Source organism: Somniosus microcephalus, unplaced genomic scaffold (genome assembly GCF_052327205.1).
Source record: "Somniosus microcephalus isolate GS21.2 unplaced genomic scaffold, FLI_Smic_1.0 unresolved_chr5, whole genome shotgun sequence".
NCBI lineage: Eukaryota > Metazoa > Chordata > Chondrichthyes > Squaliformes > Somniosidae > Somniosus > Somniosus microcephalus.
The window spans coordinates 1,103,815-1,247,993 of NW_028225183.1; positions in this window are offsets into that span (position 1 = coordinate 1,103,815).

Below are 144,179 nucleotides of genomic sequence, written 5' to 3' on the forward strand. Positions count from 1 at the left end.
CTCTCTAACCCAGGGGTCACTGGCCAGTGATCAGGAGCAGGAACCCAGGCTGATTTCCACTCTCTCTAACCCAGGGTTCACTGGGCAGTGATCAGGAGCAGGAACCCTGGCTGATTTCCCTCTCTCTCTAACCCGGGGGTCACTGGGCAGTGATCAGGAGCAGGAATCCTGGCTGATTTCCCCTCTCTCTAACCCAGGGGTCAGTGGATAGTGATCAGGAGCATGAACCCTGGCTGATTTCCCCTCTCTCTAACCCAGGGGTCACTGGACTGTGATCAGGAGCATGAACCCTGGCTGATTTCCCTCTCTCTCTAACCCAGGGTTCACTGTGCAGTGATCAGGAGCTGGAACCCCGGCTGATTTTCCCTCTCTCTAACCCAGGGGTCACTGGACTGTGATCAGGAGCATGAACCCTGGCTGATTTCCCTCTCTCTCTAACCCAGGGGTCAATGGGCAGTGATCAGGAGCAGGAACCCTGGCTGATTTCCCTCTCTCTCTAACCCAGGGGTCAATGGGCAGTAATCAGGAGCAGGAACCCAGGCTGATTTCCCCTCTCTAACCCAGGAGTCACTGGACAGTGATCAGGAGCATGAACCCTGGCTGATTTCCCCTCTCTCTCTAACCCAGGGGTCACTGGACTGTGATCAGGAGCAGGAACCCTGGCTGATTTCCCCTCTCTCTCTAACCCAGGGGTCACTGGACAATGATCAGGAGCAGGAACCCTGGCTGATTTCCCCTCTCTCTAACCCAGGGATCTCTGGATAGTGATCAGGAGCAGGAACCCTGGCTGATTTCCCCTCTCTAACCCAGGAGTCACTGGACAGTGATCAGGAGCATGAACCCTGGCTGATTTCCCCTCTCTCTCTAACCCAGGGGTCACTGGACAGTGATCAGGAGCAGGAACCCTGGCTGATTTCCCCTCTCTCTCTAACCCAGGGGTCACTGGACTGTGATCAGGAGCAGGAACCCAGGCTGATTTCCACTCTCTCAACCCAGGGTTCACTGGACAATGATCAGGAGCACGAACCCTGGCTGATTTCCCCTCTCTCTCTAACCCAGGTGTCACTGGACTGTGATCAGGAGCAGGAACCCTGGCTGATTTCCCCTCTCTCTAACCCAGGGGTCACTGGACTGTGATCAGGAGGAGGAACCCTGGCTGATTTCCCTCTCTCTCTAACCCAGGGGTCACTGGACAGTGATCAGGAGCAGGAACCCTGGCTGATTTCCCCTCTCTCTAACCCAGGGGTCACTGGGCAGTGATCAGGAGCAGGAACCCTGGCTGATTTCCCCTCTCTCTAACCCAGGGGTCACTGGACAATGATCAGGAGCAGGAACCCTGGCTGAATTCCCCGCTCTCTAACCCAGTGGTCACTGGTCAGTGATCAGGAGCAGGAACCCTGGCTGATTTCCTCCTCTCTCTAACCCAGGAGTCACTGGGCAGTGATCAGGAGCAGGAACCCTGGCTGATTTCCCCCTCTCTCTAAGCCAGTGGTCACTGGTCAGTGATCAGGAGCAGGAACCCTGGCTGATTTCCTCCTCTCTCTAACCCAGGAGTCACTGGGCAGTGATCAGGAGCAGGAACCCCGGCTGATTTCCCCCTCTCTCTAAACCAGGGGTCACTGGGCAGTGATCAGGAGCAGGAACCCTGGCTGATTTCCCCTCTTTCCAACCCAGGGGTGACTGGGCAGTGATCAGGAGCAGGAACCCTGGCTGATTTCCCCTCTCTCTAACCCAGGAGTCACTGGACAGTAATCAGGAGCAGAAACCCTGGCTGATTTCCCATCTCTCTCTAACCCATGGGTCACTGGACAGTGATCAGGAGCAGGAATCCTGGCTGATTTCCCATCTCTCTAACACAGAGATCACTGGATAGTGATCAGGAGCGGGATAAGCATGGGATTGATCCGGGGCAATGGGGAGTGAGCGTGGCAGTAGGATTAGTTTGTGATTGATACAGGGCTAGAGGAGAGAGCTGGGCAGTGGGATTAGTTTGGGATTGATACAGGGCTATGGGGAGAGAGGGTGCAGTGGGATTAGTTTGGATATAACACAGGGCTATGGGGTGAAAGCAGGGCAGTGGACTTACGTTGGGGATTGATACAGGGCTATGGGGAGAGAGCGGGGCAGTGGGATTTGTTTGGGATTGATACAGGGCTATGGGGAGAAAGCGGGGCAGTGGGATTAATTTGGGGATTGATACAGGGCTATGGGGAGAAAGCGGGGCAGTGGGATTTGTTTGGATATAACACAGGGCTATGGGGAGAAAGCGGGCAGTGGCATTTGTTTGGCTATAACACAGGGCTATGGGGAGAAAGCGGGCAGTGGGCTTACGTTGGGGATTGATACAGGGCTATGGGGAGACAGCAGGGCAGTGGAAATAGTTTGAGATTGATACAGGGCTATGGGGAGAAAGCAGGGCAGTGGGATTAGTTTGGGGATTGATACAGGGCTATGGGGTGAGAGCAGGGCAGTCTGATTAGTTTGGGATTGATACAGGGTTATCGGGAGCGAGTGAGGCATTGGGAATAGTTTGGGATTGATACAGGGCTATGGGGAGAGAGCGGTGCAGTGGGATTTGTTTGGATATAACACAGGGCTATGGGGAGAAAGCAGGGCAGTGGACTTATGTTGGGGATTGATACAGGGCTATGGGGAGAGAGCGGGGCTGTGGGATTTGTTTCGGATTGATACAGAGCTATGGGGAGAAAGCGGGGCAGTGGGATTAATTTGGGGATTGATACAGGGCTATGGGGAGAAAGCGGGGCAGTGGGATTAGTTTGGATATAACACAGGGCTATGGGGAGAAAGCGGGCAGTGGGATTTGTTTGGATATAACACAGGGCTATGGGGAGAAAGCGGGCAGTGGGCTTACGTTGGGGATTGATACAGGGCTATGGGGAGAGTGCAGGGCAGTGGAAATAGTTTGTGATTGATACAGGGCTATGGGGAGAGAGCGCGGCAGTGGGATTACGTTGGGGACTGATACAGGGCTATGGGGAGAGAGCGGGGCAGTGGGATTAGTGTGGTGATTGATACAGGGCTATGGGGAGAGAGCGCGGCAGTGGGATTAGGCTGGGGACTGATACAGGGCTATGGGGAGAGAGCGGGGCAGTGGGATTAGGTTGGCGATTGATAAAGGGCTAACAGGAGAGAGCAGGGCAGTGGGATTAGTTTGGGACTGAGACAGAGGGTTGTCAAGTCGCTGTTCCTAGTCCACTTTGGACAGATCCTGCCTTATCATATTAAAATCGGCCTGTTGTTTGCTAAATTTCCCCACTGAACTCACGGTTAATCTGCTTTATCAAAACGTGCCTGGATCTCCTGGTATATTTCAATACTGAACCTCGGTAGATTAAATAAAAGTGTTACCGTGATTTGATTTAAATGAAGAGGAGGGATTCACATGCGGATGAATGTTGGTCTGCAGATATCTGGGTACACCTTAGAAAAATGAAGCAAATAAAAGACAATTAAAGTCTGTTCTGGGTATTCTTACTGAGATTTGAATGAATTTTAGGCCGTGAGACTCACTGTCTTATACACAGGAGTGAAGGATTACATCAAACAAAGATAATGGCCCTGAAATCATGGTCTCCGTACCAACGACTTAGGCCTTGGTAGAGGCCCCGCAAGTTCCGTGTTTCCGTCTGCGCTGTGTATGTGCTGAATCCCCGGACTTGCAATCTATCAAGGTTTGCTACAGAATCGATAGAGAAAAGCTCTCTTTAAACCAGCCCATCAAAAACTCCCAGGGCAGGAACAACACGGGTTAGATACAGAGTGAAGCTCCCTCTACACTGTCCCATAAAACACTCCCATGGCAGGGACTGCACGGGTCAGATACAGAGTAAAGCTCCCTCTATGCTGTCCCATCAAACACTCCCAAGGCAGGTACAGCACGGGTTAGATATAGAGTAATGCTCCCTCTACACTGTCCCATCAAACACTCCCAAGGCAGGTACCGCACAGGTTAGATACAGACAAAAGCCTCCCTCTACACTGTCCCATCAAACATTCCCAAGGCAGGTGCTGCACGGGTTAGATATATATAGTAATGCTCCCTCTACACTGTCCCATCAAACACTCCCAGGGCTATGGGGAGAGAACGTGGCAGTGGGGTTAGTTTGGGAATGATGCAGGGCTATGGGCGGAGACTGGGGCAGAGGGATTAGTTTGGAATTGATGCAGGGCTATGGGGGGAGAGCAGGGCAGTGGGATTAGTTTGGGATTGATTCAGGGCTATGGGGGGAGAGCAGGGCAGTGGGATTAGTTTGGGATTGATTCAGGGCTATGGGGGGAGAGCAGGGCAGTGGGATTAGTTTGGGATTGATTCAGGGCTATGGGGAGAGAGTGGGGCAGTGGGATTAGTTTGGGAATGATGCAGGGCTATGGGCAGACAGTGGTGCAGAGGGATTAGTTTGGGATTGATGCAGGGCTATGGGGAGAGAGTGGGGCAGTGGGATTAGTTTGGGATTGATTCAGGGCTATGGGGGGAGAGCAGGGCAGTGGGGTTAGTTTGGGATCAAGACAGAGCTATGGGGGGAAAGCGAGGCACTGGGATTAGTTTGGGATTGATACAGGGCTATGGGGAGAGAGCGGGGCAGTGGGATTAGATTGGGGATTGATACAGGGCTATGGGGAGTCAGCAGGGCCGTGGGATTAGTTTGGGGATTGATACAGGGTATGGGGAGAGAGCGGGGCAGTGGGATTAGTTTGGGGATTGATACAGGGCTATGGGGAGAGAGCAGGGCAGTGGGATTAGTTTGGGGATTGATACAGGGCTATGGGGATAGAGCGGGGCAGTGGGATTAGTTTGGGATTGATACAGGGCTATGGGGAGAGAGCAGGGCAGTGGGATTAGTTTGGGATTGATAAAGGGCTATGGGGAGAGAGCGGGGCAGTGGGATTAGTTTGGGATTGATACAGGGCTATGGGGAGAGAGCGGGGCAGTGGGATTAGTTTGGGGATTGAAACAGGGCTTTGGGGAGAGAGCGGGGCATTGGGATTAGTTTGGGATTGATACAGGACTATGGGGAGAGAGTGGGGCTTTGGGATTAGTTTTGGATTCATACAGGGCTATCGGGAGTGAGCGGGGCACTGGGATTAGTTTGGGATTGATACAGGGCTATGGGGAGTGAGCGGGGCAGCTGGATTAGTTTGCGGATTGATACAGGGCTATGGGGAGAGAGCGGGGCAGTGGGATTAGTTTGGGGATTGATACAGGGCTATGGGGAGAGAGCGAGGCATTGGGAATAGTTTGGGATTGATACAGGGCTATCGGGAGAGATCGGGGCAGTGTGATTAGTTTGGGATTGATACAGGGCTATGGGGTTTTGTATATTCCACATGTCCTGTGCTTGAAGTCTCTGACATTGGCCAGACATTGTTTTAGCATTTCATTGTCTTGGGCTGTTTACTATGAACATCTTTACCTGTTTCTGATCTACACAGGATGCAACAGATCAGAAAAACCTCCATTCAACAATGCGAATTCCTGTCTCTGCAAAGACATCATGCTGTTCCACAATGCAGGAATGTCGCAAACAGCTTTTGATAGCTGAGATCAACTTTAACCATTCAAACCTTTCAGGTAAAGAAGCTTCTAGATTCCGAGCCACAAATTGAATCGTTTAAGACAGAAAGAATGTCACAGAAATGTGATTTATTGCAGTTATTTTACAATTTACAAATATACACACAATTTGTGTCACTGAATTATAAACAAAAAGCAGGCAAAGCTATGACTTAACAGAAATAAACACTTGTTTTTCTTCCTGGACAGCAAAACCAGTCAGACTGACTTGCAAATGTTTACTGATATGTTGACGTAAAGATTTATAATTGACCAATTTCGCTTCTAATGTTTTTCTCTCAAACATTCTCCACAATATTAATCCCTGCTCTTGTCACAAGGAGTGTTGAATTATTTTAGGTACTTCGCAATTAAAAGCAGGAAACAAACTTCATTATACTCACAAATTTTAATCTCCTATTTCAAACATTCAAACCAAATCGAATTGTACGTTATCACTTTAATCAATGTATTTTCTGTGTCTCTCTCAATAAACAAAGAGTGGTTTCTTCTAAAGTAGCTTCCTGCAATTTTTATACATCATTACATAACTCTTGCTTCAATTAACACTCCACTAAATGTTTAAGAGGAAATCTATATTTACGTTATTCCTGCGACTTGTTAGGACTATCGAACGACAGACATTATAAAATGGGTTGTTTTTTTCCCCTTTCTTGGTTCTCTTCCTAAATGTCTTAATGGTATATTTTTAAAAAGTCATTAAAAGGTAATCTGTAACTCCTACAAATCCTCCCCTACCTTCCCCCTCCTCAACACCATGGTTGCAAGTTTGTGTAAAGCTACTCACTTCAGTCAATCACTCAAAATCAAACCTTGAGATATTTCAATTTGAAAACATTTTAACCATTTCAGAGCACTTTAAAAGCGTTTGGACTTCAAGACCTGGTTGAAACTTGTTTAGGTGAGGGGGAAATTGGCTTTTGCTTCAGTCTCTTCCAAAATCATGTTCGAAACTTAGGGGGAAAAAGTGTTTTTTACACTCATTTTTGGTGAAAAGTTCATTAAAAATCGTTAAAATCTTTCAAGTCTCACTGCAGCTTTGACAGAAGAAGTTGCTCCAAGTTTCTCCTTCCCCCTTCAATGCTGTCGTTAAACATCCGACAAAATAAAGTCTAATTCCAAACGGAGCTCCAATCAGAAAGTGAATAAAGTGGTTAAACTTCCGAAGAAGGCGGCGAGGTTATCTATCCCCAGCCTTGGCGATGAGCTGGGATCAGTTTTTGGAGATGTTGTTTCCTCTTTTTCTGTTGCCGTTCCCTCCGTCTCTAAGAGTCTGAGGTACAAACGGGGGCACAAACTATTTCCCTTTCTCGCAACATGATTTAAATAACCCTGGCTGATTTCCCTCTCTCTCTAACCCAGGGGTCACTGGACAATGATCAGGAGCAGGAACCCTGGCTGATTTTCCCCTCTCTCTAACCCAGGGGTCACTGGGCAGTGATCAGGAGCAGGAACCCTGCCTGATTTCCCCTCTCTCTAACCCAGGGATCACTGGACAGAGATCAGGAGCACGAACCCTGGCTCATTTCCCCTCTCTCTAACCCACGGGTCACTGGACAATGATCAGGAGCATGAACCCTGGATGGTTCCCCCTCTCTCTAGGTCACTGGATAGTGATCAGGAGCTGGAACCCTGGCTGATTTCCCTCTCTCTCTAACCCAGGGGTCACTGGACAATGATCAGGAGCAGGAACCCTGGCTGATTTCCCCTCTCTCTAACCCAGGGGTCACTGGATAGTGATCAGGAGCATGAACCCTGGCTGATTTCCCCTCTCTCTCTAACCCAGGTGTCACTGGACTGTGATAAGGAGCAGGAACCCTGGCTGATTTCACCTGTCTCTCTAACCCAGGGGTCACTGGACAGTGATCAGGAGCATGAATCCTGGCTGATTTCCCCTCTCTCTCTAACCCAGAGGTCACTGGGCAGTGATCAGGAGCAGGAACCCTGGCTGATTTCCCCTCTCTCTAACCGAGGGGTCACTGGACTGTGATCAGGAGCAGGAACCCTGGCTGATTTCCCCTCTCTCTCTAACCCAGGGTTCACTGGACTGTAATCAGGAGCAGGAACCCTGGCTGCTTTCATCTCTCTCTAACCCAAGGGTCATTGGACAGTGATCAGGAGCACGAACCCTGGCTGATTTCCCCTCTCTCTAACCCAGGGGTCACTGGGCAGTGATCAGGAGCATGAACCCTGGCTGATTTCCCCTCTCTCTAACCCAGGGGTCACTGGGCAGTGATCAGGAGCAGGAACCCTGGCTGATTTCCCCTCTCTAACCCAGGGGTCACTGGACAGTGATCAGGAGCAGGAACCCTGGCTGAATTCCCCTCTCTCTCTAACCCAGGGGTCACTGGGCAGTGATCAGGAGCAGGAACCCAGGCTGATTTCCACTCTCTCTAACCCAGGGTTCACTGGGCAGTGATCAGGAGCAGGAACCCTGGCTGATTTCCCTCTCTCTCTAACCCAGGGGTCACTGGGCATTGATCAGGAGCAGGAACCCTGGCTGATTTCCCTCTCTCTCTAACCCAGGGGTCAATGGGCAGTGATCAGGAGCAGGAACCCTGGCTGATTTCCCCTCTCTCTAACCCAGGGATCTCTGGATAGTGATCAGGAGCATGAACCCTGGCTGATTTCCCCTCTCTAACCCAGGAGTCACTGGACAGTGATCAGGAGCAGGAACCCTGGCTGATTTCCCCTCTCTCTAACCCAGGGGTCACTGGGCAGTGACCAGCAGCAGGAACCCTGGTTGATTTCCCCTCTCTCTAACCCAGGGATCTCTGGATAGTGATCAGGAGCAAGAACCCTGTCTGATTTCCCCTCTCTCTCTAACCCAGGGGTCACTGGACTGTGATCAGGAGCAGGAACCCTGGCTGATTTCCCCTCTCTCTCTAACCCAGGGGTCACTGGACTGTGATCAGGAGCAGGAACCCTGGCTGATTTCCCCTCTCTCTAACCCAGGGATCTCTGGATAGTGATCAGGAGCAGGAACCCTGGCTGATTTCCCCTCTCTAACCCAGGGGTCACTGGACAGTGATCAGGAGCAAGAACCCTGGCTGATTTCCCCTCTCTCTAACCCAGGGGTCACTGGACAATGATCAGGAGCAGGAACCCTGGCTGAATTCCCCGCTCTCTAACCCAGTGGTCACTGGTCAGTGATCAGGAGCAGGAACCCTGGCTGATTTCCTCCTCTCTCTAACCCAGGAGTCACTGGGCAGTGATCAGGAGCAGGAACCCTGGCTGATTTCCCCTCTCTCTAACCCAGGGGTCACTGGGCAGTGATCAGGAGCAGGAACCCTGGCTGATTTCCCCTCTCTAACCCAGGGGTCACTGGACAGTGATCAGGAGCAGGAACCCTGGCTGAATTCCCCTCTCTCTCTAACCCAGGGGTCACTGGGCAGTGATCAGGAGCAGGAACCCAGGCTGATTTCCACTCTCTCTAACCCAGGGTTCACTGGGCAGTGATCAGGAGCAGGAACCCTGGCTGATTTCCCTCTCTCTCTAACCCAGGGGTCACTGGGCATTGATCAGGAGCAGGAACCCTGGCTGATTTCCCTCTCTCTCTAACCCAGGGGTCAATGGGCAGTGATCAGGAGCAGGAACCCTGGCTGATTTCCCCTCTCTCTAACCCAGGGATCTCTGGATAGTGATCAGGAGCATGAACCCTGGCTGATTTCCCCTCTCTAACCCAGGAGTCACTGGACAGTGATCAGGAGCAGGAACCCTGGCTGATTTCCCCTCTCTCTAACCCAGGGGTCACTGGGCAGTGACCAGCAGCAGGAACCCTGGTTGATTTCCCCTCTCTCTAACCCAGGGATCTCTGGATAGTGATCAGGAGCAAGAACCCTGTCTGATTTCCCCTCTCTCTCTAACCCAGGGGTCACTGGACTGTGATCAGGAGCAGGAACCCTGGCTGATTTCCCCTCTCTCTCTAACCCAGGGGTCACTGGACTGTGATCTGGAGCAGGAACCCTGGCTGATTTCCCCTCTCTCTAACCCAGGGATCTCTGGATAGTGATCAGGAGCAGGAACCCTGGCTGATTTCCCCTCTCTAACCCAGGGGTCACTGGACAGTGATCAGGAGCAAGAACCCTGGCTGATTTCCCCTCTCTCTAACCCAGGGGTCACTGGACAATGATCAGGAGCAGGAACCCTGGCTGAATTCCCCGCTCTCTAACCCAGTGGTCACTGGTCAGTGATCAGGAGCAGGAACCCTGGCTGATTTCCTCCTCTCTCTAACCCAGGAGTCACTGGGCAGTGATCAGGAGCAGGAACCCCGGCTGATTTCCCCCTCTCTCTAAACCAGGGGTCACTGGGCAGTGATCAGGAGCAGGAACCCTGGCTGATTTCCCCTCTTTCCAACCCAGGGGTGACTGGGCAGTGATCAGGAGCAGGAACCCTGGCTGATTTCCCCTCTCTCTAACCCAGGAGTCACTGGACAGTAATCAGGAGCAGGAACCCTGGCTGATTTCCCATCTCTCTCTAACCCATGGGTCACTGGACAGTGATCAGGAGCAGGAATCCTGGCTGATTTCCCATCTCTCTAACACAGAGATCACTGGATAGTGATCAGGAGCGGGATAAGCATGGGATTGATCCGGGGCAATGGGGAGTGAGCGTGGCAGTAGGATTAGTTTGTGATTGATACAGGGCTAGAGGAGAGAGCTGGGCAGTGGGATTAGTTTGGGATTGATACAGGGCTATGGGGAGAGAGGGTGCAGTGGGATTAGTTTGGATATAACACAGGGCTATGGGGTGAAAGCAGGGCAGTGGACTTACGTTGGGGATTGATACAGGGCTATGGGGAGAGAGCGGGGCAGTGGGATTTGTTTGGGATTGATACAGGGCTATGGGGAGAAAGCGGGGCAGTGGGATTAATTTGGGGATTGATACAGGGCTATGGGGAGAAAGCGGGGCAGTGGGATTTGTTTGGATATAACACAGGGCTATGGGGAGAAAGCGGGCAGTGGCATTTGTTTGGCTATAACACAGGGCTATGGGGAGAAAGCGGGCAGTGGGCTTACGTTGGGGATTGATACAGGGCTATGGGGAGAGAGCAGGGCAGTGGAAATAGTTTGTGATTGATACAGGGCTATGGGGAGAAAGCAGGGCAGTGGGATTAGTTTGGGGATTGATACAGGGCTATGGGGTGAGAGCAGGGCAGTCTGATTAGTTTGGGATTGATACAGGGTTATCGGGAGCGAGTGAGGCATTGGGAATAGTTTGGGATTGATACAGGGCTATGGGGAGAGAGCGGTGCAGTGGGATTTGTTTGGATATAACACAGGGCTATGGGGAGAAAGCAGGGCAGTGGACTTATGTTGGGGATTGATACAGGGCTATGGGGAGAGAGCGGGGCTGTGGGATTTGTTTCGGATTGATACAGAGCTATGGGGAGAAAGCGGGGCAGTGGGATTAATTTGGGGATTGATACAGGGCTATGGGGAGAAAGCGGGGCAGTGGGATTAGTTTGGATATAACACAGGGCTATGGGGAGAAAGCGGGCAGTGGGATTTGTTTGGATATAACACAGGGCTATGGGGAGAAAGCGGGCAGTGGGCTTACGTTGGGGATTGATACAGGGCTATGGGGAGAGTGCAGGGCAGTGGAAATAGTTTGTGATTGATACAGGGCTATGGGGAGAGAGCGCGGCAGTGGGATTAGGTTGGGGACTGATACAGGGCTATGGGGAGAGAGCGGGGCAGTGGGATTAGGTTGGCGATTGATAAAGGGCTAACAGGAGAGAGCAGGGCAGTGGGATTAGTTTGGGACTGAGACAGAGGGTTGTCAAGTAGCTGTTCCTAGTCCACTTTGGACAGATCCTGCCTTATCATATTAAAATCGGCCTGTTGTTTGCTAAACTTCCCCACTGAACTCACGGTTAATCTGCTTTATCAAAACGTGCCTGGATCTCCTGGTATATTTCAATACTGAACCTCGGTAGATTAAATAAAAGTGTTACCGTGATTTGATTTAAATGAAGAGGAGGGATTCACATGCGGATGAATGTTGGTCTGCAGATATCTGGGTACACCTTAGAAAAATGAAGCAAATAAAAGACAATTAAAGTCTGTTCTGGGTATTCCTACTGAGATTTGAATGAATTTTAGGCCGTGAGACTCACTGTCTTATACACAGGAGAGAAGGATTACATCAAACAAAGATAATGGCCCTGAAATCATGGTCTCCGTACCAATGACTTAGGCCTTGGTAGAGGCCCCGCAAGTTCCGTGTTTCCGTCTGCGCTGTGTATGCGCTGAATCCCCGGACTTGCAATCTATCAAGGTTTGCTACAGAATCGATAGAGTAAAGCTCTCTTTAAACCAGCCCATCAAAAACTCCCAGGGCAGGAACAACACGGGTTAGATACAGAGTGAAGCTCCCTCTACACTGTCCCATCAAACATTCCCAAGGCAGGTACTGCACGGGTTAGATACAGACAAAAAGCTCCCTCGACACTGTCCCATCAAACATTCCCAAGGCAGGTGCTGCACGGGTTAGATATATATAGTAATGCTCCCTCTACACTGTCCCATCAAACACTCCCAGGACTATGGGGAGAGAACGTGGCAGTGGGGTTAGTTTGGGATTGATGCAGGGCTATGGGGAGAGAGTGGGGCAGTGGGATTAGTTTGGGATTGATTCAGGGCTATGGGGGGAGAGCAGAGCAGTGGGATTAGTTTGGGATCAAGACAGAGCTATGGGGGGAAAGCGAGGCAGTGGGATTACTTTGGGATTGATACAGGGCTTTGGGGAGAGAGCGGGGCAGTGGGATTAGATTGGGGATTGATACAGGGCTACGGGGAGTCAGCAGGGCAGTGGGATTAGTTTGGGGATTGATACAGGGTATGGGGAGAGAGCGGGGCAGTGGGATTAGTTTGGGGATTGATACAGGGCTATGGGGAGAGAGCAGGGCAGTGGGATTAGTTTGGGGATTGATACAGGGCTATGGGTAGAGAGTGGGGCAGTGGGATTAGTTTGGGATTGATTCAGGGCTATGGGGGGAGAGCAGAGCAGTGGGATTAGTTTGGGATTGATACAGGGCCATGGGGAGAGAGCGGGGCAGTGGGATTAGATTGGGGATTGATACAGGGCTACGGGGAGTCAGCAGGGCAGTGGGATTAGTTTGGGGATTGATACAGGGTATGGGGAGAGAGCGGGGCAGTGGGATTAGTTTGGGGATTGATACAGGGCTATGGGGAGAGAGCAGGGCAGTGGGATTAGTTTGGGGATTGATACAGGGCTATGGGGAGAGAGTGGGGCAGTGGGATTAGTTTGGGATTGATTCAGGGCTATGGGGGGAGAGCAGAGCAGTGGGATTAGTTTGGGATTGATACAGGGCCATGGGGAGAGAGCGGGGCAGTGGGATTAGTTTGGGGGTTGAAACAGGGCTATGGGGAGAGAGCGGGGCATTGGGATTAGTTTGGGATTGATACAGGACAATGGGGAGAGAGTGGGGCTTTGGGATTAGTTTTGGATTGATACAGGGCTATCGGGAGTGAACGGGGCACTGGGATTAGTTTGGGATTGATACAGGACTATGGGGAGAGAGTGGGGCTTTGGGATTAGTTTTGGATTGATACAGGGCTATCGGGAGTGAGCGGGGCACTGGCATTAGTTTGGGATTGATACAGGGCTATGGGGAGTGAGCGGGGCAGTGGGATTAGTTTGCGGATTGATACAGGGCTATGGGGAGAGAGCGGGGCAGTGGGATTAGTTTGCGGATTGATACAGGGCTATGGGGAGAGAGCGGGGACGTTTGATTAGTTTGGGGATTGATACAGGGCTATGTAGAGAGCGGGGCAGTGGGATTAGTTTGGGATTGATACAGGGCTATCGGGAGAAATCGAGGCAGTGGGATTAGTTTGAGATTGATACAGGGCTATGGGGAGAGAGCGGGGTCGTGGGATTAATTTGGGATTGATACAGGGCTATGGGGAGAGAGCGGGGCAGTGGGATTAGTTTGGGATTGATACAGGGCTATGGGGAGAGAGCGGGGCAGTGGGATTAGTTTGGGATTTGATACAGGGCTATGGGGTGAGAGCGGGGCAGTGTGATTTGTTTGTAATTGATACAGGGCTATGGGGAGAGTGCGGGGCAGTGGGATTAATTTGGGATTGATACAGAGCTATGGGGAGAGAGCGGGGCAGTGGGATTAGGTTGGGGACTGATACAGGGCTATGGGGAGAGAGCGAGGCAGTGGGATTCGGTTGGCGATTGATAAAGGGCTAACAGGAGAGAGCAGGGCAGTGGGATTAGTTTGGGGCTGAGACAGAGGGTTGTCAAGTAGCTGTTCCTAGTCCACGTTGGACAGATCCTGCCTTAAAATCGGCCTGTTGTTTGCTAAATTTCCCCACTGAACTCATTGTTAATCTGCTTTATCAAAACGTGCCTGGATCTCCTGGTATATTTCAATACTGAACCTCGGTAGATTAAATAAAAGTGTTACCGTGATTTGATTTAAATGCAGAGGAGGGATTCACATGCGGATGAATGTTGGTCTGCAGATATCTGGGTACACCTTAGAAAAATGAAGCAAATAAAAGACAATTAAAGTCTGTTCTGGGTATTCCTACTGAGATTTGAATGAATTTTAGGCCGTGAGACTCACTGTCTTATACACAGGAGTGAAGGATTACATCAAACAAAGATAATGGCCCTGAAATCATGGTCTCCGTACCAACGACTTAGGCCTTGGTAGAGGCCCCGCAAGTTCCGTGTTTCCGTCTGCGCTGTGTATGTGCTGAATCCCCGGACTTGCAATCTATCAAGGTTTGCTACAGAATCGATAGAGTAAAGCTCTCTTTAAACCAGCCCATCAAAAACTCCCAGGGCAGGAACAAGACGGGTTAGATACAGAGTGAAGCTCCCTCTACACTGTCCCATCAAACACTCCCAACGCAGGTACTGCACGGGTTAGATACAGAGTAAAGCTCCCTCTACGCTGTCCCATCAAACACTCCCAAGGCAGGTACAGCACGGGTTACATATAGAGTAATGCTCCCTCTACACTGTCCCATGAAACACTCCCAAGGCAGGTACCGCACAGGTTAGATACAGACAAAAAGCTGCCTCTACACTGTCCCATCAAACATTCCCAAGGCAGGTGCTGCACGGGTTAGATATATATAGTAATGCTCCCTCTACACTGTCCCATCAAACACTCCCAGGGCTATGGGGAGAGAACGTAGCAGTGGGGTTAGTTTGGGAATGATGCAGGGCTATGGGCAGAGAGTGGGGCAGAGGGATTAGTTTGGAATTGATGCAGGGCTATTGGGAAAAGTTTGGGATTGAGGCAGGGCTATGGGGAGAGAGTGGGGCAGTGGGATTAGTTTGGGATTGATTCAGGGCTATGGGGGGAGAGCAGGGCAGTGGGATTAGTTTGGGATCAAGACAGAGCTATGGGGGGAAAGGGAGGCAGTGGGATTAGTTTGGGATTGATACAGGGCTATGGTGAGAGAGCGGGGCAGTGGGATTAGTTTGGGGTTGGTACAGGACTATGGGGAGAGAGCGGGGCAGTGGGATTAGTTTGGGGATTGATACAGGGCTATGGGGAGAGAGCGGGGCAGTGGGATTAGTTTGGGGATTGATACAGGGCTATGGGGAGAGAGCGGGGCAGTGGGATTTGTTTGGGATTGATACAGGGCTTTGGGGAGAAAGCAGGGCAGTGGAAATAGTTTGTGATTGATACAGGGCTATGGGGAGAAAGCGGGGCAGTGGGATTAGTTTGGTGATTGATACAGGGCTATGGGGAGAAAGCGGGGCAGTGGGATTAGTTTCGGGATTGATACAGGGCTATGGGGAGAAAGCGGGGCAGTGGGATTAGTTTGGTGATTGATACAGGGCTATGGGGAGAGAGCGGGGCAGTGGGATTTGTTTGGGATTGATACAGGGCTATGGGGAGAAAGCGGGGCAGTGGGATTAGTTTCGGGATTGATACAGGGCTATGGGGAGAAAGCGGGGCAGTGGGATTAGTTTGGTGATTGATACAGGGCTATGGGGAGAGAGCGGGGCAGCGGGATTAGTTTGGGGATTGAAACAGGGCTATGGGGAGAGAGCGGGGCATTGGGATTAGTTTGGGATTGATACAGGACTATGGGGACAGAGTGGGGCTTTGGGATTAGTTTTGGATTGATACACGGCTATCGGGAGTGAGCGGGGCACTGGGATTAGTTTGGGATTGATACAGGGCTATGGGGAGTGAGCAGGGCAGTGGGATTATTTTGCGGATTGATACAGGGCTATGGGGAGAGAGCGGGGCAGTGGGATTAGTTTGGGATTGATACAGGGCTATGGGGAGAGAGCGGGGCAGTGGGATTAGTTTGGGATTGATACAGGGCTATGGGGAGAGAGCAGGGCAGTGGAATTAGTTTGGGGATTGAAACAGGGCTATGGGGAGAGAGCGGGGCATTGGGATTAGTTTTGGATTGATACAGGGCTATCGGGAGTGAGCAGGGCACTGGGATTAGTTTGTGATTGATACAGGGCTATGGGGAGTGAGCGGGGCAGTGGGATTATTTTGCGGATTGATACAGGGCTATGGGGAGAGAGCGGGGCAGTGGGATTAGTTTGGGGATTGATACAGGGCAGTGGGGAGACAGCGGGGCAGTTTGATTAGTTTGGGATTGATACAGGACTATGGGGAGAGAGCGGGACAGTGGGATTAGCTTGGGGATTGATACAGGGCTATGGGGAGAGAGCGGGGCAGTGGGATTAGTTTGGGGATTGATACAGGGCTATGGGGAGTGAGCGGGGCAGTGGGAATAGTTTGGGATTGATACAGGGCTATCCGGAGAGAGCGGGGCAGTGGGATTAGTTTGGGATTTGATACAGGGCTATGGGGTGAGAGCGGGGCAGTGTGATTTGTTTGGGATTGATACAGGGCTATGGGGAGAGTGCAGGACAGTGGGATTAGTTTGGGATTGATACAGAGCTATGGGGAGAGAGCGGGGCAGTGGGATTAGTTTGGGGATTGATACAGGGCTATGGGGAGAGAGCGGGGCAGTGTGATTAGTTTGGAATTGATACAGGGCAATCGGAAGAGAGCGGGGCAGTGGGATTCGTTTGGGGATTGATACAGGGCTTTGGGGTGAGAGCAGGGCAGTCTGATTCGTTTGGGATTGATACAGGGTTATCGGGAGCGAGCGAGGCATTGGGAATAGTTTGGGATTGATACAGGGCTATCGGGAGAGATCGGGGCAGTGTGATTAGTTTGGGATTGATACAGGGCTATGGGGAGGGAGTGGGGCTTTGGGATTAGTTTAGGATTGATACAGGCCTATCGGGAGTGAGCGGGGCACTGGGATTAGTTTGGGATTGATACAGGGCTTTGGGGAGTGAGCGGGGCAGTGGGATTAGTTTGCGGATTGATACAGGGCTATGGGGAGTGAGCGGGGCAGTGGGATTAGTTTGGGATTGATACAGGGCTATGGGGAGAGAGCGGGGCAGTTGGATTAGTTTGGGATTGATAAACGGCTATGGGGAGAGAGCGGGGCAATGGGATTAGTTTTGGGGATTGATACAGGGCTTTGGGGAGATAGCGGGGCAGTGTGATTAGTTTGGGATTGATGCAGGACTATGGGGAGAGAGCGGGGCAGTGGGATTAGTTTAGGATTGATGTAGGGCTATGGGGGGAGAGCGGGGCAGTGGGATTAGGTTGGGGACTGATACAGGACTATGGGGAGAGAGCGAGGCAGTGGGATTAGGTTGGCGATTGATAAAGGGCTAACAGGAGAGAGCAGGGCAGTGGGATTAGTTTGGGACTGAGACAGAGGGTTGTCAAGTAGCTGTTCCCAGTCCACTTTGGACAGATCCTGCCTTATCATATTAAAATCGGCCTGTTGTTTGCTAAATTTCCCCACTGAACTCATTGTTAATCTGCTTTATCAAAACGTGCCTGGATCTCCTGGTATATTTCAATACTGAACCTTGGTAGATTAAATAAAAGTGTTACCGTGATTTGATTTAAATGCAGAGGAGGGATTCACATGCGGATGAATGTTGGTCTGCAGATATCTGGGTACACCTTAGAAAAATGAAGCAAATAAAAGACAATTGAAGTCTGTTCTGGGTATTCCTACTGAGATTTGAATGAATTTTAGGCCGTGAGACTCACTGTCTTATACACAGGAGTGAAGGATTACATCAAACAAAGATAATGGCCCTGAAATCATGGTCTCCGTACCAACGACTTAGGCCTTGGTAGAGGCCCCGCAAGTTCCGTGTTTCCGTCTGCGCTGTGTATGTGCTGAATCCCCGGACTTGCAATCTATCAAGGTTTGCTACAGAATCGATAGAGTAAAGCTCTCTTTAAACCAGCCCATCAAAAACTCCCAGGGCAGGAACAAGACGGGTTAGATACAGAGTGAAGCTCCCTCTACACTGTCCCATCAAACACTCCCAACGCAGGTACTGCACGGGTTAGATACAGAGTAAAGCTCCCTCTACGCTGTCCCATCAAACACTCCCAAGGCAGGTACAGCACGGGTTACATATAGAGTAATGCTCCCTCTACACTGTCCCATGAAACACTCCCAAGGCAGGTACCGCACAGGTTAGATACAGACAAAAAGCTGCCTCTACACTGTCCCATCAAACATTCCCAAGGCAGGTGCTGCACGGGTTAGATATATATAGTAATGCTCCCTCTACACTGTCCCATCAAACACTCCCAGGGCTATGGGGAGAGAACGTAGCAGTGGGGTTAGTTTGGGAATGATGCAGGGCTATGGGCAGAGAGTGGGGCAGAGGGATTAGTTTGGAATTGATGCAGGGCTATTGGGAAAAGTTTGGGATTGAGGCAGGGCTATGGGGAGAGAGTGGGGCAGTGGGATTAGTTTGGGATTGATTCAGGGCTATGGGGGGAGAGCAGGGCAGTGGGATTAGTTTGGGATCAAGACAGAGCTATGGGGGGAAAGCGAGGCAGTGGGATTAGTTTGGGATTGATACAGGGCTATGGTGAGAGAGCGGGGCAGTGGGATTAGTTTGGGGTTGGTACAGGACTATGGGGAGAGAGCGGGGCAGTGGGATTAGTTTGGGGATTGATACAGGGCTATGGGGAGAGAGCGGGGCAGTGGGATTAGTTTGGGGATTGATACAGGGCTATGGGAAGAGAGCGGGGCAGTGGGATTTGTTTGGGATTGATACAGGGCTTTGGGGAGAAAGCAGGGCAGTGGAAATAGTTTGTGATTGATACAGGGCTATGGGGAGAAAGCGGGGCAGTGGGATTAGTTTGGTGATTGATACAGGGCTATGGGGAGAGAGCGGGGCAGTGGGATTTGTTTGGGATTGATACATGGCTATGGGGAGAAAGCGGGGCAGTGGGATTAGTTTGGTGATTGATACAGGGCTATGGGGAGAGAGCGGGGCAGCGGGATTAGTTTGGTGATTGATACAGGGCTATGTGGAGAGAGCGGGGCAGCGGGATTAGTTTGGGGATTGAAACAGGGCTATGGGGAGAGAGCGGGGCATTGGGATTAGTTTGGGATTGATACAGGACTATGGGGACAGAGTGGGGCTTTGGGATTAGTTTTGGATTGATACACGGCTATCGGGAGTGAGCGGGGCACTGGGATTAGTTTGGGATTGATACAGGGCTATGGGGAGTGAGCGGGGCAGTGGGATTATTTTGCGGATTGATACAGGGCTATGGGGAGAGAGCGGGGCAGTGGGATTAGTTTGGGGATTGATACAGGGCAATGGGGAGACAGCGGGGCAGTTTGATTAGTTTGGGATTGATACAGGACTATCGGGAGTGAGCGGGGCACTGGGATTAGTTTGGGATTGATACAGGGCTATGGGGAGTGAGCGGGGCAGTGGGATTATTTTGCGGATTGATACAGGGCTATGGGGAGAGAGCGGGGCAGTGGGATTAGTTTGGGGATTGATACAGGGCAATGGGGAGACAGCGGGGCAGTTTGATTAGTTTGGGATTGATACAGGACTATGGGGAGAGAGCGGGACAGTGGGATTAGCTTGGGGATTGATACAGGGCTATGGGGAGAGAGCGGGGCAGTGGGATTAGTTTGGGGATTGATACAGGGCTATGGGGAGTGAGCGGGGCAGTGGGAATAGTTTGGGATTGATACAGGGCTATCCGGAGAGAGCGGGGCAGTGGGATTAGTTTGGGATTTGGAACAGGGCTATGGGGTGAGAGCGGGGCAGTGTGATTTGTTTGGGATTGATACAGGGCTATGGGGAGAGTGCAGGGCAGTGGGATTAGTTTGGGGATTAATACAGGGCTATGGGGAGAGAGCGGGGCAGTGGGATTAGTTTGGGGATTGATACAGGGCAATGGGGAGACAGCGGGGCAGTTTGATTCGTTTGGGATTGATACAGGACTATGGGGAGAGAGCGGGACAGTGGGATTAGCTTGGGGATTGATACAGGGCTATGGGGAGAGAGCGGGGCAGTGGGATTAGTTTGGGGATTGATACAGGGCTATGGGGAGTGAGCGGGGCAGTGGGAATAGTTTGGGATTGATACAGGGCTATCCGGAGAGAGCGGGGCAGTGGGATTAGTTTGGGATTTGATACAGGGCTATGGGGTGAGAGCGGGGCAGTGTGATTTGTTTGGGATTGATACAGGGCTATGGGGAGAGTGCAGGACAGTGGGATTAGTTTGGGATTGATACAGAGCTATGGGGAGAGAGCGGGGCAGTGGGATTAGTTTGGGGATTGATACAGGGCTATGGGGAGAGAGCGGGGCAGTGTGATTAGTTTGGAATTGATACAGGGCAATCGGAAGAGAGCGGGGCAGTGGGATTCGTTTGGGGATTGATACAGGGCTATGGGGTGAGAGCAGGGCAGTCTGATTAGTTTGGGATTGATACAGGGTTATCGGGAGCGAGCGAGGCATTGGGAATAGTTTGGGATTGATACAGGGCTATCGGGAGAGATCGGGGCAGTGTGATTAGTTTGGGATTGATACAGGGCTATGGGGAGGGAGTGGGGCTTTGGGATTAGTTTAGGATTGATACAGGCCTATCGGGAGTGAGCGGGGCACTGGGATTAGTTTGGGATTGATACAGGGCTTTGGGGAGTGAGCGGGGCAGTGGGATTAGTTTGCGGATTGATACAGGGCTATGGGGAGTGAGCGGGGCAGTGGGATTAGTTTGGGATTGATACAGGGCTATGGGGAGAGAGCGGGGCAGTTGGATTAGTTTGGGATTGATAAACGGCTATGGGGAGAGAGCGGGGCAATGGGATTAGTTTTGGGGATTGATACAGGGCTTTGGGGAGATAGCGGGGCAGTGTGATTAGTTTGGGATTGATGCAGGACTATGGGGAGAGAGCGGGGCAGTGGGATTAGTTTAGGATTGATGTAGGGCTATGGGGGGAGAGCGGGTCAGTGGGATTAGGTTGGGGACTGATACAGGGCTATGGGGAGAGAGCGAGGCAGTGGGATTAGGTTGGCGATTGATAAAGGGCTAACAGGAGAGAGCAGGGCAGTGGGATTAGTTTGGGACTGAGACAGAGGGTTGTCAAGTAGCTGTTCCCAGTCCACTTTGGACAGATCCTGCCTTATCATATTAAAATCGGCCTGTTGTTTGCTAAATTTCCCCACTGAACTCATTGTTAATCTGCTTTATCAAAACGTGCCTGGATCTCCTGGTATATTTTAATACTGAACCTCGGTAGATTAAATGAAAGTGTTACCGAGAATTGATTTCATGCAGAGGAGGGATTCACATGCGGATGAATGTTGGTCTGCAGATATCTGGGTACACCGTAGAAAAATGAAGCAAATAAAAGACAATTAAAGTCTGTTCTGGGTATTTTTACTGAGATTTGAATGAATTTTAGGCCGTGAGACCCACTGTCTTATGCACAGGAGTGAAGGATTACATCAAACAAAGATAATGGCCCTGAAATCATGGTCCCCGTAGCAACGACTTAGGCCTTGGTAGAGGCCCCGCAAGTTCCGTGTTTCCGTCTGCGCTGTGTATGCGCTGAATCCCCGGACTTGCAATCTATCAAGGTTTGCTACAGAATCGATAGAGAAAAGCTCTCTTTAAACCAGCCCATCAAAAACTCCCAGGGCAGGAACAACACGGGTTAGATACAGAGTGAAGCTCCCTCTACACTGTCCCATCAAACACTCCCATGGCAGGGACTGCACGGGTCAGATACAGAGTAAAGCTCCCTCTATGCTGTCCCATCAAACACTCCCAAGGCAGGTACAGCACGGGTTAGATATAGAGTAATGCTCCCTCTACACTGTCCCATCAAACACTCCCAAGGCAGGTACCGCACGGGTTAGATACAGACAAAAACCTCCCTCTACACTGTCCCATCAAACATTCCCAAGGCAGGTGCTGCACGGGTTAGATATATATAGTAATGCTCCCTCTACACTGTCCCATCAAACACTCCCAGGGCTATGGGGAGAGAACGTGGCAGTGGGGTTAGTTTGGGAATGATGCAGGGCTATGGGCGGAGACTGGGGCAGAGGGATTAGTTTGGAATTGATGCAGGGCTATGGGGGGAGAGCAGGGCAGTGGGGTTAGTTTGGGATCAAGACAGAGCTATGGGGGGAAAGCGAGGCACTGGGATTAGTTTGGGATTGATACAGGGCTATGGGGAGAGAGCGGGGCAGTGGGATTAGATTGGGGATTGATACAGGGCTATGGGGAGTCAGCAGGGCCGTGGGATTAGTTTGGGGATTGATACAGGGTATGGGGAGAGAGCGGGGCAGTGGGATTAGTTTGGGGATTGATACAGGGCTATGGGGAGAGAGCAGGGCAGTGGGATTAGTTTGGGGATTGATACAGGGCTATGGGGATAGAGCGGGGCAGTGGGATTAGTTTGGGATTGATACAGGGCTATGGGGAGAGAGCAAGGCAGTGGGATTAGTTTGGGATTGATAAAGGGCTATGGGGAGAGAGCGGGGCAGTGGGATTAGTTTGGGATTGATACAGGGCTATGGGGAGAGAGCGGGGCAGTGGGATTAGTTTGGGGATTGAAACAGGGCTATGGGGAGAGAGCGGGGCATTGGGATTAGTTTGGGATTGATACAGGACTATGGGGAGAGAGTGGGGCTTTGGGATTAGTTTTGGATTCATACAGGGCTATCGGGAGTGAGCGGGGCACTGGGATTAGTTTGGGATTGATACAGGGCTATGGGGAGTGAGCGGGGCAGCGGGATTAGTTTGCGGATTGATACAGGGCTATGGGGAGAGAGCGGGGCAGTGGGATTAGTTTGGGGATTGATACAGGGCTATGGGGAGAGAGCGAGGCATTGGGAATAGTTTGGGATTGATACAGGGCTATCGGGAGAGATCGGGGCAGTGTGATTAGTTTGGGATTGATACAGGGCTATGGGGTTTTGTATATTCCACATGTCCTGTGCTTGAAGTCTCTGACATTGGCCAGACATTGTTTTAGCATTTCATTGTCTTGGGCTGTTTACTATGAACATCTTTACCTGTTTCTGATCTACACAGGATGCAACAGATCAGAAAAACCTCCATTCAACAATGCGAATTCCTGTCTCTGCAAAGACATCATGCTGTTCCACAATGCAGGAATGTCGCAAACAGCTTTTGATAGCTGAGATCAACTTTAACCATTCAAACCTTTCAGGTAAAGAAGCTTCTAGATTCCGAGCCACAAATTGAATCGTTTAAGACAGAAAGAATGTCACAGAAATGTGATTTATTGCTGTTATTTTACAATTTACAAATATACACACAATTTGTGTCACTGAATTATAAATAAAAAGCAGGCAAAGCTATGACTTAACAGAAATAAACACTTGTTTTTCTTCCTGGACAGCAAAACCAGTCAGACTGACTTGCAAATGTTTACTGATATGTTGACGTAAAGATTTATAATTGACCAATTTCGCTTCTAATGTTTTTCTCTCAAACATTCTCCACAATATTAATCCCTGCTCTTGTCACAAGGAGTGTTGAATTATTTTAGGTACTTCGCAATTAAAAGCAGGAAACAAACTTCATTATACTCACAAATTTTAATCTCCTATTTCAAACATTCAAACCAAATCGAATTGTACGTTATCACTTTAATCAATGTATTTTCTGTGTCTCTCTCAATAAACAAAGAGTGGTTTCTTCTAAAGTAGCTTCCTGCAATTTTTATACATCATTACATAACTCTTGCTTCAATTAACACTCCACTAAATGTTTAAGAGGAAATCTATATTTACGTTATTCCTGCGACTTGTTAGGACTATCGAACGACAGACATTATAAAATGGTTTGTGTTTTTCCCCTTTCTTGGTTCTCTTCCTAAATGTCTTAATGGTATATTTTTAAAAAGTCATTAAAAAGTAATCTGTAACTCCTACAAATCCTCCCCTACCTTCCCCCTCCTCAACACCATGGTTGCAAGTTTGTGTAAAGCTACTCACTTCAGTCAATCACTCAAAATCAAATCTTGAGATATTTCAATTTGAAAACATTTTAACCATTTCAGAGCACTTTAAAAGCGTTTGGACTTCAAGACCTGGTTGAAACTTGTTTAGGTGAGGGGGAAATTGGCTTTTGCTTCAGTCTCTTCCAAAATCATGTTCGAAACTTAGGGGGAAAAAGTGTTTTTTACACTCATTTTTGGTGAAAAGTTCATTAAAAATCGTTAAAATCTTTCAAGTCTCACTGCAGCTTTGACAGAAGAAGTTGCTCCAAGTTTCTCCTTCCCCCTTCAATGCTGTCGTTAAACATCCGACAAAATAAAGTCTAATTCCAAACGGAGCTCCAATCAGAAAGTGAATAAAGTGGTTAAACTTCCGAAGAAGGCGGCGAGGTTATCTATCCCCAGCCTTGGCGATGAGCTGGGATCAGTTTTTGGAGATGTTGTTTCCTCTTTTTCTGTTGCCGTTCCCTCCGTCTCTAAGAGTCTGAGGTACAAACGGGGGCACAAACTATTTCCCTTTCTCGCAACATGATTTAAATAACCCTGGCTGATTTCCCTCTCTCTCTAACCCAGGGGTCACTGGACAATGATCAGGAGCAGGAACCCTGGCTGATTTTCCCCTCTCTCTAACCCAGGGGTCACTGGGCAGTGATCAGGAGCAGGAACCCTGCCTGATTTCCCCTCTCTCTAACCCAGGGATCACTGGACAGAGATCAGGAGCACGAACCCTGGCTCATTTCCCCTCTCTCTAACCCACGGGTCACTGGACAATGATCAGGAGCATGAACCCTGGATGGTTCCCCCTCTCTCTAGGTCACTGGATAGTGATCAGGAGCTGGAACCCTGGCTGATTTCCCTCTCTCTCTAACCCAGGGGCCACTGGACAATGATCAGGAGCAGGAACCCTGGCTGATTTCCCCTCTCTCTAACCCAGGGGTCACTGGATAGTGATCAGGAGCATGAACCCTGGCTGATTTCCCCTCTCTCTCTAACCCAGGTGTCACTGGACTGTGATAAGGAGCAGGAACCCTGGCTGATTTCACCTGTCTCTCTAACCCAGGGGGCACTGGACTGTGATCAGGAGCAGGAACCCTGGCTGATTTCCCCTCTCTCTCTAACCCAGGGGTCACTGGACTGTGATCAGGAGCAGGAACCCTGGCTGATTTCCCTCTCTCTCTAACCCAGGGGTCACTGGACTGTGATCAGGAGCAGGAACCCTGGCTGATTTCCCCTCTCTCTCTAACCCAGGGTTCACTGGACAGTGATCAGGAGCAGGAACCCTGGCTGATTTCCCCTCTCTCTCTAAACCAGGGGTCACTGGGCAGTGATCAGGAGCAGGAACCCAGGCTGACTTCCCCTCTCTCTAACCCAGGGGTCACTGGACAGTGATCAGGAGCATGAATCCTGGCTGATTTCCCCTCTCTCTCTAACCCAGAGGTCACTGGGCAGTGATCAGGAGCAGGAACCCAGGCTGATTTCCCCTCTCTCTAACCGAGGGGTCACTGGACTGTGATCAGGAGCAGGAACCCTGGCTGATTTCCCCTCTCTCTCTAACCCAGGGGTCACTGGACTGTGATCAGGAGCAAGAACCCTGGCTGATTTCCCCTCTCTCTAACCGAGGGGTCACTGGACTGTGATCAGGAGCAGGAACCCTGGCTGATTTCCCCTCTCTCTCTAACCCAGAGGTCACTGGGCAGTGATCAGGAGCAGGAACCCAGGCTGATTTCCCCTCTCTCTAACCGAGGGGTCACTGGATAGTGATCAGGAGCAGGAACCCTGGCTGATTTCCCCTCTCTCTCTAACCCAGGGTTCACTGGACTGTAATCAGGAGCAGGAACCCTGGCTGCTTTCATCTCTCTCTAAGCCAAGGGTCATTGGACAGTGATCAGGAGCACGAACCCTGGCTGATTTCCCCTCTCTCTAACCCAGGGGTCACTGGACTGTGATCAGGAGCAGGAACCCTGGCTGATTTCCCCTCTCTCTCTAAACCAGGGGTCACTGGGCAGTGATCAGGAGCAGGAACCCAGGCTGATTTCCCCTCTCTCTAACCCAGGGGTCACTGGACAGTGATCAGGAGCATGAATCCTGGCTGATTTCCCCTCTCTCTCTAACCCAGAGGTCACTGGGCAGTGATCAGGAGCAGGAACCCAGGCTGATTTCCCCTCTCTCTAACCGAGGGGTCACTGGACTGTGATCAGGAGCAGGAACCCTGGCTGATTTCCCCTCTCTCTCTAACCCAGAGGTCACTGGGCAGTGATCAGGAGCAGGAACCCAGGCTGATTTCCCCTCTCTCTAACCGAGGGGTCACTGGATAGTGATCAGGAGCAGGAACCCTGGCTGATTTCCCCTCTCTCTCTAACCCAGGGTTCACTGGACTGTAATCAGGAGCAGGAACCCTGGCTGCTTTCATCTCTCTCTAACCCAAGGGTCATTGGACAGTGATCAGGAGCACGAACCCTGGCTGATTTCCCCTCTCTCTAACCCAGGGGTCACTGGACTGTGATCAGGAGCAGGAACCCTGGCTGATTTCCCCTCTATCTCTAACCCAGGGGTCACTGGACAGTGATCAGGAGCAGGAACCCTGGCTGGTTCCCCCTCTCTCTAAACCAGGGGTCACTGGACTGTGATCAGGAGCAGGAACCCTGGCTGATTTCCCTCTCTCTCTAACCCAGGGGTCACTGGGCAGTGATCAGGAGCAGGAACCCAGGCTGACTTCCCTTCTCTCTAACCAGGCGTCACTGGATAGTGTTCAGGAGCAGGAACCCTGGCTGATTTCCTCCTCTCTCTAACTCAGGGGTCACTGGATAGTGATCAGGAGCAGGAACCCTGGCTGATTTCCCCTCTCTCTCTAACCCAGAGGTCACTGGGCAGTGATCAGGAGCAGGAACCCTGGCTGATTTCCCCTCTCTCTAACCGAGGGGTCACTGGACTGTGATCAGGAGCAGGAACCCTGGCTGATTTCCCCTCTCTCTCTAACCCAGGGTTCACTGGACTGTAATCAGGAGCTGGAACCCGGGCTGATTTCCCCTCTCTCTAACCCAGGGGTCACTGGACAGTGATCAGGAGCACGAACCCTGGCTGATTTCCCTCTCTCTCTCACCCAGGTGTCACTGGACTGTGATCAGGAGCAGGAACCCTGGCTGATTTCCCCCTCTCTCTAACCCAGGGGTCACTGGACAGTGATCAGGAGCTGGAACCCGGGCTGATTTCCCCTCTCTGTAACCCAGGAGTCGCTGGACAGTGATCAGGAGCACGAACCCTGGCTGATTTCCCTCTCTCTCTCACCCAGGTGTCACTGGACAGTGATCAGGAGCAGGAACCCTGGCTGATTTCCCTCTCTCTCTAACCCAGGGGTCACTGGACAGTGATCAGGAGCAGGAACCCTGGCTGATTTCCCCCTCTCTCTAACCCAGGGGTCACTGGACAGTGATCAGGAGCAGGAACCCTGGCTGATTTCCCTCTCTCTCTATCCCAGGGGTCACTGGACTGTGATCAGGAGCAGGAACCCCAGCTGATTTCCTCTCTCTCTAACTCAGGGGTCACTGGGCAGTGATCAGGAGCAGGAACCCTGGCTGATTTCCCCTCTCTCTAACCCAGGGGTCACTGGGCAGTGATCAGGAGCAGAAACCCTGGCTGATTTCCCCTCTCTAACCCAGGGGTCACTGGACAGTGATCAGGAGCAGGAACCCTGGCTGAATTCCCCTCTCTCTCTAACCCAGGGGTCACTGGGCAGTGATCAGGAGCAGGAACCCAGGCTGATTTCCACTCTCTCTAACCCAGGGTTCACTGGGCAGTGATCAGGAGCAGGAACCCTGGCTGATTTCCCTCTCTCTCTAACCCAGGGGTCTCTGGGCATTGATCAGGAGCAGGAACCCTGGCTGATTTCCCCTCTCTCTAACCCAGGGGTCAGTGGATAGTGATCAGGAGCATGAACCCTGGCTGATTTCCCCTCTCTCTCACCCAGGGGTCACTGGACTGTGATCAGGAGCATGAGCCCTGGCTGATTTCCCTCTCTCTCTAACCCAGGGTTCACTGTGCAGTGATCAGGAGCATGAACCCTGGCTGATTTCCCTCTCTCTCTAACCCAGGGGTCACTGGACTGTGATCAGGAGCATGAACCCTGGCTGATTTCCCTCTCTCTCTAACCCAGGGGTCAATGGGCATTGATCAGGAGCAGGAACCCTGGCTGATTTCCCTCTCTCTCTAACCCAGGGGTCAATGGGCAGTGATCAGGAGCAGGAACCCTGGCTGATTTCCCCTCTCTCTAACCCAGGGGTCACTGGACTGTGATCAGGAGCATGAACCCTGGCTGATTTCCCCTCTCTAACCCAGGAGTCACTGGACAGTGATCAGGAGCAGGAACCCTGGCTGATTTCCCCTCTCTCTAACCCAGGGGTCACTGGGCAGTGACCAGCAGCAGGAACCCTGGTTGATTTCCTCTTTCTCTCTAACCCAGGGATCTCTGGATAGTGATCAGGAGCATGAACCCTGGCTGATTTCCCCTCTCTCTCTAACCCAGGGGTCACTGGACTGTGATCAGGAGCAGGAACCCTGGCTGATTTCACCTCTCTCTAACCCAGGGATCTCTGGATAGTGATCAGGAGCAGGAACCCTGGCTGATTTCCCCTCTCTAACCCAGGAGTCACTGGACAGTGATCAGGAGCATGAACCCTGGCTGATTTCCCCTCTCTCTCTAACCCAGGGGTCACTGGACTGTGATCAGGAGCAGGAACCCAGGCTGATTTCCACTCTCTCAAACCAGGGTTCACTGGACAATGATCAGGAGCACGAACCCTGGCTGATTTCCCCTCTCCCTCTAACCCAGGTGTCACTCGACTGTGATCAGGAGCAGGAACCCTGGCTGATTTCCCCTCTCTCTAACCCAGGGGTCACTGGACTGTGATCAGCAGGAGGAACCCTGGCTGATTTCCCTCTCTCTCTAACCCAGGGGTCACTGGACAGTGATCAGGAGCAGGAACCCTGGCTGATTTCCCCTCTCTCTAACCCAGGGGTCACTGGGCAGTGATCAGGAGCAGGAACCCTGGCTGATTTCACCTCTCTCTCTAACCCAGGGGTCACTGGACAGTGATCAGGAGCAGGAACCCTGGCTGATTTCCCTCTCTCTCTAACCCAGGGGTCACTGGGCAGTGATCAGGAACAGGAACCCTGGCTGATTTCACCTCTCTCTCTAACCCAGGGGTCACTGGACAGTGATCAGGAGCAGGAACCCTGGCTGATTTCCCCTCTCTCTAACACAGGGGTCACTGGGCAGTGATCAGGAGCAGGAACCCTGGCTGATTTCCCCTCTCTCTAACCCAGGGGTCACTGGACAGCAATCAGGAGCAGGAACCCTGGCTGATTCCCCCTCTCTCTAAGCCAGTGGTCATTGGGCAGTGATCAGGAGCAGGGACCCTGGCTGATTTCCCCTCTCTCTCTAACCCAGGGGTCACTGGACTGTGATCAGGAGCAGGAACCCTGGCTGATTTCACCTCTCTCTCTAACCCAGGGTCACTGGACAGTGATCAGGAGCAAGAACCCTGGCTGATTTCCCCTCTCTCTAACCCAGGGGTCACTGGACAATGATCAGGAGCAGGAACCCTGGCTGATTTCCCCTCTCTCTAACTCAGGGGTCACTGGACAATGATCAGGAGCAGGAACCCTGGCTGATTTCCCTCTCTCTCTAACCCAGGGGTCACTGGGCAGTGATCAGGAGCAGGAACCCTGGCTGATTTCCCCTCTCTCTAACCCAGGGGTCACTGGGCAGTGATCAGGAGCAGGAACCCTGGCTGATTTCCCCTCTCTCTAACCCAGGGGTCACTGGACAGCGATCAGGAGCAGGAACCCTGGCTGATTCCCCCTCTCTCTAAGCCAGTGGTCACTGGACAGTGATCAGGAGCAGGTACCCTGGCTGATTTCCCCTCTCTCTCTAACCCAGGGGTCACTGGACTGCGATCAGGAGCAGGAACCCTGGCTGATTTCACCTCTCTCTCTAACCCAGGGGTCACTGGACAGTGATCAGGAGCAAGAACCCTGGCTGATTTCCCCTCTCTCTAACCCAGGGGTCACTGGACAATGATCAGGAGCAGGAACCCTGGCTGAATTCCCCGCTCTCTAACCCAGTGGTCACTGGTCAGTGATCAGGAGCAGGAACCCTGGCTGATTTCCTCCTCTCTCTAACCCAGGAGTCACTGGGCACTGATCAGGAGCAGGAACCCCGGCTGATTTCCCCCTCTCTCTAAACCAGGGGTCACTGGGCAGTGATCAGGAGCAGGAACCCTGGCTGATTTCCCCTCTCTCTAACTCAGGGGTCACTGGACAGTGATCAGGAGCAGGAACCCTGGCTGATTTCCCCTCTCTCTAACCCAGGGGTCACTGGACAATGATCAGGAGCAGGAACCCTGGCTGAATTCCCCGCTCTCTAACCCAGTGGTCACTGGTCAGTGATCAGGAGCACGAACCCTGGCTGATTTCCTCCTCTCTCTAACCCAGGAGTCACTGGGCAGTGATCAGGAGCAGGAACCCCGGCTGATTTCCCCCTCTCTCTAACCCAGGGGTCACTGGGCAGTGATCAGGAGCAGGAACCCTGGCTGATTTCCCCTCTTTCCAACCCAGGGGTGACTGGGCAGTGATCAGGAGCAGGAACCCTGGCTGATTTCCCCTCTCTCTAACCCAGGAGTCACTGGACAGTAATCAGGAGCAGGAACCCTGGCTGATTTCCCATCTCTCTCTAACCCATGGGTCACTGGACAGTGATCAGGAGCAGGAATCCTGGCTGATTTCCCATCTCTCTAACACAGAGATCACTGGATAGTGATCAGGAGCGGGATAAGCGTGGGATTGATCCGGGGCAATGGGGAGTGAGCGTGGCAGTAGGATTAGTTTGTGATTGATACAGGGCTAGAGGAGAGAGCTGGGCAGTGGGATTAGTTTGGGATTGATACAGGGCTATGGGGAGAGAGGGTGCAGTGGGATTAGTTTGGATATAACACAGGGCTATGGGGTGAAAGCAGGGCAGTGGACTTACGTTGGGGATTGATACAGGGCTATGGGGAGAGAGCGGGGCAGTGGGATTTGTTTGGGATTGATACAGGGCTATGGGGAGAAAGCGGGGCAGTGGGATTAATTTGGGGATTGATACAGGGCTATGGGGAGAAAGCGGGGCAGTGGGATTTGTTTGGATATAACACAGGGCTATGGGGAGAAAGCGGGCAGTGGCATTTGTTTGGCTATAACACAGGGCTATGGGGAGAAAGCGGGCAGTGGGCTTACGTTGGGGATTGATACAGGGCTATGGGGAGAGAGCAGGGCAGTGGAAATAGTTTGTGATTGATACAGGGCTATGGGGAGAAAGCAGGGCAGTGGGATTAGTTTGGGGATTGATACAGGGCTATGGGGTGAGAGCAGGGCAGTCTGATTAGTTTGGGATTGATACAGGGTTATCGGGAGCGAGTGAGGCATTGGGAATAGTTTGGGATTGATACAGGGCTATGGGGAGAGAGCGGTGCAGTGGGATTTGTTTGGATATAACACAGGGCTATGGGGAGAAAGCAGGGCAGTGGACTTATGTTGGGGATTGATACAGGGCTATGGGGAGAGAGCGGGGCTGTGGGATTTGTTTCGGATTGATACAGAGCTATGGGGAGAAAGCGGGGCAGTGGGATTAATTTGGGGATTGATACAGGGCTATGGGGAGAAAGCGGGGCAGTGGGATTAGTTTGGATATAACACAGGGCTATGGGGAGAAAGCGGGCAGTGGGATTTGTTTGGATATAACACAGGGCTATGGGGAGAAAGCGGGCAGTGGGCTTACGTTGGGGATTGATACAGGGCTATGGGGAGAGTGCAGGGCAGTGGAAATAGTTTGTGATTGATACAGGGCTATGGGGAGAGAGCGCGGCAGTGGGATTAGGTTGGGGACTGATACAGGGCTATGGGGAGAGAGCGGGGCAGTGGGATTAGGTTGGCGATTGATAAAGGGCTAACAGGAGAGAGCAGGGCAGTGGGATTAGTTTGGGACTGAGACAGAGGGTTGTCAAGTAGCTGTTCCTCGTCCACTTTGGACAGTTGCTGCCTTATCATATTAAAATCGGCCTGTTGTTTGCTAAATTTCCCCACTGAACTCACGGTTAATCTGCTTTATCAAAACGTGCCTGGATCTCCTGGTATATTTCAATACTGAACCTCGGTAGATTAAATAAAAGTGTTACCGTGATTTGATTTAAATGAAGAGGAGGGATTCACATGCGGATGAATGTTGGTCTGCAGATATCTGGGTACACCTTAGAAAAATGAAGCAAATAAAAGACAATTAAAGTCTGTTCTGGGTATTCCTACTGAGATTTGAATGAATTTTAGGCCGTGAGACTCACTGTCTTATACACAGGAGAGAAGGATTACATCAAACAAAGATAATGGCCCTGAAATCATGGTCTCCGTACCAATGACTTAGGCCTTGGTAGAGGCCCCGCAAGTTCCGTGTTTCCGTCTGCGCTGTGTATGCGCTGAATCCCCGGACTTGCAATCTATCAAGGTTTGCTACAGAATCGATAGAGTAAAGCTCTCTTTAAACCAGCCCATCAAAAACTCCCAGGGCAGGAACAACACGGGTTAGATACAGAGTGAAGCTCCCTCTACACTGTCCCATCAAACACTCCCAAGGCAGGTACTGCACGGGTTAGATACAGACAAAAAGCTCCCTCGACACTGTCCCATCAAACATTCCCAAGGCAGGTGCTGCACGGGTTAGATATATATAGTAATGCTCCCTCTACACTGTCCCATCAAACACTCCCAGGACTATGGGGAGAGAACGTGGCAGTGGGGTTAGTTTGGGATTGATGCAGGGCTATGGGGAGAGAGTGGGGCAGTGGGATTAGTTTGGGATTGATTCAGGGCTATGGGGGGAGAGCAGAGCAGTGGGATTAGTTTGGGATCAAGACAGAGCTATGGGGGGAAAGCGAGGCAGTGGGATTACTTTGGGATTGATACAGGGCTTTGGGGAGAGAGCGGGGCAGTGGGATTAGATTGGGGATTGATACAGGGCTACGGGGAGTCAGCAGGGCAGTGGGATTAGTTTGGGGATTGATACAGGGTATGGGGAGAGAGCGGGGCAGTGGGATTAGTTTGGGGATTGATACAGGGCTATGGGGAGAGAGCAGGGCAGTGGGATTAGTTTGGGGATTGATACAGGGCTATGGGGAGAGAGTGGGGCAGTGGGATTAGTTTGGGATTGATTCAGGGCTATGGGGGGAGAGCAGAGCAGAGGGATTAGTTTGGGATTGATACAGGGCCATGGGGAGAGAGCGGGGCAGTGGGATTAGATTGGGGATTGATACAGGGCTACGGGGAGTCAGCAGGGCAGTGGGATTAGTTTGGGGATTGATACAGGGTATGGGGAGAGAGCGGGGCAGTGGGATTAGTTTGGGGATTGATACAGGGCTATGGGGAGAGAGCAGGGCAGTGGGATTAGTTTGGGGATTGATACAGGGCTATGGGGAGAGAGTGGGGCAGTGGGATTAGTTTGGGATTGATTCAGGGCTATGGGGGGAGAGCAGAGCAGTGGGATTAGTTTGGGATTGATACAGGGCCATGGGGAGAGAGCGGGGCAGTGGGATTAGTTTGGGGGTTGAAACAGGGCTATGGGGAGAGAGCGGGGCATTGGGATTAGTTTGGGATTGATACAGGACAATGGGGAGAGAGTGGGGCTTTGGGATTAGTTTTGGATTGATACAGGGCTATCGGGAGTGAACGGGGCACTGGGATTAGTTTGGGATTGATACAGGACTATGGGGAGAGAGTGGGGCTTTGGGATTAGTTTTGGATTGATACAGGGCTATCGGGAGTGAGCGGGGCACTGGCATTAGTTTGGGATTGATACAGGGCTATGGGGAGTGAGCGGGGCAGTGGGATTAGTTTGCGGATTGATACAGGGCTATGGGGAGAGAGCGGGGCAGTGGGATTAGTTTGCGGATTGATACAGGGCTATGGGGAGAGAGCGGGGACGTTTGATTAGTTTGGGGATTGATACAGGGCTATGTAGAGAGCGGGGCAGTGGGATTAGTTTGGGATTGATACAGGGCTATCGGGAGAGATCGAGGCAGTGGGATTAGTTTGAGATTGATACAGGGCTTTGGGGAGAGAGCGGGGTCGTGGGATTAATTTGGGATTGATACAGGGCTATGGGGAGAGAGCGGGGCAGTGGGATTAGTTTGGGATTTGATACAGGGCTATGGGGTGAGAGCGGGGCAGTGTGATTTGTTTGTGATTGCGACAGGGCTATGGGGAGAGTGCGGGGCAGTGGGATTAATTTGGGATTGATACAGAGCTATGGGGAGAGAGCGGGGCAGTGGGATTAGGTTGGGGACTGATACAGGGCTATGGGGAGAGAGCGAGGCAGTGGGATTCGGTTGGCGATTGATAAAGGGCTAACAGGAGAGAGCAGGGCAGTGGGATTAGTTTGGGGCTGAGACAGAGGGTTGTCAAGTAGCTGTTCCTAGTCCACTTTGGACAGATCCTGCCTTAAAATCGGCCTGTTGTTTGCTAAATTTCCCCACTGAACTCATTGTTAATCTGCTTTATCAAAACGTGCCTGGATCTCCTGGTATATTTCAATACTGAACCTTGGTAGATTAAATAAAAGTGTTACCGTGATTTGATTTAAATGCAGAGGAGGGATTCACATGCGGATGAATGTTGGTCTGCAGATATCTGGGTACACCTTAGAAAAATGAAGCAAATAAAAGACAATTAAAGTCTGTTCTGGGTATTCCTACTGAGATTTGAATGAATTTTAGGCCGTGAGACTCACTGTCTTATACACAGGAGTGAAGGATTACATCAAACAAAGATAATGGCCCTGAAATCATGGTCTCCGTACCAACGACTTAGGCCTTGGTAGAGGCCCCGCAAGTTCCGTGTTTCCGTCTGCGCTGTGTATGTGCTGAATCCCCGGACTTGCAATCTATCAAGGTTTGCTACAGAATCGATAGAGTAAAGCTCTCTTTAAACCAGCCCATCAAAAACTCCCAGGGCAGGAACAAGACGGGTTAGATACAGAGTGAAGCTCCCTCTACACTGTCCCATCAAACACTCCCAACGCAGGTACTGCACGGGTTAGATACAGAGTAAAGCTCCCTCTACGCTGTCCCATCAAACACTCCCAAGGCAGGTACAGCACGGGTTACATATAGAGTAATGCTCCCTCTACACTGTCCCATGAAACACTCCCAAGGCAGGTACCGCACAGGTTAGATACAGACAAAAAGCTGCCTCTACACTGTCCCATCAAACATTCCCAAGGCAGGTGCTGCACGGGTTAGATATATATAGTAATGCTCCCTCTACACTGTCCCATCAAACACTCCCAGGGCTATGGGGAGAGAACGTAGCAGTGGGGTTAGTTTGGGAATGATGCAGGGCTATGGGCAGAGAGTGGGGCAGAGGGATTAGTTTGGAATTGATGCAGGGCTATTGGGAAAAGTTTGGGATTGAGGCAGGGCTATGGGGAGAGAGTGGGGCAGTGGGATTAGTTTGGGATTGATTCAGGGCTATGGGGGGAGAGCAGGGCAGTGGGATTAGTTTGGGATCAAGACAGAGCTATGGGGGGAAAGCGAGGCAGTGGGATTAGTTTGGGATTGATACAGGGCTATGGTGAGAGAGCGGGGCAGTGGGATTAGTTTGGGGTTGGTACAGGACTATGGGGAGAGAGCGGGGCAGTGGGATTAGTTTGGGGATTGATACAGGGCTATGGGGAGAGAGCGGGGCAGTGGGATTAGTTTGGGGATTGATACAGGGCTATGGGAAGAGAGCGGGGCAGTGGGATTTGTTTGGGATTGATACAGGGCTTTGGGGAGAAAGCAGGGCAGTGGAAATAGTTTGTGATTGATACAGGGCTATGGGGAGAAAGCGGGGCAGTGGGATTAGTTTGGTGATTGATACAGGGCTATGGGGAGAGAGCGGGGCAGTGGGATTTGTTTGGGATTGATACATGGCTATGGGGAGAAAGCGGGGCAGTGGGATTAGTTTGGTGATTGATACAGGGCTATGGGGAGAGAGCGGGGCAGCGGGATTAGTTTGGTGATTGATACAGGGCTATGTGGAGAGAGCGGGGCAGCGGGATTAGTTTGGGGATTGAAACAGGGCTATGGGGAGAGAGCGGGGCATTGGGATTAGTTTGGGATTGATACAGGACTATGGGGACAGAGTGGGGCTTTGGGATTAGTTTTGGATTGATACACGGCTATCGGGAGTGAGCGGGGCACTGGGATTAGTTTGGGATTGATACAGGGCTATGGGGAGTGAGCGGGGCAGTGGGATTATTTTGCGGATTGATACAGGGCTATGGGGAGAGAGCGGGGCAGTGGGATTAGTTTGGGGATTGATACAGGGCAATGGGGAGACAGCGGGGCAGTTTGATTAGTTTGGGATTGATACAGGACTATCGGGAGTGAGCGGGGCACTGGGATTAGTTTGGGATTGATACAGGGCTATGGGGAGTGAGCGGGGCAGTGGGATTATTTTGCGGATTGATACAGGGCTATGGGGAGAGAGCGGGGCAGTGGGATTAGTTTGGGGATTGATACAGGGCAATGGGGAGACAGCGGGGCAGTTTGATTAGTTTGGGATTGATACAGGACTATGGGGAGAGAGCGGGACAGTGGGATTAGCTTGGGGATTGATACAGGGCTATGGGGAGAGAGCGGGGCAGTGGGATTAGTTTGGGGATTGATACAGGGCTATGGGGAGTGAGCGGGGCAGTGGGAATAGTTTGGGATTGATACAGGGCTATCCGGAGAGAGCGGGGCAGTGGGATTAGTTTGGGATTTGGAACAGGGCTATGGGGTGAGAGCGGGGCAGTGTGATTTGTTTGGGATTGATACAGGGCTATGGGGAGAGTGCAGGGCAGTGGGATTAGTTTGGGGATTAATACAGGGCTATGGGGAGAGAGCGGGGCAGTGGGATTAGTTTGGGGATTGATACAGGGCAATGGGGAGACAGCGGGGCAGTTTGATTCGTTTGGGATTGATACAGGACTATGGGGAGAGAGCGGGACAGTGGGATTAGCTTGGGGATTGATACAGGGCTATGGGGAGAGAGCGGGGCAGTGGGATTAGTTTGGGGATTGATACAGGGCTATGGGGAGTGAGCGGGGCAGTGGGAATAGTTTGGGATTGATACAGGGCTATCCGGAGAGAGCGGGGCAGTGGGATTAGTTTGGGATTTGATACAGGGCTATGGGGTGAGAGCGGGGCAGTGTGATTTGTTTGGGATTGATACAGGGCTATGGGGAGAGTGCAGGACAGTGGGATTAGTTTGGGATTGATACAGAGCTATGGGGAGAGAGCGGGGCAGTGGGATTAGTTTGGGGATTGATACAGGGCTATGGGGAGAGAGCGGGGCAGTGTGATTAGTTTGGAATTGATACAGGGCAATCGGAAGAGAGCGGGGCAGTGGGATTCGTTTGGGGATTGATACAGGGCTATGGGGTGAGAGCAGGGCAGTCTGATTAGTTTGGGATTGATACAGGGTTATCGGGAGCGAGCGAGGCATTGGGAATAGTTTGGGATTGATACAGGGCTATCGGGAGAGATCGGGGCAGTGTGATTAGTTTGGGATTGATACAGGGCTATGGGGAGGGAGTGGGGCTTTGGGATTAGTTTAGGATTGATACAGGCCTATCGGGAGTGAGCGGGGCACTGGGATTAGTTTGGGATTGATACAGGGCTTTGGGGAGTGAGCGGGGCAGTGGGATTAGTTTGCGGATTGATACAGGGCTATGGGGAGTGAGCGGGGCAGTGGGATTAGTTTGGGATTGATACAGGGCTATGGGGAGAGAGCGGGGCAGTTGGATTAGTTTGGGATTGATAAACGGCTATGGGGAGAGAGCGGGGCAATGGGATTAGTTTTGGGGATTGATACAGGGCTTTGGGGAGATAGCGGGGCAGTGTGATTAGTTTGGGATTGATGCAGGACTATGGGGAGAGAGCGGGGCAGTGGGATTACTTTAGGATTGATGTAGGGCTATGGGGGGAGAGCGGGTCAGTGGGATTAGGTTGGGGACTGATACAGGGCTATGGGGAGAGAGCGAGGCAGTGGGATTAGGTTGGCGATTGATAAAGGGCTAACAGGAGAGAGCAGGGCAGTGGGATTAGTTTGGGACTGAGACAGAGGGTTGTCAAGTAGCTGTTCCCAGTCCACTTTGGACAGATCCTGCCTTATCATATTAAAATCGGCCTGTTGTTTGCTAAATTTCCCCACTGAACTCATTGTTAATCTGCTTTATCAAAACGTGCCTGGATCTCCTGGTATATTTTAATACTGAACCTCGGTAGATTAAATGAAAGTGTTACCGAGAATTGATTTCATGCAGAGGAGGGATTCACATGCGGATGAATGTTGGTCTGCAGATATCTGGGTACACCGTAGAAAAATGAAGCAAATAAAAGACAATTAAAGTCTGTTCTGGGTATTTTTACTGAGATTTGAATGAATTTTAGGCCGTGAGACCCACTGTCTTATGCACAGGAGTGAAGGATTACATCAAACAAAGATAATGGCCCTGAAATCATGGTCCCCGTAGCAACGACTTAGGCCTTGGTAGAGGCCCCGCAAGTTCCGTGTTTCCGTCTGCGCTGTGTATGCGCTGAATCCCCGGACTTGCAATCTATCAAGGTTTGCTACAGAATCGATAGAGAAAAGCTCTCTTTAAACCAGCCCATCAAAAACTCCCAGGGCAGGAACAACACGGGTTAGATACAGAGTGAAGCTCCCTCTACACTGTCCCATCAAACACTCCCATGGCAGGGACTGCACGGGTCAGATACAGAGTAAAGCTCCCTCTATGCTGTCCCATCAAACACTCCCAAGGCAGGTACAGCACGGGTTAGATATAGAGTAATGCTCCCTCTACACTGTCCCATCAAACACTCCCAAGGCAGGTACCGCACGGGTTAGATACAGACAAAAACCTCCCTCTACACTGTCCCATCAAACATTCCCAAGGCAGGTGCTGCACGGGTTAGATATATATAGTAATGCTCCCTCTACACTGTCCCATCAAACACTCCCAGGGCTATGGGGAGAGAACGTGGCAGTGGGGTTAGTTTGGGAATGATGCAGGGCTATGGGCGGAGACTGGGGCAGAGGGATTAGTTTGGAATTGATGCAGGGCTATGGGGGGAGAGCAGGGCAGTGGGGTTAGTTTGGGATCAAGACAGAGCTATGGGGGGAAAGCGAGGCACTGGGATTAGTTTGGGATTGATACAGGGCTATGGGGAGAGAGCGGGGCAGTGGGATTAGATTGGGGATTGATACAGGGCTATGGGGAGTCAGCAGGGCCGTGGGATTAGTTTGGGGATTGATACAGGGTATGGGGAGAGAGCGGGGCAGTGGGATTAGTTTGGGGATTGATACAGGGCTATGGGGAGAGAGCAGGGCAGTGGGATTAGTTTGGGGATTGATACAGGGCTATGGGGATAGAGCGGGGCAGTGGGATTAGTTTGGGATTGATACAGGGCTATGGGGAGAGAGCAAGGCAGTGGGATTAGTTTGGGATTGATAAAGGGCTATGGGGAGAGAGCGGGGCAGTGGGATTAGTTTGGGATTGATACAGGGCTATGGGGAGAGAGCGGGGCAGTGGGATTAGTTTGGGGATTGAAACAGGGCTATGGGGAGAGAGCGGGGCATTGGGATTAGTTTGGGATTGATACAGGACTATGGGGAGAGAGTGGGGCTTTGGGATTAGTTTTGGATTCATACAGGGCTATCGGGAGTGAGCGGGGCACTGGGATTAGTTTGGGATTGATACAGGGCTATGGGGAGTGAGCGGGGCAGCGGGATTAGTTTGCGGATTGATACAGGGCTATGGGGAGAGAGCGGGGCAGTGGGATTAGTTTGGGGATTGATACAGGGCTATGGGGAGAGAGCGAGGCATTGGGAATAGTTTGGGATTGATACAGGGCTATCGGGAGAGATCGGGGCAGTGTGATTAGTTTGGGATTGATACAGGGCTATGGGGTTTTGTATATTCCACATGTCCTGTGCTTGAAGTCTCTGACATTGGCCAGACATTGTTTTAGCATTTCATTGTCTTGGGCTGTTTACTATGAACATCTTTACCTGTTTCTGATCTACACAGGATGCAACAGATCAGAAAAACCTCCATTCAACAATGCGAATTCCTGTCTCTGCAAAGACATCATGCTGTTCCACAATGCAGGAATGTCGCAAACAGCTTTTGATAGCTGAGATCAACTTTAACCATTCAAACCTTTCAGGTAAAGAAGCTTCTAGATTCCGAGCCACAAATTGAATCGTTTAAGACAGAAAGAATGTCACAGAAATGTGATTTATTGCTGTTATTTTACAATTTACAAATATACACACAATTTGTGTCACTGAATTATAAATAAAAAGCAGGCAAAGCTATGACTTAACAGAAATAAACACTTGTTTTTCTTCCTGGACAGCAAAACCAGTCAGACTGACTTGCAAATGTTTACTGATATGTTGACGTAAAGATTTATAATTGACCAATTTCGCTTCTAATGTTTTTCTCTCAAACATTCTCCACAATATTAATCCCTGCTCTTGTCACAAGGAGTGTTGAATTATTTTAGGTATGATATACCTATCAATTCCTCCAATAAAAGGCGAAGAGTTACGAAGGTGACTAAAGGTTTTTATTGACTAAATAACAGAGCCCACTCTCGTGGGTGATCCGATCCAAGCAGGAGGAATACCAGTCAGTCGCTCACCTTTATACCTGGCCTGGTGGGTGGAGCCAAGGCGGAGTCGGCGGTGGTCATCCCAGGTATAGCAGTGTGGCAAGAGGCGACCTCGTACCGTGATACAATAGTGGTCAGTGATACAGTTATAACGAACAGTGGTGAACAGTGCTAACTACTAACAGTGATACGATAGTGAACGTGGTTTACCACATTCACCCCTTGTTTAGAATTAAGTCCGGCGGGGTGAAGTGTACTACCAATTCTGGTAGGTCAGTCTGTCCGGAGGCTTCGTAAGCCTCTCCGATCGCCGCAGCGGTGGTGTTGCCTTATCCGGTGCTGGTGCCTTATCCGGTGTTGATGCTGGTGTTTGCGTGGTCGGCGAGGGCTCGTGGGGTTCCGGCATGCCGTCTACCTGGGCTGGGGTTGGGGGGGGTGGTGGCGGTGTTTCCGGATCGGCTGAGGGTGCGAGGTCTCGTAGGGAGACAGTGTCCTCCCGCCCGTCTGGGTACGCCACGTAGGCGTACTGGGGGTTGGCGTGCAGGAGGTTCACCCTCTCGACCAGGGGGTCCGTTTTATGGGCCCTCACGTGTTTCCGCAGCCAGACCGGCCCCGGGGCGGTCAGCCAGGTTGGTAGAGTGGTTCCCGTAGTCGACTTCCTGGGGAAAACGAACATTCGTTCATGGGGGGTGGTGTTAGTGGCCGTGCAAAGTAATGACCGGATGGAGTGCAGCGCTGTCGGGAGGACTTCTTGCCAGCGGGAGGTTGGGAGGCCCTTAGACTTTAAGGCTAAGAGGACGGCCTTCCATACCGTCGCGTTCTCTCTTTCCACCTGACCGTTACCTCTGGGGTTGTAGCTGGTGGTCCTGCTTGCTGCAATACCTCTCTCTAGGAGGAATTGCCGGAGTTCCTCGCTCATGAAGGAGGAGCCCCGGTCGCTGTGTATATAGTTCGGGAACCCGAACAAGGCGAAGAGGGCATTCAGGCACTTGATGACCGTGCTACTGGTCATGTCGGGGCAGGGGAAGGCAAAGGGGAAACGGGAGTACTCATCAACGATGTTGAGGAAGTACACATTACGGTCAGAGGACGGGAGGGGCCCCTTAAAGTCGATGCTCAGGCGCTCGAAGGGGCGGGTGGCCTTGATCAGGCTTGCTCGGTCCGGCCTATAGAAGTGCGGTTTGCACTCCGCACAGGTCTGGCAGTTCCTGGTCATGGTCCTGACCTCCTCGATGGAGTAGGTCAGGTTGCGGGCCTTAATGAAATGGTAGAGTCTGGTGACTCCGGGGTGGCAGAGCTGGTCGTGGAGGGTCTGAAGCCTATCGATATGCGCGCTGGCGCATGTCATTCGTGAAAGGGCATCAGGGGATTCGTTCAGCTTGCCTGGCCGGTACAAGATCTCATAATCGTAGGTGGAGAGCTCGATTCTCCATCTCAAAATCTTGTCATTCTTGATTTTGCCCTTCAGCTTGTTATTAAACATGAAAGCCACCGAACGCTGGTCGGTGAGGAGGGTAAATCGTTTGCCTGCCAGGTAGTGCCTCCAGCGCCGTACTGCCTCCACGATCGCCTGGGCCTCTTTCTCGACCGACGAATGTCGGATCTCGGGGCCCTGTAGGGTCCTTGAGAAGAAGGCCACTGGCCTCCCCTCCTGGTTTAGGGTGGCGGCTAAGGCGAAGTCGGATGCGTCGCTCTCCACCTGGAAGGGGATGGACTCGTCCACTGCGTGCATCGTGGCCTTGGCTATGTCTCCCTTAATGAGGGAGAAGGCCGCGCACGCCTCCTCCGTGAGGGGGAAGGAAGTGGCTTTCAGGAGGGGTCTGGCTTTGTCCGCGTAATTGGGTACCCATTGGGCATAGTAGGCGAAAAGCCCCAGGGTTCTCCTAAGTGCTTTAGGGCAGTGGGGGAGGGGTAGCTCCATGAGGGGGCGCATTCTTTCTGGGTCGGGGCCGATGATTCCGTTCTCCACTACGCAGCCGAGGATGGCAAGGCGTGTGGTGTTAAACACGCATTTCTCCTTATTGTAGGTGAGGTTCAGCCGTTGGGCCGTACGGAGGAATTTCTCCAGATTCGCGTCATGTTCCTGCCGGTCGCGGCCGCAGATAGTGACGTTATCTAGGTAGGGGAATGTAGCCTGCAGTTCGTTCTGGTCAACCATCTGGTCCATCTCCCTTTGGAAGACCGAGACCCCATTAGTGACACCGAAGGGGACCCTAAGGAAGTGGTATAGGCGCCCATTCGCCTCGAAGGCGGTATACTGGCGGTCCTCAGGGTGGATAGGGAGTTGGTGGTAGGCCGACTTCAGGTCGATGGTCGAGAATACTTTATACTGTGCAATCTGATTGACCATGTCAGATATGCGGGGGAGGGGGTATGCGTCCAGCTGGGTATATCTGTTTATGGTCTGGCTGTAGTCGATGACCAGGCGGTTTTTATCGCCGGTCTTTACGACTACGACCTGGGCACGCCAGGGGCTGCTGCTCCCCTCGATAATGCCCTCTTTCAGGAGGCGCCGCACCTCAGAGCTAATGAAGGCTCTGTCCCCGGCGCTATACCGCCTGCTCTTGGTAGCGACGGGTTTGCAGTCAGGGGTAAGGTTAGCAAACAGAGAGGGTGGCGGGACCTTGAGGGTGGAGAGGCTGCAGGTGTTACGCGGTGGGCGGTTTAACGTTTGCTGGTTGTTGACTGTGAGTGGGGGGAGGGGTCCACCGTATGCTAGGGTTACGCTTTGGAGGTGGGATTGGAAGTCCAGCCCTAGTAGGACGGCAGCGCAGAGATGGGGGAGGACGAGGAGTTTAAAGTTTTTATACTCCGTGCCCTTAACCGACAGGGTCACGACACAGTAGCCGCTGATGTCCGTGGCGTGGGACCTCGATGCCATCGAGATTCGGCTGCGCGTTGGTAGGACAGAGAGGGAGTAGTGGCTCACCGTGTCTGGGTGGATGAAGCTCTCCGTGCTTCCGCTGTCGAACAGGCAGGTCGTGGCGTGGCCGTTCACTTTGATGTCCATCATTGACTTGGACAGATGGTGCGGGCGGGCTTGGTCCAGGGTGACGGAAGCTAGTGTGTAGCTGAGCGAGTCGTTGTCATCTGCGGGCGAGGCGGTCGGGCGTGGTGAGTAAAATGGCGTCTCCCACGAGGTAGGGCAAAATGACGGAGAAGATGGCTGCCCCCGTAGCTCACATGAGGCACTATTGGGGTCGGTTGCCTTAATCAAAGATGGCCGCCCCCATGACTCATGTGTGGGGATGCTGGCCTCAGTTGCCCTAAACAAAGATGGCCACCCCCATGACTCATGTGTGGGGATGCTGGCCTCAGTTGCCCTAAACGAAGATGGCCGCCCCCATAGTTCGCATGCGGCACTGCTGGCCTCTGAGGATCCGCTCCTGCAGGCCTTGGAGAAGTGGCCTTTCTTCAGGCAGGTTCTGCATGTGGAGTTCTTGGCTGGGCAGCGCGACCTCGGGTGCTTCTCCTGGCCACAAAAAAAACAGCCGGCGGCCCGATCGCGGATGCCCGATGTCGGGGCCGGTGCCGGGGGTGGCGGGGCCGGTCGGGTCCGGGACGCCGACGCAGAGGTAGGTCCCGGGGGCGGCGCTGGGAAGGGTGCTGTGGTAGGGGTCGGGCCCGAGTCCCAGGGTCGCGAGCAGTACCTGGTGAATGCTTCCTGATCTTGGTGGGCCACTTCCAGGGAGATAGCGAGGGCTTCAGCTTTTTCCATGCTGAGGTCTTTAGCTTCCAGCAGTCTTTGCCGTGAGTACTCGGACCGTAGGCCTTTCAGGAATGCGTCGCGGATATTATCTTCAGTATTTTCGGCTGCCGACACCGATTTAAAGTCACAGTTCCTGGCGAGTGCATATAGCGCCTGTGAGAATTCGGCTACTGATTCTCCTGGCTGTTGCGGCCGTGATCTTAGGAGGTGCCTAGCGTACATGTAGTTTACCGGGGTCCGGTACTTCTGTTTCAGCAGGTTGATGGCGGTCTCGTAGGTAGTCATGTCCTCGATGAGAGTGTATACTCTCGGGCTCAGTTGCGCCTGCAGGACACTTAGTTTGGATGCCTGAGGGACGCTGGATTCTCTCAGGTATGATTCGAAGCAGACCAGCCAGTGTTTAAAGTCTGCGGCTGAGTTTGCTGCTCGTGGGTTCAGGTCCAGGTACGGCGGTCTGAGGGCTCGCAGCCAAGCTGGCTGGTGTGGCTGTGCTCCTGGGAGCTGCGCTGGTGGCTCCTCCGCCGGTTGTGACTCGTTGTCGGACATCATTAAATTTAGTCAATAAAATTGATATACCTATCAATTCCTCCAATAAAAGGCGAAGAGTTACGAAGGTGACTAAAGGTTTTTATTGACTAAATAACAGAGCCCACTCTCGTGGGTGATCCGATCCAAGCAGGAGGAATACCAGTCAGTCGCTCACCTTTATACCTGGCCTGGTGGGTGGAGCCAAGGCGGAGTCGGCGGTGGTCATCCCAGGTATAGCAGTGTGGCAAGAGGCGACCTCGTACCGTGATACAATAGTGGTCAGTGATACAGTTATAACGAACAGTGGTGAACAGTGCTAACTACTAACAGTGATACGATAGTGAACGTGGTTTACCACAAGGTACTTCGCAATTAAAAGCAGGAAACAAACTTCATTATACTCACAAATTTTAATCTCCTATTTCAAACATTCAAACCAAATCGAATTGTACGTTATCACTTTAATCAATGTATTTTCTGTGTCTCTCTCAATAAACAAAGAGTGGTTTCTTCTAAAGTAGCTTCCTGCAATTTTTATACATCATTACATAACTCTTGCTTCAATTAACACTCCACTAAATGTTTAAGAGGAAATCTATATTTACGTTATTCCTGCGACTTGTTAGGACTATCGAACGACAGACATTATAAAATGGTTTGTGTTTTTCCCCTTTCTTGGTTCTCTTCCTAAATGTCTTAATGGTATACTTTTAAAAAGTCATTAAAAAGTAATCTGTAACTCCTACAAATCCTCCCCTACCTTCCCCCTCCTCAACACCATGGTTGCAAGTTTGTGTAAAGCTACTCACTTCAGTCAATCACTCAAAATCAAATCTTGAGATATTTCAATTTGAAAACATTTTAACCATTTCAGAGCACTTTAAAAGCGTTTGGACTTCAAGACCTGGTTGAAACTTGTTTAGGTGAGGGGGAAATTGGCTTTTGCTTCAGTCTCTTCCAAAATCATGTTCGAAACTTAGGGGGAAAAAGTGTTTTTTACACTCATTTTTGGTGAAAAGTTCATTAAAAATCGTTAAAATCTTTCAAGTCTCACTGCAGCTTTGACAGAAGAAGTTGCTCCAAGTTTCTCCTTCCCCCTTCAATGCTGTCGTTAAACATCCGACAAAATAAAGTCTAATTCCAAACGGAGCTCCAATCAGAAAGTGAATAAAGTGGTTAAACTTCCGAAGAAGGCGGCGAGGTTATCTATCCCCAGCCTTGGCGATGAGCTGGGATCAGTTTTTGGAGATGTTGTTTCCTCTTTTTCTGTTGCCGTTCCCTCCGTCTCTAAGAGTCTGAGGTACAAACGGGGGCACAAACTATTTCCCTTTCTCGCAACATGATTTAAATAACCCTGGCTGATTTCCCTCTCTCTCTAACCCAGGGGTCACTGGACAATGATCAGGAGCAGGAACCCTGGCTGATTTTCCCCTCTCTCTAACCCAGGGGTCACTGGGCAGTGATCAGGAGCAGGAACCCTGCCTGATTTCCCCTCTCTCTAACCCAGGGATCACTGGACAGAGATCAGGAGCACGAACCCTGGCTCATTTCCCCTCTCTCTAACCCACGGGTCACTGGACAATGATCAGGAGCATGAACCCTGGATGGTTCCCCCTCTCTCTAGGTCACTGGATAGTGATCAGGAGCTGGAACCCTGGCTGATTTCCCTCTCTCTCTAACCCAGGGGTCACTGGGCAGTGATCAGGAGCAGGAACCCTGCCTGATTTCCCCTCTCTCTAACCCAGGGGCCACTGGACAATGATCAGGAGCAGGAACCCTGGCTGATTTCCCCTCTCTCTAACCCAGGGGTCACTGGATAGTGATCAGGAGCATGAACCCTGGCTGATTTCCCCTCTCTCTCTAACCCAGGTGTCACTGGACTGTGATAAGGAGCAGGAACCCTGGCTGATTTCACCTGTCTCTCTAACCCAGGGGTCACTGGACTGTGATCAGGAGCAGGAACCCTGGCTGATTTCCCCTCTCTCTCTAAACCAGGGGTCACTGGGCAGTGATCAGGAGCAGGAACCCAGGCTGACTTCCCCTCTCTCTAACCCAGGGGTCACTGGACAGTGATCAGGAGCATGAATCCTGGCTGATTTCCCCTCTCTCTCTAACCCAGAGGTCACTGGGCAGTGATCAGGAGCAGGAACCCAGGCTGATTTCCCCTCTCTCTAACCGAGGGGTCACTGGACTGTGATCAGGAGCAGGAACCCTGGCTGATTTCCCCTCTCTCTCTAACCCAGGTGTCACTGGACTGTGATAAGGAGCAGGAACCCTGGCTGATTTCACCTGTCTCTCTAACCCAGGGGTCACTGGACTGTGATCAGGAGCAGGAACCCTGGCTGATTTCCCCTCTCTCTCTAAACCAGGGGTCACTGGGCAGTGATCAGGAGCAGGAACCCAGGCTGACTTCCCCTCTCTCTAACCCAGGGGTCACTGGACAGTGATCAGGAGCATGAATCCTGGCTGATTTCCCCTCTCTCTCTAACCCAGAGGTCACTGGGCAGTGATCAGGAGCAGGAACCCAGGCTGATTTCCCCTCTATCTAACCGAGGGGTCACTGGACTGTGATCAGGAGCAGGAACCCTGGCTGATTTCCCCTCTCTCTCTAACCCAGGGGTCACTGGACTGTGATCAGGAGCAAGAACCCTGGCTGATTTCCCCTCTCTCTAACCGAGGGGTCACTGGACTGTGATCAGGAGCAGGAACCCTGGCTGATTTCCCCTCTCTCTCTAACCCAGAGGTCACTGGGCAGTGATCAGGAGCAGGAACCCAGGCTGATTTCCCCTCTCTCTAACCGAGGGGTCACTGGATAGTGATCAGGAGCAGGAACCCTGGCTGATTTCCCCTCTCTCTCTAACCCAGGGTTCACTGGACTGTAATCAGGAGCAGGAACCCTGGCTGCTTTCATCTCTCTCTAAGCCAAGGGTCATTGGACAGTGATCAGGAGCACGAACCCTGGCTGATTTCCCCTCTCTCTAACCCAGGGGTCACTGGACTGTGATCAGGAGCAGGAACCCTGGCTGATTTCCCCTCTCTCTCTAAACCAGGGGTCACTGGGCAGTGATCAGGAGCAGGAACCCAGGCTGATTTCCCCTCTCTCTAACCCAGGGGTCACTGGACAGTGATCAGGAGCATGAATCCTGGCTGATTTCCCCTCTCTCTCTAACCCAGAGGTCACTGGGCAGTGATCAGGAGCAGGAACCCAGGCTGATTTCCCCTCTCTCTAACCGAGGGGTCACTGGACTGTGATCAGGAGCAGGAACCCTGGCTGATTTCCCCTCTCTCTCTAACCCAGAGGTCACTGGGCAGTGATCAGGAGCAGGAACCCAGGCTGATTTCCCCTCTCTCTAACCGAGGGGTCACTGGATAGTGATCAGGAGCAGGAACCCTGGCTGATTTCCCCTCTCTCTCTAACCCAGGGTTCACTGGACTGTAATCAGGAGCAGGAACCCTGGCTGCTTTCATCTCTCTCTAACCCAAGGGTCATTGGACAGTGATCAGGAGCACGAACCCTGGCTGATTTCCCCTCTCTCTAACCCAGGGGTCACTGGACTGTGATCAGGAGCAGGAACCCTGGCTGATTTCCCCTCTATCTCTAACCCAGGGGTCACTGGACAGTGATCAGGAGCAGGAACCCTGGCTGGTTCCCCCTCTCTCTAAACCAGGGGTCACTGGACTGTGATCAGGAGCAGGAACCCTGGCTGATTTCCCTCTCTCTCTAACCCAGGGGTCACTGGGCAGTGATCAGGAGCAGGAACCCAGGCTGACTTCCCTTCTCTCTAACCAGGCGTCACTGGATAGTGTTCAGGAGCAGGAACCCTGGCTGATTTCCTCCTCTCTCTAACTCAGGGGTCACTGGATAGTGATCAGGAGCAGGAACCCTGGCTGATTTCCCCTCTCTCTCTAACCCAGAGGTCACTGGGCAGTGATCAGGAGCAGGAACCCTGGCTGATTTCCCCTCTCTCTAACCGAGGGGTCACTGGACTGTGATCAGGAGCAGGAACCCTGGCTGATTTCCCCTCTCTCTCTAACCCAGGGTTCACTGGACTGTAATCAGGAGCAGGAACCCTGGCTGCTTTCACCTCTCTCTCTAACCCAAGGGTCGTTGGACAGTGATCAGGAGCACGAACCCTGGCTGATTTCCCCTCTCTCTCTAACCCAGGGGTCACTGGACAGTGATCAGGAGCAGGAACCCTGGCTGGTTCCCCCTCTCTCTAACGCAGAGGTCACTGGATAGTGATCAGGAGCTGGAACCCGGGCTGGTTTCCCCTCTCTCTAACCCATGGGTTACTGGACAATGATCAGGAGCAGCAACTCTCGCTGATTTCCCTCTCTCTCTAACCAGGGGTCACTGGATAGTGATCAGGAGCAGGAACCCTGGCTGATTTCACCTGTCTCTCTAACCCAGGGGTCACTGGAAAATGATCAGGAGCAGGAACCCTGGCTGATTTCCCCTCTCTCTAACCCAGGAGTCACTGGACAGTGATCAGGAGCAGGAACCCTGGCTGGTTCCCCCTCTCTCTAACCCAGGGGTCACTGGACTGTAATCAGGAGCTGGAACCCGGGCTGATTTCCCCTCTCTCTAACCCAGGAGTCACTGGACAGTGATCAGGAGCACGAACCGTGGCTGATTTCCCTCTCTCTCTCACCCAGGTGTCACTGGACTGTGATCAGGAGCAGGAACCCTGGCTGATTTCCCCCTCTCTCTAACCCAGGGGTCACTGGACAGTGATCAGGAGCTAGAACCCGGGCTGATTTCCCCTCTCTCTAACCCAGGAGTCACTGGACAGTGATCAGGAGCACGAACCCTGGCTGATTTCCCTCTCTCTCTCACCCAGGTGTCACTGGACTGTGATCAGGAGCAGGAACCCTGGCTGATTTCCCCTCTCTCTAACCCAGGGGTCACTGGACAGTGATCAGGAGCAGGAACCCTGGCTGATTTCCCCCTCTCTCTAACCCAGGGGTCACTGGACAGTGATCAGGAGCAGGAACCCTGGCTGATTTCCCTCTCTCTCTATCCCAGGGGTCACTGGACTGTGATCAGGAGCAGGAACCCCAGCTGATTTCCTCTCTCTCTAACTCAGGGGTCACTGGGCAGTGATCAGGAGCAGGAACCCTGGCTGATTTCCCCTCTCTCTAACCCAGGGGTCACTGGGCAGTGATCAGGAGCAGGAACCCTGGCTGATTTCCCCTCTCTAACCCAGGGGTCACTGGACAGTGATCAGGAGCAGGAACCCTGGCTGAATTCCCCTCTCTCTCTAACCCAGGGGTCACTGGGCAGTGATCAGGAGCAGGAACCCAGGCTGATTTCCACTCTCTCTAACCCAGGGTTCACTGGGCAGTGATCAGGAGCAGGAACCCTGGCTGATTTCCCTCTCTCTCTAACCCAGGGGTCACTGGGCATTGATCAGGAGCAGGAACCCTGGCTGATTTCCCTCTCTCTCTAACCCAGGGGTCAATGGGCAGTGATCAGGAGCAGGAACCCTGGCTGATTTCCCCTCTCTCTAACCCAGGGATCTCTGGATAGTGATCAGGAGCATGAACCCTGGCTGATTTCCCCTCTCTAACCCAGGAGTCACTGGACAGTGATCAGGAGCAGGAACCCTGGCTGATTTCCCCTCTCTCTAACCCAGGGGTCACTGGGCAGTGACCAGCAGCAGGAACCCTGGTTGATTTCCCCTCTCTCTAACCCAGGGATCTCTGGATAGTGATCAGGAGCAAGAACCCTGTCTGATTTCCCCTCTCTCTCTAACCCAGGGGTCACTGGACTGTGATCAGGAGCAGGAACCCTGGCTGATTTCCCCTCTCTCTCTAACCCAGGGGTCACTGGACTGTGATCAGGAGCAGGAACCCTGGCTGATTTCCCCTCTCTCTAACCCAGGGATCTCTGGATAGTGATCAGGAGCAGGAACCCTGGCTGATTTCCCCTCTCTAACCCAGGGGTCACTGGACAGTGATCAGGAGCAAGAACCCTGGCTGATTTCCCCTCTCTCTAACCCAGGGGTCACTGGACAATGATCAGGAGCAGGAACCCTGGCTGAATTCCCCGCTCTCTAACCCAGTGGTCACTGGTCAGTGATTAGGAGCAGGAACCCTGGCTGATTTCCTCCTCTCTCTAACCCAGGAGTCACTGGGCAGTGATCAGGAGCAGGAACCCTGGCTGATTTCCCCTCTCTCTAACCCAGGGGTCACTGGGCAGTGATCAGGAGCAGGAACCCTGGCTGATTTCCCCTCTCTAACCCAGGGGTCACTGGACAGTGATCAGGAGCAGGAACCCTGGCTGAATTCCCCTCTCTCTCTAACCCAGGGGTCACTGGGCAGTGATCAGGAGCAGGAACCCAGGCTGATTTCCACTCTCTCTAACCCAGGGTTCACTGGGCAGTGATCAGGAGCAGGAACCCTGGCTGATTTCCCTCTCTCTCTAACCCAGGGGTCACTGGGCATTGATCAGGAGCAGGAACCCTGGCTGATTTCCCTCTCTCTCTAACCCAGGGGTCAATGGGCAGTGATCAGGAGCAGGAACCCTGGCTGATTTCCCCTCTCTCTAACCCAGGGATCTCTGGATAGTGATCAGGAGCATGAACCCTGGCTGATTTCCCCTCTCTAACCCAGGAGTCACTGGACAGTGATCAGGAGCAGGAACCCTGGCTGATTTCCCCTCTCTCTAACCCAGGGGTCACTGGGCAGTGACCAGCAGCAGGAACCCTGGTTGATTTCCCCTCTCTCTAACCCAGGGATCTCTGGATAGTGATCAGGAGCAAGAACCCTGTCTGATTTCCCCTCTCTCTCTAACCCAGGGGTCACTGGACTGTGATCAGGAGCAGGAACCCTGGCTGATTTCCCCTCTCTCTCTAACCCAGGGGTCACTGGACTGTGATCAGGAGCAGGAACCCTGGCTGATTTCCCCTCTCTCTAACCCAGGGATCTCTGGATAGTGATCAGGAGCAGGAACCCTGGCTGATTTCCCCTCTCTAACCCAGGGGTCACTGGACAGGGATCAGGAGCAAGAACCCTGGCTGATTTCCCCTCTCTCTAACCCAGGGGTCACTGGACAATGATCAGGAGCAGGAACCCTGGCTGAATTCCCCGCTCTCTAACCCAGTGGTCACTGGTCAGTGATCAGGAGCAGGAACCCTGGCTGATTTCCTCCTCTCTCTAACCCAGGAGTCACTGGGCAGTGATCAGGAGCAGGAACCCCGGCTGATTTCCCCCTCTCTCTAAACCAGGGGTCACTGGGCAGTGATCAGGAGCAGGAACCCTGGCTGATTTCCCCTCTTTCCAACCCAGGGTGACTGGGCAGTGATCAGGAGCAGGAACCCTGGCTGATTTCCCCTCTCTCTAACCCAGGAGTCACTGGACAGTAATCAGGAGCAGGAACCCTGGCTGATTTCCCATCTCTCTCTAACCCATGGGTCACTGGACAGTGATCAGGAGCAGGAATCCTGGCTGATTTCCCATCTCTCTAACACAGAGATCACTGGATAGTGATCAGGAGCGGGATAAGCATGGGATTGATCCGGGGCAATGGGGAGTGAGCGTGGCAGTAGGATTAGTTTGTGATTGATACAGGGCTAGAGGAGAGAGCTGGGCAGTGGGATTAGTTTGGGATTGATACAGGGCTATGGGGAGAGAGGGTGCAGTGGGATTAGTTTGGATATAACACAGGGCTATGGGGTGAAAGCAGGGCAGTGGACTTACGTTGGGGATTGATACAGGGCTATGGGGAGAGAGCGGGGCAGTGGGATTTGTTTGGGATTGATACAGGGCTATGGGGAGAAAGCGGGGCAGTGGGATTAATTTGGGGATTGATACAGGGCTATGGGGAGAAAGCGGGGCAGTGGGATTTGTTTGGATATAACACAGGGCTATGGGGAGAAAGCGGGCAGTGGCATTTGTTTGGCTATAACACAGGGCTATGGGGAGAAAGCGGGCAGTGGGCTTACGTTGGGGATTGATACAGGGCTATGGGGAGAGAGCAGGGCAGTGGAAATAGTTTGTGATTGATACAGGGCTATGGGGAGAAAGCAGGGCAGTGGGATTAGTTTGGGGATTGATACAGGGCTATGGGGTGAGAGCAGGGCAGTCTGATTAGTTTGGGATTGATACAGGGTTATCGGGAGCGAGTGAGGCATTGGGAATAGTTTGGGATTGATACAGGGCTATGGGGAGAGAGCGGTGCAGTGGGATTTGTTTGGATATAACACAGGGCTATGGGGAGAAAGCAGGGCAGTGGACTTATGTTGGGGATTGATACAGGGCTATGGGGAGAGAGCGGGGCTGTGGGATTTGTTTCGGATTGATACAGAGCTATGGGGAGAAAGCGGGGCAGTGGGATTAATTTGGGGATTGATACAGGGCTATGGGGAGAAAGCGGGGCAGTGGGATTAGTTTGGATATAACACAGGGCTATGGGGAGAAAGCGGGCAGTGGGATTTGTTTGGATATAACACAGGGCTATGGGGAGAAAGCGGGCAGTGGGCTTACGTTGGGGATTGATACAGGGCTATGGGGAGAGTGCAGGGCAGTGGAAATAGTTTGTGATTGATACAGGGCTATGGGGAGAGAGCGCGGCAGTGGGATTAGGTTGGGGACTGATACAGGGCTATGGGGAGAGAGCGGGGCAGTGGGATTAGGTTGGCGATTGATAAAGGGCTAACAGGAGAGAGCAGGGCAGTGGGATTAGTTTGGGACTGAGACAGAGGGTTGTCAAGTAGCTGTTCCTAGTCCACTTTGGACAGATCCTGCCTTATCATATTAAAATCGGCCTGTTGTTTGCTAAACTTCCCCACTGAACTCACGGTTAATCTGCTTTATCAAAACGTGCCTGGATCTCCTGGTATATTTCAATACTGAACCTCGGTAGATTAAATAAAAGTGTTACCGTGATTTGATTTAAATGAAGAGGAGGGATTCACATGCGGATGAATGTTGGTCTGCAGATATCTGGGTACACCTTAGAAAAATGAAGCAAATAAAAGACAATTAAAGTCTGTTCTGGGTATTCCTACTGAGATTTGAATGAATTTTAGGCCGTGAGACTCACTGTCTTATACACAGGAGAGAAGGATTACATCAAACAAAGATAATGGCCCTGAAATCATGGTCTCCGTACCAATGACTTAGGCCTTGGTAGAGGCCCCGCAAGTTCCGTGTTTCCGTCTGCGCTGTGTATGCGCTGAATCCCCGGACTTGCAATCTATCAAGGTTTGCTACAGAATCGATAGAGTAAAGCTCTCTTTAAACCAGCCCATCAAAAACTCCCAGGGCAGGAACAACACGGGTTAGATACAGAGTGAAGCTCCCTCTACACTGTCCCATCAAACATTCCCAAGGCAGGTACTGCACGGGTTAGATACAGACAAAAAGCTCCCTCGACACTGTCCCATCAAACATTCCCAAGGCAGGTGCTGCACGGGTTAGATATATATAGTAATGCTCCCTCTACACTGTCCCATCAAACACTCCCAGGACTATGGGGAGAGAACGTGGCAGTGGGGTTAGTTTGGGATTGATGCAGGGCTATGGGGAGAGAGTGGGGCAGTGGGATTAGTTTGGGATTGATTCAGGGCTATGGGGGGAGAGCAGAGCAGTGGGATTAGTTTGGGATCAAGACAGAGCTATGGGGGGAAAGCGAGGCAGTGGGATTACTTTGGGATTGATACAGGGCTTTGGGGAGAGAGCGGGGCAGTGGGATTAGATTGGGGATTGATACAGGGCTACGGGGAGTCAGCAGGGCAGTGGGATTAGTTTGGGGATTGATACAGGGTATGGGGAGAGAGCGGGGCAGTGGGATTAGTTTGGGGATTGATACAGGGCTATGGGGAGAGAGCAGGGCAGTGGGATTAGTTTGGGGATTGATACAGGGCTATGGGGAGAGAGTGGGGCAGTGGGATTAGTTTGGGATTGATTCAGGGCTATGGGGGGAGAGCAGAGCAGTGGGATTAGTTTGGGATTGATACAGGGCCATGGGGAGAGAGCGGGGCAGTGGGATTAGATTGGGGATTGATACAGGGCTACGGGGAGTCAGCAGGGCAGTGGGATTAGTTTGGGGATTGATACAGGGTATGGGGAGAGAGCGGGGCAGTGGGATTAGTTTGGGGATTGATACAGGGCTATGGGGAGAGAGCAGGGCAGTGGGATTAGTTTGGGGATTGATACAGGGCTATGGGGAGAGAGTGGGGCAGTGGGATTAGTTTGGGATTGATTCAGGGCTATGGGGGGAGAGCAGAGCAGTGGGATTAGTTTGGGATTGATACAGGGCCATGGGGAGAGAGCGGGGCAGTGGGATTAGTTTGGGGGTTGAAACAGGGCTATGGGGAGAGAGCGGGGCATTGGGATTAGTTTGGGATTGATACAGGACAATGGGGAGAGAGTGGGGCTTTGGGATTAGTTTTGGATTGATACAGGGCTATCGGGAGTGAACGGGGCACTGGGATTAGTTTGGGATTGATACAGGACTATGGGGAGAGAGTGGGGCTTTGGGATTAGTTTTGGATTGATACAGGGCTATCGGGAGTGAGCGGGGCACTGGCATTAGTTTGGGATTGATACAGGGCTATGGGGAGTGAGCGGGGCAGTGGGATTAGTTTGCGGATTGATACAGGGCTATGGGGAGAGAGCGGGGCAGTGGGATTAGTTTGCGGATTGATACAGGGCTATGGGGAGAGAGCGGGGACGTTTGATTAGTTTGGGGATTGATACAGGGCTATGTAGAGAGCGGGGCAGTGGGATTAGTTTGGGATTGATACAGGGCTATCGGGAGAAATCGAGGCAGTGGGATTAGTTTGAGATTGATACAGGGCTATGGGGAGAGAGCGGGGTCGTGGGATTAATTTGGGATTGATACAGGGCTATGGGGAGAGAGCGGGGCAGTGGGATTAGTTTGGGATTGATACAGGGCTATGGGGAGAGAGCGGGGCAGTGGGATTAGTTTGGGATTTGATACAGGGCTATGGGGTGAGAGCGGGGCAGTGTGATTTGTTTGTAATTGATACAGGGCTATGGGGAGAGTGCGGGGCAGTGGGATTAATTTGGGATTGATACAGAGCTATGGGGAGAGAGCGGGGCAGTGGGATTAGGTTGGGGACTGATACAGGGCTATGGGGAGAGAGCGAGGCAGTGGGATTCGGTTGGCGATTGATAAAGGGCTAACAGGAGAGAGCAGGGCAGTGGGATTAGTTTGGGGCTGAGACAGAGGGTTGTCAAGTAGCTGTTCCTAGTCCACGTTGGACAGATCCTGCCTTAAAATCGGCCTGTTGTTTGCTAAATTTCCCCACTGAACTCATTGTTAATCTGCTTTATCAAAACGTGCCTGGATCTCCTGGTATATTTCAATACTGAACCTTGGTAGATTAAATAAAAGTGTTACCGTGATTTGATTTAAATGCAGAGGAGGGATTCACATGCGGATGAATGTTGGTCTGCAGATATCTGGGTACACCTTAGAAAAATGAAGCAAATAAAAGACAATTAAAGTCTGTTCTGGGTATTCCTACTGAGATTTGAATGAATTTTAGGCCGTGAGACTCACTGTCTTATACACAGGAGTGAAGGATTACATCAAACAAAGATAATGGCCCTGAAATCATGGTCTCCGTACCAACGACTTAGGCCTTGGTAGAGGCCCCGCAAGTTCCGTGTTTCCGTCTGCGCTGTGTATGTGCTCAATCCCCGGACTTGCAATCTATCAAGGTTTGCTACAGAATCGATAGAGTAAAGCTCTCTTTAAACCAGCCCATCAAAAACTCCCAGGGCAGGAACAAGACGGGTTAGATACAGAGTGAAGCTCCCTCTACACTGTCCCATCAAACACTCCCAGGACTATGGGGAGAGAACGTGGCAGTGGGGTTAGTTTGGGATTGATGCAGGGCTATGGGGAGAGAGTGGGGCAGTGGGATTAGTTTGGGATTGATTCAGGGCTATGGGGGGAGAGCAGAGCAGTGGGATTAGTTTGGGATTAAGACAGAGCTATGGGGGGAAAGCGAGGCAGTGGGATTACTTTGGGATTGATACAGGGCTATGGGGAGAGAGCGGGGCAGTGGGATTAGATTGGGGATTGATACAGGGCTATGGGGAGTCAGCAGGGCAGTGGGATTAGTTTGGGGATTGATACAGGGTATGGGGAGAGAGCGGGGCAGTGGGATTAGTTTGGGGATTGATACAGGGCTATGGGGAGAGAGCAGGGCAGTGGGATTAGTTTGGGGATTGATACAGGGCTATGGGGATAGAGCGGGGCAGTGGGATTAGTTTGGGATTGATACATGGCTATGGGGAGAGAGCAGGGCAGTGGGATTAGTTTGGGATTGATACAGGGCTATGGGGAGAGAGCGGGGCATTGGGATTAGTTTGCGATTGATACAGGGCTATGGGGAGAGAGCGGGGCAGTGGGATTAGTTTGGGGATTGAAACAGGGCTCTGGGGAGAGAGCGGGGCATTGGGATTAGTTTGGGATTGATACAGGACTATGGGGAGAGAGTGGGGCTTTGGGATTAGTTTTGGATTGATACACGGCTATCGGGAGTGAGCAGGGCACTGGGATTAGTTTGGGATTGATACAGGACTATGGGGAGAGAGTGGGGCTTTGGGATTAGTTTTGGATTGATACAGGGCTATCGGGAGTGAGCGGGGCACTGGGATTAGTTTGGGATTGATACAGGGCTATGGGGAGTGAGCGGGGCAGTGGGATTAGTTTGCGGATTGATACAGGGCTATGGGGAGAGAGCGGGGCAGTGGGATTTGTTTGGGATTGATACAGGGCTATCGGGAGAGATCGGGGCAGTGGGATTAGTTTGGGATTTGATACAGGGCTATGGGGTGAGAGCGGGGCAGTGTGATTTGTTTGTGATTGCGACAGGGCTATAGGGAGAGTGCGGGGCAGTGGGATTAATTTGGGATTGATACAGAACTATGGGGAGAGAGCGGGGCAGTGGGATTAGGTTGGGGACTGATACAGGGCTATGGGGAGAGAGCGGGGCAGTGGGATTAGGTTGGGGACTGATACAGGGCTATGGGGAGAGAGCGGGGCAGTGGGATTAGGTTGGCGATTGATACAGGGCTATGGGGAGAGAGCAGGGCAGTGGGATTAGTTTGGGACTGAGACAGAGGGTTGTCAAGTAGCTGTTCCTAGTCCACTTTGGACAGATCCTGCCTTAAAATCAGCCTGTTGTTTGCTAAATTTCCCCACTGAACTCATTGTTAATCTGCTTTATCAAAACGTGCCTCGATCTCCTGGTATATTTCAATACTGAACCTCGGTAGATTAAATAAAAGTGTTACCGTGATTTGATTTAAATGCAGAGGAGGGATTCACATGCGGATGAATGTTGGTCCGCAGATGTCTGGGTACACCTTAGAAAAATGAAGCAAATAAAAGACAATTAAAGTCTGTTCTGGGTATTCTTACTGAGATTTGAATGAATTTTAGGCCGTGAGACTCACTGTCTTATACACAGGAGTGAAGGATTACATCAAACAAAGATAATGGCCCTGAAATCATGGTCTCCGTACCAACGACTTAGGCCTTGGTAGAGGCCTCGCAAGTTCCGTGTTTCCGTCTGCGCTGTGTATGCGCTGAATCCCCGGACTTGCAATCTATCAAGGTTTGCTACAGAATCGATAGAGTAAAGCTCTCTTTAAACCAGCCCATCAAAAACTCCCAGGGCAGGAACAAGACGGGTTAGATACAGAGTGAAGCTCCCTCTACACTGTCCCATCAAACACTCCCAAGGCAGGTACTGCACGGGTTAGATACAGAGTAAAGCTCCCTCTACGCTGTCCCATCAAACACTCCCAAGGCAGGTACAGCACGGGTTAGATATCGAGTAATGCTCCCTCTACACTGTCCCATCAAACACTCCCAAGGCAGGTACCGCACGGGTTAGATACAGAGTAAAGCTCCCTCTACACTGTCCCATCAAACACTCCCAGGGCAGGTACAGCACGGGTTAGATATAGAGTAAAGCTCCCTCTACACTGTCCCATCAAACACTCCCAAGGCAGGTGCTGCACGGGTTAGATACAGAGTAAAGCTCCCTCTACACTGTCCCATCAAACACTCCCAAGGCAGGTACAGCACGGGTTAGATATAGAGTAATGCTCCCTCTACACTGTCCCATGAAACACTCCCAAGGCAGGTACCGCACAGGTTAGATACAGACAAAAAGCTGCCTCTACACTGTCCCATCAAACATTCCCAAGGCAGGTGCTGCACGGGTTAGATATATATAGTAATGCTCCCTCTACACTGGCCCATCAAACACTCCCAGGGCTATGGGGAGAGAACGTGGCAGTGGGGTTAGTTTGGGAATGATGCAGGGCTACGGGAGGAGAGTGGGGCAGAGGGATTAGTTTGGAATTGATGCAGGGCTATTGGGAAAAGTTTGGGATTGAGGCAGGGCTATGGGGAGAGAGTGGGGCAGTGGGATTAGTTTGCGATTGATTCAGGGCTATGGGGGGAGAGCAGGGCAGTGGGATTAGTTTGGGATCAAGACAGAGCTATGGGGGGAAAGCGAGATAGTGGGATTAGTTTGGGATTGATACAGGGCTATGGGGAGAGAGAGAGGCATTGGGAAAAGTTTGGGATTGATGCAGGGCTATGGGGAGAGAGTTTGGCAGTGGGATTAGTTTGGGATTGATTCAGGGCTATGGGGGGAGTGCAGGGCAGTGGGATTAGTTTGGGATCAAGACAGAGCTATGGGGGGAAAGCAAGGCAGTCGGATTAGTTTCGGGATTGATACAGGGCTATGGGGAGAAAGCGGGGCAGTGGGATTAGTTTGGATATAACACAGGGCTATGAGGAGAAAGCGGGGCAGTGGGATTAGTTTGGATATAACACAGGGCTATGGGGAGAAAGCGGGGCAGTGGGATTAGTTTGGATATAACACAGGGCTATGAGGAGAAAGCGGGGCAGTGGGATTAGTTTGGATATAACACAGGGCTATGGGGAGAAAGCGGGCAGTGGGATTTGTTTGGATATAACACAGGGCTATGGGGAGTCAGCAGGGCAGTGGGATTAGTTTGGGGATTGATACAGGGCTATGGGGAGAGAGCGGGGCAGTGGGATTATATTGGGGATTGATACAGGGCTATGGGGAGAGAGCGGGGCAGTGGGATTAGTTTGGGATTGATACAGGGCTATGGGGAGAGAGCAGGGCAGTGGAATTAGTTTGGGGATTGAAACAGGGCTATGGGGAGAGAGCGGGGCATTGGGATTAGTTTTGGATTGATACAGGGCTATCGGGAGTGAGCGGGGCACTGGGATTAGTTTGTGATTGATACAGGGCTATGGGGAGTGAGCGGGGCAGTGGGATTATTTTGCGGATTGATACAGGGCTATGGGGAGAGAGCGGGGCAGTGGGATTAGTTTGGGGATTGATACAGGGCTATGGGGAGTGAGCGGGGCAGTGGGAATAGTTTGGGATTGATACAGGGCAATGGGGAGACAGCGGGGCAGTTTGATTAGTTTGGGATTGATACAGGACTATGGGGAGAGAGCGGGACAGTGGGATTAGCTTGGGGATTGATACAGGGCTATGGGGAGAGAGCGGGGCAGTGGGATTAGTTTGGGGATTGATACAGGGCTATGGGGAGTGAGCGGGGCAGTGGGAATAGTTTGGGATTGATACAGGGCTATCCGGAGAGAGCGGGGCAGTGGGATTAGTTTGGGATTTGATACAGGGCTATGGGGTGAGAGCGGGGCAGTGTGATTTGTTTGGGATTGATACAGGGCTATGGGGAGAGTGCAGGGCAGTGGGATTAGTTTGGGATTGATACAGAGCTATGGGGAGAGAGCGGGGCAGTGGGATTAGTTTGGGGATTGATACAGGGCTATGGGGAGAGAGCGGGGCAGTGTGATTAGTTTGGAATTGATACAGGGCAATCGGAAGAGAGCGGGGCAGTGGGATTCGTTTGGGGATTGATACAGGGCTATGGGGTGAGAGCAGGGCAGTCTGATTAGTTTGGGATTGATACAGGGTTATCGGGAGCGAGCGAGGCATTGGGAATAGTTTGGGATTGATACAGGGCTATCGGGAGAGATCGGGGCAGTGTGATTAGTTTGGGATTGATACAGGGCTATGGGGAGGGAGTGGGGCTTTGGGATTAGTTTTGGATTGATACAGGCCTATCGGGAGTGAGCGGGGCACTGGGATTAGTTTGGGATTGATACAGGGCTTTGGGGAGTGAGCGGGGCAGTGGGATTAGTTTGCGGATTGATACAGGGCTATGGGGAGTGAGCGGGGCAGTGGGATTAGTTTGGGATTGATACAGGGCTATAGGGAGAGAGCGGGGCAGTGGGAATAGTTTGGGATTGATACAGGGCTATGGGGAGAGAGCGGGGCAGTTGGATTAGTTTGGGATTGATAAACGGCTATGGGGAGAGAGCGGGGCAATGGGATTAGTTTTGGGGATTGATACAGGGCTATGGGGAGATAGCGGGGCAGTGGGATTAGTTTGGGATTGATGCAGGACTATGGGGAGAGAGCGGGGCAGTGGGATTAGTTTAGGATTGATGTAGGGCTATGGGGGGAGAGCAGGGCAGTGGGATTAGGTTGGGGACTGATACAGGGCAATCGGGAGAGAGCGGGGCAGTGGGATTAGGTTGCGGACTGATACAGGGCTATGGGGAGAGAGCGGGGCAGTGGGATTAGGTTGGCGATTGATAAAGGGCTAACAGGAGAGAGCAGGGCAGTGGGATTAGTTTGGGACTGAGACAGAGGGTTGTCAAGTAGCTGTTCCCAGTCCACTTTGGACAGATCCTGCCTTATCATATTAAAATCGGCCTGTTGTTTGCTAAATTTCCCCACTGAACTCATTGTTAATCTGCTTTATCAAAACGTGCCTGGATCTCCTGGTATATTTCAATACTGAACCTCGGTAGATTAAATAAAAGTGTTACCGTGATTTGATTTAAATGCAGAGGAGGGATTCACATGCGGATGAATGTTGGTCTGCAGATATCTGGGTACACCTTAGAAAAATGAAGCAAATAAAAGACAATTAAAGTCTGTTCTGGGTATTCTTACTGAGATTTGAATGAATTTTAGGCCGTGAGACTCACTGTCTTATACACAGGAGTGAAGGATTACATCAAACAAAGATAATGGCCCTGAAATCATGGTCCCCGTACCAACGACTTAGGCCTTGGTAGAGGCCCCGCAAGTTCCGTGTTTCCGTCTGCGCTGTGTGTGCGCTGAATCCCCGGACTTGCAATCTATCAAGGTTTGCTACAGAATCGATAGAGAAAAGCTCTCTTTAAACCAGCCCATCAAAAACTCCCAGGGCAGGAACAACACGGGTTAGATACAGAGTGAAGCTCCCTCTACACTGTCCCATCAAACACTCCCATGGCAGGGACTGCACGGGTCAGATACAGAGTAAAGCTCCCTCTATGCTGTCCCATCAAACACTCCCAAGGCAGGTACAGCACGGGTTAGATATAGAGTAATGCTCCCTCTACACTGTCCCATCAAACACTCCCAAGGCAGGTACCGCACGGGTTAGATACAGACAAAAAGCTCCCTCTACACTGTCCCATCAAACATTCCCAAGGCAGGTGCTGCACGGGTTAGATATATATAGTAATGCTCCCTCTACACTGTCCCATCAAACACTCCCAGGGGTATGGGGAGAGAACGTGGCAGTGGGGTTAGTTTGGGAATGATGCAGGGCTATGGGCAGAGACTGGGGCAGAGGGATTAGTTTGGAATTGATGCAGGGCTATGGGGGGAGAGCAGGGCAGTGGGGTTAGTTTGGGATCAAGACAGAGCTATGGGGGGAAAGCGAGGCACTGGGATTAGTTTGGGATTGATACAGGGCTATGGGGAGAGAGCGGGGCAGTGGGATTAGATTGGGGATTGATACAGGGCTATGGGGAGTCAGCAGGGCCGTGGGATTAGTTTGGGGATTGATACAGGGTATGGGGAGAGAGCGGGGCAGTGGGATTAGTTTGGGGATTGATACAGGGCTATGGGGAGAGAGCAGGGCAGTGGGATTAGTTTGGGGATTGATACAGGGCTATGGGGATAGAGCGGGGCAGTGGGATTAGTTTGGGATTGATACAGGGCTATGGGGAGAGAGCAGGGCAGTGGGATTAGTTTGGGATTGATAAAGGGCTATGGGGAGAGAGCGGGGCAGTGGGATTAGTTTGGGATTGATACAGGGCTATGGGGAGAGAGCGGGGCAGTGGGATTAGTTTGGGGATTGAAACAGGGCTATGGGGAGAGAGCGGGGCATTGGGATTAGTTTGGGATTGATACAGGACTATGGGGAGAGAGTGGGGCTTTGGGATTAGTTTTGGATTCATACAGGGCTATCGGGAGTGAGCGGGGCACTGGGATTAGTTTGGGATTGATACAGGGCTATGGGGAGTGAGCGGGGCAGCGGGATTAGTTTGCGGATTGATACAGGGCTATGGGGAGAGAGCGGGGCAGTGGGATTAGTTTGGGGATTGATACAGGGCTATGGGGAGAGAGCGAGGCATTGGGAATAGTTTGGGATTGATACAGGGCTATTGGGAGAGATCGGGGCAGTGTGATTAGTTTGGGATTGATACAGGGCTATGGGGTTTTGTATATTCCACATGTCCTGTGCTTGAAGTCTCTGACATCGGCCAGACATTGTTTTAGCATTTCATTGTCTTGGGCTGTTTACTATGAACATCTTTACCTGTTTCTGATCTACACAGGATGCAACAGATCAGAAAAACCTCCATTCAACAATGCGAATTCCTGTCTCTGCAAAGACATCATGCTGTTCCACAATGCAGGAATGTCGCAAACAGCTTTTGCTAGCTGAGATCAACTTTAACCATTCAAACCTTTCAGGTAAAGAAGCTTCTAGATTCCGAGCCACAAATTGAATCGTTTAAGACAGAAAGAATGTCACAGAAATGTGATTTATTGCTGTTATTTTACAATTTACAAATATACACACAATTTGTGTCACTGAATTATAAACAAAAAGCAGGCAAAGCTATGACTTAACAGAAATAAACACTTGTTTTTCTTCCTGGACAGCAAAACCAGTCAGACTGACTTGCAAATGTTTACTGATATGTTGACGTAAAGATTTATAATTGACCAATTTCGCTTCTAATGTTTTTCTCTCAAACATTCTCCACAATATTAATCCCTGCTCTTGTCACAAGGAGTGTTGAATTATTTTAGGTACTTCGCAATTAAAAGCAGGAAACAAACTTCATTATACTCACAAATTTTAATCTCCTATTTCAAACATTCAAACCAAATCGAATTGTACGTTATCACTTTAATCAATGTATTTTCTGTGTCTCTCTCAATAAACAAAGAGTGGTTTCTTCTAAAGTAGCTTCCTGCAATTTTTATACATCATTACATAACTCTTGCTTCAATTAACACTCCACTAAATGTTTAAGAGGAAATCTATATTTACGTCATTCCTGCGACTTGTTAGGACTATCGAACGAGACATTATAAAATGGTTTGTGTTTTTCCCCTTTCTTGGTTCTCTTCCTAAATGTCTTAATGGTATATTTTTAAAAAGTCATTAAAAAGTAATCTGTAACTCCTACAAATCCTCCCCTACCTTCCCCCTCCACAACACCATGGTTGCAAGTTTGTGTAAAGCTACTCACTTTAGTCAATCACTCAAAATCAAATCTTGAGATATTTCAATTTGAAAACATTTTAACCATTTCAGAGCACTTTAAAAGCGTTTGGACTTCAAGACCTGGTTGAAACTTGTTTAGGTGAGGGGAAAATTGGCTTTTGCTTCAGTCTCTTCCAAAATCATGTTCGAAACTTAGGGGGAAAAAGTGTTTTTTACACTCATTTTTGGTGAAAAGTTCATTAAAAATCGTTAAAATCTTTCAAGTCTCACTGCAGCTTTGACAGAAGAAGTTGCTCCAAGTTTCTCCTTCCCCCTTCAATGCTGTCGTTAAACATCCGACAAAATAAAGTCTAATTCCAAACGGAGCTCCAATCAGAAAGTGAATAAAGTGGTTAAACTTCCTAAGAAGGCGGCGAGGTTATCTATCCCCAGCCTTGGCGATGAGCTGGGATCAGTTTTTGGAGATGTTGTTTCCTCTTTTTCTGTTGCCGTTCCCTCCGTCTCTAAGAGTCTGAGGTACAAACGGGGGCACAAACTACTTCCCTTTCTCGCAACATGATTTAAATAACCCTGGCTGATTTCCCTCTCTCTCTAACCCAGGGGTCACTGGACAATGATCAGGAGCAGGAACCCTGGCTGATTTTCCCCTCTCTCTAACCCAGGGGTCACTGGGCAGTGATCAGGAGCAGGAACCCTGCCTGATTTCCCCTCTCTCTAACCCAGGGATCACTGGACAGAGATCAGGAGCACGAACCTTGGCTCATTTCCCCTCTCTCTAACCCACGGGTCACTGGACAATGATCAGGAGCATGAACCCTGGATGGTTCCCCCTCTCTCTAGGTCACTGGATAGTGATCAGGACCTGGAACCCTGGCTGATTTCCCTCTCTCTCTAACCCAGGGGTCACTGGACAATGATCAGGAGCAGGAACCCTGGCTGTTGCCCCTCTCTCTAACCCAGGGGTCACTGGATAGTGATCAGGAGCATGAACCCTGGCTGATTTCCCCTCTCTCTCTAACCCAGGTGTCACTGGACTGTGATAAGGAGCAGGAACCCTGGCTGATTTCCCCTCTCTCTAACCCAGGGGTCACTGGACTGTAATCAGGAGCAGGAACCCTGGCTGATTTCCCCTCTCTCTCTAACCCAGGGTTCACTGGACTGTAATCAGGAGCAGGAACCCTGGCTGCTTTCATCTCTCTCTAACCCAAGGGTCATTGGACAGTGATCAGGAGCACGAACCCTGGCTGATTTCCCCTCTCTCTAACCCAGGGGTCACTGGACAATGATCAGGAGCAGGAACCCTGGCTGATTTCCCCTCTCTCTCTAACCCAGGGTTCACTGGACTGTAATCAGGAGCAGGAACCCTGGCTGCTTTCATCTCTCTCTAACCCAAGGGTCATTGGACAGTGATCAGGAGCACGAACCCTGGCTGATTTCCCCTCTCTCTAACCCAGGGGTCACTGGACAATGATCAGGAGCAGGAACCCTGGCTGATTTCCCCTCTCTCTAACCCAGGGGTCACTGGACTGTGATCAGGAGCAGGAACCCTGGCTGATTTCCCCTCTCTCTCTAAACCAGGGGTCACTGGGCAGTGATCAGGAGCAGGAACCCAGGCTGATTTCCCCTCTCTCTAACCCAGGGGTCACTGGACAGTGATCAGGAGCATGAATCCTGGCTGATTTCCCCTCTCTCTCTAACCCAGAGGTCACTGGGCAGTGATCAGGAGCAGGAACCCTGGCTGATTTCCCCTCTCTCTCTAACCCAGGGGTCACTGGACAGTGATCAGGAGCAGGAACCCTGGCTGATTTCCCCTCTCTCTAACCGAGGGGTCACTGGACTGTGATCAGGAGCAGGAACCCTGGCTGATTTCCCCTCTCTCTCTAACCCAGGGTTCACTGGACTGTAATCAGGAGCAGGAACCCTGGCTGCTTTCATCTCTCTCTAACCCAAGGGTCATTGGACAGTGATCAGGAGCACGAACCCTGGCTGATTTCCCCTCTCTCTAACCCAGGGGTCACTGGACTGTGATCAGGAGCAGGAACCCTGGCTGATTTCCCCTCTATCTCTAACCCAGGGGTCACTGGACAGTGATCAGGAGCAGGAACCCTGGCTGGTTCCCCCTCTCTCTAAACCAGGGGTCACTGGGCTGTGATCAGGAGCAGGAACCCTGGCTGATTTCCCCTCTCTCTAACCCAGGGGTCACTGGGCAGTGATCAGGAGCATGAATCCTGGCTGATTTCCCTCTCTCTCTAACCCAGGGGTCACTGGGCAGTGATCAGGAGCAGGAACCCGGGCTGATTTCCCCTCTCTCTAACCCAGGGGTCACTGGATAGTGATCAGGAGCATGAACCCTGGCTGATTTCCCTCTCTCTCTTACCCAGGGGTCACTGGGCAGTGATCAGGAGCAGGAACCCAGGCTGACTTCCCTTCTCTCTAACCAGGCGTCACTGGATAGTGTTCAGGAGCAGGAACCCTGGCTGATTTCCTCCTCTCTCTAACTCAGGGGTCACTGGATAGTGATCAGGAGCAGGAACCCTGGCTGATTTCCCCTCTCTCTCTAACCCAGAGGTCACTGGGCAGTGATCAGGAGCAGGAACCCTGGCTGATTTCCCCTCTCTCTAACCGAGGGGTCACTGGACTGTAATCAGGAGCAGGAACCCTGGCTGATTTCCCCTCTCTCTCTAACCCAGGGTTCACTGGACTGTAATCAGGAGCAGGAACCCTGGCTGCTTTCACCTCTCTCTCTAACCCAAGGGTCGTTGGACAGTGATCAGGAGCACGAACCCTGGCTGATTTCCCCTCTCTCTAACCCAGGGGTCACTGGACAGTGATCAGGAGCAGGAACCCTGGCTGATTTCCCCTCTCTCTCTAACCCAGGGGTCACTGGACAGTGATCAGGAGCAGGAACCCTGGCTGGTTCCCCCTCTCTCTAACTCAGGGGTCACTGGATAGTGATCAGGAGCTGGAACCCGGGCTGGTTTCCCCTCTCTCTAACCCAGGGGTTAATGGACAATGATCAGGAGCAGGAACTCTCGCTGATTTCCCTCTCTCTCTAACCAGGGGTCACTGGATAGTGATCAGGAGCATGAACCCTGGCTGATTTCACCTGTCTCTCTAACCCAGGGGTCACTGGACAATGATCAGGAGCAAGAACCCTGGCTGATTTCCCCTCTCTCTAACCCAGGAGTCACTGGACAGTGATCAGGAGCAGGAACCCTGGCTGGTTCCCCCTCTCTCTAACCCAGGGGTCACTGGACTGTAATCAGGAGCAGGAACCCTGGCTGATTTCCCCTCTCTCTAACCCAGGGTTCACTGGACTGTAATCAGGAGCTAGAACCCGGGCTGATTTCCCCTCTCTCTAACCCAGGAGTCACTGGACAGTGATCAGGAGCACGAACCCTGGCTGATTTCCCTCTCTCTCTCACCCAGGTGTCACTGGACTGTGATCAGGAGCAGGAACCCTGGCTGATTTCCCTCTCTCTCTATCCCAGGGGTCACTGGACTGTGATCAGGAGCAGGAACCCCAGCTGATTTCCTCTCTCTCTAACTCAGGGGTCACTGGGCAGTGATCAGCAGCAGGAACCCAGGCTGATTGCCCTCTCTCTCTAAACCAGGGGTCACTGGACTGTGATCAGGAGCAGGAACCCTGGCTGATTTCCCTCTCTCTCTAACTCAGGGGTCACTGGACTGTGATCAGCAGCAGGAACCCAGGCTGATTTCCCCTCTCTAACCCAGGGGTCACTGGACAGTGATCAGGAGCAGGAACCCTGGCTGAATTCCCCTCTCTCTCTAACCCAGGGGTCACTGGGCAGTGATCAGGAGCAGGAACCCTGGCTGATTTCCCCTCTCTCTAACCCAGGGGTCACTGGGCAGTGATCAGGAGCAGAAACCCTGGCTGATTTCCCCTCTCTAACCCAGGGGTCACTGGACAGTGATCAGGAGCAGGAACCCTGGCTGAATTCCCCTCTCTCTCTAACCCAGGGGTCACTGGGCAGTGATCAGGAGCAGGAACCCAGGCTGATTTCCACTCTCTCTCACCCAGGGTTCACTGGGCAGTGATCAGGAGCAGGAACACTGGCTGATTTCCCTCTCTCTCTAACCCAGGGGTCACTGGGCAGTGATCAGGAGCAGGAATCCTGGCTGATTTCACCTCTCTCTAACCCAGGGGTCAGTGGATAGTGATCAGGAGCATGAACCCTGGCTGATTTCCCCTCTCTCTAACCCAGGGTTCACTGGACTGTGATCAGGAGCAGGAATCCTGGCTGATTTCCCTCTCTCTCTAACCCAGGGGTCAGTGGATAGTGATCAGGAGCATGAACCCTGGCTGATTTCCCCTCTCTCTAACCCAGGGGTCACTGGACTGTGATCAGGAGCATGAACCCTGGCTGATTTCCCTCTCTCTCTAACCCAGGGTTCACTGTGCAGTGATCAGGAGCAGGAACCCTGGCTGATTTCCCTCTCTCTCTAACCCAGGGGTCACTGGGCAGTGATCAGGAGCTGGAACCCCGGCTGATTTTCCCTCTCTCTAACCCAGGGGTCACTGGACTGTGATCAGGAGCATGAACCCTGGCTGATTTCGCTCTCTCTCTAACCCAGGGGTCACTGGACTGTGATCAGGAGCAGGAACCCTGGCTGATTTCCCTCTCTCTCTAACCCAGGGGTCACTGGACTGTGATCAGGAGCAGGAACCCTGGCTGATTTCCCCTCTCTCTAACCCAGGGATCTCTGGATAGTGATCAGGAGCAGGAACCCTGGCTGATTTCCACTCTCTAACCCAGGAGTCACTGGACAGTGATCAGGAGCATGAACCCTGGCTGATTTCCCCTCTCTCTCTAACCCAGGGGTCACTGGACTGTGATCAGGAGCAGGAACCCAGGCTGATTTCCACTCTCTCAACCCAGGGTTCACTGGACAATGATCAGGAGCAGGAACCCTGGCTGATTTCCCCTCTCTCTAACCCAGGGGTCACTGGGCAGTGATCAGGAGCAGGAACCCTGGCTGATTTCACCTCTCTCTCTAACCCAGGGGTCACTGGACAGTGATCAGGAGCAGGAACCCTGGTTGATTTCCCTCTCTCTCTAACCCAGGGGTCACTGGGCAGTGATCAGGAGCAGGAACCCTGGCTGATTTCACCTCTCTCTCTAACCCAGGGGTCACTGGACAGTGATCAGGAGCAGGAACCCTGGCTGATTTCCCTCTCTCTCTAACCCAGGGGTCACTGGGCAGTGATCAGGAGCAGGAACCCTGGCTGATTTCCCCTCTCTCTAACCCAGGGGTCACTGGGCAGTGATCAGGAGCAGGAACCCTGGATGATTTCCCCTCTCTCTAACCCAGGGGTCACTGGACAGCGATCAGGAGCAGGAACCCTGGCTGATTCCCCCTCTCTCCAAGCCAGTGGTCATTGGGCAGTGATCAGGAGCAGGTACCCTGGCTGATTTCCCCTCTCTCTCTAACCCAGGGGTCACTGGACTGTGATCAGGAGCAGGAACCCTGGCTGATTTCACCTCTCTCTCTAACCCAGGGGTCACTGGACAGTGATCAGGAGCAAGAACCCTGGCTGATTTCCCCTCTCTCTCTAACCCAGGGTTCACTGGACTGTAATCAGGAGCAGGAACCCTGGCTGCTTTCACCTCTCTCTCTAACCCAAGGGTCATTGGACAGTGATCAGGAGCACGAACCCTGGCTGATTTCCCCTCTCTCTAACCCAGGGGTCACTGGACTGTGATCAGGAGCAGGAACCCTGGCTGATTTCCCCTCTCTCTCTAACCCAGGGGTCACTGGACAGTGATCAGGAGCAGGAACCCTGGCTGGTTCCCCCTCTCTCTAACTCAGGGGTCACTGGATAGTGATCAGGAGCTGGAACCCGGGCTGGTTTCCCCTCTCTCTAACCCAGGGGTTAATGGACAATGATCAGGAGCAGGAACTCTCGCTGATTTCCCTCTCTCTCTAACCAGGGGTCACTGGATAGTGATCAGGAGCATGAACCCTGGCTGATTTCACCTGTCTCTCTAACCCAGGGGTCACTGGACAATGATCAGGAGCAGGAACCCTGGCTGATTTCCCCTCTCTCTAACCCAGGAGTCACTGGACAGTGATCAGGAGCAGGAACCCTGGCTGGTTCCCCCTCTCTCTAACCCAGGGGTCACTGGACTGTAATCAGGAGCAGGAACCCTGGCTGATTTCCCCTCTCTCTAACCCAGGGTTCACTGGACTGTAATCAGGAGCTGGAACCCGGGCTGATTTCCCCTCTCTCTAACCCAGGAGTCACTGGACAGTGATCAGGAGCACGAACCCTGGCTGATTTCCCTCTCTCTCTCACCCAGGTGTCACTGGACTGTGATCAGGAGCAGGAACCCTGGCTGATTTCCCTCTCTCTCTATCCCAGGGGTCACTGGACTGTGATCAGGAGCAGGAACCCCAGCTGATTTCCTCTCTCTCTAACTCAGGGGTCACTGGGCAGTGATCAGCAGCAGGAACCCAGGCTGATTGCCCTCTCTCTCTAAACCAGGGGTCACTGGACTGTGATCAGGAGCAGGAACCCTGGCTGATTTCCCCTCTCTCTAACCCAGGGGTCACTGGGCAGTGATCAGGAGCAGGAACCCTGGCTGATTTCCCCTCTCTCTAACCCAGGGGTCACTGGGCAGTGATCAGGAGCAGAAACCCTGGCTGATTTCCCCTCTCTAACCCAGGGGTCACTGGACAGTGATCAGGAGCAGGAACCCTGGCTGAATTCCCCTCTCTCTCTAACCCAGGGTTCACTGGGCAGTGATCAGGAGCAGGAACACTGGCTGATTTCCCTCTCTCTCTCTAACCCAGGGGTCACTGGGCAGTGATCAGGAGCAGGAATCCTGGCTGATTTCACCTCTCTCTAACCCAGGGGTCAGTGGATAGTGATCAGGAGCATGAACCCTGGCTGATTTCCCCTCTCTCTAACCCAGGGTTCACTGGACTGTGATCAGGAGCAGGAATCCTGGCTGATTTCCCTCTCTCTCTAACCCAGGGGTCAGTGGATAGTGATCAGGAGCATGAACCCTGGCTGATTTCCCCTCTCTCTAACCCAGGGGTCACTGGACTGTGATCAGGAGCATGAACCCTGGCTGATTTCCCTCTCTCTCTAACCCAGGGTTCACTGTGCAGTGATCAGGAGCAGGAACCCTGGCTGATTTCCCTCTCTCTCTAACCCAGGGGTCACTGGGCAGTGATCAGGAGCTGGAACCCCGGCTGATTTTCCCTCTCTCTAACCCAGGGGTCACTGGACTGTGATCAGGAGCATGAACCCTGGCTGATTTCGCTCTCTCTCTAACCCAGGGGTCACTGGACTGTGATCAGGAGCAGGAACCCTGGCTGATTTCCCTCTCTCTCTAACCCAGGGGTCACTGGACTGTGATCAGGAGCAGGAACCCTGGCTGATTTCCCCTCTCTCTAACCCAGGGATCTCTGGATAGTGATCAGGAGCAGGAACCCTGGCTGATTTCCCCTCTCTCTAACCCAGGGGTCACTGGGCAGTGATCAGGAGCAGGAACCCTGGCTGATTTCACCTCTCTCTCTAACCCAGGGGTCACTGGACAGTGATCAGGAGCAGGAACCCTGGCTGATTTCCCTCTCTCTCTAACCCAGGGGTCACTGGGCAGTGATCAGGAGCAGGAACCCTGGCTGATTTCACCTCTCTCTCTAACCCAGGGGTCACTGGACAGCGATCAGGAGCAGGAACCCTGGCTGATTTCCCTCTCTCTCTAACCCAGGGGTCACTGGGCAGTGATCAGGAGCAGGAACCCTGGCTGATTTCCCCTCTCTCTCTAACCCAGGGGTCACTGGACAGTGATCAGGAGCAGGAACCCTGGCTGATTTCCCCTCTCTCTCTAACCCAGGGGTCACTGGACAGTGATCAGGAGCAGGAACCCTGGCTGGTTCCCCCTCTCTCTAACTCAGGGGTCACTGGATAGTGATCAGGAGCTGGAACCCGGGCTGGTTTCCCCTCTCTCTAACCCAGGGGTTAATGGACAATGATCAGGAGCAGGAACTCTCGCTGATTTCCCTCTCTCTCTAACCAGGGGTCACTGGATAGTGATCAGGAGCATGAACCCAGGCTGATTTCACCTGTCTCTCTAACCCAGGGGTCACTGGACAATGATCAGGAGCAGGAACCCTGGCTGATTTCCGCTCTCTCTAACCCAGGAGTCACTGGACAGTGATCAGGAGCAGGAACCCTGGCTGGTTCCCCCTCTCTCTAACCCAGGGGTCACTGGACTGTAATCAGGAGCAGGAACCCTGGCTGATTTCCCCTCTCTCTAACCCAGGGTTCACTGGACTGTAATCAGGAGCTGGAACCCAGGCTGATTTCCCCTCTCTCTAACCCAGGAGTCACTGGACAGTGATCAGGAGCACGAACCCTGGCTGATTTCCCTCTCTCTCTCACCCAGGTGTCACTGGACTGTGATCAGGAGCAGGAACCCTGGCTGATTTCCCTCTCTCTCTATCCCAGGGGTCACTGGACTGTGATCAGGAGCAGGAACCCCAGCTGATTTCCTCTCTCTCTAACTCAGGGGTCACTGGGCAGTGATCAGCAGCAGGAACCCAGGCTGATTGCCCTCTCTCTCTAAACCAGGGGTCACTGGACTGTGATCAGGAGCAGGAACCCTGGCTGATTTCCCCTCTCTCTAACCCAGGGGTCACTGGGCAGTGATCAGGAGCAGGAACCCTGGCTGATTTCCCCTCTCTCTAACCCAGGGGTCACTGGGCAGTGATCAGGAGCAGAAACCCTGGCTGATTTCCCCTCTCTAACCCAGGGGTCACTGGACAGTGATCAGGAGCAGGAACCCTGGCTGAATTCCCCTCTCTCTCTAACCCAGGGGTCACTGGGCAGTGATCAGGAGCAGGAACCCAGGCTGATTTCCACTCTCTCTCACCCAGGGTTCACTGGGCAGTGATCAGGAGCAGGAACACTGGCTGATTTCCCTCTCTCTCTAACCCAGGGGTCACTGGGCAGTGATCAGGAGCAGGAATCCTGGCTGATTTCACCTCTCTCTAACCCAGGGGTCAGTGGATAGTGATCAGGAGCATGAACCCTGGCTGATTTCCCCTCTCTCTAACCCAGGGTTCACTGGACTGTGATCAGGAGCAGGAATCCTGGCTGATTTCCCTCTCTCTCTAACCCAGGGGTCAGTGGATAGTGATCAGGAGCATGAACCCTGGCTGATTTCCCCTCTCTCTAACCCAGGGGTCACTGGACTGTGATCAGGAGCATGAACCCTGGCTGATTTCCCTCTCTCTCTAACCCAGGGTTCACTGTGCAGTGATCAGGAGCAGGAACCCTGGCTGATTTCCCTCTCTCTCTAACCCAGGGGTCACTGGGCAGTGATCAGGAGCTGGAACCCCGGCTGATTTTCCCTCTCTCTAACCCAGGGGTCACTGGACTGTGATCAGGAGCATGAACCCTGGCTGATTTCGCTCTCTCTCTAACCCAGGGGTCACTGGACTGTGATCAGGAGCAGGAACCCTGGCTGATTTCCCTCTCTCTCTAACCCAGGGGTCACTGGACTGTGATCAGGAGCAGGAACCCTGGCTGATTTCCCCTCTCTCTAACCCAGGGATCTCTGGATAGTGATCAGGAGCAGGAACCCTGGCTGATTTCCCCTCTCTAACCCAGGAGTCACTGGACAGTGATCAGGAGCATGAACCCTGGCTGATTTCCCCTCTCTCTCTAACCCAGGGGTCACTGGACTGTGATCAGGAGCAGGAACCCAGGCTGATTTCCACTCTCTCAACCCAGGGTTCACTGGACAATGATCAGGAGCAGGAACCCTGGCTGATTTCCCCTCTCTCTAACCCAGGGGTCACTGGGCAGTGATCAGGAGCAGGAACCCTGGCTGATTTCACCTCTCTCTCTAACCCAGGGGTCACTGGACAGTGATCAGGAGCAGGAACCCTGGCTGATTTCCCTCTCTCTCTAACCCAGGGGTCACTGGGCAGTGATCAGGAGCAGGAACCCTGGCTGATTTCACCTCTCTCTCTAACCCAGGGGTCACTGGACAGTGATCAGGAGCAGGAACCCTGGCTGATTTCCCTCTCTCTCTAACCCAGGGGTCACTGGGCAGTGATCAGGAGCAGGAACCCTGGCTGATTTCCCCTCTCTCTAACCCAGGGGTCACTGGGCAGTGATCAGGAGCAGGAACCCTGGCTGATTTCCCCTCTCTCTAACCCGGGGTCACTGGACAGCGATCAGGAGCAGGAACCCTGGCTGATTCCCCCTCTCTCCAAGCCAGTGGTCATTGGGCAGTGATCAGGAGCAGGTACCCTGGCTGATTTCCCCTCTCTCTCTAACCCAGGGGTCACTGGACTGTGATCAGGAGCAGGAACCCTGGCTGATTTCACCTCTCTCTCTAACCCAGGGGTCACTGGACAGTGATCAGGAGCAAGAACCCTGGCTGATTTCCCCTCTCTCTAACCCAGGGGTCACTGGACAATGATCAGGAGCAGGAACCCTGGCTGATTTCCCCTCTCTCTAACTCAGGGGTCACTGGACAGTGATCAGGAGCAGGAACCCTGGCTGATTTCCCCTCTCTCTAACCCAGGGGTCACTGGACAATGATCAGGAGCAGGAACCCAGGCTGAATTCCCCGCTCTCTAACCCAGTGGTTACTGGTCAGTGATCAGGAGCAGGAACCCTGGCTGATTTCCTGCTCTCTCTAACCCAGGAGTCACTGGGCAGTGATCAGGAGCAGGAACCCTGGCTGATTTCCCCTCTTTCCAACCCAGGGGTCACTGGGCAGTGATCAGGAGCAGGAACCCTGGCTGATTTCCCCTCTTTCCAACCCAGTGGTCACTGGTCAGTGATCAGGAGCAGGAACCCTGGCTGATTTCCTCCTCTCTCTAACCCAGGAGTCACTGGGCAGTGATCAGGAGCAGGAACCCCGGCTGATTTCCCCCTCTCTCTAACCCAGGGGTCACTGGACAGTGATCAGGAGCAGGAACCCTGGCTGATTTCCCTCTCTCTCTAACCCAGGGGTCACTGGGCAGTGATCAGGAGCAGGAACCCTGGCTGATTTCCCCTCTCTCTAACCCAGGGGTCATTGGGCAGTGATCAGGAGCAGGTACCCTGGCTGATTTCCCCTCTCTCTCTCTAACCCAGGGGTCACTGGACTGTGATCAGGAGCAGGAACCCTGGCTGATTTCACCTCTCTCTCTAACCCAGGGGTCACTGGACAGTGATCAGGAGCAAGAACCCTGGCTGATTTCCCCTCTCTCTAACCCAGGGGTCACTGGACAATGATCAGGAGCAGGAACCCTGGCTGATTTCCCCTCTCTCTAACTCAGGGGTCACTGGACAGTGATCAGGAGCAGGAACCCTGGCTGATTTCCCCTCTCTCTAACCCAGGGGTCACTGGACAATGATCAGGAGCAGGAACCCTGGCTGAATTCCCCGCTCTCTAACCCAGTGGTCACTGGTCAGTGATCAGGAGCAGGAACCCTGGCTGATTTCCTCCTCTCTCTAACCCAGGAGTCACTGGGCAGTGATCAGGAGCAGGAACCCCGGCTGATTTCCCCCTCTCTCTAAACCAGGGGTCACTGGGCAGTGATCAGGAGCAGGAACCCTGGCTGATTTCCCCTCTTTCCAACCCAGGGGTCACTGGGCAGTGATCAGGAGCAGGAACCCTGGCTGATTTCCCCTCTCTCTAACCCAGGATTCACTGGACAGTAATCAGGAGCAGGAACCCTGGCTGATTTCCCATCTCTCTCTAACCCATGGGTCACTGGACAGTGATCAGGAGCAGGAATCCTGGCTGATTTCCCATCTCTCTAACACAGAGATCACTGGATAGTGATCAGGAGCGGGATAAGCATGGGATTGATCCGGGGCAATGGGGAGTGAGCGTGGCAGTAGGATTAGTTTGTGATTGATACAGGGCTAGAGGAGAGAGCTGGGCAGTGGGATTAGTTTGGGATTGATACAGGGCTATGGGGAGAGAGGGTGCAGTGGGATTAGTTTGGATATAACACAGGGCTATGGGGTGAAAGCAGGGCAGTGGAAATAGTTTGTGATTGATACAGGGCTATGGGGAGAAAGCAGGGCAGTGGGATTAGTTTGGGGATTGATACAGGGCTATGGGGTGAGAGCAGGGCAGTCTGATTAGTTTGGGATTGATACAGGGTTATCGGGAGCGAGTGAGGCATTGGGAATAGTTTGGGATTGATACAGGGCTATGGGGAGAGAGCGGTGCAGTGGGATTTGTTTGGATATAACACAGGGCTATGGGGAGAAAGCAGGGCAGTGGACTTATGTTGGGGATTGATACAGGGCTATGGGGAGAGAGCGGGGCTGTGGGATTTGTTTCGGATTGATACAGAGCTATGGGGAGAAAGCGGGGCAGTGGGATTAATTTGGGGATTGATACAGGGCTATGGGGAGAAAGCGGGGCAGTGGGATTAGTTTGGATATAACACAGGGCTATGGGGAGAAAGCGGGCAGTGGGATTTGTTTGGATATAACACAGGGCTATGGGGAGAAAGCGGGCAGTGGGCTTACGTTGGGGATTGATACAGGGCTATGGGGAGAGAGCGCGGCAGTGGGATTAGGCTGGGGACTGATACAGGGCTATGGGGAGAGAGCAGGGCAGTGGGATTAGGTTGGGGATTGATAAAGGGCTAACAGGAGAGAGCAGGGCAGTGGGATTAGTTTGGGACTGAGACAGAGGGTTGTCAAGTAGCTGTTCCCAGTCCACTTTGGACAGTTCCTGCCTTATCATATTAAAGTCGGCCTGTTGTTTGCTAAATTTCCGCACTGAACTCACGGTTAATCTGCTTTATCAAAACGTGCCTGGATCTCCTGGTATATTTCAATACTGAACCTCGGTAGATTAAATAAAAGTGTTACCGTGATTTGATTTAAATGAAGAGGAGGGATTCACATGCGGATGAATGTTGGTCTGCAGATATCTGGGTACACCTTAGAAAAATGAAGCAAATAAAAGACAATTAAAGTCTGTTCTGGGTATTCCTACTGAGATTTGAATGAATTTTAGGCCGTGAGACTCACTGTCTTATACACAGGAGAGAAGGATTACATCAAACAAAGATAATGGCCCTGAAATCATGGTCTCCGTACCAATGACTTAGGCCTTGGTAGAGGCCCCGCAAGTTCCGTGTTTCCGTCTGCGCTGTGTATGCGCTGAATCCCCGGACTTGCAATCTATCAAGGTTTGCTACAGAATCGATAGAGTAAAGCTGTCTTTAAACCAGCCCATCAAAAACTCCCAGGGCAGGAACAACACAGGTTAGATACAGAGTGAAGCTCCCTCTACACTGTCCCATCAAACACTCCCAAGGCAGGTACTGCACGGGTTAGATACAGACAAAAAGCTCCCTCGACACTGTCCCATCAAACATTCCCAAGGCAGGTGCTGCACGGGTTAGATATATATAGCAATGCTCCCTCTACACTGTCCCATCAAACACTCCCAGGACTATGGGGAGAGAACGTGGCAGTGGGGTTAGTTTGGGATTGATGCAGGGCTATGGGGAGAGAGTGGGGCAGTGGGATTAGTTTGGGATTGATTCAGGGCTATGGGGGGAGAGCAGAGCAGTGGGATTAGTTTGGGATCAAGACAGAGCTATGAGGGGAAAGCGAGGCAGTGGGATTACTTTGGGATTGATACAGGGCTTTGGGGAGAGAGCGGGGCAGTGGGATTAGATTGGGGATTGATACAGGGCTACGGGGAGTCAGCAGGGCAGTGGGATTAGTTTGGGGATTGATACAGGGTATGGGGAGAGAGCGGGGCAGTGGGATTAGTTTGGGGATTGATACAGGGCTATGGGGAGAGAGCAGGGCAGTGGGATTAGTTTGGGGATTGATACAGGGCTATGGGGAGAGAGTGGGGCAGTGGGATTAGTTTGGGATTGATTCAGGGCTATCGGGAGTGAGCGGGGCACTGGGATTAGTTTGGGATTGATACAGGACTATGGGGAGAGAGTGGGGCTTTGGGATTAGTTTTGGATTGATACAGGGCTATCGGGAGTGAGCGGGGCACTGGGATTAGTTTGGGATTGATCCAGGACTATGGGGAGAGAGTGGGGCTTTGGGATTAGTTTTGGATTGATACAGGGCTATCGGGAGTGAGCGGGGCACTGGCATTAGTTTGGGATTGATACAGGGCTATGGGGAGTGAGCGGGGCAGTGGGATTAGTTTGCGGATTGATACAGGGCTATGGGGAGAGAGCGGGGCAGTGGGATTAGTTTGGGGATTGATACAGGGCTATGGGGAGAGAGCGGGGAAGTTTGATTAGTTTGGGGATTGATACAGGGCTATGTAGAGAGCGGGGCAGTGGGATTAGTTTGGGATTGATACAGGGCTATCGGGAGAGATCGGGGCAGTGGGATTAGTTTGAGATTGATACAGGGCTATGGGGAGAGAGCGGGGTCGTGGGATTAATTTGGGATTGATACAGGGCTATGGGGAGAGATCGGGGCAGTGGGATTAGTTTGGGATTGATACAGGGCTATGGGGAGAGAGCGGGGCAGTGGGATTAGTTTGGGATTTGATACAGGGCTATGGGGTGAGAGCGGGGCAGTGTGATTTGTTTGTGATTGCGACAGGGCTATGGGGAGAGTGCGGGGCAGTGGGATTAATTTGGGATTGATACAGAGCTATGGGGAGAGAGCGGGGCAGTGGGATTAGGTTGGGGACTGATACAGGGCTATGGGGAGAGAGCGAGGCAGTGGGATTCGGTTGGCGATTGATAAAGGGCTAACAGGAGAGAGCAGGGCAGTGGGATTAGTTTGGGGCTGAGACAGAGGGTTGTCAAGTAGCTGTTCCTAGTCCACTTTGGACAGATCCTGCCTTAAAATCGGCCTGTTGTTTGCTAAATTTCCCCACTGAACTCATTGTTAATCTGCTTTATCAAAACGTGCCTGGATCTCCTGGTATATTTCAATACTGAACCTCGGTAGATTAAATAAAAGTGTTACCGTGATTTGATTTAAATGCAGAGGAGGGATTCACATGCGGATGAATGTTGGTCTGCAGATATCTGGGTACACCTTAGAAAAATGAAGCAAATAAAAGACAATTAAAGTCTGTTCTGGGTATTCTTACTGAGATTTGAATGAATTTTAGGCCGTGAGACTCACTGTCTTATACACAGGAGTGAAGGATTACATCAAACAAAGATAATGGCCCTGAAATCATGGTCTCCGTACCAACGACTTAGGCCTTGGTAGAGGCCCCGCAAGTTCCGTGTTTCCGTCTGCGCTGTGTATGTGCTGAATCCCCGGACTTGCAATCTATCAAGGTTTGCTACAGAATCGATAGAGTAAAGCTCTCTTTAAACCAGCCCATCAAAAACTCCCAGGGCAGGAACAAGACGGGTTAGATACAGAGTGAAGCTCCCTCTACACTGTCCCATCAAACACTCCCAGGACTATGGGGAGAGAACGTGGCAGTGGGGTTAGTTTGGGATTGATGCAGGGCTATGGGGAGAGAGTGGGGCAGTGGGATTAGTTTGGGATTGATTCAGGGCTATGGGGGGAGAGCAGAGCAGTGGGATTAGTTTGGGATTAAGACAGAGCTATGGGGGGAAAGCGAGGCAGTGGGATTACTTTGGGATTGATACAGGGCTATGGGGAGAGAGCGGGGCAGTGGGATTAGATTGGGGATTGATACAGGGCTATGGGGAGTCAGCAGGGCAGTGGGATTAGTTTGGGGATTGATACAGGGTATGGGGAGAGAGCGGGGCAGTGGGATTAGTTTGGGGATTGATACAGGGCTATGGGGAGAGAGCAGGGCAGTGGGATTAGTTTGGGGATTGATACAGGGCTATGGGGATAGAGCGGGGCAGTGGGATTAGTTTGGGATTGATACATGGCTATGGGGAGAGAGCAGGGCAGTGGGATTAGTTTGGGATTGATACAGGGCTATGGGGAGAGAGCGGGGCATTGGGATTAGTTTGCGATTGATACAGGGCTATGGTGAGAGAGCGGGGCAGTGGGATTAGTTTGGGGATTGAAACAGGGCTCTGGGGAGAGAGCGGGGCATTGGGATTAGTTTGGGATTGATACAGGACTATGGGGAGAGAGTGGGGCTTTGGGATTAGTTTTGGATTGATACACGGCTATCGGGAGTGAGCAGGGCACTGGGATTAGTTTGGGATTGATACAGGACTATGGGGAGAGAGTGGGGCTTTGGGATTAGTTTTGGATTGATACAGGGCTATCGGGAGTGAGCGGGGCACTGGGATTAGTTTGGGATTGATACAGGGCTATGGGGAGTGAGCGGGGCAGTGGGATTAGTTTGCGGATTGATACAGGGCTATGGGGAGAGAGCGGGGCAGTGGGATTTGTTTGGGATTGATACAGGGCTATCGGGAGAGATCGGGGCAGTGGGATTAGTTTGGGATTTGATACAGGGCTATGGGGTGAGAGCGGGGCAGTGTGATTTGTTTGTGATTGCGACAGGGCTATAGGGAGAGTGCGGGGCAGTGGGATTAATTTGGGATTGATACAGAACTATGGGGAGAGAGCGGGGCAGTGGGATTAGGTTGGGGACTGATACAGGGCTATGGGGAGAGAGCGGGGCAGTGGGATTAGGTTGGGGACTGATACAGGGCTATGGGGAGAGAGCGGGGCAGTGGGATTAGGTTGGCGATTGATACAGGGCTATGGGGAGAGAGCAGGGCAGTGGGATTAGTTTGGGACTGAGACAGAGGGTTGTCAAGTAGCTGTTCCTAGTCCACTTTGGACAGATCCTGCCTTAAAATCAGCCTGTTGTTTGCTAAATTTCCCCACTGAACTCATTGTTAATCTGCTTTATCAAAACGTGCCTCGATCTCCTGGTATATTTCAATACTGAACCTCGGTAGATTAAATAAAAGTGTTACCGTGATTTGATTTAAATGCAGAGGAGGGATTCACATGCGGATGAATGTTGGTCCGCAGATGTCTGGGTACACCTTAGAAAAATGAAGCAAATAAAAGACAATTAAAGTCTGTTCTGGGTATTCTTACTGAGATTTGAATGAATTTTAGGCCGTGAGACTCACTGTCTTATACACAGGAGTGAAGGATTACATCAAACAAAGATAATGGCCCTGAAATCATGGTCTCCGTACCAACGACTTAGGCCTTGGTAGAGGCCTCGCAAGTTCCGTGTTTCCGTCTGCGCTGTGTATGCGCTGAATCCCCGGACTTGCAATCTATCAAGGTTTGCTACAGAATCGATAGAGTAAAGCTCTCTTTAAACCAGCCCATCAAAAACTCCCAGGGCAGGAACAAGACGGGTTAGATACAGAGTGAAGCTCCCTCTACACTGTCCCATCAAACACTCCCAAGGCAGGTACTGCACGGGTTAGATACAGAGTAAAGCTCCCTCTACGCTGTCCCATCAAACACTCCCAAGGCAGGTACAGCACGGGTTAGATATCGAGTAATGCTCCCTCTACACTGTCCCATCAAACACTCCCAAGGCAGGTACCGCACGGGTTAGATACAGAGTAAAGCTCCCTCTACACTGTCCCATCAAACACTCCCAGGGCAGGTACAGCACGGGTTAGATATAGAGTAAAGCTCCCTCTACACTGTCCCATCAAACACTCCCAAGGCAGGTGCTGCACGGGTTAGATACAGAGTAAAGCTCCCTCTACGCTGTCCCATCAAACACTCCCAAGGCAGGTACAGCACGGGTTAGATATAGAGTAATGCTCCCTCTACACTGTCCCATGAAACACTCCCAAGGCAGGTACCGCACAGGTTAGATACAGACAAAAAGCTGCCTCTACACTGTCCCATCAAACATTCCCAAGGCAGGTGCTGCACGGGTTAGATATATATAGTAATGCTCCCTCTACACTGGCCCATCAAACACTCCCAGGGCTATGGGGAGAGAACGTGGCAGTGGGGTTAGTTTGGGAATGATGCAGGGCTACGGGAGGAGAGTGGGGCAGAGGGATTAGTTTGGAATTGATGCAGGGCTATTGGGAAAAGTTTGGGATTGAGGCAGGGCTATGGGGAGAGAGTGGGGCAGTGGGATTAGTTTGCGATTGATTCAGGGCTATGGGGGGAGAGCAGGGCAGTGGGATTAGTTTGGGATCAAGACAGAGCTATGGGGGGAAAGCGAGATAGTGGGATTAGTTTGGGATTGATACAGGGCTATGGGGAGAGAGAGAGGCATTGGGAAAAGTTTGGGATTGATGCAGGGCTATGGGGAGAGAGTTTGGCAGTGGGATTAGTTTGGGATTGATACAGGGCTATGGGGTGAGAGCAGGGCAGTCTGATTAGTTTGGGATGTATACAGGGTTATCGGGAGCGAGCGAGGCATTGGGAATAGTTTGGGATTGATACAGGGCTATCGGGAGAGATCGGGGCAGTGTGATTAGTTTGGGATTGATACAGGGCTATGGGGAGGGAGTGGGGCTTTGGGATTAGTTTAGGATTGATACAGGCCTATCGGGAGTGAGCGGGGCACTGGGATTAGTTTGGGATTGATACAGGGCTTTGGGGAGTGAGCGGGGCAGTGGGATTAGTTTGCGGATTGATACAGGGCTATGGGGAGTGAGCGGGGCAGTGGGATTAGTTTGGGATTGATACAGGGCTATAGGGAGAGAGCGGGGCAGTGGGAATAGTTTGGGATTGATACAGGGCTATGGGGAGAGAGCGGGGCAGTTGGATTAGTTTGGGATTGATAAACGGCTATGGGGAGAGAGCGGGGCAATGGGATTAGTTTTGGGGATTGATACAGGGCTATGGGGAGATAGCGGGGCAGTGGGATTAGTTTGGGATTGATGCAGGACTATGGGGAGAGAGCGGGGCAGTGGGATTAGTTTAGGATTGATGTAGGGCTATGGGGGGAGAGCAGGGCAGTGGGATTAGGTTGGGGACTGATACAGGGCAATCGGGAGAGAGCGGGGCAGTGGGATTAGGTTGCGGACTGATACAGGGCTATGGGGAGAGAGCGGGGCAGTGGGATTAGGTTGGCGATTGATAAAGGGCTAACAGGAGAGAGCAGGGCAGTGGGATTAGTTTGGGACTGAGACAGAGGGTTGTCAAGTAGCTGTTCCCAGTCCACTTTGGACAGATCCTGCCTTATCATATTAAAATCGGCCTGTTGTTTGCTAAATTTCCCCACTGAACTCATTGTTAATCTGCTTTATCAAAACGTGCCTGGATCTCCTGGTATATTTCAATACTGAACCTCGGTAGATTAAATAAAAGTGTTACCGTGATTTGATTTAATGCAGAGGAGGGATTCACATGCGGATGAATGTTGGTCTGCAGATATCTGGGTACACCGTTGAAAAATGAAGCAAATAAAAGACAATTAAAGTCTGTTCTGGGTATTTTTACTGAGATTTGAATGAATTTTAGGCCGTGAGACTCACTGTCTTATGCACAGGAGTGAAGGATTACATCAAACAAAGATAATGGCCCTGAAATCATGGTCCCCGTACCAACGACTTAGGCCTTGGTAGAGGCCCCGCAAGTTCCGTGTTTCCGTCTGCGCTGTGTGTGCGCTGAATCCCCGGACTTGCAATCTATCAAGGTTTGCTACAGAATCGATAGAGAAAAGCTCTCTTTAAACCAGCCCATCAAAAACTCCCAGGGCAGGAACAACACGGGTTAGATACAGAGTGAAGCTCCCTCTACACTGTCCCATCAAACACTCCCATGGCAGGGACTGCACGGGTCAGATACAGAGTAAAGCTCCCTCTATGCTGTCCCATCAAACACTCCCAAGGCAGGTACAGCACGGGTTAGATATAGAGTAATGCTCCCTCTACACTGTCCCATCAAACACTCCCAAGGCAGGTACCGCACGGGTTAGATACAGACAAAAAGCTACCTCTACACTGTCCCATCAAACATTCCCAAGGCAGGTGCTGCACGGGTTAGATATATATAGTAATGCTCCCTCTACACTGTCCCATCAAACACTCCCAGGGGTATGGGGAGAGAACGTGGCAGTGGGGTTAGTTTGGGAATGATGCAGGGCTATGGGCAGAGACTGGGGCAGAGGGATTAGTTTGGAATTGATGCAGGGCTATGGGGGGAGAGCAGGGCAGTGGGGTTAGTTTGGGATCAAGACAGAGCTATGGGGGGAAAGCGAGGCACTGGGATTAGTTTGGGATTGATACAGGGCTATGGGGAGAGAGCGGGGCAGTGGGATTAGATTGGGGATTGATACAGGGCTATGGGGAGTCAGCAGGGCCGTGGGATTAGTTTGGGGATTGATACAGGGTATGGGGAGAGAGCGGGGCAGTGGGATTAGTTTGGGGATTGATACAGGGCTATGGGGAGAGAGCAGGGCAGTGGGATTAGTTTGGGGATTGATACAGGGCTATGGGGATAGAGCGGGGCAGTGGGATTAGTTTGGGATTGATACAGGGCTATGGGGAGAGAGCAGGGCAGTGGGATTAGTTTGGGATTGATAAAGGGCTATGGGGAGAGAGCGGGGCAGTGGGATTAGTTTGGGATTGATGCAGGGCTATGGGGAGAGAGCGGGGCAGTGGGATTAGTTTGGGGATTGAAACAGGGCTATGGGGAGAGAGCGGGGCATTGGGATTAGTTTGGGATTGATACAGGACTATGGGGAGAGAGTGGGGCTTTGGGATTAGTTTTGGATTCATACAGGGCTATCGGGAGTGAGCGGGGCACTGGGATTAGTTTGGGATTGATACAGGGCTATGGGGAGTGAGCGGGGCAGCGGGATTAGTTTGCGGATTGATACAGGGCTATGGGGAGAGAGCGGGGCAGTGGGATTAGTTTGGGGATTGATACAGGGCTATGGGGAGAGAGCGAGGCATTGGGAATAGTTTGGGATTGATACAGGGCTATTGGGAGAGATCGGGGCAGTGTGATTAGTTTGGGATTGATACAGGGCTATGGGGTTTTGTATATTCCACATGTCCTGTGCTTGAAGTCTCTGACATTGGCCAGACATTGTTTTAGCATTTCATTGTCTTGGGCTGTTTACTATGAACATCTTTACCTGTTTCTGATCTACACAGGATGCAACAGATCAGAAAAACCTCCATTCAACAATGCGAATTCCTGTCTCTGCAAAGACATCATGCTGTTCCACAATGCAGGAATGTCGCAAACAGCTTTTGCTAGCTGAGATCAACTTTAACCATTCAAACCTTTCAGGTAAAGAAGCTTCTAGATTCCGAGCCACAAATTGAATCGTTTAAGACAGAAAGAATGTCACAGAAATGTGATTTATTGCTGTTATTTTACAATTTACAAATATACACACAATTTGTGTCACTGAATTATAAATAAAAAGCAGGCAAAGCTATGACTTAACAGAAATAAACACTTGTTTTTCTTCCTGGACAGCAAAACCAGTCAGACTGACTTGCAAATGTTTACTGATATGTTGACGTAAAGATTTATAATTGACCAATTTCGCTTCTAATGTTTTTCTCTCAAACATTCTCCACAATATTAATCCCTGCTCTTGTCACAAGGAGTGTTGAATTATTTTAGGTACTTCGCAATTAAAAGCAGGAAACAAACTTCATTATACTCACAAATTTTAATCTCCTATTTCAAACATTCAAACCAAATCGAATTGTACGTTATCACTTTAATCAATGTATTTTCTGTGTCTCTCTCAATAAACAAAGAGTGGTTTCTTCTAAAGTAGCTTCCTGCAATTTTTATACATCATTACATAACTCTTGCTTCAATTAACACTCCACTAAATGTTTAAGAGGAAATCTATATTTACGTTATTCCTGCGACTTGTTAGGACTATCGAACGAGACATTATAAAATGGTTTGTGTTTTTCCCCTTTCTTGGTTCTCTTCCTAAATGTCTTAATGGTATATTTTTAAAAAGTCATTAAAAAGTAATCTGTAACTCCTACAAATCCTCCCCTACCTTCCCCCTCCACAACACCATGGTTGCAAGTTTGTGTAAAGCTACTCACTTTAGTCAATCACTCAAAATCAAATCTTGAGATATTTCAATTTGAAAACATTTTAACCATTTCAGAGCACTTTAAAAGCGTTTGGACTTCAAGACCTGGTTGAAACTTGTTTAGGTGAGGGGAAAATTGGCTTTTGCTTCAGTCTCTTCCAAAATCATGTTCGAAACTTAGGGGGAAAAAGTGTTTTTTACACTCATTTTTGGTGAAAAGTTCATTAAAAATCGTTAAAATCTTTCAAGTCTCACTGCAGCTTTGACAGAAGAAGTTGCTCCAAGTTTCTCCTTCCCCCTTCAATGCTGTCGTTAAACATCCGACAAAATAAAGTCTAATTCCAAACGGAGCTCCAATCAGAAAGTGAATAAAGTGGTTAAACTTCCTAAGAAGGCGGCGAGGTTATCTATCCCCAGCCTTGGCGATGAGCTGGGATCAGTTTTTGGAGATGTTGTTTCCTCTTTTTCTGTTGCCGTTCCCTCCGTCTCTAAGAGTCTGAGGTACAAACGGGGGCACAAACTACTTCCCTTTCTCGCAACATGATTTAAATAACCCTGGCTGATTTCCCTCTCTCTCTAACCCAGGGGTCACTGGACAATGATCAGGAGCAGGAACCCTGGCTGATTTTCCCCTCTCTCTAACCCAGGGGTCACTGGGCAGTGATGAGGAGCAGGAACCCTGCCTGATTTCCCCTCTCTCTAACCCAGGGATCACTGGACAGAGATCAGGAGCACGAACCCTGGCTCATTTCCCCTCTCTCTAACCCACGGGTCACTGGACAATGATCAGGAGCATGAACCCTGGATGGTTCCCCCTCTCTCTAGGTCACTGGATAGTGATCAGGACCTGGAACCCTGGCTGATTTCCCTCTCTCTCTAACCCAGGGGTCACTGGACAATGATCAGGAGCAGGAACCCTGGCTGTTTCCCCTCTCTCTAACCCAGGGGTCACTGGATAGTGATCAGGAGCATGAACCCTGGCTGATTTCCCCTCTCTCTCTAAACCAGGTGTCACTGGACTGTGATAAGGAGCAGGAACCCTGGCTGATTTCACCTGTCTCTCTAACCCAGGGGTCACTGGACTGTGATCAGGAGCAGGAACCCTGGCTGATTTCCCCTCTCTCTCTAAACCAGGGGTCACTGGGCAGTGATCAGGAGCAGGAACCCAGGCTGATTTCCCCTCTCTCTAACCCAGGGGTCACTGGACAGTGATCAGGAGCATGAATCCTGGCTGATTTCCCCTCTCTCTCTAACCCAGAGGTCACTGGGCAGTGATCAGGAGCAGGAACCCTGGCTGATTTCCCCTCTCTCTCTAACCCAGGGGTCACTGGACAGTGATCAGGAGCAGGAACCCTGGCTGATTTCCCCTCTCTCTAACCGAGGGGTCACTGGACTGTGATCAGGAGCAGGAACCCTGGCTGATTTCCCCTCTCTCTCTAACCCAGGGTTCACTGGACTGTAATCAGGAGCAGGAACCCTGGCTGCTTTCATCTCTCTCTAACCCAAGGGTCATTGGACAGTGATCAGGAGCACGAACCCTGGCTGATTTCCTCTCTCTAACCCAGGGGTCACTGGACTGTGATCAGGAGCAGGAACCCTGGCTGATTTCCCCTCTCTCTAACCCAGGGGTCACTGGACAGTGATCAGGAGCAGGAACCCTGGCTGGTTCCCCCTCTCTCTAAACCAGGGGTCACTGGGCTGTGATCAGGAGCAGGAACCCTGGCTGATTTCCCTCTCTCTCTAACCCAGGGGTCACTGGGCAGTGATCAGGAGCAGGAACCCGGGCTGATTTCCCCTCTCTCTAACCCAGGGGTCACTGGATAGTGATCAGGAGCATGAACCCTGGCTGATTTCCCTCTCTCTCTAACCCAGGGGTCACTGGGCAGTGATCAGGAGCAGGAACCCAGGCTGACTTCCCTTCTCTCTAACCAGGCGTCACTGGATAGTGTTCAGGAGCAGGAACCCTGGCTGATTTCCTCCTCTCTCTAACTCAGGGGTCACTGGATAGTGATCAGGAGCAGGAACCCTGGCTGATTTCCCCTCTCTCTCTAACCCAGAGGTCACTGGGCAGTGATCAGGAGCAGGAACCCTGGCTGATTTCCCCTCTCTCTCTAACCCAGGGTTCACTGAACTGTAATCAGGAGCAGGAACCCTGGCTGCTTTCACCTCTCTCTCTAACCCAAGGGTCGTTGGACAGTGATCAGGAGCACGAACCCTGGCTGATTTCCCCTCTCTCTAACCCAGGGGTCACTGGACAGTGATCAGGAGCAGGAACCCTGGCTGATTTCCCCTCTCTCTCTAACCCAGGGGTCACTGGACAGTGATCAGGAGCAGGAACCCTGGCTGGTTCCCCCTCTCTCTAACTCAGGGGTCACTGGATAGTGATCAGGAGCTGGAACCCGGGCTGGTTTCCCCTCTCTCTAACCAGGGGTCACTGGATAGTGATCAGGAGCATGAACCCTGGCTGATTTCACCTGTCTCTCTAACCCAGGGGTCACTGGACAATGATCAGGAGCAAGAACCCTGGCTGATTTCCCCTCTCTCTAACCCAGGAGTCACTGGACAGTGATCAGGAGCAGGAACCCTGGCTGGTTCCCCCTCTCTCTAACCCAGGGGTCACTGGACTGTAATCAGGAGCAGGAACCCTGGCTGATTTCCCCTCTCTCTAACCCAGGGTTCACTGGACTGTAATCAGGAGCTGAAACCCGGGCTGATTTCCCCTCTCTCTAACCCAGGAGTCACTGGACAGTGATCAGGAGCACGAACCCTGGCTGATTTCCCTCTCTCTCTCACCCAGGTGTCACTGGACTGTGATCAGGAGCAGGAACCCTGGCTGATTTCCCTCTCTCTCTATCCCAGGGGTCACTGGACTGTGATCAGGAGCAGGAACCCCAGCTGATTTCCTCTCTCTCTAACTCAGGGGTCACTGGGCAGTGATCAGGAGCAGGAACCCTGGCTGATTGCCCTCTCTCTCTAAACCAGGGGTCACTGGACTGTGATCAGGAGCAGGAACCCTGGCTGATTTCCCCTCTCTCTAACCCAGGGGTCACTGGGCAGTGATCAGGAGCAGGAACCCTGGCTGATTTCCCCTCTCTCTAACCCAGGGGTCACTGGGCAGTGACCAGGAGCAGAAACCCTGGCTGATTTCCCCTCTCTAACCCAGGGGTCACTGGACAGTGATCAGGAGCAGGAACCCTGGCTGAATGCCCCTCTCTCTCTAACCCAGGGTTCACTGGGCAGTGATCAGGAGCAGGAACACTGGCTGATTTCCCTCTCTCTCTAACCCAGGGGTCACTGGGCAGTGATCAGGAGCAGGAATCCTGGCTGATTTCACCTCTCTCTAACCCAGGGGTCAGTGGATAGTGATCAGGAGCATGAACCCTGGCTGATTTCCCCTCTCTCTAACCCAGGGTTCACTGGACTGTGATCAGGAGCAGGAATCCTGGCTGATTTCCCTCTCTCTCTAACCCAGGGGTCAGTGGATAGTGATCAGGAGCATGAACCCTGGCTGATTTCCCCTCTCTCTAACCCAGGGTTCACTGTGCAGTGATCAGGAGCAGGAACCCTGGCTGATTTCCCTCTCTCTCTAACCCAGGGGTCACTGGGCAGTGATCAGGAGCTGGAACCCCGGCTGATTTTCCCTCTCTCTAACCCAGGGGTCACTGGACTGTGATCAGGAGCATGAACCCTGGCTGATTTCGCTCTCTCTCTAACCCAGGGGTCACTGGACTGTGATCAGGAGCAGGAACCCTGGCTGATTTCCCTCTCTCTCTAACCCAGGGGTCACTGGACTGTGATCAGGAGCAGGAACCCTGGCTGATTTCCCCTCTCTCTAACCCAGGGATCTCTGGATAGTGATCAGGAGCAGGAACCCTGGCTGATTTCCACTCTCTAACCCAGGAGTCACTGGACAGTGATCAGGAGCATGAACCCTGGCTGATTTCCCCTCTCTCTCTAACCCAGGGGTCACTGGACTGTGATCAGGAGCAGGAACCCAGGCTGATTTCCACTCTCTCAACCCAGGGTTCACTGGACAATGATCAGGAGCAGGAACCCTGGCTGATTTCCCCTCTCTCTAACCCAGGGGTCACTGGGCAGTGATCAGGAGCAGGAACCCTGGCTGATTTCACCTCTCTCTCTAACCCAGGGGTCACTGGACAGTGATCAGGAGCAGGAACCCTGGCTGATTTCCCTCTCTCTCTAACCCAGGGGTCACTGGGCAGTGATCAGGAGCAGGAACCCTGGCTGATTTCACCTCTCTCTCTAACCCAGGGGTCACTGGACAGTGATCAGGAGCAGGAACCCGACTGATTTCCCTCTCTCTCTAACCCAGGGGTCACTGGGCAGTGATCAGGAGCAGGAACCCTGGCTGATTTCCCCTCTCTCTAACCCAGGGGTCACTGGGCAGTGATCAGGAGCAGGAACCCTGGATGATTTCCCCTCTCTCTAACCCAGGGGTCACTGGACAGCGATCAGGAGCAGGAACCCTGGCTGATTCCCCCTCTCTCCAAGCCAGTGGTCATTGGGCAGTGATCAGGAGCAGGTACCCTGGCTGATTTCCCCTCTCTCTCTAACCCAGGGGTCACTGGACTGTGATCAGGAGCAGGAACCCTGGCTGATTTCACCTCTCTCTCTAACCCAGGGGTCACTGGACAGTGATCAGGAGCAAGAACCCTGGCTGATTTCCCCTCTCTCTCTAACCCAGGGTTCACTGGACTGTAATCAGGAGCAGGAACCCTGGCTGCTTTCACCTCTCTCTCTAAACCAAGGGTCATTGGACAGTGATCAGGAGCACGAACCCTGGCTGATTTCCCCTCTCTCTAACCCAGGGGTCACTGGACTGTGATCAGGAGCAGGAACCCTGGCTGATTTCCCCTCTCTCTCTAACCCAGGGGTCACTGGACAGTGATCAGGAGCAGGAACCCTGGCTGATTTCCCCTCTCTCTCTAACCCAGGGGTCACTGGACAGTGATCAGGAGCAGGAACCCTGGCTGGTTCCCCCTCTCTCTAACTCAGGGGTCACTGGATAGTGATCAGGAGCTGGAACCCGGGCTGGTTTCCCCTCTCTCTAACCCAGGGGTTAATGGACAATGATCAGGAGCAGGAACTCTCGCTGATTTCCCTCTCTCTCTAACCAGGGGTCACTGGATAGTGATCAGGAGCATGAACCCTGGCTGATTTCACCTGTCTCTCTAACCCAGGGGTCACTGGACAATGATCAGGAGCAGGAACCCTGGCTGATTTCCCCTCTCTCTAACCCAGGAGTCACTGGACAGTGATCAGGAGCAGGAACCCTGGCTGGTTCCCCCTCTCTCTAACCCAGGGGTCACTGGACTGTAATCAGGAGCAGGAACCCTGGCTGATTTCCCCTCTCTCTAACCCAGGGTTCACTGGACTGTAATCAGGAGCTGGAACCCGGGCTGATTTCCCCTCTCTCTAACCCAGGAGTCACTGGACAGTGATCAGGAGCACGAACCCTGGCTGATTTCCCTCTCTCTCTCACCCAGGTGTCACTGGACTGTGATCAGGAGCAGGAACCCTGGCTGATTTCCCTCTCTCTCTATCCCAGGGGTCACTGGACTGTGATCAGGAGCAGGAACCCCAGCTGATTTCCTCTCTCTCTAACTCAGGGGTCACTGGGCAGTGATCAGCAGCAGGAACCCAGGCTGATTGCCCTCTCTCTCTAACCCAGGGGTCACTGGGCAGTGATCAGAAGCAGGAACCCTGGCTGATTTCCCCTCTCTCTAACCCAGGGGTCACTGGGCAGTGATCAGGAGCAGAAACCCTGGCTGATTTCCCCTCTCTAACCCAGGGGTCACTGGACAGTGATCAGGAGCAGGAACCCTGGCTGAATTCCCCTCTCTCTCTAACCCAGGGGTCACTGGGCAGTGATCAGGAGCAGGAACCCTGGCTGAATTCCCCTCTCTCTAACCCAGGGGTCACTGGGCAGTGATCAGGAGCAGGAACCCTGGCTGATTTCCCTCTCTCTAACCCAGGGGTCACTGGGCAGTGATCAGGAGCAGGAACCCAGGCTGATTTCCCTCTCTCTCTAACCCAGGGTTCACTGGGCAGTGATCAGGAGCAGGAACACTGGCTGATTTCCCTCTCTCTCTAACCCAGGGGTCACTGGGCAGTGATCAGGAGCAGGAATCCTGGCTGATTTCACCTCTCTCTAACCCAGGGGTCAGTGGATAGTGATCAGGAGCATGAACCCTGGCTGATTTCCCCTCTCTCTAACCCAGGGTTCACTGGACTGTGATCAGGAGCAGGAATCCTGGCTGATTTCCCTCTCTCTCTAACCCAGGGGTCAGTGGATAGTGATCAGGAGCATGAACCCTGGCTGATTTCCCCTCTCTCTAACCCAGGGGTCACTGGACTGTGATCAGGAGCATGAACCTTGGCTGATTTCCCTCACTCTCTAACCCAGGGTTCACTGTGCAGTGATCAGGAGCAGGAACCCTGGCTGATTTCCCTCTCTCTCTAACCCAGGGGTCACTGGGCAGTGATCAGGAGCTGGAACCCCGGCTGATTTTCCCTCTCTCTAACCCAGGGGTCACTGGACTGTGATCAGGAGCATGAACCCTGGCTGATTTCGCTCTCTCTCTAACCCAAGGGTCACTGGACTGTGATCAGGAGCAGGAACCCTGGCTGATTTCCCTCTCTCTCTAACCCAGGGGTCACTGGACTGTGATCAGGAGCAGGAACCCTGGCTGATTTCCCCTCTCTCTAACCCAGGGATCTCTGGATAGTGATCAGGAGCAGGAACCCTGGCTGATTTCCCCTCTCTCTAACCCAGGGGTCACTGGGCAGTGATCAGGAGCAGGAACCCTGGCTGATTTCACCTCTCTCTCTAACCCAGGGGTCACTGGACAGTGATCAGGAGCAGGAACCCTGGCTGATTTCCCTCTCTCTCTAACCCAGGGGTCACTGGGCAGTGATCAGGAGCAGGAACCCTGGCTGATTTCCCCTCTCTCTAACCCAGGGGTCACTGGGCAGTGATCAGGAGCAGGAACCCTGGCTGATTTCCCCTCTCTCTCTAACCCAGGGGTCACTGGACAGTGATCAGGAGCAGGAACCCTGGCTGATTTCCCCTCTCTCTCTAACCCAGGGGTCACTGGACAGTGATCAGGAGCAGGAACCCTGGCTGGTTCCCCCTCTCTCTAACTCAGGGGTCACTGGATAGTGATCAGGAGCTGGAACCCGGGCTGGTTTCCCCTCTCTCTAACCCAGGGGTTAATGGACAATGATCAGGAGCAGGAACTCTCGCTGATTTCCCTCTCTCTCTAACCAGGGGTCACTGGATAGTGATCAGGAGCATGAACCCTGGCTGATTTCACCTGTCTCTCTAACCCAGGGGTCACTGGACAATGATCAGGAGCAGGAACCCTGGCTGATTTCCCCTCTCTCTAACCCAGGAGTCACTGGACAGTGATCAGGAGCAGGAACCCTGGCTGGTTCCCCCTCTCTCTAACCCAGGGTTCACTGGACTGTAATCAGGAGCTGGAACCCAGGCTGATTTCCCCTCTCTCTAACCCAGGGGTCAGTGGATAGTGATCAGGAGCATGAACCCTGGCTGATTTCCCCTCTCTCTAACCCAGGGGTCACTGGACTGTGATCAGGAGCATGAACCCTGGCTGATTTCCCTCTCTCTCTAACCCAGGGTTCAGTGTGCAGTGATCAGGAGCAGGAACCCTGGCTGATTTCCCTCTCTCTCTAACCCAGGGGTCACTGGGCAGTGATCAGGAGCTGGAACCCCGGCTGATTTTCCCTCTCTCTAACCCAGGGGTCACTGGACTGTGATCAGGAGCATGAACCCTGGCTGATTTCGCTCTCTCTCTAACCCAGGGGTCACTGGACTGTGATCAGGAGCAGGAACCCTGGCTGATTTCCCTCTCTCTCTAACCCAGGGGTCACTGGACTGTGATCAGGAGCAGGAACCCTGGCTGATTTCCCCTCTCTCTAACCCAGGGATCTCTGGATAGTGATCAGGAGCAGGAACCCTGGCTGATTTCCACTCTCTAACCCAGGAGTCACTGGACAGTGATCAGGAGCATGAACCCTGGCTGATTTCCCCTCTCTCTCTAACCCAGGGGTCACTGGACTGTGATCAGGAGCAGGAACCCAGGCTGATTTCCACTCTCTCAACCCAGGGTTCACTGGACAATGATCAGGAGCAGGAACCCTGGCTGATTTCCCCTCTCTCTAACCCAGGGGTCACTGGACAGTGATCAGGAGCAGGAACCCTGGCTGATTTCCCTCTCTCTCTAACCCAGGGGTCACTGGGCAGTGATCAGGAGCAGGAACCCTGGCTGATTTCACCTCTCTCTCTAACCCAGGGGTCACTGGACAGTGATCAGGAGCAGGAACCCTGGCTGATTTCCCTCTCTCTCTAACCCAGGGGTCACTGGGCAGTGATCAGGAGCAGGAACCCTGGCTGATTTCCCCTCTCTCTAACCCAGGGGTCACTGGGCAGTGATCAGGAGCAGGAACCCTGGCTGATTTCCCCTCTCTCTAACCCAGGGGTCACTGGGCAGTGATCAGGAGCAGGAACCCTGGATGATTTCCCCTCTCTCTAACCCAGGGGTCACTGGGCAGTGATCAGGAGCAGGTACCCTGGCTGATTTCCCCTCTCTCTCTAACCCAGGGGTCACTGGACTGTGATCAGGAGCAGGAACCCTGGCTGATTTCACCTCTCTCTCTAACCCAGGGGTCACTGGACAGTGATCAGGAGCAAGAACCCTGGCTGATTTCCCCTCTCTCTCTAACCCAGGGTTCACTGGACTGTAATCAGGAGCAGGAACCCTGGCTGCTTTCACCTCTCTCTCTAACCCAAGGGTCATTGGACAGTGATCAGGAGCACGAACCCTGGCTGATTTCCCCTCTCTCTAACCCAGGGGTCACTGGACTGTGATCAGGAGCAGGAACCCTGGCTGATTTCCCCTCTCTCTCTAACCCAGGGGTCACTGGACAGTGATCAGGAGCAGGAACCCTGGCTGATTTCCCCTCTCTCTCTAACCCAGGGGTCACTGGACAGTGATCAGGAGCAGGAACCCTGGCTGGTTCCCCCTCTCTCTAACTCAGGGGTCACTGGATAGTGATCAGGAGCTGGAACCCGGGCTGGTTTCCCCTCTCTCTAACCCAGGGGTTAATGGACAATGATCAGGAGCAGGAACTCTCGCTGATTTCCCTCTCTCTCTAACCAGGGGTCACTGGATAGTGATCAGGAGCATGAACCCTGGCTGATTTCACCTGTCTCTCTAACCCAGGGGTCACTGGACAATGATCAGGAGCAGGAACCCTGGCTGATTTCCCCTCTCTCTAACCCAGGAGTCACTGGACAGTGATCAGGAGCAGGAACCCTGGCTGGTTCCCCCTCTCTCTAACCCAGGGGTCACTGGACTGTAATCAGGAGCAGGAACCCTGGCTGATTTCCCCTCTCTCTAACCCAGGGTTCACTGGACTGTAATCAGGAGCTGGAACCCGGGCTGATTTCCCCTCTCTCTAACCCAGGAGTCACTGGACAGTGATCAGGAGCACGAACCCTGGCTGATTTCCCTCTCTCTCTCACCCAGGTGTCACTGGACTGTGATCAGGAGCAGGAACCCTGGCTGATTTCCCTCTCTCTCTATCCCAGGGGTCACTGGACTGTGATCAGGAGCAGGAACCCTGGCTGATTTCCTCTCTCTCTAACTCAGGGGTCACTGGGCAGTGATCAGCAGCAGGAACCCAGGCTGATTGCCCTCTCTCTCTAAACCAGGGGTCACTGGACTGTGATCAGGAGCAGGAACCCTGGCTGATTTCCCCTCTCTCTAACCCAGGGGTCACTGGGCAGTGATCAGGAGCAGGAACCGTGGCTGATTTCCCCTCTCTCTAACCCAGGGGTCACTGGGCAGTGATCAGGAGCAGGAACCCTGGCTGATTTCCCTCTCTCTCTAACCCAGGGGTCACTGGACTGTGATCAGGAGCAGGAACCCAGGCTGATTTCCACTCTCTCAACCCAGGGTTCACTGGAGAATGATCAGGAGCAGGAACCCTGGCTGATTTCCCCTCTCTCTAACCCAGGGGTCACTGGGCAGTGATCAGGAGCAGGAACCCTGGCTGATTTCACCTCTCTCTCTAACCCAGGGGTCACTGGACAGTGATCAGGAGCAGGAACCCTGGCTGATTTCCCCTCTCTCTAACCCGGGGTCACTGGACAGCGATCAGGAGCAGGAACCCTGGCTGATTCCCCCTCTCTCCAAGCCAGTGGTCATTGGGCAGTGATCAGGAGCAGGTACCCTGGCTGATTTCCCCTCTCTCTCTAACCCAGGGGTCACTGGACTGTGATCAGGAGCAGGAACCCTGGCTGATTTCACCTCTCTCTCTAACCCAGGGGTCACTGGACAGTGATCAGGAGCAAGAACCCTGGCTGATTTCCCCTCTCTCTAACCCAGGGGTCACTGGACAATGATCAGGAGCAGGAACCCTGGCTGATTTCCCCTCTCTCTAACTCAGGGGTCACTGGACAGTGATCAGGAGCAGGAACCCTGGCTGATTTCCCCTCTCTCTAACCCAGGGGTCACTGGACAATGATCAGGAGCAGGAACCCAGGCTGAATTCCCCGCTCTCTAACCCAGTGGTCACTGGTCAGTGATCAGGAGCAGGAACCCTGGCTGATTTCCTGCTCTCTCTAACCCAGGAGTCACTGGGCAGTGATCAGGAGCAGGAACCCCGGCTGATTTCCCCCTCTCTCTAAACCAGGGGTCACTGGGCAGTGATCAGGAGCAGGAACCCTGGCTGATTTCCCCTCTTTCCAACCCAGGGGTCACTGGGCAGTGATCAGGAGCAGGAACCCTGGCTGATTTCCCCTCTTTCCAACCCAGTGGTCACTGGTCAGTGATCAGGAGCAGGAACCCTGGCTGATTTCCTCCTCTCTCTAACCCAGGAGTCACTGGGCAGTGATCAGGAGCAGGAACCCCGGCTGATTTCCCCCTCTCTCTAACCCAGGGGTCACTGGACAGTGATCAGGAGCAGGAACCCTGGCTGATTTCCCCTCTCTCTAACCCAGGGGTCACTGGGCAGTGATCAGGAGCAGGAACCCTGGCTGATTTCACCTCTCTCTCTAACCCAGGGGTCACTGGACAGTGATCAGGAGCAGGAACCCTGGCTGATTTCCCTCTCTCTCTAACCCAGGGGTCACTGGGCAGTGATCAGGAGCAGGAACCCTGGCTGATTTCACCTCTCTCTCTAACCCAGGGGTCACTGGACAGTGATCAGGAGCAGGAACCCGACTGATTTCCCTCTCTCTCTAACCCAGGGGTCACTGGGCAGTGATCAGGAGCAGGAACCCTGGCTGATTTCCCCTCTCTCTAACCCAGGGGTCACTGGGCAGTGATCAGGAGCAGGAACCCTGGATGATTTCCCCTCTCTCTAACCCAGGGGTCACTGGACAGCGATCAGGAGCAGGAACCCTGGCTGATTCCCCCTCTCTCCAAGCCAGTGGTCATTGGGCAGTGATCAGGAGCAGGTACCCTGGCTGATTTCCCCTCTCTCTCTAACCCAGGGGTCACTGGACTGTGATCAGGAGCAGGAACCCTGGCTGATTTCACCTCTCTCTCTAACCCAGGGGTCACTGGACAGTGATCAGGAGCAAGAACCCTGGCTGATTTCCCCTCTCTCTCTAACCCAGGGTTCACTGGACTGTAATCAGGAGCAGGAACCCTGGCTGCTTTCACCTCTCTCTCTAAACCAAGGGTCATTGGACAGTGATCAGGAGCACGAACCCTGGCTGATTTCCCCTCTCTCTAACCCAGGGGTCACTGGACTGTGATCAGGAGCAGGAACCCTGGCTGATTTACCCTCTCTCTCTAACCCAGGGGTCACTGGACAGTGATCAGGAGCAGGAACCCTGGCTGATTTCCCCTCTCTCTCTAACCCAGGGGTCACTGGACAGTGATCAGGAGCAGGAACCCTGGCTGGTTCCCCCTCTCTCTAACTCAGGGGTCACTGGATAGTGATCAGGAGCTGGAACCCGGGCTGGTTTCCCCTCTCTCTAACCCAGGGGTTAATGGACAATGATCAGGAGCAGGAACTCTCGCTGATTTCCCTCTCTCTCTAACCAGGGGTCACTGGATAATGATCAGGAGCATGAACCCTGGCTGATTTCACCTGTCTCTCTAACCCAGGGGTCACTGGACAATGATCAGGAGCAGGAACCCTGGCTGATTTCCCCTCTCTCTAACCCAGGAGTCACTGGACAGTGATCAGGAGCAGGAACCCTGGCTGGTTCCCCCTCTCTCTAACCCAGGGGTCACTGGACTGTAATCAGGAGCAGGAACCCTGGCTGATTTCCCCTCTCTCTAACCCAGGGTTCACTGGACTGTAATCAGGAGCTGGAACCCGGGCTGATTTCCCCTCTCTCTAACCCAGGAGTCACTGGACAGTGATCAGGAGCACGAACCCTGGCTGATTTCCCTCTCTCTCTCACCCAGGTGTCACTGGACTGTGATCAGGAGCAGGAACCCTGGCTGATTTCCCTCTCTCTCTATCCCAGGGGTCACTGGACTGTGATCAGGAGCAGGAACCCCAGCTGATTTCCTCTCTCTCTAACTCAGGGGTCACTGGGCAGTGATCAGCAGCAGGAACCCAGGCTGATTTCCCTCTCTCTCTATCCCAGGGGTCACTGGACTGTGATCAGCAGCAGGAACCCAGGCTGATTGCCCTCTCTCTCTAACCCAGGGGTCACTGGGCAGTGATCAGAAGCAGGAACCCTGGCTGATTTCCCTCTCTCTCTCACCCAGGTGTCACTGGACTGTGATCAGGAGCAGGAACCCTGGCTGATTTCCCTCTCTCTCTATCCCAGGGGTCACTGGACTGTGATCAGGAGCAGGAACCCCAGCTGATTTCCTCTCTCTCTAACTCAGGGGTCACTGGGCAGTGATCAGCAGCAGGAACCCAGGCTGATTTCCCTCTCTCTCTATCCCAGGGGTCACTGGACTGTGATCAGCAGCAGGAACCCAGGCTGATTTCCCTCTCTCTCTAACTCAGGGGTCACTGGGCAGTGATCAGCAGCAGGAACCCAGGCTGATTGCCCTCTCTCTCTAACCCAGGGGTCACTGGGCAGTGATCAGAAGCAGGAACCCTGGCTGATTTCCCCTCTCTCTAACCCAGGGGTCACTGGGCAGTGATCAGGAGCAGAAACCCTGGCTGATTTCCCCTCTCTAACCCAGGGGTCACTGGACAGTGATCAGGAGCAGGAACCCTGGCTGAATTCCCCTCTCTCTCTAACCCAGGGGTCACTGGGCAGTGATCAGGAGCAGGAACCCTGGCTGAATTCCCCTCTCTCTCTAACCCAGGGTTCACTGGGCAGTGATCAGGAGCAGGTACCCTGGCTGATTTCCCCTCTCTCTCTAACCCAGGGGTCACTGGACTGTGATCAGGAGCAGGAACCCTGGCTGATTTCACCTCTCTCTCTAACCCAGGGGTCACTGGACAGTGATCAGGAGCAAGAACCCTGGCTGATTTCCCCTCTCTCTCTAACCCAGGGTTCACTGGACTGTAATCAGGAGCAGGAACCCTGGCTGCTTTCACCTCTCTCTCTAAACCAAGGGTCATTGGACAGTGATCAGGAGCACGAACCCTGGCTGATTTCCCCTCTCTCTAACCCAGGGGTCACTGGACTGTGATCAGGAGCAGGAACCCTGGCTGATTTCCCCTCTCTCTCTAACCCAGGGGTCACTGGACAGTGATCAGGAGCAGGAACCCTGGCTGATTTCCCCTCTCTCTCTAACCCAGGGGTCACTGGACAGTGATCAGGAGCAGGAACCCTGGCTGGTTCCCCCTCTCTCTAACTCAGGGGTCACTGGATAGTGATCAGGAGCTGGAACCCGGGCTGGTTTCCCCTCTCTCTAACCCAGGGGTTAATGGACAATGATCAGGAGCAGGAACTCTCGCTGATTTCCCTCTCTCTCTAACCAGGGGTCACTGGATAGTGATCAGGAGCATGAACCCTGGCTGATTTCACCTGTCTCTCTAACCCAGGGGTCACTGGACAATGATCAGGAGCAGGAACCCTGGCTGATTTCCCCTCTCTCTAACCCAGGAGTCACTGGACAGTGATCAGGAGCAGGAACCCTGGCTGGTTCCCCCTCTCTCTAACCCAGGGGTCACTGGACTGTAATCAGGAGCAGGAACCCTGGCTGATTTCCCCTCTCTCTAACCCAGGGTTCACTGGACTGTAATCAGGAGCTGGAACCCGGGCTGATTTCCCCTCTCTCTAACCCAGGAGTCACTGGACAGTGATCAGGAGCACGAACCCTGGCTGATTTCCCTCTCTCTCTCACCCAGGTGTCACTGGACTGTGATCAGGAGCAGGAACCCTGGCTGATTTCCCTCTCTCTCTATCCCAGGGGTCACTGGACTGTGATCAGGAGCAGGAACCCCAGCTGATTTCCTCTCTCTCTAACTCAGGGGTCACTGGGCAGTGATCAGCAGCAGGAACCCAGGCTGATTGCCCTCTCTCTCTAACCCAGGGGTCACTGGGCAGTGATCAGAAGCAGGAACCCTGGCTGATTTCCCCTCTCTCTAACCCAGGGGTCACTGGGCAGTGATCAGGAGCAGAAACCCTGGCTGATTTCCCCTCTCTAACCCAGGGGTCACTGGACAGTGATCAGGAGCAGGAACCCTGGCTGAATTCCCCTCTCTCTCTAACCCAGGGGTCACTGGGCAGTGATCAGGAGCAGGAACCCTGGCTGAATTCCCCTCTCTCTCTAACCCAGGGTTCACTGGGCAGTGATCAGGAGCAGGAACACTGGCTGATTTCCCTCTCTCTCTAACCCAGGGGTCACTGGGCAGTGATCAGGAGCAGGAATCCTGGCTGATTTCACCTCTCTCTAACCCAGGGGTCAGTGGATAGTGATCAGGAGCATGAACCCTGGCTGATTTCCCCTCTCTCTAACCCAGGGTTCACTGGACTGTGATCAGGAGCAGGAATCCTGGCTGATTTCCCTCTCTCTCTAACCCAGGGGTCAGTGGATAGTGATCAGGAGCATGAACCCTGGCTGATTTCCCCTCTCTCTAACCCAGGGGTCACTGGACTGTGATCAGGAGCATGAACCTTGGCTGATTTCCCTCTCTCTCTAACCCAGGGTTCACTGTGCAGTGATCAGGAGCAGGAACCCTGGCTGATTTCCCTCTCTCTCTAACCCAGGGGTCACTGGGCAGTGATCAGGAGCTGGAACCCCGGCTGATTTTCCCTCTCTCTAACCCAGGGGTCACTGGACTGTGATCAGGAGCATGAACCCTGGCTGATTTCGCTCTCTCTCTAACCCAAGGGTCACTGGACTGTGATCAGGAGCAGGAACCCTGGCTGATTTCCCTCTCTCTCTAACCCAGGGGTCACTGGACTGTGATCAGGAGCAGGAACCCTGGCTGATTTCCCCTCTCTCTAACCCAGGGATCTCTGGATAGTGATCAGGAGCAGGAACCCTGGCTGATTTCCCCTCTCTCTAACCCAGGGGTCACTGGGCAGTGATCAGGAGCAGGAACCCTGGCTGATTTCACCTCTCTCTCTAACCCAGGGGTCACTGGACAGTGATCAGGAGCAGGAACCCTGGCTGATTTCCCTCTCTCTCTAACCCAGGGGTCACTGGGCAGTGATCAGGAGCAGGAACCCTGGCTGATTTCACCTCTCTCTCTAACCCAGGGGTCACTGGACAGTGATCAGGAGCAGGAACCCTGGCTGATTTCCCCTCTCTCTCTAACCCAGGGTTCACTGGACTGTAATCAGGAGCAGGAACCCTGGCTGATTTCCCCTCTCTCTCTAACCCAGGGGTCACTGGACAGTGATCAGGAGCAGGAACCCTGGCTGGTTCCCCCTCTCTCTAACTCAGGGGTCACTGGATAGTGATCAGGAGCTGGAACCCGGGCTGGTTTCCCCTCTCTCTAACCCAGGGGTTAATGGACAATGATCAGGAGCAGGAACTCTCGCTGATTTCCCTCTCTCTCTAACCAGGGGTCACTGGATAGTGATCAGGAGCATGAACCCTGGCTGATTTCACCTGTCTCTCTAACCCAGGGGTCACTGGACAATGATCAGGAGCAGGAACCCTGGCTGATTTCCCCTCTCTCTAACCCAGGAGTCACTGGACAGTGATCAGGAGCAGGAACCCTGGCTGGTTCCCCCTCTCTCTAACCCAGGGGTCACTGGACTGTAATCAGGAGCAGGAACCCTGGCTGATTTCCCCTCTCTCTAACCCAGGGTTCACTGGACTGTAATCAGGAGCTGGAACCCGGGCTGATTTCCCCTCTCTCTAACCCAGGAGTCACTGGACAGTGATCAGGAGCACGAACCCTGGCTGATTTCCCTCTCTCTCTCACCCAGGTGTCACTGGACTGTGATCAGGAGCAGGAACCCCAGCTGATTTCCTCTCTCTCTAACTCAGGGGTCACTGGGCAGTGATCAGCAGCAGGAACCCAGGCTGATTGCCCTCTCTCTCTAAACCAGGGGTCACTGGACTGTGATCAGGAGCAGGAACCCTGGCTGATTTCCCCTCTCTCTAACCCAGGGGTCACTGGGCAGTGATCAGGAGCAGGAACCCTGGCTGATTTCCCCTCTCTCTAACCCAGGGGTCACTGGGCAGTGATCAGGAGCAGAAACCCTGGCTGATTTCCCCTCTCTAACCCAGGGGTCACTGGACAGTGATCAGGAGCAGGAACCCTGGCTGAATTCCCCTCTCTCTCTAACCCAGGGGTCACTGGGCAGTGATCAGGAGCAAGAACCCAGGCTGATTTCCACTCTCTCTCACCCAGGGTTCACTGGGCAGTGATCAGGAGCAGGAACACTGGCTGATTTCCCTCTCTCTCTAACCCAGGGGTCACTGGGCAGTGATCAGGAGCAGGAATCCTGGCTGATTTCACCTCTCTCTAACCCAGGGGTCAGTGGATAGTGATCAGGAGCATGAACCCTGGCTGATTTCCCCTCTCTCTAACCCAGGGTTCACTGGACTGTGATCAGGAGCAGGAATCCTGGCTGATTTCCCTCTCTCTCTAACCCAGGGGTCAGTGGATAGTGATCAGGAGCATGAACCCTGGCTGATTTCCCCTCTCTCTAACCCAGGGGTCACTGGACTGTGATCAGGAGCATGAACCCTGGCTGATTTCCCTCTCTCTCTAACCCAGGGTTCACTGTGCAGTGATCAGGAGCAGGAACCCTGGCTGATTTCCCTCTCTCTCTAACCCAGGGGTCACTGGGCAGTGATCAGGAGCTGGAACCCCGGCTGATTTTCCCTCTCTCTAACCCAGGGGTCACTGGACTGTGATCAGGAGCATGAACCCTGGCTGATTTCGCTCTCTCTCTAACCCAGGGGTCACTGGACTGTGATCAGGAGCAGGAACCCTGGCCGATTTCCCTCTCTCTCTAACCCAGGGGTCACTGGACTGTGATCAGGAGCAGGAACCCTGGCTGATTTCCCCTCTCTCTAACCCAGGGATCTCTGGATAGTGATCAGGAGCAGGAACCCTGGCTGATTTCCCCTCTCTAACCCAGGAGTCACTGGACAGTGATCAGGAGCATGAACCCTGGCTGATTTCCCCTCTCTCTCTAACCCAGGGGTCACTGGACTGTGATCAGGAGCAGGAACCCAGGCTGATTTCCACTCTCTCAACCCAGGGTTCTCTGGACAATGATCAGGAGCAGGAACCCTGGCTGATTTCCCCTCTCTCTAACCCAGGGGTCACTGGGCAGTGATCAGGAGCAGGAACCCTGGCTGATTTCACCTCTCTCTCTAACCCAGGGGTCACTGGACAGTGATCAGGAGCAGGAACCCTGGCTGATTTCCCTCTCTCTCTAACCCAGGGGTCACTGGGCAGTGATCAGGAGCAGGAACCCTGGCTGATTTCACCTCTCTCTCTAACCCAGGGGTCACTGGACAGTGATCAGGAGCAGGAACCCTGGCTGATTTCCCTCTCTCTCTAACCCAGGGGTCACTGGGCAGTGATCAGGAGCAGGAACCCTGGCTGATTTCCCCTCTCTCTAACCCAGGGGTCACTGGGCAGTGATCAGGAGCAGGAACCCTGGCTGATTTCCCCTCTCTCTAACCCGGGGTCACTGGACAGCGATCAGGAGCAGGAAGCCTGGCTGATTCCCCCTCTCTCCAAGCCAGTGGTCATTGGGCAGTGATCAGGAGCAGGTACCCTGGCTGATTTCCCCTCTCTCTCTAACCCAGGGGTCACTGGACAGTGATCAGGAGCAAGAACCCTGGCTGATTTCCCCTCTCTCTAACCCAGGGGTCACTGGACAATGATCAGGAGCAGGAACCCTGGCTGATTTCCCCTCTCTCTAACTCAGGGGTCACTGGACAGTGATCAGGAGCAGGAACCCTGGCTGATTTCCCCTCTCTCTAACCCAGGGGTCACTGGACAATGATCAGGAGCAGGAACCCAGGCTGAATTCCCCGCTCTCTAACCCAGTGGTCACTGGTCAGTGATCAGGAGCAGGAACCCTGGCTGATTTCCTGCTCTCTCTAACCCAGGAGTCACTGGGCAGTGATCAGGAGCAGGAACCCCGGCTGATTTCCCCCTCTCTCTAAACCAGGGGTCACTGGGCAGTGATCAGGAGCCGGAACCCTGGCTGATTTCCCCTCTTTCCAACCCAGGGGTCACTGGGCAGTGATCAGGAGCAGGAACCCTGGCTGATTTCCCCTCTTTCCAACCCAGTGGTCACTGGTCAGTGATCAGGAGCAGGAAGCCTGGCTGATTTCCTCCTCTCTCTAACCCAGGAGTCACTGGGCAGTGATCAGGAGCAGGAACCCCGGCTGATTTCCCCCTCTCTCTAACCCAGGGGTCACTGGACAGTGATCAGGAGCAGGAACCCTGGCTGATTTCCCTCTCTCTCTAACCCAGGGGTCACTGGGCAGTGATCAGGAGCAGGAACCCTGGCTGATTTCCCCTCTCTCTAACCCAGGGGTCACTGGGCAGTGATCAGGAGCAGGAACCCTGGCTGATTTCCCCTCTCTCTCTAACCCAGGGGTCACTGGACTGTGATCAGGAGCAGGAACCCTGGCTGATTTCACCTCTCTCTCTAACCCAGGGGTCACTGGACAGTGATCAGGAGCAAGAACCCTGGCTGATTTCCCCTCTCTCTAACCCAGGGGTCACTGGACAATGATCAGGAGCAGGAACCCTGGCTGATTTCCCCTCTCTCTAACTCAGGGGTCACTGGACAGTGATCAGGAGCAGGAACCCTGGCTGATTTCCCCTCTCTCTAACCCAGGGGTCACTGGACAATGATCAGGAGCAGGAACCCTGGCTGAATTCCCCGCTCTCTAACCCAGTGGTCACTGGTCAGTGATCAGGAGCAGGAACCCTGGCTGATTTCCTCCTCTCTCTAACCCAGGAGTCACTGGGCAGTGATCAGGAGCAGGAACCCCGGCTGATTTCCCCCTCTCTCTAAACCAGGGGTCACTGGGCAGTGATCAGGAGCAGGAACCCTGGCTGATTTCCCCTCTTTCCAACCCAGGGGTCACTGGGCAGTGATCAGGAGCAGGAACCCTGGCTGATTTCCTCCTCTCTCTAACCCAGGAGTCACTTGGCAGTGATCAGGAGCAGGAACCCCGGCTGATTTCCCCCTCTCTCTAAACCAGGGGTCACTGGGCAGTGATCAGGAGCAGGAACCCTGGCTGATTTCCCCTCTTTCCAACCCAGGGGTCACTGGGCAGTGATCAGGAGCAGGAACCCTGGCTGATTTCCCCTCTCTCTAACCCAGGAGTCACTGGACAGTAATCAGGAGCAGGAACCCTGGCTGATTTCCCATCTCTCTCTAACCCATGGGTCACTGGACAGTGATCAGGAGCAGGAATCCTGGCTGATTTCCCATCTCTCTAACACAGAGATCACTGGATAGTGATCAGGAGCGGGATAAGCATGGGATTGATCCGGGGCAATGGGGAGTGAGCGTGGCAGTAGGATTAGTTTGTGATTGATACAGGGCTAGAGGAGAGAGCTGGGCAGTGGGATTAGTTTGGGATTGATACAGGGCTATGGGGAGAGAGGGTGCAGTGGGATTAGTTTGGATATAACACAGGGCTATGGGGTGAAAGCAGGGCAGTGGACTTACGTTGGGGATTGATACAGGGCTATGGGGAGAGAGCGGGGCAGTGGGATTTGTTTGGGATTGATACAGGGCTATGGGGAGAAAGCGGGGCAGTGGGATTAATTTGGGGATTGATACAGGGCTATGGGGAGAAAGCGGGGCAGTGGGATTTGTTTGGATATAACACAGGGCTATGGGGAGAAAGCGGGCAGTGGCATTTGTTTGGCTATAACACAGGGCTATGGGGAGAAAGCGGGCAGTGGGCTTAGGTTGGGGATTGATACAGGGCTATGGGGAGAGAGCAGGGCAGTGGAAATAGTTTGTGATTGATACAGGGCTATGGGGAGAAAGCAGGGCAGCGGGATTAGTTTGGGGATTGATACAGGGCTATGGGGTGAGAGCAGGGCAGTCTGATTAGTTTGGGATTGATACAGGGTTATCGGGAGCGAGTGAGGCATTGGGAATAGTTTGGGATTGATACAGGGCTATGGGGAGAGAGCGGTGCAGTGGGATTTGTTTGGATATAACACAGGGCTATGGGGAGAAAGCAGGGCAGTGGACTTATGTTGGGGATTGATACAGGGCTATGGGGAGAGAGCGAGGCTGTGGGATTTGTTTCGGATTGATACAGAGCTATGGGGAGAAAGCGGGGCAGTGGGATTAATTTGGGGATTGATACAGGGCTATGGGGAGAAAGCGGGGCAGTGGGATTAGTTTGGATATAACACAGGGCTATGGGGAGAAAGCGGGCAGTGGGATTTGTTTGGATATAACACAGGGCTATGGGGAGAAAGCGGGCAGTGGGCTTACGTTGGGGATTGATACAGGGCTATGGGGAGAGAGCGCGGCAGTGGGATTAGGCTGGGGACTGATACAGGGCTATGGGGAGAGAGCAGGGCAGTGGGATTAGGTTGGGGATTGATAAAGGGCTAACAGGAGAGAGCAGGGCAGTGGGATTAGTTTGGGACTGAGACAGAGGGTTGTCAAGTAGCTGTTCCCAGTCCACTTTGGACAGTTCCTGCCTTATCATATTAAAGTCGGCCTGTTGTTTGCTAAATTTCCGCACTGAACTCACGGTTAATCTGCTTTATCAAAACGTGCCTGGATCTCCTGGTATATTTCAATACTGAACCTCGGTAGATTAAATAAAAGTGTTACCGTGATTTGATTTAAATGAAGAGGAGGGATTCACATGCGGATGAATGTTGGTCTGCAGATATCTGGGTACACCTTAGAAAAATGAAGCAAATAAAAGACAATTAAAGTCTGTTCTGGGTATTCCTACTGAGATTTGAATGAATTTTAGGCCGTGAGACTCACTGTCTTATACACAGGAGAGAAGGATTACATCAAACAAAGATAATGGCCCTGAAATCATGGTCTCCGTACCAATGACTTAGGCCTTGGTAGAGGCCCCGCAAGTTCCGTGTTTCCGTCTGCGCTGTGTATGCGCTGAATCCCCGGACTTGCAATCTATCAAGGTTTGCTACAGAATCGATAGAGTAAAGCTGTCTTTAAACCAGCCCATCAAAAACTCACAGGGCAGGAACAACACAGGTTAGATACAGAGTGAAGCTCCCTCTACACTGTCCCATCAAACACTCCCAAGGCAGGTACTGCACGGGTTAGATACAGACAAAAAGCTCCCTCTACACTGTCCCATCAAACATTCCCAAGGCAGGTGCTGCACGGGTTAGATATATATAGCAATGCTCCCTCTACACTGTCCCATCAAACACTCCCAGGACTATGGGGAGAGAACGTGGCAGTGGGGTTAGTTTGGGATTGATGCAGGGCTATGGGGAGAGAGTGGGGCAGTGGGATTAGTTTGGGATTGATTCAGGGCTATGGGGGGAGAGCAGAGCAGTGGGATTAGTTTGGGATCAAGACAGAGCTATGAGGGGAAAGCGAGGCAGTGGGATTACTTTGGGATTGATACAGGGCTTTGGGGAGAGAGCGGGGCAGTGGGATTAGATTGGGGATTGATACAGGGCTACGGGGTGTCAGCAGGGCAGTGGGATTAGTTTGGGGATTGATACAGGGTATGGGGAGAGAGCGGGGCAGTGGGATTAGTTTGGGGATTGATACAGGGCTATGGGGAGAGAGCAGGGCAGTGGGATTAGTTTGGGGATTGATACAGGGCTATGGGGAGAGAGTGGGGCAGTGGGATTAGTTTGGGATTGATTCAGGGCTATCGGGAGTGAGCGGGGCACTGGGATTAGTTTGGGATTGATACAGGACTATGGGGAGAGAGTGGGGCTTTGGGATTAGTTTTGGATTGATACAGGGCTATCGGGAGTGAGCGGGGCACTGGGATTAGTTTGGGATTGATCCAGGACTATGGGGAGAGAGTGGGGCTTTGGGATTAGTTTTGGATTGATACAGGGCTATCGGGAGTGAGCGGGGCACTGGCATTAGTTTGGGATTGATACAGGGCTATGGGGAGTGAGCGGGTCAGTGGGATTAGTTTGCGGATTGATACAGGGCTATGGGGAGAGAGCGGGGCAGTGGGATTAGTTTGGGGATTGATACAGGGCTATGGGGAGAGAGCGGGGAAGTTTGATTAGTTTGGGGATTGATACAGGGCTATGTAGAGAGCGGGGCAGTGGGATTAGTTTGGGATTGATACAGGGCTATCGGGAGAGATCGGGGCAGTGGGATTAGTTTGAGATTGATACAGGGCTATGGGGAGAGAGCGGGGTCGTGGGATTAATTTGGGATTGATACAGGGCTATGGGGAGAGATCGGGGCAGTGGGATTAGTTTGGGATTGATACAGGGCTATGGGGAGAGAGCGGGGCAGTGGGATTAGTTTGGGATTTGATACAGGGCTATGGGGTGAGAGCGGGGCAGTGTGATTTGTTTGTGATTGCGACAGGGCTATGGGGAGAGTGCGGGGCAGTGGGATTAATTTGGGATTGATACAGAGCTATGGGGAGAGAGCGGGGCAGTGGGATTAGGTTGGGGACTGATACAGGGCTATGGGGAGAGAGCGAGGCAGTGGGATTCGGTTGGCGATTGATAAAGGGCTAACAGGAGAGAGCAGGGCAGTGGGATTAGTTTGGGGCTGAGACAGAGGGTTGTCAAGTAGCTGTTCCTAGTCCACTTTGGACAGATCCTGCCTTAAAATCGGCCTGTTGTTTGCTAAATTTCCCCACTGAACTCATTGTTAATCTGCTTTATCAAAACGTGCCTGGATCTCCTGGTATATTTCAATACTGAACCTCGGTAGATTAAATAAAAGTGTTACCGTGATTTGATTTAAATGCAGAGGAGGGATTCACATGCGGATGAATGTTGGTCTGCAGATATCTGGGTACACCTTAGAAAAATGAAGCAAATAAAAGACAATTAAAGTCTGTTCTGGGTATTCTTACTGAGATTTGAATGAATTTTAGGCCGTGAGACTCACTGTCTTATACACAGGAGTGAAGGATTACATCAAACAAAGATAATGGCCCTGAAATCATGGTCTCCGTACCAACGACTTAGGCCTTGGTAGAGGCCCCGCAAGTTCCGTGTTTCCGTCTGCGCTGTGTATGTGCTGAATCCCCGGACTTGCAATCTATCAAGGTTTGCTACAGAATCGATAGAGTAAAGCTCTCTTTAAACCAGCCCATCAAAAACTCCCAGGGCAGGAACAAGACGGGTTAGATACAGAGTGAAGCTCCCTCTACACTGTCCCATCAAACACTCCCAGGACTATGGGGAGAGAACGTGGCAGTGGGGTTAGTTTGGGATTGATGCAGGGCTATGGGGAGAGAGTGGGGCAGTGGGATTAGTTTGGGATTGATTCAGGGCTATGGGGGGAGAGCAGAGCAGTGGGATTAGTTTGGGATTAAGACAGAGCTATGGGGGGAAAGCGAGGCAGTGGGATTACTTTGGGATTGATACAGGGCTATGGGGAGAGAGCGGGGCAGTGGGATTAGATTGGGGATTGATACAGGGCTATGGGGAGTCAGCAGGGCAGTGGGATTAGTTTGGGGATTGATACAGGGTATGGGGAGAGAGCGGGGCAGTGGGATTAGTTTGGGGATTGATACAGGGCTATGGGGAGAGAGCAGGGCAGTGGGATTAGTTTGGGGATTGATACAGGGCTATGGGGATAGAGCGGGGCAGTGGGATTAGTTTGGGATTGATACATGGCTATGGGAGAGAGCAGGGCAGTGGGATTAGTTTGGGATTGATACAGGGCTATGGGGAGAGAGCGGGGCATTGGGATTAGTTTGCGATTGATACAGGGCTATGGGGAGAGAGCGGGGCAGTGGGATTAGTTTGGGGATTGAAACAGGGCTCTGGGGAGAGAGCGGGGCATTGGGATTAGTTTGGGATTGATACAGGACTATGGGGAGAGAGTGGGGCTTTGGGATTAGTTTTGGATTGATACACGGCTATCGGGAGTGAGCGGGGCACTGGGATTAGTTTGGGATTGATACAGGGCTATGGGGAGTGAGCGGGGCAGTGGGATTAGTTTGCGGATTGATACAGGGCTATGGGGAGAGAGCGGGGCAGTGGGATTTGTTTGGGATTGATACAGGGCTATCGGGAGAGATCGGGGCAGTGGGATTAGTTTGGGATTTGATACAGGGCTATGGGGTGAGAGCGGGGCAGTGTGATTTGTTTGTGATTGCGACAGGGCTATAGGGAGAGTGCGGGGCATTTGGATTAATTTGGGATTGATACAGAACTATGGGGAGAGAGCGGGGCAGTGGGATTAGGTTGGGGACTGATACAGGGCTATGGGGAGAGAGCGGGGCAGTGGGATTAGGTTGGGGACTGATACAGGGCTATGGGGAGAGAGCGGGGCAGTGGGATTAGGTTGGCGATTGATACAGGGCTATGGGGAGAGAGCAGGGCAGTGGGATTAGTTTGGGACTGAGACAGAGGGTTGTCAAGTAGCTGTTCCTAGTCCACTTTGGACAGATCCTGCCTTAAAATCAGCCTGTTGTTTGCTAAATTTCCCCACTGAACTCATTGTTAATCTGCTTTATCAAAACGTGCCTCGATCTCCTGGTATATTTCAATACTGAACCTCGGTAGATTAAATAAAAGTGTTACCGTGATTTGATTTAAATGCAGAGGAGGGATTCACATGCGGATGAATGTTGGTCCGCAGATGTCTGGGTACACCTTAGAAAAATGAAGCAAATAAAAGACAATTAAAGTCTGTTCTGGGTATTCTTACTGAGATTTGAATGAATTTTAGGCCGTGAGACTCACTGTCTTATACACAGGAGTGAAGGATTACATCAAACAAAGATAATGGCCCTGAAATCATGGTCTCCGTACCAACGACTTAGGCCTTGGTAGAGGCCTCGCAAGTTCCGTGTTTCCGTCTGCGCTGTGTATGCGCTGAATCCCCGGACTTGCAATCTATCAAGGTTTGCTACAGAATCGATAGAGTAAAGCTCTCTTTAAACCAGCCCATCAAAAACTCCCAGGGCAGGAACAAGACGGGTTAGATACAGAGTGAAGCTCCCTCTACACTGTCCCATCAAACACTCCCAAGGCAGGTACTGCACGGGTTAGATACAGAGTAAAGCTCCCTCTACGCTGTCCCATCAAACACTCCCAAGGCAGGTACAGCACGGGTTAGATATCGAGTAATGCTCCCTCTACACTGTCCCATCAAACACTCCCAAGGCAGGTACCGCACGGGTTAGATATAGAGTAAAGCTCCCTCTACACTGTCCCATCAAACACTCCCAAGGCAGGTGCTGCACGGGTTAGATACAGAGTAAAGCTCCCTCTACGCTGTCCCATCAAACACTCCCAAGGCAGGTACAGCACGGGTTAGATATAGAGTAATGCTCCCTCTACACTGTCCCATGAAACACTCCCAAGGCAGGTACCGCACAGGTTAGATACAGACAAAAAGCTGCCTCTACACTGTCCCATCAAACATTCCCAAGGCAGGTGCTGCACGGGTTAGATATATATAGTAATGCTCCCTCTACACTGGCCCATCAAACACTCCCAGGGCTATGGGGAGAGAACGTGGCAGTGGGGTTAGTTTGGGAATGATGCAGGGCTACGGGAGGAGAGTGGGGCAGAGGGATTAGTTTGGAATTGATGCAGGGCTATTGGGAAAAGTTTGGGATTGAGGCAGGGCTATGGGGAGAGAGTGGGGCAGTGGGATTAGTTTGCGATTGATTCAGGGCTATGGGGGGAGAGCAGGGCAGTGGGATTAGTTTGGGATCAAGACAGAGCTATGGGGGGAAAGCGAGATAGTGGGATTAGTTTGGGATTGATACAGGGCTATGGGGAGAGAGCGGGGCAGTGGGATTAGTTTGGGGGTGGTACAGGTCTATGGGGAGAGAGCGGGGCAGTGGGATTAGTTTGGGGATTGATACAGGGCTATGGGGAGAGAGCGGGGCAGTGGGATTAGTTTGGGGATTGATACAGGGCTATGGGGAGAGAGCGGGGCAGTGGGATTTGTTTGGGATTGATACAGGGCTATGGGGAGAAAGCGGGGCAGTGGAAATAGTTTGTGATTGATACAGGGCTATGGGGAGAAAGCGAGGCAGTGGGATTAGTTTGGTGATTGATACAGGGCTATGGGGAGAAAGCGGGGCAGTGGGATTAGTTTTGGGATTGATACAGGGCTATGGGGAGAAAGCGGGGCAGTGGGATTAGTTTGGTGATTGATAAAGGGCTATGGGGAGAGAGCGGGGCAGTGGGATTTGTTTGGTGATTGATGCAGGGCTATGGGGAGAGAGCGGGGCAGTGGGATTAGGTTGGGGACTGATACAGGGCTATGGGGAGAAAGCGGGGCAGTGGGATTAGTTTGGATATAACACAGGGCTATGGGGAGAAAGCGGGCAGTGGGATTTGTTTGGATATAACACAGGGCTATGGGGAGAAAGCGGGCAATGGGCTTACGTTGGGGATTGATACAGGGCTATGGGGAGATAGCAGGGCAGTGGAAATAGTTTGTGATTGATACAGGGCTATGGGGAGAAAGCGGGGCAGTGGGATTAGTTTGGAGATTTATACAGGGCTATGGGGAGAGAGCGGGGCAGTGGGATTAGGTTGGGGACTGATACAGGGCTATGGGGATAGAGCGGGGCAGTGGGATTAGGTTGGGGCTTGATAAAGGGCTAACAGGAGAGAGCGGGGCAGTGGGATTAGTGTGGTGATTGATACAGGGCTATGGGGAGAGAGCGCGGCAGTGGGATTAGGCTGGGGACTGATACAGGGCTATGGGGAGAGAGCGGGGCAGTGGGATTAGGTTGGGGATTGATAAAGGGCTAACAGGAGAGAGCAGGGCAGTGGAAATAGTTTGTGATTGATACAGGGCTATGGGGAGAAAGCAGGGCAGTAGGATTAATTTGGGGATTGATACAGGGCTATGGGGAGAGAGCGCGGCAGTGGGATTAGGCTGGGGACTGATACAGGGCTATAGGGAGAGAGCGGGGCAGTGGGATTAGGTTGGCGATTGATAAAGGGCTAACAGGAGAGAGCAGGGCAGTGGGATTAGTTTGGGACTGAGACAGAGGGTTGTCAAGTAGCTGTTCCCAGTCCACTTTGGACAGATCCTGCCTTATCATATTAAAATCGTCCTGTTGTTTGCTAAATTTCCCCACTGAACTCATTGTTAATCTGCTTTATCAAAACGTGCCTGGATCTCCTGGTATATTTCAATACTGAACCTCGGTAGATTAAATAAAAGTGTTACCGTGATTTGATTTAAATGCAGAGGAGGGATTCACATGCAGTCTGCAGATATCTGGGTACACCTTAGAAATATGAAGCAAATAAAAGACAAATAAAGTCCGTTCTGGGTATTCTTACTGAGATTTGAATGAATTTTAGGCCGTGAGACTCACTGTCTTATACACAGGAGTGAAGGATTACATCAAACAAAGATAATGGCCCTGAAATCATGGTCTCCGTACCAACGACTTAGGCCTTGGTAGAGGCCCCGCAAGTTCCGTGTTTCCGTCTGCGCTGTGTATGCGCTGAATCCCCGGACTTGCAATCTATCAAGGTTTGCTACAGAATCGATAGAGTAAAGCTGTCTTTAAACCAGCCCATCAAAAACTCCCAGGGCAGGAACAACACGGGTTAGATACAGAGCGAAGCTCCCTCTACACTGTCCCATCAAACACTCCCAAGGCAGGTACCGCACGGGTTAGATACAGAGTAAAGTTCCCTCTACACTGCCCCATCAAACACTCCCAAGGCAGGTACAGCATGGGTTAGATATAGAGTAATGCTCCCTCTACACTATCCCATCAAACACTCCCAAGGCAGGTACTGCTCGGGTTAGATACAGAGTAAAGCTCCCTCTATGCTGTCCCATCAAACACTCCCAAGGCAGGTACAGCACGGGTTAGATATAGAGTAAAGCTCCCTCTACACTGTCCCATCAAACACTCCCAAGGCAGGTACCGCACGGGTTAGATACAGATAAAAAGCTCCCTCTACACTGTCCCATCAAACATTCCCAAGGCAGGTGCTGCACGGGTTAGATATAGAGTAATGCTCCCTCTACACTGTCCCATCAAACACTCCCAGGGCTATGGGGAGAGAACGTGGCAGTGGGGTTAGTTTGGGAATGATGCAGGGCTATGGGCAGAGAGTGGGGCAGAGGGATTAGTTTGGAATTGATGCAGGGCTATCGGGAGAGGGAGAGGCATTGGGAAAAGTTTGGGATTGATGCAGGGCTATGGGGAGAGAGTTTGGCAGTGGGATTAGTTTGGGATTGATTCAGGGCTATGGGGGGAGTGCAGGGCAGTGGGATTAGTTTGGGATCAAGACAGAGCTATGGGGGGAAAGCAAGGCAGTCGGATTAGTTTCGGGATTGATACAGGGCTATGGGGAGAAAGCGGGGCAGTGGGATTAGTTTGGATATAACACAGGGCTATGAGGAGAAAGCGGGGCAGTGGGATTAGTTTGGATATAACACAGGGCTATGGGGAGAAAGCGGGCAGTGGGATTTGTTTGGATATAACACAGGGCTATGGGGAGTCAGCAGGGCAGTGGGATTAGTTTGGGGATTGATACAGGGCTATGGGGAGAGAGCGGGGCAGTGGGATTAGTTTGGGGATTGATACAGGGCTATGGGGAGAGAGCGGGGCAGTGGGATTAGTTTGGGATTGATACAGGGCTATGGGGAGAGAGCAGGGCAGTGGAATTAGTTTGGGGATTGAAACAGGGCTATGGGGAGAGAGCGGGGCATTGGGATTAGTTTTGGATTGATACAGGGCTATCGGGAGTGAGCGGGGCACTGGGATTAGTTTGTGATTGATACAGGGCTATGGGGAGTGAGCGGGGCAGTGGGATTATTTTGCGGATTGATACAGGGCTATGGGGAGAGAGCGGGGCAGTGGGATTAGTTTGGGGATTGATACAGGGCTATGGGGAGTGAGCGGGGCAGTGGGAATAGTTTGGGATTGATACAGGGCAATGGGGAGACAGCGGGGCAGTTTGATTAGTTTGGGATTGATACAGGACTATGGGGAGAGAGCGGGACAGTGGGATTAGCTTGGGGATTGATACAGGGCTATGGGGAGAGAGCGGGGCAGTGGGATTAGTTTGGGGATTGATACAGGGCTATGGGGAGTGAGCGGGGCAGTGGGAATAGTTTGGGATTGATACAGGGCTATCCGGAGAGAGCGGGGCAGTGGGATTAGTTTGGGATTTGATACAGGGCTATGGGGTGAGAGCGGGGCAGTGTGATTTGTTTGGGATTGATACAGGGCTATGGGGAGAGTGCAGGGCAGTGGGATTAGTTTGGGATTGATACAGAGCTATGGGGAGAGAGCGGGGCAGTGGGATTAGTTTGGGGATTGATCCAGGGCTATGGGGAGAGAGCGGGGCAGTGTGATTAGTTTGGAATTGATACAGGGCAATCGGAAGAGAGCGGGGCAGTGGGATTCGTTTGGGGATTGATACAGGGCTATGGGGTGAGAGCAGGGCAGTCTGATTAGTTTGGGATTGATACAGGGTTATCGGGAGCGAGCGAGGCATTGGGAATAGTTTGGGATTGATACAGGGCTATCGGGAGAGATCGGGGCAGTGTGATTAGTTTGGGATTGATACAGGGCTATGGGGAGGGAGTGGGGATTTTGGGATTAGTTTAGGATTGATACAGGCCTATCGGGAGTGAGCGGGGCACTGGGATTAGTTTGGGATTGATACAGGGCTTTGGGGAGTGAGCGGGGCAGTGGGATTAGTTTGCGGATTGATACAGGGCTATGGGGAGTGAGCGGGGCAGTGGGATTAGTTTGGGATTGATACAGGGCTATAGGGAGAGAGCGGGGCAGTGGGAATAGTTTGGGATTGATACAGGGCTATGGGGAGAGAGCGGGGCAGTTGGATTAGTTTGGGATTGATAAACGGCTATGGGGAGAGAGCGGGGCAATGGGATTAGTTTTGGGGATTGATACAGGGCTATGGGGAGATAGCGGGGCAGTGGGATTAGTTTGGGATTGATGCAGGACTATGGGGAGAGAGCGGGGCAGTGGGATTAGTTTAGGATTGATGTAGGGCTATGGGGGGAGAGCAGGGCAGTGGGATTAGGTTGGGGACTGATACAGGGCAATCGGGAGAGAGCGGGGCAGTGGGATTAGGTTGCGGACTGATACAGGGCTATGGGGAGAGAGCGGGGCAGTGGGATTAGGTTGGCGATTGATAAAGGGCTAACAGGAGAGAGCAGGGCAGTGGGATTAGTTTGGGACTGAGACAGAGGGTTGTCAAGTAGCTGTTCCCAGTCCACTTTGGACAGATCCTGCCTTATCATATTAAAATCGGCCTGTTGTTTGCTAAATTTCCCCACTGAACTCATTGTTAATCTGCTTTATCAAAACGTGCCTGGATCTCCTGGTATATTTCAATACTGAACCTCGGTAGATTAAATAAAAGTGTTACCGTGATTTGATTTAAATGCAGAGGAGGGATTCACATGCGGATGAATGTTGGTCTGCAGATATCTGGGTACACCTTAGAAAAATGAAGCAAATAAAAGACAATTAAAGTCTGTTCTGGGTATTCTTACTGAGATTTGAATGAATTTTAGGCCGTGAGACTCACTGTCTTATACACAGGAGTGAAGGATTACATCAAACAAAGATAATGGCCCTGAAATCATGGTCCCCGTACCAACGACTTAGGCCTTGGTAGAGGCCCCGCAAGTTCCGTGTTTCCGTCTGCGCTGTGTGTGCGCTGAATCCCCGGACTTGCAATCTATCAAGGTTTGCTACAGAATCGATAGAGAAAAGCTCTCTTTAAACCAGCCCATCAAAAACTCCCAGGGCAGGAACAACACGGGTTAGATACAGAGTGAAGCTCCCTCTACACTGTCCCATCAAACACTCCCATGGCAGGGACTGCACGGGTCAGATACAGAGTAAAGCTCCCTCTACGCTGTCCCATCAAACACTCCCAAGGCAGGTACAGCACGGGTTAGATATAGAGTAATGCTCCCTCTACACTGTCCCATCAAACACTCCCAAGGCAGGTACAGCACGGGTTAGATATAGAGTAATGCTCCCTCTACACTGTCCCATCAAACACTCCCAAGGCAGGTACCGCACGGGTTAGATACAGACAAAAAGCTCCCTCTACACTGTCCCATCAAACATTCCCAAGGCAGGTGCTGCACGGGTTAGATATATATAGTAATGCTCCCTCTACACTGTCCCATCAAACACTCCCAGGGGTATGGGGAGAGAACGTGGCAGTGGGGTTAGTTTGGGAATGATGCAGGGCTATGGGCAGAGACTGGGGCAGAGGGATTAGTTTGGAATTGATGCAGGGCTATGGGGGGAGAGCAGGGCAGTGGGGTTAGTTTGGGATCAAGACAGAGCTATGGGGGGAAAGCGAGGCACTGGGATTAGTTTGGGATTGATACAGGGCTATGGGGAGAGAGCGGGGCAGTGGGATTAGATTGGGGATTGATACAGGGCTATGGGGAGTCAGCAGGGCCGTGGGATTAGTTTGGGGATTGATACAGGGTATGGGGAGAGAGCGGGGCAGTGGGATTAGTTTGGGGATTGATACAGGGCTATGGGGAGAGAGCAGGGCAGTGGGATTAGTTTGGGGATTGATACAGGGCTATGGGGATAGAGCGGGGCAGTGGGATTAGTTTGGGATTGATACAGGGCTATGGGGAGAGAGCAGGGCAGTGGGATTAGTTTGGGATTGATAAAGGGCTATGGGGAGAGAGCGGGGCAGTGGTATTAGTTTGGGATTGATGCAGGGCTATGGGGAGAGAGCGGGGCAGTGGGATTAGTTTGGGGATTGAAACAGGGCTATGGGGAGAGAGCGGGGCATTGGGATTAGTTTGGGATTGATACAGGACTATGGGGAGAGAGTGGGGCTTTGGGATTAGTTTTGGATTCATACAGGGCTATCGGGAGTGAGCGGGGCACTGGGATTAGTTTGGGATTGATACAGGGCTATGGGGAGTGAGCGGGGCAGCGGGATTAGTTTGCGGATTGATACAGGGCTATGGGGAGAGAGCGGGGCAGTGGGATTAGTTTGGGGATTGATACAGGGCTATGGGGAGAGAGCGAGGCATTGGGAATAGTTTGGGATTGATACAGGGCTATTGGGAGAGATCGGGGCAGTGTGATTAGTTTGGGATTGATACAGGGCTATGGGGTTTTGTATATTCCACATGTCCTGTGCTTGAAGTCTCTGACATTGGCCAGACATTGTTTTAGCATTTCATTGTCTTGGGCTGTTTACTATGAACATCTTTACCTGTTTCTGATCTACACAGGATGCAACAGATCAGAAAAACCTCCATTCAACAATGCGAATTCCTGTCTCTGCAAAGACATCATGCTGTTCCACAATGCAGGAATGTCGCAAACAGCTTTTGCTAGCTGAGATCAACTTTAACCATTCAAACCTTTCAGGTAAAGAAGCTTCTAGATTCCGAGCCACAAATTGAATCGTTTAAGACAGAAAGAATGTCACAGAAATGTGATTTATTGCTGTTATTTTACAATTTACAAATATACACACAATTTGTGTCACTGAATTATAAACAAAAAGCAGGCAAAGCTATGACTTAACAGAAATAAACACTTGTTTTTCTTCCTGGACAGCAAAACCAGTCAGACTGACTTGCAAATGTTTACTGATATGTTGACGTAAAGATTTATAATTGACCAATTTCGCTTCTAATGTTTTTCTCTCAAACATTCTCCACAATATTAATCCCTGCTCTTGTCACAAGGAGTGTTGAATTATTTTAGGTACTTCGCAATTAAAAGCAGGAAACAAACTTCATTATACTCACAAATTTTAATCTCCTATTTCAAACATTCAAACCAAATCGAATTGTACGTTATCACTTTAATCAATGTATTTTCTGTGTCTCTCTCAATAAACAAAGAGTGGTTTCTTCTAAAGTAGCTTCCTGCAATTTTTATACATCATTACATAACTCTTGCTTCAATTAACACTCCACTAAATGTTTAAGAGGAAATCTATATTTACGTTATTCCTGCGACTTGTTAGGACTATCGAACGAGACATTATAAAATGGTTTGTGTTTTTCCCCTTTCTTGGTTCTCTTCCTAAATGTCTTAATGGTATATTTTTAAAAAGTCATTAAAAAGTAATCTGTAACTCCTACAAATCCTCCCCTACCTTCCCCCTCCACAACACCATGGTTGCAAGTTTGTGTAAAGCTACTCACTTTAGTCAATCACTCAAAATCAAATCTTGAGATATTTCAATTTGAAAACATTTTAACCATTTCAGAGCACTTTAAAAGCGTTTGGACTTCAAGACCTGGTTGAAACTTGTTTAGGTGAGGGGGAAATTGGCTTTTGCTTCAGTCTCTTCCAAAATCATGTTCGAAACTTAGGGGGAAAAAGTGTTTTTTACACTCATTTTTGGTGAAAAGTTCATTAAAAATCGTTAAAATCTTTCAAGTCTCACTGCAGCTTTGACAGAAGAAGTTGCTCCAAGTTTCTCCTTCCCCCTTCAATGCTGTCGTTAAACATCCGACAAAATAAAGTCTAATTCCAAACGGAGCTCCAATCAGAAAGTGAATAAAGTGGTTAAACTTCCTAAGAAGGCGGCGAGGTTATCTATCCCCAGCCTTGGCGATGAGCTGGGATCAGTTTTTGGAGATGTTGTTTCCTCTTTTTCTGTTGCCGTTCCCTCCGTCTCTAAGAGTCTGAGGTACAAACGGGGGCACAAACTACTTCCCTTTCTCGCAACATGATTTAAATAACCCTGGCTGATTTCCCTCTCTCTCTAACCCAGGGGTCACTGGACAATGATCAGGAGCAGGAACCCTGGCTGATTTTCCCCTCTCTCTAACCCAGGGGTCACTGGGCAGTGATCAGGAGCAGGAACCCTGCCTGATTGCCCCTCTCTCTAACCCAGGGATCACTGGACAGAGATCAGGAGCACGAACCCTGGCTCATTTCCCCTCTCTCTAACCCACGGGTCACTGGACAATGATCAGGAGCATGAACCCTGGATGGTTCCCCCTCTCTCTAGGTCACTGGATAGTGATCAGGACCTGGAACCCTGGCTGATTTCCCTCTCTCTCTAACCCAGGGGTCACTGGACAATGATCAGGAGCAGGAACCCTGGCTGTTTCCCCTCTCTCTAACCCAGGGGTCACTGGATAGTGATCAGGAGCATGAACCCTGGCTGATTTCCCCTCTCTCTCTAAACCAGGTGTCACTGGACTGTGATAAGGAGCAGGAACCCTGGCTGATTTCACCTGTCTCTCTAACCCAGGGGTCACTGGACTGTGATCAGGAGCAGGAACCCTGGCTGATTTCCCCTCTCTCTCTAAACCAGGGGTCACTGGGCAGTGATCAGGAGCAGGAACCCAGGCTGATTTCCCCTCTCTCTAACCCAGGGGTCACTGGACAGTGATCAGGAGCAGGAACCCTGGCTGATTTCCCCTCTCTCTAACCGAGGGGTCACTGGACTGTGATCAGGAGCAGGAACCCTGGCTGATTTCCCCTCTCTCTCTAACCCAGGGTTCACTGGACTGTAATCAGGAGCAGGAACCCTGGCTGCTTTCATCTCTCTCTAACCCAAGGGTCATTGGACAGTGATCAGGAGCACGAACCCTGGCTGATTTCCCCTCTCTCTAACCCAGGGGTCACTGGACTGTGATCAGGAGCAGGAACCCTGGCTGATTTCCCCTCTCTCTAACCCAGGGGTCACTGGACAGTGATCAGGAGCAGGAACCCTGGCTGGTTCCCCCTCTCTCTAAACCAGGGGTCACTGGGCTGTGATCAGGAGCAGGAACCCTGGCTGATTTCCCCTCTCTCTAACCCAGGGGTCACTGGGCAGTGATCAGGAGCATGAATCCTGGCTGATTTCCCTCTCTCTCTAACCCAGGGGTCTCTGGGCAGTGATCAGGAGCAGGAACCCGGGCTGATTTCCCCTCTCTCTAACCCAGGGGTCACTGGATAGTGATCAGGAGCATGAACCCTGGCTGATTTCCCTCTCTCTCTAACCCAGGGGTCACTGGGCAGTGATCAGGAGCAGGAACCCAGGCTGACTTCCCTTCTCTCTAACCAGGCGTCACTGGATAGTGTTCAGGAGCAGGAACCCTGGCTGATTTCCTCCTCTCTCTAACTCAGGGGTCACTGGATAGTGATCAGGAGCAGGAACCCTGGCTGATTTCCCCTCTCTCTCTAACCCAGAGGTCACTGGGCAGTGATCAGGAGCAGGAACCCTGGCTGATTTCCCCTCTCTCTAACCGAGGGGTCACTGGACTGTGATCAGGAGCAGGAACCCTGGCTGATTTCCCCTCTCTCTCTAACCCAGGGTTCACTGAACTGTAATCAGGAGCAGGAACCCTGGCTGCTTTCACCTCTCTCTCTAACCCAAGGGTCGTTGGACAGTGATCAGGAGCACGAACCCTGGCTGATTTCCCCTCTCTCTAACCCAGGGGTCACTGGACAGTGATCAGGAGCAGGAACCCTGGCTGATTTCCCCTCTCTCTCTAACCCAGGGGTCACTGGACAGTGATCAGGAGCAGGAACCCTGGCTGGTTCCCCCTCTCTCTAACTCAGGGGTCACTGGATAGTGATCAGGAGCTGGAACCCGGGCTGGTTTCCCCTCTCTCTAACCCAGGGGTTAATGGACAATGATCAGGAGCAGGAACTCTCGCTGATTTCCCTCTCTCTCTAACCAGGGGTCACTGGATAGTGATCAGGAGCATGAACCCTGGCTGATTTCACCTGTCTCTCTAACCCAGGGGTCACTGGACAATGATCAGGAGCAAGAACCCTGGCTGATTTCCCCTCTCTCTAACCCAGGAGTCACTGGACAGTGATCAGGAGCAGGAACCCTGGCTGGTTCCCCCTCTCTCTAACCCAGGGGTCACTGGACTGTAATCAGGAGCAGGAACCCTGGCTGATTTCCCCTCTCTCTAACCCAGGGTTCACTGGACTGTAATCAGGAGCTGAAACCCGGGCTGATTTCCCCTCTCTCTAACCCAGGAGTCACTGGACAGTGATCAGGAGCACGAACCCTGGCTGATTTCCCTCTCTCTCTCACCCAGGTGTCACTGGACTGTGATCAGGAGCAGGAACCCTGGCTGATTTCCCTCTCTCTCTATCCCAGGGGTCACTGGACTGTGATCAGGAGCAGGAACCCCAGCTGATTTCCTCTCTCTCTAACTCAGGGGTCACTGGGCAGTGATCAGCAGCAGGAACCCAGGCTGATTGCCCTCTCTCTCTAAACCAGGGGTCACTGGACTGTGATCAGGAGCAGGAACCCTGGCTGATTTCCCCTCTCTCTAACCCAGGGGTCACTGGGCAGTGATCAGGAGCAGGAACCCTGGCTGATTTCCCCTCTCTCTAACCCAGGGGTCACTGGGCAGTGACCAGGAGCAGAAACCCTGGCTGATTTCCCCTCTCTAACCCAGGGGTCACTGGACAGTGATCAGGAGCAGGAACCCTGGCTGAATGCCCCTCTCTCTCTAACCCAGGGTTCACTGGGCAGTGATCAGGAGCAGGAACACTGGCTGATTTCCCTCTCTCTCTAACCCAGGGGTCACTGGGCAGTGATCAGGAGCAGGAATCCTGGCTGATTTCACCTCTCTCTAACCCAGGGGTCAGTGGATAGTGATCAGGAGCATGAACCCTGGCTGATTTCCCCTCTCTCTAACCCAGGGTTCACTGGACTGTGATCAGGAGCAGGAATCCTGGCTGATTTCCCTCTCTCTCTAACCCAGGGGTCAGTGGATAGTGATCAGGAGCATGAACCCTGGCTGATTTCCCCTCTCTCTAACCCAGGGTTCACTGTGCAGTGATCAGGAGCAGGAACCCTGGCTGATTTCCCTCTCTCTCTAACCCAGGGGTCACTGGGCAGTGATCAGGAGCTGGAACCCCGGCTGATTTTCCCTCTCTCTAACCCAGGGGTCACTGGACTGTGATCAGGAGCATGAACCCTGGCTGATTTCGCTCTCTCTCTAACCCAGGGGTCACTGGACTGTGATCAGGAGCAGGAACCCTGGCTGATTTCCCTCTCTCTCTAACCCAGGGGTCACTGGACTGTGATCAGGAGCAGGAACCCTGGCTGATTTCCCCTCTCTCTAACCCAGGGATCGATGGATAGTGATCAGGAGCAGGAACCCTGGCTGATTTCCACTCTCTAACCCAGGAGTCACTGGACAGTGATCAGGAGCATGAACCCTGGCTGATTTCCCCTCTCTCTCTAACCCAGGGGTCACTGGACTGTGATCAGGAGCAGGAACCCAGGCTGATTTCCACTCTCTCAACCCAGGGTTCACTGGACAATGATCAGGAGCAGGAACCCTGGCTGATTTCCCCTCTCTCTAACCCAGGGGTCACTGGGCAGTGATCAGGAGCAGGAACCCTGGCTGATTTCACCTCTCTCTCTAACCCAGGGGTCACTGGACAGTGATCAGGAGCAGGAACCCTGGCTGATTTCCCTCTCTCTCTAACCCAGGGGTCACTGGGCAGTGATCAGGAGCAGGAACCCTGGCTGATTTCACCTCTCTCTCTAACCCAGGGGTCACTGGACAGTGATCAGGAGCAGGAACCCGACTGATTTCCCTCTCTCTCTAACCCAGGGGTCACTGGGCAGTGATCAGGAGCAGGAACCCTGGCTGATTTCCCCTCTCTCTAACCCAGGGGTCACTGGACTGTGATCAGGAGCAGGAACCCTGGATGATTTCCCCTCTCTCTAACCCAGGGGTCACTGGACAGCGATCAGGAGCAGGAACCCTGGCTGATTCCCCCTCTCTCCAAGCCAGTGGTCATTGGGCAGTGATCAGGAGCAGGTACCCTGGCTGATTTCCCCTCTCTCTCTAACCCAGGGGTCACTGGACTGTGATCAGGAGCAGGAACCCTGGCTGATTTCACCTCTCTCTCTAACCCAGGGGTCACTGGACAGTGATCAGGAGCAAGAACCCTGGCTGATTTCCCCTCTCTCTCTAACCCAGGGTTCACTGGACTGTAATCAGGAGCAGGAACCCTGGCTGCTTTCACCTCTCTCTCTAAACCAAGGGTCATTGGACAGTGATCAGGAGCACGAACCCTGGCTGATTTCCCCTCTCTCTAACCCAGGGGTCACTGGACTGTGATCAGGAGCAGGAACCCTGGCTGATTTCCCCTCTCTCTCTAACCCAGGGGTCACTGGACAGTGATCAGGAGCAGGAACCCTGGCTGATTTCCCCTCTCTCTCTAACCCAGGGGTCACTGGACAGTGATCAGGAGCAGGAACCCTGGCTGGTTCCCCCTCTCTCTAACTCAGGGGTCACTGGATAGTGATCAGGAGCTGGAACCCGGGCTGGTTTCCCCTCTCTCTAACCCAGGGGTTAATGGACAATGATCAGGAGCAGGAACTCTCGCTGATTTCCCTCTCTCTCTAACCAGGGGTCACTGGATAGTGATCAGGAGCATGAACCCTGGCTGATTTCACCTGTCTCTCTAACCCAGGGGTCACTGGACAATGATCAGGAGCAGGAACCCTGGCTGATTTCCCCTCTCTCTAACCCAGGAGTCACTGGACAGTGATCAGGAGCAGGAACCCTGGCTGGTTCCCCCTCTCTCTAACCCAGGGGTCACTGGACTGTAATCAGGAGCAGGAACCCTGGCTGATTTCCCCTCTCTCTAACCCAGGGTTCACTGGACTGTAATCAGGAGCTGGAACCCGGGCTGATTTCCCCTCTCTCTAACCCAGGGTTCACTGGACAGTGATCAGGAGCACGAACCCTGGCTGATTTCCCTCTCTCTCTCACCCAGGTGTCACTGGACTGTGATCAGGAGCAGGAACCCTGGCTGATTTCCCTCTCTCTCTATCCCAGGGGTCACTGGACTGTGATCAGGAGCAGGAACCCCAGCTGATTTCCTCTCTCTCTAACTCAGGGGTCACTGGGCAGTGATCAGCAGCAGGAACCCAGGCTGATTGCCCTCTCTCTCTAAACCAGGGGTCACTGGACTGTGATCAGGAGCAGGAACCCTGGCTGATTTCCCCTCTCTCTCTAACCCAGGGGTCACTGGACAGTGATCAGGAGCAGGAACCCTGGCTGATTTCCCTCTCTCTCTAACCCAGGGGTCACTGGGCAGTGATCAGGAGCAGGAACCCTGGCTGATTTCACCTCTCTCTCTAACCCAGGGGTCACTGGACAGTGATCAGGAGCAGGAACCCTGGCTGATTTCACCTCTCTCTCTAACCCAGGGGTCACTGGGCAGTGATCAGGAGCAGGAACCCTGGCTGATTTCCCCTCTCTCTAACCGAGGGGTCACTGGGCAGTGATCAGGAGCAGGAACCCTGGCTGATTTCCCCTCTCTCTCTAACCCAGGGGTCACTGGACAGTGATCAGGAGCAGGAACCCTGGCTGATTTCCCCTCTCTCTCTAACCCAGGGGTCACTGGACAGTGATCAGGAGCAGGAACCCTGGCTGGTTCCCCCTCTCTCTAACTCAGGGGTCACTGGATAGTGATCAGGAGCTGGAACCCGGGCTGGTTTCCCCTCTCTCTAACCCAGGGGTTAATGGACAATGATCAGGAGCAGGAACTCTCGCTGATTTCCCTCTCTCTCTAACCAGGGGTCACTGGACTGTAATCAGGAGCTGGAACCCTGGCTGATTTCCCCTCTCTCTAACCCAGGGATCTCTGGATAGTGATCAGGAGCAGGAACCCTGGCTGATTTCCCCTCTCTAACCCAGGAGTCACTGGACAGTGATCAGGAGCATGAACCCTGGCTGATTTCCCCTCTCTCTCTAACCCAGGGGTCACTGGACTGTGATCAGGAGCAGGAACCCAGGCTGATTTCCACTCTCTCAACCCAGGGTTCACTGGAGAATGATCAGGAGCAGGAACCCTGGCTGATTTCCCCTCTCTCTAACCCAGGGGTCACTGGGCAGTGATCAGGAGCAGGAACCCTGGCTGATTTCACCTCTCTCTCTAACCCAGGGGTCACTGGACAGTGATCAGGAGCAGGAACCCTGGCTGATTTCCCTCTCTCTCTAACCCAGGGGTCACTGGGCAGTGATCAGGAGCAGGAACCCTGGCTGATTTCACCTCTCTCTCTAACCCAGGGGTCACTGGACAGTGATCAGGAGCAGGAACCCTGGCTGATTTCCCTCTCTCTCTAACCCAGGGGTCACTGGGCAGTGATCAGGAGCAGGAACCCTGGCTGATTTCCCCTCTCTCTAACCCAGGGGTCACTGGGCAGTGATCAGGAGCAGGAACCCTGGCTGATTTCCCCTCTCTCTCTAACCCAGGGGTCACTGGACAGTGATCAGGAGCAGGAACCCTGGCTGATTTCCCCTCTCTCTCTAACCCAGGGGTCACTGGACAGTGATCAGGAGCAGGAACCCTGGCTGGTTCCCCCTCTCTCTAACTCAGGGGTCACTGGATAGTGATCAGGAGCTGGAACCCGGGCTGGTTTCCCCTCTCTCTAACCCAGGGGTTAATGGACAATGATCAGGAGCAGGAACTCTCGCTGATTTCCCTCTCTCTCTAACCAGGGGTCACTGGATAGTGATCAGGAGCATGAACCCTGGCTGATTTCACCTGTCTCTCTAACCCAGGGGTCACTGGACAATGATCAGGAGCAGGAACCCTGGCTGATTTCCCCTCTCTCTAACCCAGGAGTCACTGGACAGTGATCAGGAGCAGGAACCCTGGCTGGTTCCCCCTCTCTCTAACCCAGGGTTCACTGGACTGTAATCAGGAGCTGGAACCCAGGCTGATTTCCCCTCTCTCTAACCCAGGAGTCACTGGACAGTGATCAGGAGCACGAACCCTGGCTGATTTCCCTCTCTCTCTCACCCAGGTGTCACTGGACTGTGATCAGGAGCAGGAACCCTGGCTGATTTCCCTCTCTCTCTATCCCAGGGGTCACTGGACTGTGATCAGGAGCAGGAACCCCAGCTGATTTCCTCTCTCTCTAACTCAGGGGTCACTGGGCAGTGATCAGCAGCAGGAACCCAGGCTGATTGCCCTCTCTCTCTAAACCAGGGGTCACTGGACTGTGATCAGGAGCAGGAACCCAGGCTGATTGCCCTCTCTCTCTAAACCAGGGGTCACTGGACTGTGATCAGGAGCAGGAACCCTGGCTGATTTCCCCTCTCTCTAACCCAGGGGTCACTGGGCAGTGATCAGGAGCAGGAACCCTGGCTGATTTCCCCTCTCTCTAACCCAGGGGTCACTGGGCAGTGATCAGGAGCAGAAACCCTGGCTGATTTCCCCTCTCTAACCCAGGGGTCACTGGACAGTGATCAGGAGCAGGAACCCTGGCTGAATTCCCCTCTCTCTCTAACCCAGGGTTCACTGGGCAGTGATCAGGAGCAGGAACACTGGCTGATTTCCCTCTCTCTCTAACCCAGGGGTCACTGGGCAGTGATCAGGAGCAGGAATCCTGGCTGATTTCACCTCTCTCTAACCCAGGGGTCAGTGGATAGTGATCAGGAGCATGAACCCTGGCTGATTTCCCCTCTCTCTAACCCAGGGTTCACTGGACTGTGATCAGGAGCAGGAATCCTGGCTGATTTCCCTCTCTCTCTAACCCAGGGGTCAGTGGATAGTGATCAGGAGCATGAACCCTGGCTGATTTCCCCTCTCTCTAACCCAGGGGTCACTGGACTGTGATCAGGAGCATGAACCCTGGCTGATTTCCCTCTCTCTCTAACCCAGGGTTCACTGTGCAGTGATCAGGAGCATGAACCCTGGCTGATTTCCCTCTCTCTCTAACCCAGGGGTCACTGTGCAGTGATCAGGAGCAGGAACCCTGGCTGATTTCCCTCTCTCTCTAACCCAGGGGTCACTGGGCAGTGATCAGGAGCTGGAACCCCGGCTGATTTTCCCTCTCTCTAACCCAGGGGTCACTGGACTGTGATCAGGAGCATGAACCCTGGCTGATTTCGCTCTCTCTCTAACCCAGGGGTCACTGGACTGTGATCAGGAGCAGGAACCCTGGCTGATTTCCCTCTCTCTCTAACCCAGGGGTCACTGGACTGTGATCAGGAGCAGGAACCCTGGCTGATTTCCCCTCTCTCTAACCCAGGGATCTCTGGATAGTGATCAGGAGCAGGAACCCTGGCTGATTTCCACTCTCTAACCCAGGAGTCACTGGACAGTGATCAGGAGCATGAACCCTGGCTGATTTCCCCTCTCTCTCTAACCCAGGGGTCACTGGACTGTGATCAGGAGCAGGAACCCAGGCTGATTTCCACTCTCTCAACCCAGGGTTCACTGGACAATGATCAGGAGCAGGAACCCTGGCTGATTTCCCCTCTCTCTAACCCAGGGGTCACTGGACAGTGATCAGGAGCAGGAACCCTGGCTGATTTCCCTCTCTCTCTAACCCAGGGGTCACTGGGCAGTGATCAGGAGCAGGAACCCTGGCTGATTTCACCTCTCTCTCTAACCCAGGGGTCACTGGACAGTGATCAGGAGCAGGAACCCTGGCTGATTTCCCTCTCTCTCTAACCCAGGGGTCACTGGGCAGTGATCAGGAGCAGGAACCCTGGCTGATTTCCCCTCTCTCTAACCCAGGGGTCACTGGGCAGTGATCAGGAGCAGGAACCCTGGATGATTTCCCCTCTCTCTAACCCAGGGGTCACTGGACAGCGATCAGGAGCAGGAACCCTGGCTGATTCCCCCTCTCTCCAAGCCAGTGGTCATTGGGCAGTGATCAGGAGCAGGTACCCTGGCTGATTTCCCCTCTCTCTCTAACCCAGGGGTCACTGGACTGTGATCAGGAGCAGGAACCCTGGCTGATTTCACCTCTCTCTCTAACCCAGGGGTCACTGGACAGTGATCAGGAGCAAGAACCCTGGCTGATTTCCCCTCTCTCTCTAACCCAGGGTTCACTGGACTGTAATCAGGAGCAGGAACCCTGGCTGCTTTCACCTCTCTCTCTAACCCAAGGGTCATTGGACAGTGATCAGGAGCACGAACCCTGGCTGATTTCCCCTCTCTCTAACCCAGGGGTCACTGGACTGTGATCAGGAGCAGGAACCCTGGCTGATTTCCCCTCTCTCTCTAACCCAGGGGTCACTGGACAGTGATCAGGAGCAGGAACCCTGGCTGATTTCCCCTCTCTCTCTAACCCAGGGGTCACTGGACAGTGATCAGGAGCAGGAACCCTGGCTGGTTCCCCCTCTCTCTAACTCAGGGGTCACTGGATAGTGATCAGGAGCTGGAACCCGGGCTGGTTTCCCCTCTCTCTAACCCAGGGGTTAATGGACAATGATCAGGAGCAGGAACTCTCGCTGATTTCCCTCTCTCTCTAACCAGGGGTCACTGGATAGTGATCAGGAGCATGAACCCTGGCTGATTTCACCTGTCTCTCTAACCCAGGGGTCACTGGACAATGATCAGGAGCAGGAACCCTGGCTGATTTCCCCTCTCTCTAACCCAGGAGTCACTGGACAGTGATCAGGAGCAGGAACCCTGGCTGGTTCCCCCTCTCTCTAACCCAGGGGTCACTGGACTGTAATCAGGAGCAGGAACCCTGGCTGATTTCCCCTCTCTCTAACCCAGGGTTCACTGGACTGTAATCAGGAGCTGGAACCCGGGCTGATTTCCCCTCTCTCTAACCCAGGGATCTCTGGATAGTGATCAGGAGCACGAACCCTGGCTGATTTCCCTCTCTCTAACCCAGGAGTCACTGGACAGTGATCAGGAGCACGAACCCTGGCTGATTTCCCTCTCTCTCTCACCCAGGTGTCACTGGACTGTGATCAGGAGCAGGAACCCTGGCTGATTTCCCTCTCTCTCTATCCCAGGGGTCACTGGACTGTGATCAGGAGCAGGAACCCCAGCTGATTTCCTCTCTCTCTAACTCAGGGGTCACTGGGCAGTGATCAGCAGCAGGAACCCAGGCTGATTGCCCTCTCTCTCTAAACCAGGGGTCACTGGACTGTGATCAGGAGCAGGAACCCTGGCTGATTTCCCCTCTCTCTAACCCAGGGGTCACTGGGCAGTGATCAGGAGCAGGAACCGTGGCTGATTTCCCCTCTCTCTAACCCAGGGGTCACTGGGCAGTGATCAGGAGCAGAAACCCTGGCTGATTTCCCCTCTCTAACCCAGGGGTCACTGGACAGTGATCAGGAGCAGGAACCCTGGCTGAATTCCCCTCTCTCTCTAACCCAGGGGTCACTGGGCAGTGATCAGGAGCAGGAACCCTGGCTGAATTCCCCTCTCTCTCTAACCCAGGGTTCACTGGGCAGTGATCAGGAGCAGGAACACTGGCTGATTTCCCTCTCTCTCTAACCCAGGGGTCACTGGGCAGTGATCAGGAGCAGGAATCCTGGCTGATTTCACCTCTCTCTAACCCAGGGGTCAGTGGATAGTGATCAGGAGCATGAACCCTGGCTGATTTCCCCTCTCTCTAACCCAGGGTTCACTGGACTGTGATCAGGAGCAGGAATCCTGGCTGATTTCCCTCTCTCTCTAACCCAGGGGTCAGTGGATAGTGATCAGGAGCATGAACCCTGGCTGATTTCCCCTCTCTCTAACCCAGGGGTCACTGGACTGTGATCAGGAGCATGAACATTGGCTGATTTCCCTCTCTCTCTAACCCAGGGTTCACTGTGCAGTGATCAGGAGCAGGAACCCTGGCTGATTTCCCTCTCTCTCTAACCCAGGGGTCACTGGGCAGTGATCAGGAGCTGGAACCCCGGCTGATTTTCCCTCTCTCTAACCCAGGGGTCACTGGACTGTGATCAGGAGCATGAACCCTGGCTGATTTCGCTCTCTCTCTAACCCAGGGGTCACTGGACTGTGATCAGGAGCAGGAACCCTGGCTGATTTCCCTCTCTCTCTAACCCAGGGGTCACTGGGCAGTGATCAGGAGCAGGAACCCTGGCTGATTTCACCTCTCTCTCTAACCCAGGGGTCACTGGACAGTGATCAGGAGCAGGAACCCTGGCTGATTTCACCTCTCTCTCTAACCCAGGGGTCACTGGGCAGTGATCAGGAGCAGGAACCCTGGCTGATTTCCCCTCTCTCTAACCGAGGGGTCACTGGGCAGTGATCAGGAGCAGGAACCCTGGCTGATTTCCCCTCTCTCTCTAACCCAGGGGTCACTGGACAGTGATCAGGAGCAGGAACCCTGGCTGATTTCCCCTCTCTCTCTAACCCAGGGGTCACTGGACAGTGATCAGGAGCAGGAACCCTGGCTGGTTCCCCCTCTCTCTAACTCAGGGGTCACTGGATAGTGATCAGGAGCTGGAACCCGGGCTGGTTTCCCCTCTCTCTAACCCAGGGGTTAATGGACAATGATCAGGAGCAGGAACTCTCGCTGATTTCCCTCTCTCTCTAACCAGGGGTCACTGGACTGTAATCAGGAGCTGGAACCCTGGCTGATTTCCCCTCTCTAACCCAGGAGTCACTGGACAGTGATCAGGAGCATGAACCCTGGCTGATTTCCCCTCTCTCTCTAACCCAGGGGTCACTGGACTGTGATCAGGAGCAGGAACCCAGGCTGATTTCCACTCTCTCAACCCAGGGTTCACTGGAGAATGATCAGGAGCAGGAACCCTGGCTGATTTCCCCTCTCTCTAACCCAGGGGTCACTGGGCAGTGATCAGGAGCAGGAACCCTGGCTGATTTCACCTCTCTCTCTAACCCAGGGGTCACTGGACAGTGATCAGGAGCAGGAACCCTGGCTGATTTCCCCTCTCTCTAACCCGGGGTCACTGGACAGCGATCAGGAGCAGGAACCCTGGCTGATTCCCCCTCTCTCCAAGCCAGTGGTCATTGGGCAGTGATCAGGAGCAGGTACCCTGGCTGATTTCCCCTCTCTCTCTAACCCAGGGGTCACTGGACTGTGATCAGGAGCAGGAACCCTGGCTGATTTCACCTCTCTCTCTAACCCAGGGGTCACTGGACAGTGATCAGGAGCAAGAACCCTGGCTGATTTCCCCTCTCTCTAACCCAGGGGTCACTGGACAATGATCAGGAGCAGGAACCCTGGCTGATTTCCCCTCTCTCTAACTCAGGGGTCACTGGACAGTGATCAGGAGCAGGAACCCTGGCTGATTACCCCTCTCTCTAACCCAGGGGTCACTGGACAATGATCAGGAGCAGGAACCCAGGCTGAATTCCCCGCTCTCTAACCCAGTGGTCACTGGTCAGTGATCAGGAGCAGGAACCCTGGCTGATTTCCTGCTCTCTCTAACCCAGGAGTCACTGGGCAGTGATCAGGAGCAGGAACCCCGGCTGATTTCCCCCTCTCTCTAAACCAGGGGTCACTGGGCAGTGATCAGGAGCAGGAACCCTGGCTGATTTCCCCTCTTTCCAACCCAGGGGTCACTGGGCAGTGATCAGGAGCAGGAACCCTGGCTGATTTCCCCTCTTTCCAACCCAGTGGTCACTGGTCAGTGATCAGGAGCAGGAACCCTGGCTGATTTCCTCCTCTCTCTAACCCAGGAGTCACTGGGCAGTGATCAGGAGCAGGAACCCCGGCTGATTTCCCCCTCTCTCTAACCCAGGGGTCACTGGACAGTGATCAGGAGCAGGAACCCTGGCTGATTTCCCTCTCTCTCTAAACCAGGGGTCACTGGGCAGTGATCAGGAGCAGGAACCCTGGCTGATTTCCCCTCTCTCTAACCCAGGGGTCACTGGGCAGTGATCAGGAGCAGGAACCCTGGCTGATTTCCCCTCTCTCTAACCCAGGGGTCACTGGACAGCGATCAGGAGCAGGAACCCTGGCTGATTCCCCCTCTCTCTAAGCCAGTGGTCATTGGGCAGTGATCAGGAGCAGGTACCCTGGCTGATTTCCCCTCTCTCTCTAACCCAGGGGTCACTGGACTGTGATCAGGAGCAGGAACCCTGGCTGATTTCACCTCTCTCTCTAACCCAGGGGTCACTGGACAGTGATCAGGAGCAAGAACCCTGGCTGATTTCCCCTCTCTCTAACCCAGGGGTCACTGGACAATGATCAGGAGCAGGAACCCTGGCTGATTTCCCCTCTCTCTAACTCAGGGGTCACTGGACAGTGATCAGGAGCAGGAACCCTGGCTGATTTCCCCTCTCTCTAACCCAGGGGTCACTGGACAATGATCAGGAGCAGGAACCCTGGCTGAATTCCCCGCTCTCTAACCCAGTGGTCACTGGTCAGTGATCAGGAGCAGGAACCCTGGCTGATTTCCTCCTCTCTCTAACCCAGGAGTCACTGGGCAGTGATCAGGAGCAGGAACCCCGGCTGATTTCCCCCTCTCTCTAAACCAGGGGTCACTGGGCAGTGATCAGGAGCAGGAACCCTGGCTGATTTCCCCTCTTTCCAACCCAGGGGTCACTGGGCAGTGATCAGGAGCAGGAACCCTGGCTGATTTCCCCTCTCTCTAACCCAGGAGTCACTGGACAGTAATCAGGAGCAGGAACCCTGGCTGATTTCCCATCTCTCTCTAACCCATGGGTCACTGGACAGTGATCAGGAGCAGGAATCCTGGCTGATTTCCCATCTCTCTAACACAGAGATCACTGGATAGTGATCAGGAGCGGGATAAGCATGGGATTGATCCGGGGCAATGGGGAGTGAGCGTGGCAGTAGGATTAGTTTGTGATTGATACAGGGCTAGAGGAGAGAGCTGGGCAGTGGGATTAGTTTGGGATTGATACAGGGCTATGGGGAGAGAGGGTGCAGTGGGATTAGTTTGGATATAACACAGGGCTATGGGGTGAAAGCAGGGCAGTGGACTTACGTTGGGGATTGATACAGGGCTATGGGGAGAGAGCGGGGCAGTGGGATTTGTTTGGGATTGATACAGGGCTATGGGGAGAAAGCGGGGCAGTGGGATTAATTTGGGGATTGATACAGGGCTATGGGGAGAAAGCGGGGCAGTGGGATTTGTTTGGATATAACACAGGGCTATGGGGAGAAAGCGGGCAGTGGCATTTGTTTGGCTATAACACAGGGCTATGGGGAGAAAGCGGGCAGTGGGCTTACGTTGGGGATTGATACAGGGCTATGGGGAGAGAGCAGGGCAGTGGAAATAGTTTGTGATTGATACAGGGCTATGGGGAGAAAGCAGGGCAGTGGGATTAGTTTGGGGATTGATACAGGGCTATGGGGTGAGAGCAGGGCAGTCTGATTAGTTTGGGATTGATACAGGGTTATTGGGAGCGAGTGAGGCATTGGCAATAGTTTGGGATTGATACAGGGCTATGGGAAGAGAGCGGTGCAGTGGGATTTGTTTGGATATAACACAGGGCTATGGGGAGAAAGCAGGGCAGTGGACTTATGTTGGGGATTGATACAGGGCTATGGGGAGAGAGCGGGGCTGTGGGATTTGTTTCGGATTGATACAGAGCTATGGGGAGAAAGCGGGGCAGTGGGATTAATCTGGGGATTGATACAGGGCTATGGGGAGAAAGCGGGGCAGTGGGATTAGTTTGGATATAACACAGGGCTATGGGGAGAAAGCGGGCAGTGGGATTTGTTTGGATATAACACAGGGCTATGGGGAGAAAGCGGGCAGTGGGCTTACGTTGGGGATTGATACAGGGCTATGGGGAGAGTGCAGGGCAGTGGAAATAGTTTGTGATTGATACAGGGCTATGGGGAGAGAGCGCGGCAGTGGGATTAGGTTGGGGACTGATACAGGGCTATGGGGAGAGAGCGGGGCAGTGGGATTAGGTTGGCGATTGATAAAGGGCTAACAGGAGAGAGCAGGGCAGTGGGATTAGTTTGGGACTGAGACAGAGGGTTGTCAAGTAGCTGTTCCCAGTCCACTTTGGACAGTTCCTGCCTTATCATATTAAAATCGGCCTGTTGTTTGCTGAATTTCCGCACTGAACTCACGGTTAATCTGCTTTATCAAAACGTGCCTGGATCTCCTGGTATATTTCAATACTGAACCTCGGTAGATTAAATAAAAGTGTTACCGTGATTTGATTTAAATGAAGAGGAGGGATTCACATGCGGATGAATGTTGGTCTGCAGATATCTGGGTACACCTTAGAAAAATGAAGCAAATAAAAGACAATTAAAGTCTGTTCTGGGTATTCCTACTGAGATTTGAATGAATTTTAGGCCGTGAGACTCACTGTCTTATACACAGGAGAGAAGGATTACATCAAACAAAGATAATGGCCCTGAAATCATGGTCTCCGTACCAATGACTTAGGCCTTGGTAGAGGCCCCGCAAGTTCCGTGTTTCCGTCTGCGCTGTGTATGCGCTGAATCCCCGGACTTGCAATCTATCAAGGTTTGCTACAGAATCGATAGAGTAAAGCTGTCTTTAAACCAGCCCATCAAAAACTCCCAGGGCAGGAACAACACAGGTTAGATACAGAGTGAAGCTCCCTCTACACTGTCCCATCAAACACTCCCAAGGCAGGTACTGCACGGGTTAGATACAGACAAAAAGCTCCCTCTACACTGTCCCATCAAACATTCCCAAGGCAGGTGCTGCACGGGTTAGATATATATAGCAATGCTCCCTCTACACTGTCCCATCAAACACTCCCAGGACTATGGGGAGAGAACGTGGCAGTGGGGTTAGTTTGGGATTGATGCAGGGCTATGGGGAGAGAGTGGGGCAGTGGGATTAGTTTGGGATTGATTCAGGGCTATGGGGGGAGAGCAGAGCAGTGGGATTAGTTTGGGATCAAGACAGAGCTATGAGGGGAAAGCGAGGCAGTGGGATTACTTTGGGATTGATACAGGGCTTTGGGGAGAGAGCGGGGCAGTGGGATTAGATTGGGGATTGATACAGGGCTACGGGGAGTCAGCAGGGCAGTGGGATTAGTTTGGGGATTGATACAGGGTATGGGGAGAGAGCGGGGCAGTGGGATTAGTTTGGGGATTGATACAGGGCTATGGGGAGAGAGCAGGGCAGTGGGATTAGTTTGGGGATTGATACAGGGCTATGGGGAGAGAGTGGGGCAGTGGGATTAGTTTGGGATTGATTCAGGGCTATCGGGAGTGAGCGGGGCACTGGGATTAGTTTGGGATTGATACAGGACTATGGGGAGAGAGTGGGGCTTTGGGATTAGTTTTGGATTGATACAGGGCTATCGGGAGTGAGCAGGGCACTGGGATTAGTTTGGGATTGATCCAGGACTATGGGGAGAGAGTGGGGCTTTGGGATTAGTTTTGGATTGATACAGGGCTATCGGGAGTGAGCGGGGCACTGGCATTAGTTTGGGATTGATACAGGGCTATGGGGAGTGAGCGGGGCAGTGGGATTAGTTTGCGGATTGATACAGGGCTATGGGGAGAGAGCGGGGCAGTGGGATTAGTTTGGGGATTGATACAGGGCTATGGGGAGAGAGCGGGGAAGTTTGATTAGTTTGGGGATTGATACAGGGCTATGTAGAGAGCGGGGCAGTGGGATTAGTTTGGGATTGATACAGGGCTATCGGGAGAGATCGGGGCAGTGGGATTAGTTTGAGATTGATACAGGGCTATGGGGAGAGAGCGGGGTCGTGGGATTAATTTGGGATTGATACAGGGCTATGGGGAGAGATCGGGGCAGTGGGATTAGTTTGGGATTGATACAGGGCTATGGGGAGAGAGCGGGGCAGTGGGATTAGTTTGGGATTTGATACAGGGCTATGGGGTGAGAGCGGGGCAGTGTGATTTGTTTGTGATTGCGACAGGGCTATGGGGAGAGTGCGGGGCAGTGGGATTAATTTGGGATTGATACAGAGCTATGGGGAGAGAGCGGGGCAGTGGGATTAGGTTGGGGACTGATACAGGGCTATGGGGAGAGAGCGAGGCAGTGGGATTCGGTTGGCGATTGATAAAGGGCTAACAGGAGAGAGCAGGGCAGTGGGATTAGTTTGGGGCTGAGACAGAGGGTTGTCAAGTAGCTGTTCCTAGTCCACTTTGGACAGATCCTGCCTTAAAATCGGCCTGTTGTTTGCTAAATTTCCCCACTGAACTCATTGTTAATCTGCTTTATCAAAACGTGCCTGGATCTCCTGGTATATTTCAATACTGAACCTCGGTAGATTAAATAAAAGTGTTACCGTGATTTGATTTAAATGCAGAGGAGGGATTCACATGCGGATGAATGTTGGTCTGCAGATATCTGGGTACACCTTAGAAAAATGAAGCAAATAAAAGACAATTAAAGTCTGTTCTGGGTATTCTTACTGAGATTTGAATGAATTTTAGGCCGTGAGACTCACTGTCTTATACACAGGAGTGAAGGATTACATCAAACAAAGATAATGGCCCTGAAATCATGGTCTCCGTACCAACGACTTAGGCCTTGGTAGAGGCCCCGCAAGTTCCGTGTTTCCGTCTGCGCTGTGTATGTGCTGAATCCCCGGACTTGCAATCTATCAAGGTTTGCTACAGAATCGATAGAGTAAAGCTCTCTTTAAACCAGCCCATCAAAAACTCCCAGGGCAGGAACAAGACGGGTTAGATACAGAGTGAAGCTCCCTCTACACTGTCCCATCAAACACTCCCAGGACTATGGGGAGAGAACGTGGCAGTGGGGTTAGTTTGGGATTGATGCAGGGCTATGGGGAGAGAGTGGGGCAGTGGGATTAGTTTGGGATTGATTCAGGGCTATGGGGGGAGAGCAGAGCAGTGGGATTAGTTTGGGATTAAGACAGAGCTATGGGGGGAAAGCGAGGCAGTGGGATTACTTTGGGATTGATACAGGGCTATGGGGAGAGAGCGGGGCAGTGGGATTAGATTGGGGATTGATACAGGGCTATGGGGAGTCAGCAGGGCAGTGGGATTAGTTTGGGGATTGATACAGGGTATGGGGAGAGAGCGGGGCAGTGGGATTAGTTTGGGGATTGATACAGGGCTATGGGGAGAGAGCAGGGCAGTGGGATTAGTTTGGGGATTGATACAGGGCTATGGGGATAGAGCGGGGCAGTGGGATTAGTTTGGGATTGATACATGGCTATGGGAGAGAGCAGGGCAGTGGGATTAGTTTGGGATTGATACAGGGCTATGGGGAGAGAGCGGGGCATTGGGATTAGTTTGCGATTGATACAGGGCTATGGGGAGAGAGCGGGGCAGTGGGATTAGTTTGGGGATTGAAACAGGGCTCTGGGGAGAGAGCGGGGCATTGGGATTAGTTTGGGATTGATACAGGACTATGGGGAGAGAGTGGGGCTTTGGGATTAGTTTTGGATTGATACACGGCTATCGGGAGTGAGCAGGGCACTGGGATTAGTTTGGGATTGATACAGGACTATGGGGAGAGAGTGGGGCTTTGGGATTAGTTTTGGATTGATACAGGGCTATCGGGAGTGAGCGGGGCACTGGGATTAGTTTGGGATTGATACAGGGCTATGGGGAGTGAGCGGGGCAGTGGGATTAGTTTGCGGATTGATACAGGGCTATGGGGAGAGAGCGGGGCAGTGGGATTTGTTTGGGATTGATACAGGGCTATCGGGAGAGATCGGGGCAGTGGGATTAGTTTGGGATTTGATACAGGGCTATGGGGTGAGAGCGGGGCAGTGTGATTTGTTTGTGATTGCGACAGGGCTATAGGGAGAGTGCGGGGCAGTGGGATTAATTTGGGATTGATACAGAACTATGGGGAGAGAGCGGGGCAGTGGGATTAGGTTGGGGACTGATACAGGGCTATGGGGAGAGAGCGGGGCAGTGGGATTAGGTTGGGGACTGATACAGGGCTATGGGGAGAGAGCGGGGCAGTGGGATTAGGTTGGCGATTGATACAGGGCTATGGGGAGAGAGCAGGGCAGTGGGATTAGTTTGGGACTGAGACAGAGGGTTGTCAAGTAGCTGTTCCTAGTCCACTTTGGACAGATCCTGCCTTAAAATCAGCCTGTTGTTTGCTAAATTTCCCCACTGAACTCATTGTTAATCTGCTTTATCAAAACGTGCCTCGATCTCCTGGTATATTTCAATACTGAACCTCGGTAGATTAAATAAAAGTGTTACCGTGATTTGATTTAAATGCAGAGGAGGGATTCACATGCGGATGAATGTTGGTCCGCAGATGTCTGGGTACACCTTAGAAAAATGAAGCAAATAAAAGACAATTAAAGTCTGTTCTGGGTATTCTTACTGAGATTTGAATGAATTTTAGGCCGTGAGACTCACTGTCTTATACACAGGAGTGAAGGATTACATCAAACAAAGATAATGGCCCTGAAATCATGGTCTCCGTACCAACGACTTAGGCCTTGGTAGAGGCCTCGCAAGTTCCGTGTTTCCGTCTGCGCTGTGTATGCGCTGAATCCCCGGACTTGCAATCTATCAAGGTTTGCTACAGAATCGATAGAGTAAAGCTCTCTTTAAACCAGCCCATCAAAAACTCCCAGGGCAGGAACAAGACGGGTTAGATACAGAGTGAAGCTCCCTCTACACTGTCCCATCAAACACTCCCAAGGCAGGTACTGCACGGGTTAGATACAGAGTAAAGCTCCCTCTACGCTGTCCCATCAAACACTCCCAAGGCAGGTACAGCACGGGTTAGATATCGAGTAATGCTCCCTCTACACTGTCCCATCAAACACTCCCAAGGCAGGTACCGCACGGGTTAGATACAGAGTAAAGCTCCCTCTACACTGTCCCATCAAACACTCCCAGGGCAGGTACAGCACGGGTTAGATATAGAGTAAAGCTCCCTCTACACTGTCCCATCAAACACTCCCAAGGCAGGTACAGCACGGGTTAGATATAGAGTAATGCTCCCTCTACACTGTCCCATGAAACACTCCCAAGGCAGGTACCGCACAGGTTAGATACAGACAAAAAGCTGCCTCTACACTGTCCCATCAAACATTCCCAAGGCAGGTGCTGCACGGGTTAGATATATATAGTAATGCTCCCTCTACACTGGCCCATCAAACACTCCCAGGGCTATGGGGAGAGAACGTGGCAGTGGGGTTAGTTTGGGAATGATGCAGGGCTACGGGAGGAGAGTGGGGCAGAGGGATTAGTTTGGAATTGATGCAGGGCTATTGGGAAAAGTTTGGGATTGAGGCAGGGCTATGGGGAGAGAGTGGGGCAGTGGGATTAGTTTGCGATTGATTCAGGGCTATGGGGGGAGAGCAGGGCAGTGGGATTAGTTTGGGATCAAGACAGAGCTATGGGGGGAAAGCGAGATAGTGGGATTAGTTTGGGATTGATACAGGGCTATGGGGAGAGAGCGGGGCAGTGGGATTAGTTTGGGGGTGGTACAGGTCTATGGGGAGAGAGCGGGGCAGTGGGATTAGTTTGGGGATTGATACAGGGCTATGGGGAGAGAGCGGGGCAGTGGGATTAGTTTGGGGATTGATACAGGGCTATGGGGAGAGAGCGGGGCAGTGGGATTTGTTTGGGATTGATACAGGGCTATGGGGAGAAAGCGGGGCAGTGGAAATAGTTTGTGATTGATACAGGGCTATGGGGAGAAAGCGAGGCAGTGGGATTAGTTTGGTGATTGATACAGGGCTATGGGGAGAAAGCGGGGCAGTGGGATTAGTTTTGGGATTGATACAGGGCTATGGGGAGAAAGCGGGGCAGTGGGATTAGTTTGGTGATTGATAAAGGGCTATGGGGAGAGAGCGGGGCAGTGGGATTTGTTTGGTGATTGATGCAGGGCTATGGGGAGAGAGCGGGGCAGTGGGATTAGGTTGGGGACTGATACAGGGCTATGGGGAGAAAGCGGGGCAGTGGGATTAGTTTGGATATAACACAGGGCTATGGGGAGAAAGCGGGCAGTGGGATTTGTTTGGATATAACACAGGGCTATGGGGAGAAAGCGGGCAATGGGCTTACGTTGGGGATTGATACAGGGCTATGGGGAGATAGCAGGGCAGTGGAAATAGTTTGTGATTGATACAGGGCTATGGGGAGAAAGCGGGGCAGTGGGATTAGTTTGGAGATTTATACAGGGCTATGGGGAGAGAGCGGGGCAGTGGGATTAGGTTGGGGACTGATACAGGGCTATGGGGATAGAGCGGGGCAGTGGGATTAGGTTGGGGCTTGATAAAGGGCTAACAGGAGAGAGCGGGGCAGTGGGATTAGTGTGGTGATTGATACAGGGCTATGGGGAGAGAGCGCGGCAGTGGGATTAGGCTGGGGACTGATACAGGGCTATGGGGAGAGAGCGGGGCAGTGGGATTAGGTTGGGGATTGATAAAGGGCTAACAGGAGAGAGCAGGGCAGTGGAAATAGTTTGTGATTGATACAGGGCTATGGGGAGAAAGCAGGGCAGTAGGATTAATTTGGGGATTGATACAGGGCTATGGGGAGAGAGCGCGGCAGTGGGATTAGGCTGGGGACTGATACAGGGCTATAGGGAGAGAGCGGGGCAGTGGGATTAGGTTGGCGATTGATAAAGGGCTAACAGGAGAGAGCAGGGCAGTGGGATTAGTTTGGGACTGAGACAGAGGGTTGTCAAGTAGCTGTTCCCAGTCCACTTTGGACAGATCCTGCCTTATCATATTAAAATCGTCCTGTTGTTTGCTAAATTTCCCCACTGAACTCATTGTTAATCTGCTTTATCAAAACGTGCCTGGATCTCCTGGTATATTTCAATACTGAACCTCGGTAGATTAAATAAAAGTGTTACCGTGATTTGATTTAAATGCAGAGGAGGGATTCACATGCAGTCTGCAGATATCTGGGTACACCTTAGAAATATGAAGCAAATAAAAGACAAATAAAGTCCGTTCTGGGTATTCTTACTGAGATTTGAATGAATTTTAGGCCGTGAGACTCACTGTCTTATACACAGGAGTGAAGGATTACATCAAACAAAGATAATGGCCCTGAAATCATGGTCTCCGTACCAACGACTTAGGCCTTGGTAGAGGCCCCGCAAGTTCCGTGTTTCCGTCTGCGCTGTGTATGCGCTGAATCCCCGGACTTGCAATCTATCAAGGTTTGCTACAGAATCGATAGAGTAAAGCTGTCTTTAAACCAGCCCATCAAAAACTCCCAGGGCAGGAACAACACGGGTTAGATACAGAGTGAAGCTCCCTCTACACTGTCCCATCAAACACTCCCAAGGCAGGTACCGCACGGGTTAGATACAGAGTAAAGTTCCCTCTACACTGCCCCATCAAACACTCCCAAGGCAGGTACAGCATGGGTTAGATATAGAGTAATGCTCCCTCTACACTATCCCATCAAACACTCCCAAGGCAGGTACTGCTCGGGTTAGATACAGAGTAAAGCTCCCTCTACGCTGTCCCATCAAACACTCCCAAGGCAGGTACAGCACGGGTTAGATATAGAGTAAAGCTCCCTCTACACTGTCCCATCAAACACTCCCAAGGCAGGTACCGCACGGGTTAGATACAGATAAAAAGCTCCCTCTACACTGTCCCATCAAACATTCCCAAGGCAGGTGCTGCACGGGTTAGATATAGAGTAATGCTCCCTCTACACTGTCCCATCAAACACTCCCAGGGCTATGGGGAGAGAACGTGGCAGTGGGGTTAGTTTGGGAATGATGCAGGGCTATGGGCAGAGAGTGGGGCAGAGGGATTAGTTTGGAATTGATGCAGGGCTATCGGGAGAGAGAGAGGCATTGGGAAAAGTTTGGGATTGATGCAGGGCTATGGGGAGAGAGTTTGGCAGTGGGATTAGTTTGGGATTGATTCAGGGCTATGGGGGGAGTGCAGGGCAGTGGGATTAGTTTGGGATCAAGACAGAGCTATGGGGGGAAAGCAAGGCAGTCGGATTAGTTTCGGGATTGATACAGGGCTATGGGGAGAAAGCGGGGCAGTGGGATTAGTTTGGATATAACACAGGGCTATGAGGAGAAAGCGGGGCAGTGGGATTAGTTTGGATATAACACAGGGCTATGGGGAGAAAGCGGGCAGTGGGATTTGTTTGGATATAACACAGGGCTATGGGGAGTCAGCAGGGCAGTGGGATTAGTTTGGGATTGATACAGGGCTATGGGGAGAGAGCAGGGCAGTGGAATTAGTTTGGGGATTGAAACAGGGCTATGGGGAGAGAGCGGGGTATTGGGATAAGTTTGGGATTGATACAGGACTATGGGGAGAGAGTGGGGCTTTGGGATTAGTTTTGGATTGATACAGGGCTGTCGGGAGTGAGCGGGGCACTGGGATTAGTTTGTGATTGATACAGGGCTATGGGGAGTGAGCGGGGCAGTGGGATTATTTTGCGGATTGATACAGGGCTATGGGGAGAGAGCGGGGCAGTGGGATTAGTTTGGGGATTGATACAGGGCAATGGGGAGACAGCGGGGCAGTTTGATTAGTTTGGGATTGATACAGGACTATGGGGAGAGAGCGGGACAGTGGGATTAGCTTGGGGATTGATACAGGGCTATGGGGAGAGAGCGGGGCAGTGGGATTAGTTTGG